This window comes from Eublepharis macularius, chromosome 19 (genome assembly GCF_028583425.1).
Source record: "Eublepharis macularius isolate TG4126 chromosome 19, MPM_Emac_v1.0, whole genome shotgun sequence".
Lineage (NCBI taxonomy): Eukaryota > Metazoa > Chordata > Lepidosauria > Squamata > Eublepharidae > Eublepharis > Eublepharis macularius.
Genome location: NC_072808.1, coordinates 2,668,683 through 2,787,677, shown reverse-complemented (window position 1 = coordinate 2,787,677; position 118,995 = coordinate 2,668,683). Strand labels below are relative to the sequence as shown.

At 44.4% G+C, this 118,995-nt stretch overlaps 4 protein-coding genes across 4 annotated transcripts; all 4 read right to left on the bottom strand.

The window, feature by feature from the left end:
* Positions 1–10,638: 10,638 nt before the first annotated feature.
* Positions 10,639–30,949, bottom strand: LOC129346181 (keratin, type II cytoskeletal 6A-like). Its single transcript, XM_055003489.1, has 9 exons — positions 30,267–30,949; positions 28,179–28,393; positions 26,289–26,349; positions 24,589–24,684; positions 21,566–21,730; positions 21,084–21,209; positions 18,657–18,877; positions 14,450–14,484; positions 10,639–12,031 (listed from the first exon to the last, which is right to left on the bottom strand). Exons 1-9 carry the CDS (start codon positions 30,837–30,839, stop codon positions 11,706–11,708), a joined length of 1,818 nt encoding a protein of 605 aa, XP_054859464.1. The 5' UTR covers positions 30,840–30,949; the 3' UTR covers positions 10,639–11,705.
* A 7,802-nt stretch (positions 30,950–38,751) lies between these two features.
* LOC129346183 (keratin, type II cytoskeletal 4-like) lies at positions 38,752–52,473 on the bottom strand. Its single transcript, XM_055003491.1, has 9 exons — positions 51,994–52,473; positions 49,763–49,977; positions 49,025–49,085; positions 47,957–48,052; positions 45,949–46,113; positions 43,906–44,031; positions 42,521–42,741; positions 40,513–40,547; positions 38,752–38,951 (listed from the first exon to the last, which is right to left on the bottom strand). Exons 1-9 carry the CDS (start codon positions 52,471–52,473, stop codon positions 38,752–38,754), a joined length of 1,599 nt encoding a protein of 532 aa, XP_054859466.1.
* A 10,918-nt stretch (positions 52,474–63,391) lies between these two features.
* Positions 63,392–77,425, bottom strand: LOC129346179 (keratin, type II cytoskeletal 5-like). The gene is made up of 9 exons (XM_055003487.1): positions 76,699–77,425; positions 75,113–75,330; positions 72,735–72,795; positions 71,031–71,126; positions 70,139–70,303; positions 68,700–68,825; positions 65,715–65,935; positions 64,689–64,720; positions 63,392–64,589 (listed from the first exon to the last, which is right to left on the bottom strand). Exons 1-9 carry the CDS (start codon positions 77,293–77,295, stop codon positions 64,177–64,179), a joined length of 1,929 nt encoding a protein of 642 aa, XP_054859462.1. The 5' UTR covers positions 77,296–77,425; the 3' UTR covers positions 63,392–64,176.
* An 8,969-nt stretch (positions 77,426–86,394) lies between these two features.
* LOC129346182 (keratin, type II cytoskeletal 4-like) lies at positions 86,395–100,829 on the bottom strand. The gene is made up of 9 exons (XM_055003490.1): positions 100,207–100,829; positions 97,687–97,907; positions 94,375–94,435; positions 92,527–92,622; positions 91,933–92,097; positions 91,595–91,720; positions 90,197–90,417; positions 89,397–89,431; positions 86,395–87,651 (listed from the first exon to the last, which is right to left on the bottom strand). The coding sequence occupies exons 1-9, from the start codon at positions 100,711–100,713 to the stop codon at positions 87,380–87,382; spliced, it is 1,704 nt and encodes a 567-aa protein (XP_054859465.1). The 5' UTR covers positions 100,714–100,829; the 3' UTR covers positions 86,395–87,379.
* Positions 100,830–118,995: the final 18,166 nt, after the last annotated feature.

The window sequence follows — 118,995 nt, the reverse complement described above, 5'->3', positions numbered from 1 at the left end:
ATTGTTCAAAAATTAGTTTCGGGGAAATGTTTACAGCTTGGATTCTTATTCTCTGAATAAATAATAATAATAATAATAATAATAATAATAATAATAATACTTTCTCTTCTTGTTAAAATACTGAGAAATTAACTTTGTGGGTGGAAATACTATGCCCCAGTCATTTGATCCTTTTTTTGCAGGTTGGTTTGTGCAGTTGTTGTAACTCAAGATATACAACCACAGCAATAGTAGTATAACTGTACTCCATCTGAACAAAATTGTTTCTGACATTAAGAAGTACTTGGAAGCCTTCTGATTTGAGTTATGCTGATGCCTTGCTGTCTAGTTATATTTTCCCAAGAAATAGGAGGGATAGCAAAGGAAAAGAGCAAGTAGGTCCTGATAGGGATGTTGTCAAACCAGAACAATTTTCTGATTTTCCCACCAAACAGGATTGTTCTGCTCAGCATTCTTGTGCACAGCTTTTCCACTTCTGCACTCTCACTGGCTGTTGGACTCTGTATAAGCTGTTTCATTCTCTGGGGCTACATACATCATCTAGAAAGAAGAGGGCACGGAGTTTGCTTGCATAAGCTATAAAGCAGAGCCAAGGAAATGAATTGGCTACTTCGCTTACCTCTCATAACACGTTTTCCACCTGCAACAGGGGAAAGGGGCAGACACTTAATTTGACATGCTGAAAGGATGGCATGGCTTCATAGAGAGAGAGAAGCCCAGCCTTGCCCCCCCCAACCCAGAGAAAAGCAGCTAGCCTAGCATTTTTAAGGTGCAGGATGGGTTTAGTTGCCTTATCTGTGCGCTGTAGAAAAACAAACACCACCAAACCACCATATTTCCCTTTTCCCACCCTGCAAATAAGAATATTAATTTCTGAAATTTGGCAAGGAGTGGCTGAGGAGTATGTTCTTGGAAAAATCAGTCATTATTGGTGTATGTATGTGCGCGAGGAAGGGGGGATTATACTAGAAATGTGTTACTATTATTTCCTAATATGACTAGCTTTAATTTTGATATTGATCTGACTTGAGTTATTAAACATGATCAAAGAACGGAATCCAACCCTCTTTGTTCTGCACCCATTCCATCCACCCACACAGAGCTCACTAAACCCCAGTTTCTCCCTTCCTCCCCTCCACATCCATGCGCAAGAACAAACGGAGACAGCACAATGGGAGGTTGAGGGCAATGGGAGATCGTTCGATACATCACATATTCTTTTGGTCAAGTTGTGCCAACTGACTGAAGGGAGGGATAAGTGCCCCTGGATTTACTGCTGCTCTCTGGACTCTCACAATAGTATTGGTGTCCAGGTGTGTCTTTTGCTAGCCTTCTTGATTCATCGGCTGAGCCCTTTGCTGGACAGGAAGGATCTGCCCTCATATATGACTTCGCGGCATCCAGACTAGACTACTGGAACATGCCCAGCATGGTGCTGCCATTGACTAATGTTTGGAAGTTTGGTTCAATATATGGCTGCTAGCTGGTTGATGGAAGCCACCAGGAGTTTACACCATCTTTGCTTCATCTATACCAGCTGCCACTTAGGGCCAAGCTAGAAGAGACAAATTGCATTTGAATGGCAAGTGAACAGACTCAGGGCCAAACTACAAGTGATGAATGACACTTGAACGGCTAGTGTGTTCCTCCCTGTTCACTTGCCCTCCACTTGCTCTCCACTCAATCCACTTGCCATTCAAGTGTCATTTGTCACTTGTAGCTTGGCCCTCACATGTATTCCTCCCTGTTCACTTGCGCTACGTGATTGAGTGGAGTGCAAGTGGAGTGCAAGTAAACAGGGAGGAATACATGTGAGGGCCAAGCTACAAGTGACAAATGACACTTGAACAGCAAGTGGATTGAGTGGAGTGCAAGTGAACAGGGAGAAATACACTTGCCGTTCAAGTGTCATTTGTCACTTGTAGCTTGGCCCTGAGGGCCAAGCTACACATGACGAATGACACTTGAACGGCAAGTGGATTGAGTGGAGGGCAAGTGAACAGGGAGAAATACACTTGCCATTCAAGTGTCATTCGTCATGTGTAGCTTGGCCCTGAGTCTGTTCACTTGCCATTCAAGTGCAATTCGTCACTTCTAGCTTGGCCCTTAGTTCCAAGGCCCGGTTTGAAGACCCAGTTCTGAACTGGCCAAGGACCACAGGATTTCTAGAACTGGCTTCTCCCACCTGAGGTCATCTTCAGAGATCCTGTTCCATTTGCCCTGCTTGTCTGAAACATCATAGATGGCTATGAAAGAGAAGGCCTTCTTGGTAGCAGCCCTACAACTCTTTAATGGTCACTCCAAGGAATCCTCTCTGGTCCCATCCTCTTTTTGTTCTGTTGCCTTTTTGCTTCTGACTAATTGTGTGGATTTTGGAACTGGTTTTATCGTATCCGGAACTGTGGGCTTCCTTTCCCTTCTCTTTCTTCGTATGCATAGCATATTAAAATTTGTACAGGAATAAAGCTGCCTAGTAATAATACTATTTAAACCATTACCCATGATGAAAAGCAAATTATACATTCAGAAAAGCGGTAGAATAGTTTCTCCTGTGAAACGGCTTCCTGTAATCTGCAAAGATTAATAAATACACCAGGATAATGCAGTCATCTTCTCTCGGCGGCTTCCTTGCGGTTTTATTTGTCAAATATTCAGCTGTATTGCTGACAAGATGATTTAGATCCCTGGCAGATTTAATATATGATCACTCAGTTCCTCTCTCTCTGTATGTTTCCCCTCCTGATCCTTTGTCTGAACCCTTTGTCAGCTTCACAGCACTTCAATTGAACTGGCTATTACCTACGTCCCATAAGATCACGGATGCTTTGCATGAAGAAAACATTCTCTTTTCCTGTTTTAATTGTTCTTAGTGTTAGGTGCTTGGGCCATTTCTTGGTGTATGCGAGGTGTGGGGGGGGGCAAGACTGCAGTTGGAAAAGAAATGTGAGCTTGCTACTTGCACCTCTAGCTGGAGTCAGACTATTAGGAGCCATGCAGCTCACAGCAGAGTGCCTGCAACCACACGGGTGGTGTCATCGGGTGGCTTAGTCTAGCATTCTCATGCTGCTGCTTCCCTAGAATTCTGAATGGCAGAAAAGGGGCACCAACCTTGAGCTACATCACATGCGGAGAGGCTAGACTTGGCTGGCTTCCAAGAAATTAAAAATGCCCCATGCTTAGCTTTTCAGTGGCTACCCTGCAGTTCATCAGCTGAGCCTACTCTCTGTAATAGGAGAATGGAGCGTCCCATTTATCGTGCACCGCACTGAATTTTTACATTACCTTTCCAAAAGAAGTATTCTTGTACTTGACTTTTTATTCTTACAGCTGCCACTGTTGCAAGTGTATGCATGCACACCACACCTCTACCCCATAGGCCATGGCATGTCCTTGCTTCAGAGTGGGCACAACGAGGGTGGGCAAATTATGGATGCTTATGTTAATTACGGTTTGTTTGCACTTGAGAGATGGTCTTGATCTTGAATCATCGGCTTGATTCCCCCCCCCCCCAAGCACTGTGAAGAATGTAAATCTCACTATCTGAGCAAGACCCACAATTTTTCTTCACTCTCAGCACATATAGCACACATGCTCCAATAGTCCGGTTAAAGAATGCAAAGAAGGAACTTATCCTAAACTGCGTTCTGGTGCCTCCTTTCTCCACTAGTTCTCATAAACATATTCACATGGGATTAAGATGACCTCCTTAATAGGATGGTGCTTCATAGGGGGCTTAAAAGTAAAGGTTTTGTCAAGCATCTTGAGGTATCTCATGAGGAGGAGGAGACTTCTGGTCTCTCATGGCTGACCAGTCAGGGCGGTTGGGTGAAGAACCTAGGGTTGCAAGCTGAGGTCTGGCACCTCTGTGAGCTTTTCCGAGTAGACCAGCTATCATAGCATCATATGCCTGGAATATACCAAGAAGTGATGTCATGCATTGCTAGGAGACTCTAGCAATCCCTCCAAACTCTATGGTTTTACCTAAAGCATTCTGTTTCTTGAAGCCATCTTCTATACGGCAACAGTGTTGGCTGAAAATTTTTTATGCCACAGATCCTATTTAACATGCAGTTTCAAGGGGATCTAGAGACACACCTCAACTAGCTGATACCGAGCAGGATCTGGGTAGAGATGCCGCCTGCTCCATCGCTTTCCCTTGTGAACATGAGCGCTTTCCTTCATCCCAGGCCAGGGTAATGGCTAGCCCACTGTTTAATAATACAGGATTGAACATGACGGGGAGCATTAAGTGTTATCTTGATAACATCAGCCCTGCAAAACATAAAGCTCCTTTCTAAACATGCATAAACATGTTTGGTTCCAAGAAAGAAAGAAAAAAAACCATGCTGCATTTCTGGTTGGTACCAAAGTCAAAGAAGACATCATAGAATGATAGAATCATAGGGTTGGAAGGGACATCCAGGGTCATCTAGTCCAACCCCAACATCAGGACACTTTTATAAGGGGGGCAGGCATTTAAGGCAGCTTCATAAGGGCCCCTGCCCAAATCTATCCAGGATTCTAACACAGGATGTTGATCTTTTAAATTGTTTTTACAGTCTGTTTCTAGCCAGAGGGCTTTTATGAGGACCACTTAGGCTGTTACATGTTTTTTGCTCTGGGCTTTTGTGTAATTTCATTCTCTGGGTTTTTATGGACTGGGTTTTTAATAGCTTGTCAGTTTTAATCATTGTTATGCTTTTATGGTTTTTATCTTGTTTTATTTTGTTGTAAGCCACCTTGAACAAGTCTTGGAAGAGGCAGCATATAAATCTTATAAACAAATCACATGTGGCTGTTCATAAGGTCCCGTCTCCTTACTAGGCTACCTTAACTCACTTGTATAGTTCAAACCATACTTGGAACACCTTTTTAACGTGCAGTTTCAAGTGGATGCAGCAGATACTAGAAGCCTAGCTTTGCGGGAGAAGACCACAAGAGTGTATATAAGGAAACTGATATAAGGAAAGGATGTGAAGAGACTGGGGAGCGTGCTCAAGTAGGTGGAAACTGAAAAGGAGCAGTTAGACTTCTACTTAGGAAGAGACAATCTGTTTGCATACACTCATCTAGATGAATGGTTAACAGCAACATATGGAGAAGCGTTAATGTTTATTCATTGTTAATTAAGTATGTCTTGACAGCAGATCGGATGAAATGGTAAATGAAGTTGAAATCCAGCGATTGCCAGTTCACCCACTCAGGGCCAAGCTACACATGACGAATGACACTTGAACGGCAAGTGGATTGAGTGGAGGGCAAGTGAACAGGGAGAAATACACTTGCCGTTCAAGTGTCATTCGTCATGTGTAGCTTGGCCCTCAGTTAACTAGCCTATGGATTGACTGATCTGTCATTTAAACCAATTCAAACTTTAATCCCTACTCATAAACCTTGTGTCCAGGGCTTTTTTTCAGGGGGAACGCAGGGGAGCGGAGTTCTGGCACCTCTTGAAAATACTCGGCAATAGTGCTTGAAAATAATATGATTTCAAAGAATCCCGTGTGTTTCTTCCTCATTTTCCTCTTGAGAGTTCTGCCACCTCTTTTCCCAGAAAAAAATCCCTGCTTGTGTCTATATGTGGTACAAGGTTGACAAGCCTTATCATTTGCTCAGTATAAGGCCCTACCATGACCTGCCACCTGCATCAGGTATGCAGAATTGGAGTATTCACATTAGAAGCTATTTCAGATATGACTGTATCCTTTTTTAAAAAAGGACAGATGCCCAGCAGCACTTTCACCTTATAAACAGCCCTATATTACATCACCAATGGAGCTGACCCGCTGTTGTTTACCAACCTTTGGGGAGCTGACCCATTGGGAACCAGACCTCCTCACCAGCCTGTTTACCAGCCTTTGGAGAGGTGACCTGCTGGCAGCTCAATCTTCTGACCAACCTGTTTACCATCCTCTGGGGAGCTGACCAATTGGCCACGGGACCTTCTCACCAGGGCTGGGAAGGGATTTTTATCTTTGAAGGGCTGATTGTCTCATGTCCTTTGAGGATTTTTTCACCTTCTTTTTAGTCCACCCTCCTTCCTTGAGGGGGAGGGTGGACTAAAAAATACAGGAAACACAGATACTCCTGTAACATTTTGTTATCATAAACAATAGTGTTGATGAGAAGATGATCTCCTTCATACTGTCATGGTTAGCGTGTACACACCACACAACAAATAATGACAACATTTTAATTTTTTTTTAAGGATGAGAGTCCAGAATAGTGGGGGAAGAAAGAGGGGAAAGGGTGCGGTTACATACTGCTGTTCAACCAGTCAGGATGCCGGGGACAAGGGGGAGAGTGAAAAGCAAGATTTACACCAAAGAAAACTCTTCCAGTCATAAGATACATGTCCATGCATGTGTGAAGCAGACCTAAAATCTGACCTCAGCCCTTCTTCTTCCAGCGCAAGCAGCTGCCTCCTGCACTCATTCTGCTATGGCAGCACCATGCGAAGACAGCTCTCTGGCAGAAGTGGGAACCGTGGGCCTTGGCTCTCCTTTTTGCAGCATCTTTGGGGACCCTGCGGTGTGCACAGTAGCCACAGAGGCCTGCGGAAACTTCCGTCAACCACGTGCTGCACATTATCAGCCTCACTGGATCATATTTTAATGGAAGATGTGCAAGTTGCCACATGCACACGAAACCATTCTTGCTAAATTTAAGCACACACATGAAGCCGCCTTATATTGGATCAGACAATTGAGCCATCAAAGGCAGAACGTTCTAGTCCGAGATTCTCTAGTTTCTTAGTTACAGGCTTTTTCACATCACCTGTTTCCTGATCCTTAACGGGAGATGTAGGCTTGAACCTAGGGACAGAACCTAGGACCGTCTGCATGCCAAGTAGATGCTTTACGCCTGAGTCACGGCCCCTCACTCATTTCAGATGGCAGATTCCAGCAAGAGTACCCTTATCCTGATATCTGCCTTTTAAAAAAGTAGTAGACGTAGAGCAGGGGGAAAGTATCTTTTTGATTTCTAAAATATCTAAAACTTTAGAACATGGCCGTTTTCACACTTCTTTAAAAAAGCGCAATACTCACAAAAGGCTGCCGGCTTCCTCATGCAACTTTTGACGCCATCTGTTTGCCGGCAGCGATGATGGTGTTTTCGTGGAGTTTTGGGAACGGATGGCGTCAAAAATTACGCAAGGAAGCCAGCAGCTTTTCATGGCATCTTGCTATTTTAAAGATGTGTGAAAATGGCCCACCTTTAGCACAGCCACTATCAACATTCACTAGTGCATGAAAATTGCTGATGTTAACTCTTAGAGCCGTGCCAATGGGACTGAGATTTTGTTTGGAGCCTATGATGACCTCCCACCTTGTGGGCCTCTCTGATCAGACTCCCACTTCAGCTACTGGCTCCTAGCATCGTGGGGATCTGCAGTGGGGCGAGGTGGAGCTGACTGCGGGAACATTTCGACAGCTATTCCAAGGAGGTTCTTGCGCCACTGGTTTGGCACAGCGAGGAGGAACTCATGTCTTGGGGGCACTTAACATCGACGGGTACCGTGCGTATGGCTCTGGGCATCACCAGACCTTATAATTAATATATCAGGCTTCTACTTCAAAGGCAATATGTCCAAATCGTCTTGTGGGTGTGTTCGTTTTCAGGAAAGAAAAAAAAAAGCGCCCTTCATGCCACAATCCTCTTTCTCCCAGAAGGTTCACACAGTAAATCTAGCATTTATATAGGTCAGGACAAGAACAAGAAGTATGCTGCGCATTGTATATATTGCGGATAATCCTACATTATTGCGCTTGCTTCAGTCTCTAGCGAGCTCCAGTTCTGCAAGCAATCAGCTGCAGCAACAATTGTTTCAATAACAATTCTGAGTCTACGAGGAGGTGGGACCTCATATTAATGAAACTGGGATAGGACTTAGAAGCATCCAAACACTTAGCATTCCAAGAATTTCACATAGGACTGTAGCAAAATAGATAAGAGTCCAGTAGCACCTTGAAGACTAACCCACTTTACTGTTGCATAAGCTTTCGAGAACCACAGCTCTCTTCGTCAGATGAGACTGGAGCTAATTTAAAGGAAAACTGACCCACTGTCTTTCTTCCTAGCCAACCTAGTATGCAACAGAGTTGGTCCTTCAAGGGTAATGATTTTCCTATATTATACTCCTGAATTTTTGGCTATAGTCTTTATATTCTTGCATTTGTCAGAATTGTCTCAGGGCAAAAGCAATTGGGTCATTTTCATACATCTTTAACAACGCATAAAATCACTCAAAACTATGCGATTTCTGATATCGCGCCACAAAAACGGAATCATGATGGGGTGACGTCAAAAAGGGTGAAGACACCCTTGTTCTATGAGTTTTGCATGATTTTGTGCAATATTAAAGATGTGTGAAAATGACCCTGTAGCACTGAGTCACCCTTCGTGAACAGTGGATGGGTCCATTAAAAGTACAACATTGATTGGCAGGAAAGAGAGTAAATTCTTTCTCTGTCTGCGCTCCTTCAGTTGCTTCCTTCTAGCCATTTTTCTCCTGGAGTGATAGAGATCAAAACTCTTGAAAAACCATTGAGAAGAGAGGCAGTTTCAGCAGTAAATTGCAAGAGGAGGGAAGGTTTGGCAGCCTTCTGTTGTTTACTTATGATATACTTTGAACATGCTCCCCCCCCCCACAAACACTTCATAGAAATTCAGCAAAACTATATGTGAACATACAAGACACACCACCTTAACATCTAGTTTGCTCCTTGGTCATCAAGCGAAGAGCCAAGTTTATCCCTCTCCTAGGAAAGTATTTGGATCATTTAATGAAACTAGAAACTTCAGCAAGGATGTGATAATCAGGAAACTAGTAGCTTTAGTGCCAGTTTAGATCTATGAAAGTCTGGATTGCTAGATAGGAGAAAAGCAAAACTGTAAGAACAGAGCAACAGGCAATGTGTTCTCCCCTTGACTTGAGAGCCAGCATGGTGAAATGGTTAGAGTGTTGGACTAGGATCTGGAAAACCCAGGTTTGAATCCCGGCTCGGACGTGGAAGTTTGCTGGGTGACCTTGGGCCAGACACACTCTCAGCTTTGCCTACCTCACAGAGTTGTTGTGAGGATAATATGGAGGAGAGGGAAATGGTGTAAGCAACTTTGGGTCCCCATTCAGGATAAAGGTGAGGAATAAATGAAGTGAGTAAATAAATAAATAAGATTTGTGTTGTGTTCACATTAGGCATGCTACTGAATTCCTAACACACACACACACATACACACTGACACAAATACCCCCTTTTCATTTTCACACTGGTGTAAATCAAAACCTTGAGTCTTAACTTCTTGCACCACTTTTTTTTGCCTTACTCCTAGAATGTACACAATTTTAATCTCATTTTTGTACCAGTTGCATATAAGCGCCATAAAGAAGCAAATAGGGAACGTGACCAACACACATGGGTAAAAAAGAAAAAGCTCACACGACAATGACAATGTATGAAAACAAAAAGAATTAAGAAATGCACATTTGTACAACCCTAAGTTCAACTGATGACTATCACAAAGCAATTGGAACTCTCTTCTGGCAGCTTGGGTATGTGAAATTGGCATCTGAGGGCCAAGCTACAAGTGACAAATGACACTTGAACGGCAAGTGGATTGAGTGGAGGGCAAGTGAACAGGGAAGAATACACTTGCCATTCAAGTGTCATTCGTCACTTGTAGCTTGGCCCTTAGACCAGCTGTGAAAGTACATATACCAATTAAAGGCATGTATGCTCACTGATAAGCAGTTGATCCCATCGCACCAACTTGCATGCAACTGAGACCAAATTTGTCCCAGGTAAATACAAGAATGTATATAGTAACAGTTTCCTAAAACTTGATATTCTTCTAGCTGATGGTGTGTCATATATGTCTGTCTACATATCTGCCATGAGTATTTTCTGTGCTCTGTATTATGTGCTGAACCTCTGAGAATATGTGAAGTGGCATTCGGGGGCCTGTCTAGCTGGGAGTTGCTTATCTCACAGATGCCTGCTGCGATGTCGTCTTTCATTTTCACAGCTGCTTGAGAACGTGTCCTTGAGTGCCCGGCTTCTCCCTGGGAATCGAAAATAACTTCATCTCTCCTACAGTTCTTCTCGCCTCCTGTCTCAACCCCCCGCCCCTTTCTGGCTCCTTCACAGTCCATATCCTAAAGGCGGGAACTTTCCCTATAACTAACCCTTCCAAACCTTTACACGTCACTTCTGCCAATACCCTTGTCTTTGTATGCTGATACTGATGGATCTCTAATACTCTTTATTCTCTTTATTATTACAGCACTTAGCCAGTACGTTAACCATAAAATTTAAGTGCACATTTTACAACCATTTGAAACATGAAGCATATAAGTATATACAATTTAAAAACATAATTTCCTAATATTTATCAAAATTTGTAAAAACCAGGAAGTCAGCATAGTTCTAAGCAAGCAACCGAAATGGAGGATCTCTAATAAAGTAACTTTAACTCATACATTGGAGTGTGTGCAGTGGAGTACTATGGGGATCTGCCAGAACCTGATATGGTGTGTGTGTATGCAAAACTTTAGCTGTGTGTTCTATTAATTTGACTTTATTCCCCTGCACCTTACACTCTGATTTACAAGGGAAGAAAACACTCAAAGGACACAAATATCACAATGCAGTTTATTAGCAAAAAAAGAGCATGAAGATATGCAGAATTGTGAACATAAAGCAAAGGCAAAGCCAGTGCGATTTTATTTACAAGACACAATGGTGGGCATTTATAAAACAGGCAAAATATATGTGGGTACCAAGTCATGGCTTCTTTGTGCTTCATCCAGCTAGTACCGTTTTGCAGAAAGGGTCAACCAAGAAGAGAAACATATACTCCACTTGAGACCTGCAAAAGTTAAGCTTACCTACAGATCTCTCTGTTAGAGCGAATGTTGCGATATTTCTTGAGTCCAACTCTATTGCACTTCCGGACACCAAAAAGATCAAAAGAGAACCATTAAAATGTTTGGAGCACTTAATTCTAAGCTGAAGCCCTTGGTGATGCTTTGACTGTACTTACACCTCACGATATCAGAAGTGGTTTATGCTCAACCAAAGAAATTAAATCAGATTCTCAACCATCCTTGTTTGGGATACCCGATGCCATTTATAACAAAATTCTCTCCATGATAAAACGGTGCTTTAATTATCAGTGTCATCTTGGTCAGTGGAGAGGTGGGGTGGCGAGGGGTGCATTGCACATGACACATAGAAATGTTCCACAAGATCAGCCATCCACAAAAGTGCAGTTGGAGTAATGCAATTTCAGCTGGAGAAGGTTAGACCTTAAAGTCTGCAGTGATGAGGTTGAACCCTCCCGAGGTCCGTGGAATTTATGGCAGAAGGGCTCAATCCAGCCTAAATGAAGCATTTTTAAGTGTCATTATATGCAATACGAGAGGGATGAGCATGTGCTGACCTCTGTCTCACTGAATTTAACAGAAGTATAATGTACTTTGAGTTGGATGGGTTGTCCTCCATGTTTGCAAAATGGCAGGGGTGGCCTAGGTGTTTGCTCAGCTGGTCTTGTGATCAGGGAGGGGACCGTTTTGGGGTCGGACCATTTCTCGTGAGGGTTGGAAGGGCGACTGGCTTTGAAGGCTGGCTGTTGCTGCTGGCAAGTAGAACAAAACAGGAGCTTTCCTAGAAAAGGCCGGACTTGGTTCCTTTTTTAAACACTTTTTATCTAACTACTTTCCTGCTCGATGATGAGGTTGTGGAGACATATTTCGCACTGGAGCTGCCTCCCCCTCCAGCGCTCAATCCTCCTCCATAGCTTCGCGAACTTCCAGAACTGTAACTGCTTCCACCACCAACAGCCATCCCACTGCTGACACCAAGACCACCTCCACCTCCACCTCCCATTCCAAGACCATAACCGCCTCCGCCACCTCCGCCACTACCCAGGCCAAGGCCTCCGCTGCCCATGCTCATTCGTCCTCCGCCGCCGCCGCCGCCACCAAGGCCGTAGCCGCTTCCGCCTACAGTGGAAGAGCTGCTGACCACGGCTGCAAGAAAAGCAACATCATTACTGAAATAGCCTCCAGCCAAACATCCAACTTACTGCCACAACTTCTTTTAAAAATAAGGTGAGTTTCTTTGGAGAACCTAAGAAGAGTCTTGTTCGATCAAACCAAGATCCCATCTAGTTTAGCATCTTTATGGTCCTAATGTCTCCTTAGGAGGTTTTTGCTTTCTTTTTTTAAAAAATGCCTGTTGTCCTTCAAATTCTGTTTTCACTAGTCTTGACCCCAACAAGCTGTGATTAGAGTTGTCTTTGAGCCTGGAGAAAAATGTCATTTCCAGGACGTTTTTTCAGCGGGAACACGGTGGAACGGAGTTCCGGAACCTCTTGAAAATGGTCACATGGCTGGTGGCCCCACCCCCTGATCTCCAGACAGAGGGGAGTTGAGATGTGACCAGCCATGTGACCATTTTCGCCGAGGGCAACCCACTGAGTTCCACCACCTCTTTTCCCAGAAAAAAAAACCTGGTCATGTCCCTTTAAGAGAAGCTTAATGGCACGTTATTTACCACGTGATTGGGACTGCAGGCTATTGTAATGTTTATTGCATGTATCAACTTGCTTCTATTGCAGTCTTTTGCTTTTGTAATCCACTTCCTGCAGTACACCTTACATTGGACAGTTTTCTGTTTCTATTGTTTTCTAATTCTGTAATCATACTTCTATTGCATTGCTTATTGAATATCTTGCGCAGTCTGATTTCTCTGTATACCATACTGAATGTCTTGTTGCTGTTTTCTATATTTTGTAAGTCTTAATGGGAATGGACGGTTATAAACAAAGTTAATTAGTTAGTTAGGGCCAAGCTACAAGTGACGAATGACACTTGAACGGCAAGTGTATTTCTCCCTGTTCACTTGCCCTCCACTCAATCCACTTGCCGTTCAAGTGTCATTCGTCACTTGTAGCTTGGCCCTTAGTTAACCTTCATTCCATGAAAAACTGCCCATTTCCCTAAATGCCCTATTAAAGGGACAAGACATTTTTCCCCCAAGGCCTGTTAGCAAACCTAGCTGTAGCGCTGTCCCTTCCTCTCACCCTCTTCCTCCATTTTCCATTTCTTTATTTACAGTCATTTCACCAATCATATAACATGGTTACACTAAAAAGAAAATGAATGGTTATCTCATTATCAGAAGTAACTGACTTCCTTAACTGAAGCAAACTGATCTCCATATCAGAAGCTACTGTTTGCATCTACTCCTCCCTCCCCTCTCCACCTATATATCTGACCAGTTTCTTCTTGCCCTCCATGCATCTGACAAAGAGAACTGTGATTCTCGAAAGCTTATGCTACAATAAAGTTGGTTAGTCTTAAAGGGGCTACTGGACTCTTTTCAATTTTGCTACTACAGACTAACACGGCTAACTCCTCTGGATCTAAAATCTAGTTACAGTACTATATAATTTCTGAGACCTGTATATCGCCAAGCAATGTGAAGTGTGCATAGGAATAAGATTGCACCTTAAGTATCCTAAAGACTTGACCCCACCCTGCTCTATCTTGCCTTCTCTTTCAACCTCCTTTAACTAAAACTACCCTCTTTGCAGGCTGGGCTTTCTAGGCAATTTCAACATATTTGCTGAATAAGCCAGAGCTGTAGTCAAATTTTCTGTGTTTTTGGATAGCACATCTCCCTCCATGAGCATCATACAGGATAAACTCAAAGTCCCCCCCCCCCCCCATTTTCTGAGCCACTGTTCTAAGGCACACAATATAGGTGATCTTCATAAGTTAATGGCAGAGCAAACGCTTCGCACACAGAAGGTCCCAGTTTGAGTCCTGGGCATCTCCAGTTAAAGGAGATCAGGTAGTTGCTGCTGGGAAAGATCTTTCTGTGTCTGAGATCCTGGAAAGCAACTGCTGATCGGAGCGGGCAATCCTGAGATAGATGGGCCCCCCCAACCACCTTCGGGGTTGGGGGGGGTTTCTCCCCACCATTGCACTTGGTTAATTTATTTAATTTATTGTTTTGTATATTGATTTTAGTATTGTTGTTTACTTGTTTTTATTGATTTTAAATTGTTCACCGCCCAGAGCCCCTGGGGATGGGCGGTATATAAATTGAAACATAAATATAAATAAAACAAAAATTGTCTGTCTTGGGAGAAGGCAGTTTTGCGGTTTTTTAAAAAATATATATCTGAAATTGTCAGCTCTCTCTTAGCCCTTCTCATTGCAATGTTCAGAAGAGCCCGTGGACAATAAAAACGTGTTCGCTCCACTCCATCGCGCCTCCGAGCCAGAAGTGCAGTGAAATGGTTAAGGAGGGGAACAGAATTCCCTACAAAAATATGTGATTATTCTGAGTAGGAGAAAGCTCCTACTCAGAGGTAAAGCTTTATAGGAAAGGCACATCATTGCTAGTCATAGTCAAGAGGTATCGCTTGAAATACTTACATATGCTCACAGGAGCAGTGAGTTCCCCAGACATCCTGGAAAACAGAGAAGAAATGTTGCCAGTAAGTCACCAAACCATTCACAAAGGTTGAGGACAAACTTATTAGGTTTCCTTACTGTTACACAGAGCAAGGGCGATGGCCATTAGATCCCATGCCATGAGATCTTTGGGAGGGAAGGCCAGCATGGCATAGCCTGATCTAGTCAGATCTTGGAAGCTAAGCAGGGTTGGATGGGCAGCCACCAAGGAAGACTGCAGAGGGAGGCAGTGGCAAACCACCTCTGCTTCTCATTTGCCCTGAAAGCCCTTTGTTTGGGGCTTTTGTAACTTGTTCGTAACTTGATTGCTCATACACATAAGATCTTGTGCTGGCAATTAAAGCGCCACAACCAGACATTTAGGCATTGTTATTACATAAACAACTCTTTTGAAAATGTTCTGGGCAGCCAAATGGCCGCTCAGTGCTAAATTCACAACCTTTATGGGCTTCCGCAAGCTCTAAGACTTTCAGCTTTTGAAAGAAGCCTTGCTCTTCTTCCTTGAAGTATAAATATTAGCGGGCAGTAAGAGTTCTATCTAGATCACAGAAAGGTTCCCCTGCAGATCAACCTGCTGTTGAAGGCAGAAGAGCAGCTGGGCTGCTATTCTTCCGGCCAGCAATGCTGTCCTTCTCAAGGGAACTGTTAACTATTTCACCTGCTTCAAAACTCACTTCACTTCACACCAGCGAATCCAAAGTGCAATTTTTGCAGAGGCTTGTACTCCTTGCTCTTACCAGCCATTCAAACCATATTAATATGTGACTATGGTTGTTTCCACACACGTTGAATAATGCAATTTCAATGCACTTTAGCAATCCTTTCACACATGAAAACTTTGTTCCAAATGATCACTGAAGAGCACTGAAAGTGCGTTATCCAACATGTGCAGAAGCAGCCTCTGGGCCAAGCTACACATGACGAATGACACTTGAACGGCAAGTGGATTGAGTGGAGGGCAACTGAACAGGGAGAAATACACTTGCCGTTCAAGTGTCATTCATCATGTGTAGCTTGGCCCCTAGTTTATCTTTCTAAAAAAGTTTCACGGGCTGACTCTCACATTCCAAGCTACTCCTAAAAGAAAAATAAACAGGCTGGGCTCGTTTGTTTCTGGCCACTTGGCAATCTTACTTGAAATATGAATTTCAAATGTGTGAATTATGCCCAGCGATGCATAATGGATCATCATGACTGGAGAGCGGCTTTCACTTCAGAATACACTTTATAATGCATCTGTGGAAGTCACTGCTACAGGAGGCTTTAAAAAAAAAGACACATCCATGCAGGATAGATCTATTGATGGCTATTAGCCATGAAGGATCAATGGAAACTCTATTTCATACACAGAATACCTAGAAATACATGTTGATAGGAGAATGGCAACAGGAGGGGATGCTATCACCTTTGTAGACCTTCAGAGCCAGTATGGTGTAGGGGTTAGAGTTTCAGACTAGGACCAGGTAGACTCAGGTTCAAATCCCTTCTCTGCCATGGAATATTGCTCGCTGACCCTGGGCCTAACCTAACCTACCTCCTAGGGTTGTAGTAGGGATAAAATAAAAGCAGAATGATGTTGCGAGCTGAATTGGGGGAAAGCAGGATAGAAATACCTAAATAAGTAAATGCTATATGGTTGGCCATTGTGAGAAACGGGATTCTTGACTACATGGACCATTAGTCCAGTCCATCAAGACTGTTCTTATGGGTGCAAGTATCACTGGGTGAAAAAAAGTTTTACAGAGTAAACAGTCCTTGAAAAACATGAGACTGCAGAATACGACTGCTTAAGGTAAAGGTAATCCCCTGTGCAAGCACCGAGTCGTTATTGACCCATTTGGGGCGGGGGGGACATCGCATCACGATGTTTTCTTGGCAGACTTTTTGTTACAGGGTGGTTTGCCATTGCCTTCCCCAGTCCTCTACACTTTACCCCCAGGAAACTGGGTACTCATTTTCCCGACCTCAGAAGGATGGAAGGCTGAGTCAGCCTTGAGCCGGCTACCTGAACCCGGCTTCCGCCAGGATCGAACTCAGGTCGGGAGCAGAGCTTGGACTCCTCCTCCCCTGCCAAAGGAGCCTTTTGATGTATTGACTGAGAGGGAGAGAAGAGGCTTGAGCTTGCTGAAAATCGCAGGAAGGGGCATGACTTTTGAGGGATGTGTGTCCCCATAAACCAAGCCTGATACAGTTTGCCCCATTTTCTTTTCCCAGATGTTGTATTTCGAGTTGTGATCCCTGCCTCTGGGGATTCTGCAATCACCGCCACAGGCTGAGAAGGACTGGTTTCTGTGGTTGCTTCTCAGTTGCAGCCTTAATCGCTTCCCACAAGCCTGGGGTGGAGGGTGCACAAGAATTAGACCAGTGGAGCCAGTGTTTCAGTTCCGAGATAACCAGCATTACGTGATGGTTGTCACTGGGTAGTTCAGCCCAGAACCTCAAGGAAAACATTTTCTACCAACTGACTGTTTTGTAATGAGGGTGGCGTCACCACCACCACCCATCTTTCTCTCCTTGTCCCAGTTGCAAAACCCATTGTCCGGATCTGGTTTGCACATCAGATGCAGCCAGCACTGCCATGGTGCAATCGTCTAAGAGCTCCCCCAAGAGGTGAGTGTGCTACTCTGCATGCAGGACATATTTGGCTCCTTTGATTCCCAGCGAGCTGGAATCTTTGAGGGCTGGGGTCAGCCTAGGGCTAATTAATAAAACATTACTAGAGATCAATGTTTGTTTATTTACTTCATTTATACCCTACCTTCCCCCCCCCCCCACCAATGGGGACCCAAAGTAGTTAACATTCTACTGCTGTAGCACAGTGGTTAAGTGGTTGGGTTGTGAATCAGCACTCTACTGGTTCGAATCCCACGACTGCCATGAGCTCAGTATGTGGCCTTGGGTAAGCCACTCTCAGCCCCAGCTCCCCAGCTGCATTGTGGGGATAATAATAACACTAACTTGTTCACCGCTCTGTGTGAGGCACTAATCTGTCTAGAAGAACAGTATATAAGCGCATTTGTTGTTATTGTTGTTGTTGTTGTTATCATTATATCCTCACTATAAGGAGATGGTTGTGACTTGATGGCACATACATATAACATACCCAGAGATACAGCAGAAAGAGAGAGAGAAAGAACCAAGAAACAGAGAACCTAATTTCAGCCAACTCTGTGTTCCAGAATGAGTCCCAAGGGTACCTGAGATAATCCTGTTTTTTGAAAAAATGCCTAGTATGGAGTCCTTTCTCCCTCAACACTGAATAACCACAACCATCTCCTTTGTATTTGGGATTTAGAGTAAGGAATTACTGCAACAGAATTTTGTTCCTAGCTCTGTTAAAGTCAATGGCATTATTATTACCATTCACCAAACCTGAAATGTAAGAATATTGTATTAGATGCTAAACAGAACAATTACAATTTGGTATTGACTACTAAATGTGGAGTGAGTGATCGGCATGTGAAATATGCATACCTATTACTTGCCTTTACACTCCACCCTGTATAAGTTTCTCAGTGATTCTGAATGTAAATAAAATATATGTGCAGATATCAGTGTGTGTGCGCACATACAATATTCCTTCTAATGTACAACATGCACATTTCCAAAATATGCACATAGATATTAACTACTCTAAATATAAATGTATCCATTAAATGTGAGACATTTCTGCCTCATGAGATATAGATAATATGATCATTGTGTATAAATATGCACAAGAAGCAATGCAATAAAAGTCCCCCATCTTCACCAGAATATTTCTCCTGCATAGTCCTAAATTAATCAGATTTCCCTGCATTTTCGGAATGCACAAACTAGCTCCTGGAACCCACTCCTATCCATAGGCTGAGCAGCCATGAGAACACGGAACGTTCATGAATACTCTATTCCGGAGAGGGAGGGTGAACACTGCCTTGGGGACCAAACATGGGCGGAACAGCTGCATAGAAATGTTTTAAATAGATCAGTGTCTATAATGCGAACATGTGTATTTTCCTGAGAGAACCAACTAACCAAATCTTTTGCTGAAGTTTTTTTTAAAAAATGATGTATAGATCTACTTGCATATTGAGATATCGATAATGAGCTTAGCCGTATTACTTCACTCAAATGCATACAGCATGAAACGCAATAAAACTTTCTCCGGATGCTCCTTGGTAGCACTCACCTGCATTCTTCGCCTTCAAGCAGAGTCCTGTAGGTAGCAATTTCAACATCCAGGGCCAATTTGAGATTCAGCAACTCTTGATAGTCTCGCAGGAGACGGGCCAGCTCATCTTTGGCACATTGAAGGGCATTCTGCAGATCAGCCAGTTTCACCCTGGCATCTTTCAGGGCCACCTCCCCTCGCTGCTCAGCATCTGCAATAGCTGTTTGGAGATTGGTGATCTATGGCAGGAGAAGAAAAGGTTCGAGAAAAACCCTCGGTATGAGCAATTATGAAACGCATGAGTGTTCGTTTTGCATATGCTATATATATATATTGGTTTTTTCCAAGCATCCAAGAACCAGCTGTTTTGCAGAGAATAGCATCATCATGTTTATTTCAAAGGATGTCCATTGTCACGTGACTGGGTTGTCCTATAAAGGGCTCACATCACACTATGTTCATATCACATTGGAAAGCACTGAATTATATATTTTCTGCTCCGTCCCAAACAGCTCAGTGAGTCAGAGAAGCAACAACAACACCCATAAGGAAGACAATAAAACTTTGGTCAAATTCGTTGACATTCCACCCCCCTTAATGCTGGTGGTGGCAGCAGGGGTGGGGGGAGATAGCATCGTGCAGGAGGTTGGGCTACATGATCTTTGGGGGTACCCTCCAGCTCTATATTTCTATGCCTTAGTGACTGAAAAGTTTAGTAATTGAAAAATGTAGCAATTGAAAAGAGACTGCAAAGTTTAGTCGTTGTGTTTGTTTCAAACGAAGATTAGTCTGTGCAGCAGGAACGAGTTTAAGAACTCAGGGCAGCTGTTCTTGTCACACTGTTACTTGGTAGTTAAACAGTGTCATTAACAGGGTATCCTTGCTGGGTCACTGGGACATTAGTGGAGAATGTGGGAGGGATGGTCTTTGATAGTGCAATCCTAAGCACAGGTATGCCCTACATGAACCCATTGACTTCAATGAGATGACAAGGGTTCAGTCTGTATAGGACTGTACTTTAACGTACATTAGGCAGAAACGCTAAATGCTCAAGAAATTGTCAGCTGTTATGTGGCTAATGGTATCAGTAAACTACACAGGTCTAAGATCCAGAGGAGTTAGCCATGTTAGTCTGTAGTTGCAAAATAGTGAAGAGTCCAGTAGCACCTTATGCATCTGATGAAGAGAGCTGTAGTTCTCGAAAGCTTATATCACAATAAAGTTGGTTAGTCTTAAGGTGCTACTGGACTCTTTATTATTACACAGATCTCAAACATTCCCGATATGGAGTTCCAATGAATATCTCCTTTTGTGCATTTCTTTTCCTATTAATTACAATAATTATGAAAATGGGGTGTTTCATAATGAGCATAATTAATATGAAAAAAACATGTTCCCCATCACCAATGGAAAAAAACGGCTTTGGTTTTCTTTTGCTTGGTTCAGGTTCCTCTTGTTACTGCAGTCTTCCTCTAATGGTTTCATTTTTATATGGCAGGCGGCATTTTCCTAATAAGGGCATAAAGAGAGCACAGAGTTCCTGAGTGGGCGGGGCAATGAGGCTCTGAGCTTTCTTGATTGACTGCAACTGTAGCCAGTAGCTTTACAGACATGTGTGAGGTTTTCCAGGCCTGAAGAAAATGGGGTGGGACTTCCCCCTCTCCTCTCCTTTCAATGCTTGCACTGCTGTGTCAAATTTCCCCTTGCAGTCTGTCCTCCTTTGCTTACCTTCTGCTCTCCAAGCCCAGTCCAAGCAAATCTAACTCCTCCAGCTGCTGCCTCCCTGGCTGCCCAGGTGCCTCACCCTCTCTGTTCCGGCAAATGCTCTTGCCGTGAAAATCTGGCTCTTCCTCCAGCTACTGTTCTTCAGGCTAAGCGCTATAACAGTGCTATCTGTGTAGTGTTCTGAACCTTTCCTGTCAACTCTCCCATAGATTTTAATGTTAACACCGAGCCTTTCAGTGCCTCAAAAGCTTTGCTCTATTTGTCTGGAATTTGGTAATGTGGGATTTAGAGTTGCCAGCCTTCAGCAGGGCCTGGAGAGCTGGAATAACGACTGATTTCCAGACCACAGAGATCAGTTCTCCCTGGAGAAAACAGCTGCTTTGGAGGGTGGACTCTTTGACATTATATCCCACTGAAGTCCCTCCCCAATTTAAGCCCACCCTCCCCAGGCTCCACCCCCAAAATCACCAATTGGAAGCCCTAGAAGGTTCTCTTGGGGAATTCTACAATTTCCCTAAGTTTTGTCCAATCTGGATGGAAAACCATAAAGTGGAGGGTGGGGGTTCCATTGCAACCAATGGTCACATGGTCGGTGGCCCCACCCCCTGCTCTCCAGACAGAGGGGAGTTGAGATTGCCCTCCTCGCTGCCACTATAGAAATATGCAGACACAAATGTGCAAAAAACGTTGTTGCTTTTATGGAGAATTATCTCTCCCTACCTGCTTCTTCGTTTGTTCAATTTCTGCTTTCAGCCTCTGGATTATCCGATTCAGCTCTGCAATCTCATTCCTGGTATTCTTCAAGTCATCACCATGAGAACTGGCCGTGTACTGAAGTTCCTGAAACTAATGATGACGTTTATTAGGAGCAGAGTTATGTCAAAGGTTTTTGGGGGGGGGATCCCTCAAACCTGGAGGAGAGAGGCATGCAGGCAGAGAATATTCTCACATTGATCAAGTGGAGTGCAAGTGAATGGCAAGTAAACAGGGAGGAATACCCGTGAGTCTGTTCACTTGCCATTCAAGTGTAATTTGTCACTTGTAGCTTGGCTCGCAGTGGTTTTGTAGAACTGAATATCGAATGAGAAGACCGTAAGTCTTACTTGCTTCATGCTTCCTTATCAGCTAAAAGAAAACAAGGCCCCAGGCATGAGCTAGCCTCCTACTTCATACAGCAACAAGAAGGTGACATGGTGCCTTACCTTGCCTTGGTACCAAGCTTCGGCCTCGGCCCGACTCCGGTTCGCAATGTCTTCATACTGAGCTTTCACTTCAGCGATGATGCTGTTGAGGTTCAGGTCTCTGTTGTTGTCCATTTGGAGGACGACGCTGGTGTCGCTGATCTGCCCTTGGATGTGAGCCAGTTCCTGTAGGAGGAGATGAAAGCCGCCTGTTGTGTTGACTTCAAACTACAGTCAGCATTTGTTTCTGTGCCTTTACCATCCATTGCTGCTGATGGCTTGAACTGTGAAAGCCTCCATTTACAGGGTAACTGGGAATACATGACCAGCTCACCGCCAGAGGTGTAGCAGAATTCCAGAAATTGTGGAAATTCAGTGGGATTCACAAGGCCAGGGCATAAAAAGCTTCTGCACATGGGCAGGAATAATCATCTCCTACATTGGCCTTAATGCCATCAACCCAAACCAAATAGGCAGTACTTCTATGCTTTCAGGGTAAGGCTTAGTATTTGTTCAAGGATCAGTTTTGGAGCCTGCTAAAACAGTTCTGGGCTCTGAAATGGAATCCACAACATGTTCCAGAAGTTGGGCAGATTCCAGATGAAAAGCCAGATGCCTATCAGAAGTGATTCTAGAATTACTTCCTACCACACCAACCTAATCTATACTGACTACATGGTAGCAGCTTCAAAGTTTAGAATGCCTTCATATAAAAGCCAAATCATGAAATGTAGATCCAAAATAGTCCCCACTAGAGATCGGCATGATCCAGGAAAATTCTGAACCGTGCAGTTCGTGGTTCGTCGTGTTTCACGAACCATGAACCATGAACTTTCACAAACTTTCCCCAGTTCGTGAACCAGTTCGTTTGGTTTGTGAAAACGCTACTTCTGGGACAGCAGAAGGTCTACAGGGAGCCCATCCCCCCTGTAGCCTAGGAAACATTGATCGGCACCAGGCCGTCTGCAGTGATGAACCGAAATACGAACCAAACGAATCAGCCTAAAGTTCATGGCTCTGACAAACTGCCAGTTTGTGAACCATGAACTGGCCCAGTTTGTGCCAAACTTTGGTTCATATTTCGGTTCATGCCCACCTCAAGTCCCCACTTTAAGATTACACTGCAGTCCAACATTTCTGCTTTGCCTTGCAAATAAAACACAATTTAATAATTCATTCACCCTGATCCAGACTGAAATAGTGCTGGAATGTACATAAGGAACTCGTGCATGTGTATGACTTTAAAATCATGTGTGTAAATATTTATATATATTTTCCTGTGAATCACGCTTTTCTGTAAAGCAAGGAATGCACATATGATTTTAACATCATACATAGTTAAACTACAGTTACTTTGTGAAACGAGGATTCAGCTACCAAATCCTGGTTTTCCTTGACAAACGCTGGTTTTGGTTAGCTTTGCTATTGCCATTTCCCCCACAGAGACCCAGCAGTTATCTCTGCCTGCACTTCAGTAAGGGCAGCACAGGGAAATATGCCAGGATGAAGACAGAATGTCTGCACTCGTACAACACACAAAATCATAATTAAGACTAACCGTGGTTAATAAACCAGCTTCAAGTCAGGAGGTTTTGCATGCTATCTGAACTGAGCCATAGAGTACTTTACTCATCACTGAATTGTGTCTGCAGGCCCCAAGTGATTCATTTTCAGTTCTGCATATTTTTATTTTTTATTTTTTATGTCATTTATAGTCCACCTTTCTCACTGAGACTCAAGGCAGATTACACAGTGTGAGATTAGTACAGTCAATTTATTTATTTATTTATTTAATGTCATTTATATTCCACCTTTCTCACTGAGACTCAAGGCGGATTACACAGTATAAGATTAGTACAATCAGTATCCAGTTCATTTCCATACAGTGTCAAGGACATTTCCATAAACAGTGCTGTAGGGAAATAAACACAAGTTTACAAAGACAGAGCATTAGTAAGAATCCAATACAGAGTTGAAGAAACACTGAAACAGAACATAACAATTCTAGGGCTGACATTAGACCACATGAAGCACAGGTAGCTCATAGGAACACATATTTAAGACAACAGGTAGTACATAAGGCAACATAGTGTTGAAGTCTCTGGTCCCTAACTCGAACCATGAACCATGAACTTTCACGAACTTTTCCCAGTTCGTGAATGGTCCCTAACTCATTAGCAGAGCATCTGAGAGCCCATCCCTATCATACAAAAGCCTTTTTGTATTATAGAGAGAAACGAAAGAGCAGCAGTATGATTTACCCCCCTGACAGGCTGTGAAATACTACATTTGAGAATCTGAAATATTATTAGAGAATCTGAACAGCCTTCCACAGTGCCAGTCACACTTGCTCCTTGTTCATAAATATGAGTAATCCCCGTAATACAAGAGCTAGTCCGTTTCTCTCTCTCATCCTAACCTACCTCACAGGGGTTTTGTTGTGAGGATAAAATGGAGGAGGATGGTGTTGTATGCCACTTTGGGTCTTAGACTGTTTCCACACGCTCTTAAAGGGACGGCCCACTCACTGAACGCTGGCAGCTTTTCTCATTCACTCCACACGCCTCCAATTTCAAAGCGGTAGCTGGCTGTTTGGCTTCCGTTTTTTCAGCACCTTTTCGGGGGTACAGGAAACTGCAGGAAATTGCATTCTCAGAAAAGCTGCCGAAGAAACAGAAGCCAAAACAGCCTGCTATCGCTTTGAAATCGGAGGCGTGTGGAGTGAATGAGAAAAGCTGCCAGTGTTCGGTGAGTGGGCCGTCCCTTTAAGGACGTGTGGAAACAGCCTGTATGTGAGAAACTTAAATCTTATTGCCCCTTATTGGGGAGAAAAGTGTGGTAATAAGTATCTAAATATCTAACTAATATTATTCAAATTCCAGTCCGTACCCTGGACATGATTCTTCTTTCTGTTGATTGTTATCATGGATCAAGTTCCTTCACAGAATACTACAAGCGTCTTGGGACCTAGAAGTCGTTTGGGTAAGAGTTTTTGCAACAAAAAAAAAAAATTTAAAAATAGAATGTCGACGTTAAGCACTTACCGCCTCAAAGAGAGCTCTCAGGAAGTTTAACTCATCTGTCAGGCTATCTGACTTTGCTTGCAGCTCTACTTTGTTCATGAAGGAACCATCTACGTCCTGAAATCATGGAATGAATTTGTACTCTGTTAAAACATTTCAGCAGCAGCAGCTGAGAACATAAGGAGAATCCGTCTGTATCAGACTTACCATGCAATCCTAAGGAGAGTTACTCCAGTCTAAGCCAATTGATTTCATTGGGCTTAGACTGGAGTACCTTTGCTTAGGATCGCACTGCAAGAGATCATTGAACCCAGTATCGTGTTTTCAGTGGGTGGCAGCCAGATGCTTCTTGGCATTGACAAACAAAAGGAGATCGGCCATCCTCTACTGTTATTCCCCAGGATTTATTCATCGGAGTATGCCTCCTCTGTACATGGAGGTTCTTATTAGCTCTCATGCAGTTCCTGAGCACTTCATATGCAGGGCTTTTTTTCAGCAGGAACGTGGTAGAACGGAGTTCCGGCATCTCTTGAAAATGGTCACATGGCTGGTGGCCCCACCCCCTGATCTCCAGACAGAGGGGAGTTTAGATTGCCTTCTGCGCCACTGGGCAGCGAGGAGGGCAATCTCAACTCCCCTCTGTCTGGAGAGCAGGGGGTGGGGCCACCAGCCATGTGACCATTTTCGCCAAGGGCAATTTAAACTTTAAAAAACTCCCCCCTTGTTCCAGCTGAACCAAAGTGACGTCATTGTGTGGTCCTGGGAGACAGCTAACTGTTCAAAGCAGCATTTGGCCTTGACCATAGGAGAGGACTGGTGAGTCAGTCACCTGGAGAACAGTCAGTTGACCTGGAATTTGAATCCCATTTCCTGTTCTAATACACCCCTTAAGAGTTCGATCAAAAAGTTGTTTCCCCCTGAAAATGGTCATGTAAAAATAAAAATCTCTTTTTTACTCAAGCACGAGTCCAGTGCTGCTGAAGTAAAAGTGACTATTCTTCTACAAAACAACTCCAAAGAGAGAATCCAACAGGAAACTGCTGAAGCAGCATTCATCGAGAAGTTCAGTGCTCTCTCTTTGCCAGGGCTCAGCAAGGACCAGTCATTTCTCACTTATGTGCTAATATCCTACCTCTTAAGGATGTTAATTAATAATTAGTATAGCTACACGACTGTACTTTTACCCAGCACTAGACCTATTTTATGGCAATCCTGCATTATCTGTACCCTGACCTGGATAGCCCAGGTGAACCTGATCTTGTCAGATCTCAGAAGCTAAGCAGGGTCACCTTTGGTTAGTAATTGGATGGGAGACCTCCAACAAAGACCAGGAGGCAATTGCAAACCACCTGTTAGTCTCTTACCATGAAGTCACCATAAGTCATCTATGACTTGAGGTCTCTCTCCACCACCACCACTTTGTCTGTAGAGAGTTGGGAGTAGTCTATACCCACTCTGAATGGATTGATTATTGTTTTTATTGAATGTTTTTTGGAACTGGCCTCCCTTTGTAACACTCCCCCCCAGCACACACCTTTTTGTTGTCTGCAGCTTTGAATATAAATGCATCTGCCTAACAATTGGACACTGCATGCAGGTGATGAAGTGAGCTTATTCTGGAATAAATTTTGTTAGTCTTTAAGGTGCCACTGGACTCCCATTTAATTTGGCTACACTACCCAAGCATCTTTCACGTAGTGGGAAAAAGAATAGACTGTTACCTTCTTGATGCCAACAAAATCATTTTCAGCTGCTGTACGCCTGTTGATTTCATCCTCGTATCTGTTCGTGGTAGAAATGTTAGTGGATTTTAAATCTTTTCTCAGAAAACAAGTAAGTTTAAGCATCAAAAGAAGGGCAAGAAATGGTGCTTCAACATCCTCACCTACGATGTTATAATCTCATCTATATTGTGTTTATGTTTACTAATATGTCGAGTCTTTATCCAGTCAACTGGCATCTACACAGCAAGCTGTTACCAATTTTAGATAGACATCTTTTGGTAGTCAACTTTGTTCTCATAAAACTCACAAGGGACAGGAGTATATTTATAGAACAATAACATTTGTACAGAAACTCCCATCTCTGAGATGAAGTTTCACTCTGGTCTCAAAGCCATCCAACTAGGCTGCTGCAAATGTCCTGCGGCCTTCCTAAAGTGATCTGAAACCATTGTTGAAATGAAATCTCTAACCAGAGGAGATGAAATGAAAAGAAAGGCTTAGATCTTTCAACACTCGAGTAGAAACATAAATGGACTGAACACAGTTCCACTTGTGTGCTATTCTCTGCAACTGTTGGCACTTTCCTTCCTGCATCTTACAGTGCCTAGAAATTGCTTGTGCAAATGGAAAAAAAATAGCTATGTGCAAGGGGCTAGCGCAAAGCTTGCAGAAGGTCCCTAGCACATGTGGACCTCTTCTGGTGGATCCAAGCCAAAGAGCTGAGAAGCTCGGTAAAGCAGACCACATTTCATGTCAATAGAACTACTGTGCATGGGTGTAGCCTGTGGCTGAGATCATAGTTTATGGCAATCCAATAACATCGGTATGAAGCTTTGTAAAAGCCTGACTCAAGTTCGTAAGGATGCTACTCCTTGAGAGAAAGCTCAATTGCTCATTCTGAGTAGCACTACCTTCATTGTAAGAATACTGTAAGAAAAGTTTCTCTGGCGCATCTCAAACTTTTTTTTTTTAACGGGATGAGCAGTCACGTTATATACGATGTTAATTACGACTCTCAGATTTTATTGCTCTTCTTTGCAAGCCCGTGTGCATTTTTATAGCCCTCTAAATACTTGTTTTAAATGCCCTCACTTTAATGTGGAATAAAAATGTCTCCAGTCTCAACTGCACACTGGAGTCCATGCCAAAATAATCAAGATATTATTGCTAGATAACAAAGCCCCTAAGGCTGTACCTCCACCCCGTTCTCATTGCTGGATCTACCTATACAGCAATGAGACGGACTGTTCCACTTCAGATGGCAGGTAAGGCAGGAGAATGCCCAACATTTAGGAAAAAAGCTCAGCAGGAAAACAGATGGGCTAGATCTTTTCTCCGGGAAATGCTTATTTTCTACTTGAGATTGTGAGGAGCATTTTTTTTCCTAAGGGGAATATAATGGCATCCCTTTTTGCAACAGTCTGAGATAGACTACTGTCCGATACGCCTCCAGCATACCTGCCATGGGTTATGGATTTCTTGCTGCAGTGTGTAGTAGATCTCTGAGAACATGCAGAGGGAACCTGTTTTGCTGACTGGTTGCTAGCTGTTTATCTTGCAGGTGTTTTGGTTACCATTTCCTGGCCGGCCTGAGAATGTGGCCTTGAGGTTCCAGCTGAGACAGCACCAACCTCCTAAGAGAATGAGCAGAGCTCATCCTTTCCCTCCTCCCCTCTTCCCTGGCTCAGCGTACCAAAATCCTACTGGACTCTCTTTCCCACTGGGGGCATGGACTTTGTCCTATAATTAACCTTGCTTTGCTACTGTGAGTCACTTCAGCCAATGATCCTGTCTGACCATCTTGATACTGGTATTCTTCTTTAATAAAGTAACTTTAACTCATACACCTGAGTGATGCATTTCGTGCATCCTCCAGCACTCACTCACTTCTTTCTATAATCCTCCACAAGGTCCTGTATATTTCTCAGCTCTCCATCCAGCCTTCCCCGATCGTTGTTCAAGGTGTCCAGCTGCCTCCTGAGGTTGTTCAGGTAAGCCTCAAACAGGGGCTCAATGTTGATTTTGGTGGCCGCGCTGCCATGTTGCTGCAGGAGATTCCACTTGGTCTCCAGAACCTTGTTCTGCTGCTCCAGAAACCGTACCTGAAATCCATCAAGAGACACTCGGTAGCCTCAAAAGCGCATTGGAACCGGACTGCATGAAGGTCAGTGCAAACAACCTCAAAGCAACACATCTGCGTTTGGTCCCTATTTGCAGTAGCCTTGCACCCTGATGCTGGCAAACAACACACTAAGACAACCATACATCAACAATAGCTAACATCGACACATGAAAATAAGCCAGGGGTGACTCAATGGCCTGGGGAAGCACCGCTCAGATTTCAGTGCAGGTATGGTTCTGCAACAATGGCAGAACCATACCTTACCCCCTGTAACCACCACCTGGTGTAGTACAGTGGTGAGAGCAACTGTAGTCACCCTGTAGATCACAGAGAGTCACCTTCACAATTCCCATCAACCAAAAAGAACCACATCTCCTTCCCATCCCAGGCATGAGGCCTGCACCTCATGGAGGCTTGCAGCTTAGGCATTCCTTTGGCAGTTTCAAGGTGGGAAACACAGTGGAGGAAGACTTTGCCTGCTTTCCTGAGACATGCATTAGTTGCCACATTGGGAAACAGTGATTAGAAGAGCCACAGGTGGCTCTCAAGCCACTGAGGGCCGAGCTACAAGTGACGAATGACACTAGAACTGCAAGTGGATTGAGTGGAGCGCAAGTGGAGGGCAAGTGAACAGGGAGGAATACGCTTGCCGTTCTAGTATTATTCATCACTTGTAGTTTGGCCCTGAGTTAATCTTTTAGTCTGTGCTTCTCATGCCATCACCGAAAACCCTTTGGAAGCATCTTTGCAATATGAAAATACTTGCAATCATCAGTCCTCACTGAAACACACTGGATAATTTGATTGTGTGAATCTATTCTGTCCTGATCTCTCTCTCTCTCTCTCTCTCTCTCTCTCTCTCTCTCTCTCTTATGCTTTTTAAGGTCATTTTGAAACATGGCTTAAGAAGTGTACAGCAAGCTCTCCATCACTTAGCATTACACAAATTATGAGCAAGGCTTTGACAACCATAGCAAAGTTCAATTGGCTTCTTTTTTGGGAAGTATTGGTCCAGTTTTGGCACAAAGTTGCTTGCCAGCACACCAGTAAAAAAAATCTTGTGTGCTCTTCTGCCAGTTTTACAAAATGAGGGCAACCGACAACCAGAAATAGACATTTAAATGGACATTTCAGACCCTTAGAAAACCTATATTCTGCAGCTGATATGTGTTATTCTCATGACAATCTGTTCTCATACTTGCACTGTTGGGAACTTTGTGCAGGTCAGGTTGCCAAATGACCATCAACAACAGCTAGGCATGTTTCTCTGCCTTTATGAACAGTCTAAGGTACAGAAATTATCAGTTAAAACTTTTTTCACAGCTCTCAAGAGAACAATTCTCCACCATGCGTATTGCACATGAAGCTGCTCCTAAAGGCACAACTGCAGTGGCTGGCTGAGAAGCTGGCAAGTTGGCAACCCTCAAACGTTGTATGTAATGCCACTTTTGCAAATATTCCACTGCATATACATTCCCTTCCCTGAAGGACGGGCAGTTTTCCCGTTAATCTAATGAGCCAGGGAGTTCACGGCTTGTAAGAGACAAGCAAGAACATAGGCCTGACTTTGTATCAGAGCCTGGCTTTCCTGCCACAAATCCCTACTATTTATGACGATCAGCCATGCCATTGGGATGCATGATCTAAATTTAAAACATCTCCAGACGGGAACACAAATTCCTTCGGATGTAACTGAGACTCAGGCTTTGAAATCTGCTCTTACCGTTCATAATGGGTCCTGCAATCTTATGCTCTGATTTGCAAGCCCTCGGGTGGTTTTTTTAGTTCCTTTCTCTCTTGTAGTCTACCACAAATGTTTTTGGACCCCAAGGACATAGATGCAATTGACTCACCTTGTCGATGAATGACGCAAACTTGTTGTTGAGGGTCTTGATTTGCTCCCTTTCTTGCACGCGCACTTTTTGGAGCTCTGGGTCAATCTCAAGATTGAGTGGCGACAGGAGGTTGGGGTTGACAGTGACTTGCTGGATGCCCCCAGGGGGAACCACGGGGCATATTCTTCCACCACCAACAAAGCTCCCCATTCCTATGCCACCACCGTATCCTCCAGCCCCATAGCCTCCTCCTCCTCCGTATCCTCCAGCTCCAAATCCTCCGGCTCCAATTCCCCCACCGCCATATCCCACCCCACCACCGAAACCACTTCCACCAAAGCCAACACTACCACCGTAGAAGCCTCCCCCACCGCCACCGCCAGCTCCAATGGAGATGCTCTTGGTACCTCCTAGGCTGTAGAGGCTTCGACTCCCAAATCCACCCCCTCCTACCCCTATACTTCCTCTCCCACCACGGGACAAAGAAAGAGAAGTAAAGCTTCCTTTCGTCCCACCAGGAATTCTGGAAGAGGCATAGCTGCTGGACATCCTGACTCCACTACCAGATCTAGAACTGAACTGCCTGCTCATCGTGTCTGATTTAAAGGATACAGAAGAAATTAGCAAAGAAGTAGACAGAGGGCAAGAGAGAGAGAGAGAGAGAGAGGACACCAGACCCCTCTCTGAGGTGGGAGTTTGGTCTCCCCTCTATTTATACATATATGTATGGAGAAGGGCTTGGCTGGAATTAGGTAATTAATTAAGACGAAGATCGTTATTGGGTTGGGTTAGATCTGGCAGCAACGAAATCCTTTTCAACGTCCTGAAGTGTTTCTTTGAAGTGCAGCAAAGACACAAAAATTGCTTGGCTTGCAGGCTTTAATGGCAGAAAAAATGTATACGCTAACAAGTTAATTTTCCCACCATCGACACCACACCTAAATGAAATATAATTAATGCATCTCAACAAAGGGTTTTTATTTTATTTTTTAAAAAAACTTTCACCTTAATTGAGGACGATCGTTCTTCAGAATCTAACTTCAAAGCTATGCTTCCCTCCCCATCAGTTTTTTTTTTTACTCTATCGTTGGCTTGAAATCTATCATTCCTCAAGGACAGCAATTAATCATGAAGGGGCCTTGAGGCAAATTTAGTTCATAGTTATATCTCTTCAAGCATCAACACTCTTTTTGGAATACAAAGAAGTACTTTTCTTAGCCCTTGGCTATTTGCATTACCCGCCTTAGGCAAAACAAACAAACCCTGATTTATTGTCGAAGGCTTTCATGGCCGGAGAACGATGGTTGTTGTGGATTTTCTGGGTTGTATAGCAGTGGTCTTGGCGTTGTAGTTCCTGATGTTTCACCAGCAGCTGTGACCCAAAGTCGTCTGCTGATACGGATCCCAGGTCTCCCAGTGGGGGCAAGGATCCAGAGGAGCTAGCCATGTTAGTCTCTAGTAGCAAAACAGTAAAGAGTCCAGTAGCACCTTTAAGACTAACCAACATTATTGTAGCATAAGCTTTCAGGAACCACAGCTCTCTTTGTCAGATGCATGGAGGGTATGAAGAAATTGGCCAGAGCCAGTTTCATGTAGTGGTTAAGAGCATGGGACTGTAATCTGGAGAGCCGGGTTTGATTCCCCACTCCTCCACTTGAAGCCAGCTGGGTGACCTTGGGTCAGTCACAGCTCTTCCAGAGCTCTCTCAGCCCCACCCACCTCACAGGGTGAATGTTGTTGTGGGGATAATAATAACATACTTTGTAAACCACTCTGAGTGGGTGTTAAGTCATCCTGAAGGGCAATATATAAATCAAATGTCATTATTATTGTTATTACAGATCAAACTGAAATTAGAGGGACCCGTGTAAAGATTGGCAACCTTAGATGAAGTTAGCAGACCCCCCTCCCCCCCCCAGCCTTTAAATGCAGCCCTTCTCTAGAAAAATATGAGGGGGTGTGTGCACACAGTTTCAAGGGCAAGGGCTTGCAAGATTATTCATTTTCTCAGAATTGCTACTTGAAACATTGTACACCATTTCTTAAACAAAGAATTGTATTTTGTACCCACTTGGTGTCAAATAACTTGCTAGGAAGTCATTTCTTCAGAATTGCTACTTGAATGGCTGATTTTGTTTAATAATTACAAGGAAGTATAAAATATGTAAAAACCCTATTTTCCCTACCCTATGCCTCCTCATACTCTTATTTATTTTCCTTCTGTAAAGGGGTCAGTTGTCCTACCTGATCTAAGATAGAATAATACTAATAGTTAGCATTTTTATAGCACTTTCGAAAGTTTCCAAAGCACATTGTACATACCAGTTTGGTGTAGTGGTTAATAGTGGTGGGACTCTAATCTGGAGAACCGGGTTTGATTCCCCACTCCTCCTCTTGAAGCCAGCTGGGCGACCTTGGGTCAGTCACAGCTTCTAGGAGCTTTCTCAGCCCCACCCACCTCACAGGGTGTTTTGTCATGGGGATAATAGTAACATACTTTGTAAACCGCTCTGAGTGGGTGTTGTTAAGTCATCCTGAAGGGCGGTATATAAATCGAAAGTTGTTGTTGTTATATAGGTGGCGAAGGGAGGGGGAGAGGGTGCAGGGAGTGGGGGTCATGTAAATGTAAATAAGTTCATGAAAGAGGTGGAATGCACAATCCAGGCTGGGTGTGACCCCCCCCTCCCCTCCATAGCTGAATCTGAATAGAATGCCTGAAGATAACCATTTATAGAATGATTCCACACACATTGGATAATGCACTTCCAGTCCTCTTTATAGATAATTTGGAACATGTGTGGAACAAAAAATCCACCTCAAACGATTGATAAAGTGCATTGAATGTGCATTATCCAACGTGTGTGGAATCAGCCACAGCCTCTATTCAATCCAAGTCTGACTGAGGGCCAAGCTACAAGTGACAAATGACACTTGAACGGCAAGTGGATTGAGTGGAGGGCAAGTGAACAGGGAGAAATACACTTGCCGTTCAAGTGTCATTCGTCACTTGTAGCTTGGCCCTGAGTCAATCCCCTGCTTCCACTCTCTGCACACACACACCCCGCCACTACTCACCTGGCCAGCAGGGGGGAAAGGTGCAGGAGCAGGCCTCCTCTGCATGGCCCCAGGGCAGTGTGACAACGTCACTTTCCAGAAGTGATGTCATCATTCAGGCGTGGGGGTGCACATGCAAGTAGGACTCCCAGGCTAGCACGAAGGTGAGTACAGAGTCCCCCTCCTCTTACCAGGAGGGTAAGGGGACTGGGCAACCCTATCTTCTGAGCACATGGAAGTGGTGGTAGTAGAAGTCGTAGTAATAACAACAACATTCAATTTATACACCTCCCTTCAGGACAACTAACACCCACTCAGAGCAGTTTACAAAGCGTGTTATTATTATCCTCATGACAATCATCCTGTGAGGCGGGTGGGGCTGAGAGAGCTCTGAGAGAGCTGCTGCTCTTAACAAGCAGGGGAACCAGCAGACTGCTGACTTGCAGTCCAACCACTTAACCACTATGCTACAGCATACAGCCATGAGGGGCAAGGGGCAAACTACATATATTGATGTAAGGGAGCTATTTTTTTAAATGTAATACAGTACTGCCTTGAAAGGCTGCAGTTTTGAGTGGAAGAGTGGTGGGCATAAGAATACATCACTTGTTCCCCATTATCCATTTTTTCTGGTCAAAATATCCTCTTCTAATTCACCCTCCCCCCGAACTGGGTTCCATAAGTGTATGTTTTTTAAAAGAAAAAGACGAGTAGCTGTGTTTGTATCAGTGGAAAAGAGCAAGAGTCCAGTAGCACCTATAAGACTAACAAAATTAGTGGTAGAGTAGGAGCTTTTCACTTTTTCAGGTCTGTGGCTCAAGAAAGGTCCTACTCTACCACTAATTTTGTTAGTCTTATAGGTGCTACTGGACTCTTCCTGTGTTTAAGAAGGTAGCGAGCCAGTTTGGTGTAGTAGATAAGAGCGCCGGACTCTAATCTGGAGAGCTAGGTTTGATTCCCCACTGGAGAACCAGGTTTGATTCCCCACTCCTCCACTTGAAGCCAGCTGGGTGACCTTGGGTGAGTCACAGCTCTCTCAGAGCTCTCTCAGCCCCACCCACCTCACAGGGTGCTTGTTATGGGGATAATAATGACGTACTGGGCATTAAGTTGTCCTGAAGGGCGGTGTGTAAATCAAATGTTGTTGTTGTTGTTGTTATAGACATACACTTGGAGTGCAATCCTAAGCAGAGTTACTCCAGTATAAACTCATTGATTTCATCAGGTCTACACAGGAGTAACTCTGTTTAGGATTGCACTGTGGGAACTCTAGGCTGGCAGAGCAGATAGCAGCATCGGGAGATAATTTTGAGGGGCCAGTAAAGCACTGCGGCAATGCCTTCCCCTCCATTGCTCCTCCACTCAAAACTGCATCCCCCTAAAGCTGCTTTTCATTTAACAAGCCCATTGGGGCTTCCTTACATAAGAGAAGCTCGCTGATTCCCCGGAGGGCTGGGTTGTCACCGGAGTGAAGGATGTAGTGGAGGCCGCGCCAGCCAGGATGGGGAGAAGCGCTCAGACCACTTCTGGTCCAGCCTCGCGGTCAGCGCCATTCCTCCCAGGAGCTTCGGCAGGAGCAGCACGTTTCCCTCCCACCCACTGCTTCAATGGACTGGAGGGGGGACTGTCAGAACTTTATCGGTTCAGCGGGTTTGTGGAATTGGGCTGGATCCCCAATAGGGTGAGTGGGCCAGGGGTCTGCTCACCCCAACAGAGCAGAAGGAGAAGACCGCCTGACATGTGCTGGCGGGGGATGACACTTGCTGTGTTGGGCCAGCACGGGACTGGCGGAAGATGCATCGGTTGGCAGGGTGGCCCTGCGATGCCAAAGGGGATCTGAGCCCAGATGCCGGGCCAATGCTACATCAAGCTGTAATCAATAAAGTGGTGGTCATTTTCTAACCCAAGACAGTTGTTGTGTGAGGGCGAAGCTACAAGTGACGAATGACACTTGAACAGCAAGTGTGTTTCTCCCTGTTCACTTGGACTCCACTCAATCCACTTGCCGTTCAAGTGTCATTCGTCATGTGTAGCTTGGCCCTCAATCCACTTGCCGTTCAAGTGTCATTTGTCACTTGTAGCTTGGCCCTGAGTCACTTGAGCCAGAATGCAGACTGACATAACACATAGGTGACAATGTGCCGTTTCCCCCTAAGAGCCTCAGGATTCCAAACACTTGTCTTCTGGACATACACAACACACCCCAGTCTCATGCACAAATGTCTTCTGACGCTGTGTGCTGGGTGCTTCTGTACTTTGCTTTCTAAGTAACAGGCAAATGTCCCAGTGCCAACTGATCTAAAGAATTGGCCCTGGACCCACACCTTGATAGAGAGATTTCAGGAAATTAATCTCTTCATTTGGGATGAATCCACCCTGGCCTGTAGCAACACTTTATTTAAGTAGGCAGCAATGCTGTAATCCCGCTCACAATCAGCCAGAAGCTGCCAAAAGTGGGCGATGGCATCTCACGCAGGTGGGTTTATCAAGAAACACCCCAGGGAATGCATTTCTAAGCTGTTCCAAACTGGCATTACTTCAAACTGTCATTTGCCTGAGGCAAATAGAAGCTTGTTTTTTAAAAAAAATCTAACGGGGAGGTGCCATACCTGTTGGGGTTCCCACCTGGCAGAACAGCCAGAAAAAACCTCCCATACTTCCGTCATTAAACAGAACATGTAAAACAGGCATTTTCATAAATGGATCAGGGATGTAGTAAAATGGGATTCTGTGCAAAAGGGTGCCTCTTTTTTAATCATAAGGTTTTGATTTAATTCCCTGTGACATTGTAAGGCAAGTTTCCCCCTTCCCTATTATACTGCACTGTTTTCTGGATGCTTTATACTGTCCATGCTTCGGCATTCTCCCATTGTGGAAATCAGTTTATTAGGTCATTGTTCTCCAGTTGCAAGATCCAGTTTGTGTGAGGCAGTCAGTCTACCGGTTTTCTTTAATTGTTCTTTAATTTGTGTGATCCAGTTTTATTGCGGGGAGGGAAGTTGGCATGGTGTAGCCCAATCTCATCAGATCTCGGAAGTGAAGCAGGGTCAGTACTTGGATGGGCGACCACCACCAAAGAAGTCTGCAGAGGAAGGCAACGGTAAACCACTTCTGCTTCTCACTTTCCTTGAAAGCCCCTCACTGGGTTGCTATAAGTCATTTGTGACTTAACAGCACATACACACAGTTTTATGGCATTGTTCATTATATGCATGAACTCTGGCTGTTTTCACACTGCTTACCGACCATGGAACATCGCACCAAGCTCCCAGAACGACAGCGTCTTCCTGGCGCGATTTTGCACAAGAATTGCGAAATCGTGCCACGAAGATGATGTCGTTCCAGGAGCTTGGTGCGATGTTCTGTGGCCGGTAAGCAGTGTGAAAATGGTCTCTGTCATCTACCTTGAGTCTCAATGAGAAATGCAGATTAAATATAAAGTAAATATAAAGTATTGATGGATGGATGGATGGATGGATGGATGGATGGATGGATGGATGGATGGATGGATGGATGGATGGATGGATGGATGGATGGATGGATGGATGGATGGATGGATGGATGGATGGATGGATGGATGGATGGATGACTTGATTCTCCTTTCGCTTCCAACCAGAACCTGATCACATCAATCATTCAATTCTATCTTTTAGTAGGTTTAGCCCTGGGTGGGTGAGGGCCAAGCTACGAGTGATGAATGACACTTAAACGGCAAGTGGATTGAGTGGAGGGCAAGTGAACAGGGAGAAATACACTTGCCATTCAAGTGTCATTCGTCACTTGTAGCTTGGCCGTGAGTGGCTCAAGAAATCAGCTTCCTTGCAGTTTTTGAAGACAGCTTTTGATGGCATGATTAAGGGATTGTGAGGAACAGGAACAAAGCTTATTTCTGAGAGTGAGAGAGAGAGGAAAGACATTTTGCCCCAGCACTAGAAATCCCCTTTTGGAAGTGGATGCCGTGTTTTATGAACACATAAAGCTGCCTTATGCTGAATCAAACTGGCAGTGGATCTCCAGGGTCTCAGACAGAAGTCTTTCATATCACCTACTGCTAGATACTTTGAGATGCCATTAATTTGGGGCCTCCTGCATGTCAAGCAGATACTCTACTATGAGCCACAGCCCCTCCCCAATATGAGGCGATGGTTCATCTCATTGTAAGTAGAGAAATGACCCTCTTTTTCTTTAATGTAAGAGTGAGGGCCAAGCTACACATGACAAATGACACTTGAATGGCAAGTGTATTTCTCCCTGTTCACTTGCCCTCCACTCAATCCACTTGCCGTTCAAGTGTCATTCGTCATGTGTAGCTTGGCCCTGAGACTGAGGAGAATAGGGTTTTTTAAATTATTTCAAAAGAGTAGTGCTCTACAGCAAGACTTCAATTTGGATCCTCTTGGAAGAGCGTAAGGACTTCCGAGGAAAAAGAGAAAACGGATAAATGGATTCCATTGGGCTGGTTCACACACAGCCTCAGCATGTTATAAACTGTATGTTGTGACAGCCACACTCACTATGTTTGCATGTGTCCAAATCCCTCCCATTCAATCTGCCCTGGAAAAAGGGGATAGAGGGAACAAGGGCATAAGCATATGGGTTTCATGCTCTGTGCTACGTTCAGTGAGAGAATGGCCAAACAGGTGTGAACCAGAGGTTTCTCTCTTTACTTGCTACACATAACACATGCCAGGGTGAACATGGAACGTGCCCTTTTCCAACGGAGTTTAGACAAAGAAACGCATGAGATGGTGAATAAGATAAGAGCATACAAGTGGTGAGGTTTCACAGTAATTTATAATTGGCTACAAATCCCAAGACTTGTTCACACAAAATATTTGCTGTGGCAAGAACTGCTCAGAGACAAAGACTTTGTATTAGTGGCAAGGCACACACATGCACACGCATGCTGCTCCTTTATCTTTTGCAGCATCACACCCCAATGAGGCTCAAGCTGTTTGAAGGAGAGGCAAAAGCCCTTCCGGGAATTCCAGCCACTGAACTCCTCTGTGCATCTTTATTGAGTCAGCAGGCAGGCCTCCTCCGCAACACTACAGGGTGTAAGAAAATGAAATTGGCTGCATATCTTTACCACAGTCCTATAGATAACAGCCATCCCTCACTTCTGAGGAGGTTTGGGGGAATTATAATTCTCTGCAGGGTTGGCTAGAAACGCCTACAAAAGATTGTAGAATTCTCTACTAGAATTCTCAGCAACACTAATCCACATTGGCATGACCTAAAACTGAAAGATTCTTCTACGCAGGAACAATTTTGACTTCCATAGAAATACATTCCATTTTATCCAAATTTCTTGCTACAAAACAGGGTTTCTCCAAAGCCACTAAATAAAAAGGTTTTGCACATGGCGGATAAGCTTCTCCTCAGCAAACATTTTGCACTGACAAGACCTAGAACTTTGCAAATGGTCAACCTGGTCCTCATGGAAGGCTCATCTTAGGGTAGTTCTTTTGCTTGTAGAGGTTGATATGATTTTCAGGCCAGAAGAGCCACTGCCGCCGCCTCCTCCTCCAGAACCGTATCCCATAATGCCCCGGCCGCTTCCAGAACTCGAACCACCTCCTCCGACACTCAGCGCACTTCCATGGCTCAGGCCACTTCCACTGGCTGAGCTATTGTTGCTGACTACAGCTACAAAAAACAACCAAACAAAGACACCAGACATATGATCATTCTTATTTGCTTTGGCATTCATCAGGGAGACTAGACGCAAAGCCTGGGCACGGTGTATTCATGTCTTTGGGGAGAGGAGGTGGGAGATGGAAAGGAGGCAGTCATTTGGGGTGTTAACCAAAGGGCTTTTTGAGTATCTCAACTAGACATGGGCACGAACCGCATTAGGAACCAAAAAAACCCATGAACCACCCAATCTTCCGTTCGCGATCCAGCGGTTCGTGAGCGTCCATGGCCAATGAACCAGCGTTCGTTAGAGGCGCAGTTCAGTGTGTTCTTCTGTGGTTCGTGAAGCCAGACAGTCAGGCACCATCAATTCCCTTGGAAACGGAACCAGGGGAATGCCTGAACCCTGTCTGCACTCCTTCTGTTGCCCTGGAAACCCTAATGGAAGCCCATGGAGCTGCAAAGTGGTTACAACCTGGGAGAAGACACCCAGGGGAGGGAGGGAGGGGGAGGGGGTGTTCTGTAGCCATGGGCACTCCAATCTCATCCCTGAAAACCCTGATAGGCAGCTCTGACGGCCAACCACAGACCTCCTGTGTTGCTCAATGGGACCTCAGCTTATAAAAAGAACTGGACTCCCAGGCTGGGTTTCACTTTCAGCAAGCAGTGGAGTGTGACAGAGCTGTTGCTTGCTACTTGCTAGCCTTTGGGGAGAGAGACAGAGAGTTTAATTGGAGCTTGGATCCCTATTGCAATCTTGACCAAACTTGGGTAATGGCTTGAGAAGAGCTTGTTAAACACTCCCCGGGAATATGGGCTCTCTAATTCCAACGGGGGCCGTTCTGACGCCCACGAACCACAAACCTCAAACCAGTTCAGCAACGGGAAAACTTCATTGCGGTTCGCTGATTCGGGTTCGTCGTTGGCACCGAACCACGAACCACCAGTCCGTTAATTTTTTTCAGTTCATGCCCATGTCTAATCTCAACCTCCCCTGAAGCAACAAAACAGTGCTTCACTGTTATCCTTCTACCGGGCCCGCAAGAAAGAGCTCTTCCGCCAGGCGTGTGGTTGGGGCTGAGCTGGGCCTCCACCAGCCGAATAGAGGAGAATGGGTCCCTCCCTACTAGAGGCATCCACCATCTAACTTTTTAAGTGGTAGTTAGGTAGTAGACTGATTACTTTTATTGCTCCTTCTCATATTTTTTAAAATATTTATATTGTACTGTTTGATACTGTCGTTTTAAATAGTTAATAATGCAAGTTTTACTGTAATGTTTTTCATGGAGTGTAATCCGCCCTGAGCCTGCTGGTGCGGGGAGGGCGGAATGGAAATTGAAACAAATAAATAAATAAACAGGAAACACAAAAACTGTGCATGTTTAAGGCACCTTAAGCCTCAGCCAGCTAAATGCCAATTCAGAATCAATGGCTCACATCATTATAAACTGGCGGCCCAGAATCAAGCTTCTTTTTATTATATGGGCTGATATCCTTTTTCTATACTAGGGGCATCAGGAATGGGTTATTGTCGCAAACCCAAAATATCCCCACAAACTCTTACACAACTTACATATATTTACAGCACTGCCACATTCTCCAGACATCCTGTTGGGAAAAACAGCAAAGTGAGAAAATGAAAATGTCTTTTCCTTTCCACATTTGGCTGCCTTACATTATTGTGTTATGCACACTATCCTAAGCAGACCTCAGCGGACATTAGCTGTTTAGGATTGCACTGTGGACTGCATTGTTATATGGCCTGTGCACGCTGAGTATGGCCACTGAATATATTTGGTATGTACAACTTAAGATGTTATCACAACAAGATTTCACAGTGGGCCAAGCTACACATGATGAATGACACTTGAACGGCAAGTGGATTGAGTGGAGGGCAAGTGAACAGGGAGAAATACACTTGCCGTTCAAGTGTCATTCGTCATGTGTAGCTTGGCCCTAACTCTCCAACCACTATGGCCCTGAGACACTAAGGACACGCTACAAGTAACGAATGACACTTGAACAGCAAGTGTATTTCTCCCTGTTCATTTGCCCTCCACTTGCTCTCCACTCGATCCACTTGCCGTTCAAGTGTCATTCGTCACTTGGGGCCAAGCTACACGTGACGAATGACACTTGAACGGCAAGTGGATTGAGTGGAGGGCAAGTGAACAGGGAGAAATACACTTGCTGTTCAAGTGTCATTCATCACTTGTAGCTTGGCCCTTGTAGCTTGGCCCTCAGAAAATGATGACAAGTAAACAAGAGAAGGTGTCGTTCAGGGGTTGAGAGTGTGAGCTTTGAGCAGGGAAGTATCTCAGATTCACTCAAGCAGCCTTTGGGCCAAGCTACACATGATGAAAGACACTTGCCTGGCAAGTGGATTGAGTGGAGGGCAAGTGAACAGGGAGAAATACACTTGCCATTCAAGTGTCATTTGTCACTTGTAGCTTGGCCCTTAGACAAAGTCCTGCTGTGTCAGACTTTGGAGTGGGGTGGGGGGAGTGAAACATTCTGGGCTTCTGAACAGAATTGTTATATGGAGTACTGAACAACACATCTCTACAGCCAGTGTGTTGAGGTGACTAGTGTGATGGACCAGGATCTGGGCAAATCAGGTTTGATTCCCTGCTCTGCCGTGGAAGTTCGCTGGTGTCCCTGGGCCAGTCAGACACTCTCCATCTAGCCTATCTCACATGGTAGTTGTGAGGACTAAATGGAGGAGAGGAGAGTGATGTAAGCTGCTTTGGCTCTCCACCGAAGAGAAAAGTGGAGTATAAATGAAGTCAAATAAAAAATTAAAATGATGCAATGGTTATTTGGGGGCATTGCCACATGCTCTTAAAGAGACAGCCCTCTCACCAAACGCCGGCAACTTTTTTCCCAGGAATCCAGGTGGCTTGGTTTGCAAAATGACTGCAGAGCCATTTGGCTTCCCTTTTTTCAGCGCCTTTCTGGGAATGCATTGAAAGGACAAAATACTGGATTTGGTATTCTAATCTTCAGTTCATTCCACTGATGGCAATACATTAGCAGGGATTCTGCCTCCAATGTCCGCTCTTGGGGATTTCATGGGAAGATCTTCCCTCAAAGTTTGCAAACTTCAGTGCAGCAGACCACCAGGAACAGAGAAGGAAAGGCCTGTTCCTTACCTCCCTCTCCTGTCCTGTTTACTCATTTCCCCTCCAAATGTCTGTGGAGATTGCAGCAATGTTTTTCTAAGTGCCCAGATGAAGCCTCAGAAGCGTGCCTCTATAAATGCCAGGAGGATTATATCTCAGGGCCAAGCTACAAGTGATGAATGACACTTGAACGGCAAGTGTATTTCTCCCTGTTCACTTGCCCTCCACTCAATCTGCTTGCCGTTCAAGTGTCATTCATCACTTGTAGCTTGGCCCTCAGAATCAGATTTGGTCAAACTGCTCGTTAGAAAGCCCTTGGATGGAATGGGATTTTGTCCAATCAAGTCCAAGAAAGCAGGGGGGTGGGGGGAACGACCCTGACTGCAATACACAGTCTCAATGAATTTTATAATCAGCCTTAATCCTTTCCCACCCACCCACCCCCAACAGAATACCCACCTGAATTCCTCCCCTTCCAGGAGCGTCTTATAGGTGGCAATCTCAATATCCAACGTTAATTTCACATTCATGAGTTCCTGGTAATCATGCACAAGTCGAACCAGCTCTTCCTTAGATTTCTGTGTGGCATTCTCCAGGTCGGCCAGTTTTTCCCTCGCATCCTTGAGGGCTATCTCTCCACGGTCTTCGGCCTCAGCAACGGCTGACTGAAGATGAACACACTGTGGGGAAAGTGCAAAGAACAGAAATCCACACGTATGGATATTACATGATAAAGCAACGAAGGTTCCAGATATATGACTTAAATGCTTTATTCTGTTTCATTGAGGGGGGGGAAGGAGTCAGATTTTATGCATTTAGCTATCAGAGTGAAAGAAAAGAGGCGCCAAGGATAGATACGAGAAATGCGTGTAATTTACAGGATTTAAGTCATGGATGAAAGCATTTGAAACCTTAACTGAAGAGAAGCGGTATACGAATCGAATAAACAAATAAACAAATAAATAATAAATTCCACTGATAAATGAAGGCACAGCAGACCAAAATAGTCTGTAAAAGGGTAAGGAATATGTTAGAAAAGTCAGCAAACGAATTAAAAATAAATTATGTTCTTCAGTTCTTTTTAGTGGAATTTGTTTCTAAAATTTGAAAGTAATTTTCTAATTGATTTGTTTTTTTCTTAGCAATCTTGAATTTTGTTAGCAGTCATGAATTCTGTTGGATTTAAAGGCTTGGGAAGAAGGGAGCAAGTTTAACAGTGAAATCCTATGCAAACTTACGTGGGAATAAATCCTATTAAATACAGTGGCATTTATTTCTACGTAGGATTGTGCTGTTATAGTGCCATATTAAGTAGGTCTACTCAGAATCCTACTCCAGTCTAGTCAATGGGGCTTACTCCCGGGAAAGTGTCCTTAGAATTGCACTATTGTTGTGTATTGTTTTATTATTATTATTAGTGTATTAAAGAGGTAAATTAATATTTTTGAAGATTTCATATTTTGAAATACATTTTTTTTAAATGAAAATATTTAATAATAACAACAACATTCGATTTATATACCGCCCTTCAGGACAACTTAACGCCCACTCGGAGCAGTTTACAAAGTAAGTCATTATTATCCCCACAAGAAAACACCCTGTGAGGTGGGTGGGGCTGAGAGAGCTCCAGAAAGCCATGACTAGCCCAAGGTCACCCAGCTGGCTTCTGGTGGAAGAGTGGAGAATCAAACCCGGCTCTCCAGATTAGAGTCCCGCGCTCTTAACCACTACACCCAACTGGCTCTCAAATTTGCTAACTTTCTCCCTCTGCTGCTTGGCCAAGCAATACCAAAGGCAGAGACTGGCACATCTGTGCATCTCCACTCATGCAATGAAAAGCTTACCTGTTTCTTTACATTTTCAGTTTCTCCTCTCAGTCTGTGGATGAGTCTGTTTAGCTCAGAAATCTCCATCTTGGAGTTTTTCAAGGCATCTTCATGCTTCCCAGCTGTAACTTGAAGTTCCTGAAACTGGTACGTGTCAAGATATTACAACAGGAGTCAACAACTGCTTATCCTCAGATTAAATCAGTAGCCAGATACAGCCATCTGAAGGGAACCTCTTGGTAGGGTTGCCAGCTTTGGGTCGGGAAATTCCTGGAGATTTGGTGGAAGAGCATGTGGAAGGTGGAGTTTGAGGCGGGGAGGAAGCTTGGCAGAATTTTGATTCCATAGAGTTCATCCTCTAAAGCTGCCATTGTCTCCAGGGGCACTAATCTCTCTAGTCTGGAATTGAGCTGAAATTCCAGAATTCAAGGCACAACCTGGAGGTTGGCACCCCTATCTCCTGGCCATCCAATGTCCATAGATGAACAAGATGCATGGAAGGAGGTTTGTAGCAATTCCAACCTTGTGAATTGTCTGCAACGTGTTGTTAGCGCAGCTCAATTTTTGTCTTAGTTACAAACTAAACATTTCAGTGTGAGACTGAATGGTCATGTCTAAGCCAAGCAAGAGCAGGGAGGCTTCTTTCTCAGGGCCAAGCCACACATGACAAATGACACTTGAACGGCAAGTGGATTGAGTGGAGGACAAGTGAACAGGGAGAAATACACTTGCCGTTCAAGTGTCATTCGTCATGTGTAGCTTGGCCCTCAGACTGGCCAAGGAGAAAGGCCATTTGTGCCCACTCCTTAGTGTTTGCAAGGGCGTAATTAAACTCAGGTCTGGTTGAGTAACTGGCTGGTTAATGGTGCCCAACCACAATTGGTGCAAAAGCAGTACAGACAGGAGGCAAAAGTAAGGTAAATAAAGTGGACAGGCACCCAGAGGAAGCCAACGAGAGAATGGCGGTTCTACACCATCCAAACTCTTAGAGCTGCCCAGCTTGAGGAAATGAATTCTATATGCCAATAAAGGCTAACTTGAGCTTGAACTTGAACTTGAATTGATGAGATTTTAGCAAGGGGCTGGGCTGCATCACTGTTTGAAATCCAACGCCAGCAAGCAAAAGGAGTAAAGGATGGAAATGTGTCCTTCTCCATGTATATTTATTTAGAAAATTTATATACTGCCTGGAGATTGGGTGGTGGAGCTGGGGGTCTCTGTAGTCAAGATTGGTTGTAACTCCAGGAGATTTCCAGACCTCACCTGGAGGTTGGCAACCCTACTCCACATACTTGTTTGTGGTGGTATGCAGGTTGTGAGAAAAGGCACAGCAACATTGCAGTTCCTAGGTAGGATAACTTGCCCGGAGGTTACAGTAGCGGGCCTTGTGTAAGCCTCTCCTCTCAACCCCAGCTCCTCAGCTGTATTGTGGGGCAACAGACATTGAAATAAGCTGTTCCTACAGTTCAGCAGAAGCCCTGAAAGTGCCTCTCGACTTCATTCTGGTCTGTGGGGGCAAAAATGTTCCTGTATGATTGTGATGCAAATAATAAGAGTGAAAAGGAATTTGGCTGGGGGGAAGAATTGTCAGATTCTAAAATTTGAAATGTGTTTCTCATACAGATTCACAGTTTTCAAAAGTCCTCAGAAAAACCAATGATCCCAAAATCTGAGCGTCAAACATTTTTTGTGCTGTATATGGCTACATTGGTGGAGGAGAGTGCCCTCAAGTCATAGCTGACTTATGGCCACCCCTGGTGGTGTTTTCATGGCAAGAGCTTGGCGGAATGTTGGACAAGTGACAGTTGAAAAGTCCGTTGGGCAGCAGTCGGAGAGCGAAGCTGCGAGACCAAGACGCCTACATTTCCCACCAAAACTTGAGGGAAGCTGACAAGTGTTCAACCTGTGTCAGGCGTCACTTGTGGTTCTGCTCTAAACCTTCTAACTGGAGATGCCAGGAATTGATCCTGAGACCTGTGCCTGCAAAGCAGATACTCTACCACGGAGTCATCATGGCCCCTCCTCAAAGTCAAAATGCAAGTCCAAGGCGGGAGCACACACCTTGCTCTGATACATAGCATCAGCCTCCGCTCTGGTCCTGCTCGCCATATCTTCATACTGAGCTTTCACTTCTGTAATGATGCTGTCGAGATCCAGGTCCCGGTTGTTATCCATGGAGAGGATGACGCTGGTGTCACTTATCTGTCCTTGCATCTGGGCCAGCTCCTGGAAGTTGTGGAAATACACATGAACTCTGTCCTGATGTTGCCTTATACTGAGTCAGGCTCTTGGTTTATCTCAGGGCCAAGCTACAAGTGACAAATGACACGTGAGCAGCAAGTGTATTTCTCCCTGTTCACTTGCCCTCCACTCAATCCACTTGCTGTTGAAGTGTCATTCGTCATGTGTAGCTTGGCCCTCAGTCAGGATTTGTCTATTGGGACTGGCACCAGCTCTCCAGGGTCCAAAGGTCTTTCACATCATCTCCTAGGTGATTCTCTTAACTGGAGATGCTGGTATTTGAACCTGCATGCAAAGCAGATGCTTTGCTATTGAGATTCTCCCCTACCACTGAGCTGCACCTCCACCCTTTAAACAGTAAATATTCTATGAGCTTTATGGAATTCAACTAAAGGCTCATTTGTCCAGCCTTAAACGTGATGTTTGGGTAACTTCCAAACTTATCACCATGGTTTATTTCACAATCCAATCAAGCCCACAGCCTAGGATTGCCAACTCTGGACTGGGACATTCCTGGAGATTTAGGTGGTGTTACCTGGGTTGGTGGCGTTTGGGAGGGGAGGGACCTCAGCATGTTATATTACCATAGTCTCCACTCTCCAAACCAACCATTTTCTTCAAGGGACCTTATCTCTTTTGTCTGGACATCAGTTGTAATGCCAAATGTCCCGTTGTAATTCCAGGAAATGTCCACCTAGAGGTTGTTGTGGATTTTCTGGGCTGTATAGCCGTGGTCTTGGCATTGTAGTTCCTAGCGTTTCGCCAGCAGCTGTGACTGACAGAGATCTCTCAGTGTGACACTTTTGGTGCTACACCTCTGAAGATGCCAGTCACAGCTGCTGGCGAAATGTCAGGAACTACAATTCCAAGACCACGGCTATACAGCCCGGAAAATCCACAACAACCATCATTCTCTGGCCATGAAAGCCTTCTACAATATGTCCACCTAGAGGTTTGCATCCAGAAATTTTGGGTTGGAAGGGGCTGAAGGTGGCCATCACAGTTTAATGAAAAATGGGTGAGAAAGTTCATTGGAGTGTCAAAGGAATGGTTGGGGGAGCCAAGGTCTCATGGGAGAGCCAAGGCCTCATGGCTACAGGCCTCAGTCTAACAAAGATCACCTTCAGTTATTACATTGATGAGGTGAGGAGTGCTAATCCATCATTCTTCCTGTTCCTTTGCATGCAAAACATGCCTTTGTATCTCCCCCCAACCTTGGGCCATGTATAAGTTCTAGTCAGAGTTCAGATAAAGTGGAGATATAGAGGAATGGAGGGTAGGGGTGGGTGGGAAGCAAGGAAGATCTTGCTGATATGTTGCCAGCAACAGCTGAGTTCCATCTGGACTGAATTTGCCTTCTTCTTGCCGCAGGTACTATAAAGTTTGAGTGAGGCCAGAGGCACAAGTCCTTTGGCATGACCTGATGGGCAACAGCCAAAGGGCTCTTACCTCTTCCGATCTTAGCCCATGGTTTACAAGCAATTGATTCCCGGCACACTCAAACCATATTGTTGTTTTTTGGTTTATCTATATTGTATTCATTTGTTATTTTAAGCCACTTTGGATCCCTTTGGGCAGAAAACAAATAAGGCAGAAGGCACGGCAGCACCAAGAGGCATGATAACTGAAGGATGAACAAATAAGTACTGGTACGTAATGAGTAAATACATAACGGTATGCAACTTTATCATGCGGATGAACCTTCAGTGAAATCCCATGCCTGGAATGACTCCTTGCTTTGAAGGGCAAGCAGGAGTTGTTCTTGCGAAGAGGACCGTGCAAAGAGCATGGTGAACTTCCAAACAGCCTTTGACCTAAGTGTCCTCACCGCGTCATAGAGGCGTCTCAGGAAGTTGTGTTCATCCATCAGAGAAGCTGCCTTGCCTTCCAGCTCCACCTTGTTCATGTAGGCCGCATCCACGTCCTGAAAAGAGATTTCAATTGACATCAAAGTTTGGGAACCTGTTCAATACAAACAGAGCGTGACAGGGGGGTGAAGAGAGCATGCCCTGGCCGAGAGAAGGGTGGGTTTCATTTCCCTGCCTCTCTTTGGTGCTGGGAGGACAGAGGAGGATGGCCAACATTACCATCTCTCCCTGGGTTAAAGATCCAGAGGAATTAGCTGTGTTAGCATGCAGTTGCAAAACATAAAAGAGTCCAGTAGCACCTTTAAGACTAATCAACTTTATTGTAGCATAAGCTCTCGAGAACCACAGTTCTCTGCATCTGACGAAGAGAGCTGTGGTTCTCGAAAGCTTATGCTACAATAAAGTTGGATAGTCTTAAAGATGCTACTGGACTCTTTACTATTCTCCCTAGGTTGGGAGTGCAAGAAGAGTGGGTGCCAGTGGGGTCTTCTGCCAATGGATTTCCCTACAGCCCCACCTCCGTGTGGCACTGGAAGAGGCAAGGAGGGTGGGATCCACCTTCTCGCCTCCCTGCTGGGGGGTAGCTTGGGCCCCTGGGCATCCTCGCCTAGAATACCCAAAGTCCTTGGGCCAGCCATGCTCATTGCCATTCCTTCTCTCCAACCAAGGTCCCCTATTGGAAGAGGTAGCATTGAAATTGTTTTAGCCCTTTGATTTCACAGAGCTGAATTAATAGTAGAAACCAGGGATGCTGCGAGCTTTAACATGAAAGCAATCGTCACCTGAATTTACCATAAGCTACAACTGGTACAGAATGCTACAGCCAGAGTTTTTACCGGAGAGGGTCATAGGGACCACATCACTCCAGTCTTGCTTCTGAGCTCAATTCAAGGTCTTGGTTTTGATCTTTAAAGCCATAACTGGCTTAGGGCCACCAATACCTTAACAACTGCCTCTTCAGTCTGTTCCCCTGCCCTTCTTTCCATTTACAACTATTTCAGTTATTTGGAGCCCAAATAACCACTTGCCTTTTTCAGCAGTACAAATTCATTCTCAGCAGAGGTGCGTTTGTTGATTTCTTCTTCGTACCTGTTGGGACAACAGAGGGAGCGAGAGAGAGAGAGACAGAGAGAGACAGAGAGATGCAGTGCCAAAATATTTTCAACATGATTGCCGAGATCTGCTGAGGATTTCTTCTTGAAAGTGTCCTTTCATAAAACAAATGCCACAAATGACAGATTCTCAGTAACTGCTCCACAATAGGTCTTCTTTTTGGAATTCCATTAAACCTGAGCTTTGACATTTTCTAGAACTGACAGACGGATTATGTAAGAGGCAATTCTGTTTCCCCTTTGTTTAGTGCTTTCCGCAGGCAGCCTGATGTTAGCAATTGATTGGCTGAAGGTGAAGAAACTGAGCTCAACCCAGATGAGAACTGTCCGGGGAACGGTGACTGACCCAAGGTCACCCAGCAGACTTCAAGCGGAGGAGTAGGGAATCAAACCCTGGCTCTCCAGATTAGAGTCCTGCTGCTCTTAACCACTACACCAAACTGGCCACACCAAATGCAGTGAACAGAAGATGGAAGTGCCTTCAGAAATGCATAATGAGAAAGGCATATTATTTTCATTTGTGAAATTATGGAGGGTCTGAAGGTACAAGAGTGGCTTTTAAACTTGGTTGACAATCATGCTATGTTCCTTGCTGAAATCTGAAATGACAACCCTAAAACAAAAAACAGAACGGTTCATCTGCCCCCTCCATACCTGTGCTTAAAATCTTCTACTAAGTCCTGCATATTCTTCAGCTCAGAACCCAGTCTTCCCTTCTCACTGCGCAGAGAGTCCAAGTGCTTCCGAGTGCTGTTGATGTAGACCTCAAAGAGAGGCTCGACACTGTTCTTCATTTGGGAGATCGGGTGCTGTTGCAAGAGGTTCCATTTGGTCTCCAGTACTTTATTCTGCTGCTCCAGGAATCGAACCTGAAAAACCATTTTTTAAGAACTGAGGGCCAAGCTACAAGTGGCGCCTGACACAGGTTGGACACTTGTCAGCTTCCCTCAAGTTTTGATGGGAAATGTAGGTGTCCTGGTTTTACAGCTTGGCTCTCCATTACAGCTGCAAGACCAGGACGCCTACATTTCCCATCAAAACTTGAGGGAAGCTGACAAGTGTCCAACCTGTGTCAGGCGTCACTTGTGGCTTGGCTCTCAGCTAGTTTTTTGAAGCATCCATCAGAGCATTGGTGAGCAGCTAAACAAGAGCTGAACCTCACAGAAGACGGTCATGTTGCACTTTCCAGGGAAAACATGGAAGACAGCCATAAGAATATTTCACACACATTCCACATTTCCTCTCATTGTCTGAAATTTTGTTTCCAAAAATTTCAGCGTTCCATTTTTAAATTTGATTTTGAGGGGCAAGGCACTCTTTAAAAACTCCATAAATCTCTTGTTTACAACATTTAATATAATTGTGATAAATTCTCTGCCACATATTTTGTTTATTTATTTATTGGGTCTCTGTTGGGGATCCAAAGTCCCTTCGCTCCTCTATTTTATCTCATCCCTGCGAAGTACATAAAGCTGGCAACATTCTTGCTGTAATAATTAAATTCACATGGCCACTTAACTGTTTCGGCTGTATCTCCTAATAAATAGTTCATAAGAGGAAATTTAAAAGTCTACCCAAACACCCATTAAATCTTTTCATACCCAAAAGCACTGAACAGTTCTCCCATATGCGCATCAGGGTTCCCACAGACACACCTCCAACAAAAAAATAGGTAATCCAGATATCAAGGCCAACCGGGAAGTGAGTAATGCCACCAATAAAACTGGTCACAAGAAAAGTTAATCCTATTTGTAGGATCTGCACTGTGCCATGGAACCTTACTAGGTGACCTTGAGCAGTCACTTTCTCTGCCTCACCTACCTCACAGGGTTGTTGTTGTAAGAATTAAATGGAGGAGGGAGAATGACATTGCAAGCAAAGTATAAGAGCCAAAACACACGAGAAGAAATACCCAGGTTCAGCACGTGTTCTCTTACCTCAAGGTTTGCTGGGATCTGTAGGCGTCCTGGAAGCTTAAAGTTTAGCATTTACAGAGCAGCAGGGAGGGAAAGGGAAATACAGGCTCCTGTATTTTAAGCTTTAAGCTTCCAGGACGCCTTTAAGCTTCCAGGACGCTTACAGATCCTTTAAACTTCCAGGACTTTAAGCTTCCAGGACCCCTACAGATCTTTAAGCTTCCAGGACTCCTACAGATCCCGGCAAACCTTGAGGTAAGAGAACACGTGCTGAACCTGGGTATTTCTTCTCGTGTGTTTTGGCTCTAAGTATATAAATGTTAACGTTAATTTCATTTGTATATGATCTAAACAGCAGCAAGTACTGAAAACACATAACTTTGACATGCTAAACAAAAGTAAAGGGTATCATTACCTAACGATTGTGGGATGTACTAAACCTACAAAATACATCTTCATTTATTTAACATTTGCATTGTAGTTACATCTAAGCCTTTCTTAGACAGAAGGACTGTGGTTTTGGATTGGAATATGTCTTGCATATAAGAGATTCTAGCTTCAGTCCCTGCCCTCTCCATTTGAAGGGTTTTTGTCAGGTAACAGATGATGGCAAGGTTGGAAGGTATCCAACCTATATATAAGTTTAAGGGACTCATGGTCATATCTAAATAGGGATTTTTGGATCACCTATGTCTGGTACTTTTAGCTGGTAACTTTTTTTTGCCTGCTTCATTGCTCTTGGAAGGTGGGATAAATAGGCTGGGTCTTTGGCCATAACTATGGGTGTGAGGATGGAATAGGGCAGGTTGCTCAATATATGTCGGGCAATTTGACAAGCACCATGAGGCACTGAATGATGGACATTCCCGGTGGTGAAATATTGTCTCACAGACCTACTGGGACAGTGGGAGGACTTGAGCTCTGCAATGTAGCAACAGAAAAAGAAGGAACAGCGGTTCAACATCTCACCTTGTCAATAAAGGAAGCAAACTTGTCATTCAGGTTCTTGATTTGTTCCCTTTCTTCTTTGCGTACTTTCTGGATCTCTGGATCAATTTCCAGGTTAAGTGGTGTCAGGAGGCTCTGGTTAATAATCACTTCTTGGATTCCACCCGGTGGACAACAAAGAAAGCTTGGACTGTTTCTTTCATTGCCAAAGCTGCCATCGATGAACCCACCACCAGCAAATCCACCATAACAAAACCCACTGCTACCCCCAAATCCACCTCTGCGTTGGACACTTCCTGGAACCACGCTCTGGGAAATCGTTTTTGTCCCCCCAAGATTGTAAAGGCTTTTGCTGCCAAAGCCGCCATTTCCACTTGCTCCTCCTAGGCACCTTCGGCTGGGAGGGAATGTATGGTTCCTGACCCCTCCAAAAGCAACAGCAGAGCTGGCACTAAAGCCCCTTCGTCCGCCCAAAGACTTGGCATTCACCTGCCGGCTCATGGTAGCATGGAGACTGAAGCCAAAGGAGAGATGAACAACACAAGGTCCTTCCTGAAGAGTCTTCGTTTATATAATTCGTTCTTTATATAATTTTCAGATAGACAAGTAAAATGACAGAAATTTGAACTATTCAAAGGCTTGGTTGGCCAGGCATCAGCCTCTCCTTCATTGGAACCCACTAAGTAATGTCTTCACGCCTTGCTCATTCAGATGAAATGCAAAAAAATAAAAGACTTCCCTTGGGATTACCAAATGTTCAACTTAGCACCTAGCAAATATTTTTACTCCAAGAATCTGTCGCTATATAATTAACAGGCTAATCTCTGCCTCTTGAAGACCATCATTTTTATATTTGTCAGTCATGGCTGACACAGGAATTCAAATGGCAGCTGTAAATTTTTCCAGAAAGCTTTGCTTCACTTTTTTCTTAGTTTATTTTTATTATTTTGTGCGGCCCAGTAAACCAATCCAAGTCTCAAAGATAATTTATGGGAGTGGTCCATTTTCAAACAAAGATGTTTTGAATTTATTGCTTGCCGAAAACTGGTCTCACAGGCTACCGAAAGCATACCTGTAAAAAATAGTTCCCTCTACATAAACTGCAACCCACCCAGTGGATAATAAAGAGGACCATTATTTTGAAATAAAAATAAAATGAACATTCCAGCCCCCAACAGTGCCATTCTAAGCAGAGTTATGCCCTTTGAAACCCATTAAAGCCAATGGGCTTAGAAGAGTATAACTTTGCTTAGGATTGCACTCAAAGAGACTTCCTTCTCAATTATTTATTTCGCTCTTGGCTTAAAGGGTTAACTCCCATCTTACTTTATAAAAAACTTTACAAACATCATGGAGAGACAGAGATCTTTGAAGTATTGAGTGTTGTTCTGTCTGTTACAAAAACTATCATGGAGCAGTCGCTCCTTTCAAGTCACTGGTATTGAACCATCCCATGAGCCAGAATTACAAGTCTGCATTCTTCTGAAATATATATAGCTCCTAGGTGGGTTCTTTTATTTGGCTAAATGCCTCAACGTGTCCATAAATCCACTAAGAAAATGGACAGCTCCTTTCAGTTAGCTATGCAGGTCCAACCCAAGGGTTTTTAGCCCCGAAGGTAAACTATTACTTTAGTGTCTCACCCCCATTCAGTAGAGAGAAAAGCAAAAAGGAAACCAAGGCCTTGTTTTCCAGATGCTGCTCTTCAGAACTTTTCTTATGATTTCTACATCTTTCTCCAGTACTTCCTTAATGAAGTATCCAAAACCTTCAACAAACTATGGGCCAAGCTACACATGACAAATGACACTTGAATGGCAAGTGGATTGAGTGGAGGGCAAGTGAACAGGGAGAAATACACTTGCCATTCAAGTGTCATTCATCATGTGTAGCTTGGCCCTGAGCCATGCTCCATGCACTGAAGGATGGATGGTTCTTAGAAGACAGGCAAAGCATCTTGGGGAGCAAGTTCTGAAAAATCCCTTGTCTACCTCCTGCTTGTTCAACTGCCCACTATGGGCCAAGCTACACATGACGAATGACACTTGAACGGCAAGTGTATTTCTCCCTGTTCACTTGCCCTCCACTCAATCCACTTGCCGTTCAAGTGTCATTCGTCATGTGTAGCTTGGCCCTATTTTAAATGTGTGTGTTATGGCAGGAGGCAGGATAGACCACTTGTGGATGCTTGTTGATGCCCTAGAATATCCACTTTTGAAGTGCCCTAGAAGATCTGCTTTTGAAGAGCTGGATCTGGTCTAGCAAAATATCTCTTATGTTCAAGAGGTATACCGCTTATGTTCCTAAGAAAAAAATTGATATGAGCCTGGACCATGGGAATTCTAGCTTTTAAAGAAATCAAGCATACAAGACTGAAATCGGCCCAACCCGTAATAAAAGTTGAGCCACCTCTGATCTTGCACAAGCCATTAAATGAAGGTTTTTAATCTGAACACATCTTTTGTCTGCTTTTCTTCTGTCCATATTCTTTAGAGTATGGAAATGGAAGAGAACCACATTTTTCCATGTTTGAAAACCCGAACACCAGAGTTTTAAAGAAGCTTCATCTTGGACCTTGGTAATTTTCACACATCTTTGCCCTTGTGCAAAATTGTGCAAAACTCACAGAATGAGGGCGTCTTCATGGTGCGATTTCTGACATCACCCCATCATGATTCCATTTCGAGGTGCAATGATGTCAGAAGTCATGCCATGAAGACGCACGCCCGTGTTCCGTGACTTTTGCACGATTTTGCGCAAGGTTAAAGGTGTGTGAAAACGACCCTTCTTGACTGCTACAAACTGGTTCTGGCCACATAGGCACTTGTGGATTTCATCTTCATACCTTATGAAAATAAAGAGACAAATGACGCTGTTTTCTCTGGTTTGTGGTGGCTTAACTAATTATTTCAGCTAAGCTTAAAGAATATGAGATGCATACTTCTCATTAATTTTTTTTTATTAAGCAACCTTGTTCAGCCCACAGAGGGTAAAAATATCACAAAGCAAGTGACACAAAATCAGATGGTCTCCAGCATGCTTTTAAAATACTCTGAGCTTTAATTTAAACTCATTGAATTGGAATTAAAATTCAAATAGATACAAGATCAAAATTATGATTATTGGGCTATTTAACCAATATGGTTAATTTCTAAAACTTTTAGCCCATTATTTAGCCTAGAGGATTCTTGCAACAGGTCATGCACATTAACAAGATAAAAATATACTGTACTGCATGTACTTTTTTATGTGCAGCTTTGGGGATATTCTTATACCTACTGCCTGTTCGGGACACATCCTCAGGCACATATATGTGGTTTTCGGGGGAGGAGGGCTGGAATGTCAGAACAGTCCCGGAAAAGGGCTTTGGATTGGGGAAATGTATGCAGACTTCTCTATGCTTGCATGCTGAGAGAGTTGCACAGGGGCCACGATACCTTCTAGGTTAGGTTACTCATGGCCATGGCATCCTTGCGTGGCTAGCCAGGCAACTCACACATGGCGCCGGAATGCAGCCCTGCCGTACGACTTGCCATGGCTGTGTGATTCACTTAATGATGCTGCAGACAAGCTGGGTGGCTTCAGCCACCCATCCAGGCCAGGCCTCCCTCCATGAGAGATGTGTGATGGGTGGAGGGAGCGGAGCCAATCGAGGGCTGATTTGGCCTGCCAGTCCACCCTGGGAGGCAGCTGACCTCTTTGCCTCCCAATATTCACAGATTATATCCTTTGCAGAGATCTCAGGCACAGAACCCTAACAAATGGCAAGGGTACTGTACCAGGACCTTTAATATCTTTCATGGCTCTAGTGTTGGTACTGAAGGAGAAAGGCTTTTTTTCCCCTTGGGAAGAGAAAACTTTTCCTTACTGAGGTCTGGTTACTTGGAACCTTGACTTCTCTGATACTCTCCTCACAGGTAGAATGGTAAGCTTATAAGTTCTGTTCTCTCACAGAGCTAAACTACAAGGGACGAATTACACGAGGAGGAGCACGTGAAGGGAGTTACAATGTTAGCTGGGAAGCTGAGTTTTAAAAGGCAGATCAGAAGACTCTGTCAATTTCTCCTCTCTACAGAGCCAGCAAAGATGGCTCCTCAGAGGGTTTGTTAATTTCCTCTTTGCCTCCTAGAAGGGGAAGTGAAACTGACAGAGCCTTTGGGAGGTGAAGAGGAAATGAACAAACCCTCTGAGGAGAGATCTTTGCGGTTCTGTAGAGAAAGGAAATTGACAGAGCCTTCCAATCCCTTTTAAAACTCAGCTTCCCAGCTAACATTGCGACTCCCTTCATGTGCACGTCCTCGTGTAATTCGTGTTTAGCTTGGCTCACAGCCTGTAGGGCAAAAAATAAAAGATACTCTAATATCCGAAATATGACATATCTCTGAAAAGCGCTTGTGTCTTTCCTCAGAACACTGTCTTGCCCAGAGATCTCCAGGGGTGCCTATGGGCACCATAGTGCTCCCTGAGCGGTTTCCTGGGGCCCATTTGCTTCTTCCCCCAAACATCTCTTTATTAAAGCCACTCCTAGTTTTCCTCCACCTCGCTGGATCAGATGCCAAAAACGGCTGACATATTAGGAGGATGTTTGACTTGCAACCTCCCAACATTTTTTAAATTTTAAACTACAAACATACAAACAGAATTCAGTTTTGAAGTACATTAATAACATACACTTGGTGAAAAGGAGGAATTTATGTATTAATAATAGTCATATTTTTCATTAGCTGTTCATCTGGTGAATTAATTTTTTCCATATGCCAATATTTGTTAAATATTGTCTTTTAATATTGTCTGTTAATGTAATTACATAAAACGTATCTTTTAATTTATCTACCCATTTCTTCTTACTTGGAGAAGATTACTTCCCGTATCTAACAGATACAACAGCATACCAAACCAACTTCTGCAAAAGAAACAGAACTCTTCCTGACATTTTTGATTGGCCCCATTTCCTCATGTAAGGGGGCCAGGAATTCCCCATTTTCCCCACTGGTGCTTTAAGGGCTGGGGGGGAGGGCAGAAAATGGGGAGGGGCAACATCACTTCCAGTGAAATCCAGAAGTGATTAAACGTTTGCAGTGGATCCTAGAGGGTTGTTCCCAATATCATGACATCACTTCTGGTTTTCATGGTGACATCACATGCCAATCACAGTGCAAAGCCACACACTTTTCCCCACCCCTCAGATCCTTTCAGCAGGTTGCCAGCAGTGGTCGCCAACCCTAACGCCCTGGCAGCTGTTTTCTGATTGGTCCCACTTTTCCACGGCAGCCATTTTGTGGCAGAACCCATTTCCCATTCTCAAAATTTTAAAAAATGCCCACAGGCTCAACACACTGGGAAGCCCTACTCTTGACAGAGTCACAAAATTTGCTGTAGAGAAATTACAACCCATATGCCTTTCTTGCCAGCTGCAGGTCAAGACCTCAAGATTAGGGCCAGCAGCTTGCCCTTGAATTTAACAGTTTCTGTCACCAGATTAACTTAAAAATTCAGGGGCCTGCAGTAGCAAAGTTTTTTACTGCTAATATGTTTATAGACATGACAAAGGCAGGCAAAAGTCCGAAGAGGCTGTCGTTACTCTAGGCAGCCACCTGGAGGATCTTCGTATGAATGAGTTCATTATTTCCCTTGACTGCTTTAAGTACAACTTCAGATGCGAAATTTTCGAACCACCAGAAACGGCATTGGTTACCAAGATGTAAGGTGTGCTCCAAGCATAGCTGTATGTACAGGAGCAAGTATAGTGTGGTTAAGGGCACTCTACTCACTAGCTGGCATCACAGCAAGCAGGGGAAGCAGAATAAGGAATTTTTTGAAACATGAAAGCTAGTTCTTCAATGTATACCATGCCCTTGAAAATATGCATCTCATCTGTGTGTCTTTCCTGTTGCTGTGAGCCCTGGTTATTTTGGACATCAAGCTAATGAGGTCCTAGTTTCTTAATTTTTAGTTGCTTCTAGTTAGTCCTGAGATGGACTTGACAGTAAGGGCCAAGCTACACATGACGAATGACACTTGAACGGCAAGTGTATTTCTCCCTGTTCACTTGCCCTCCACTCAATCCACTTGCCGTTCAAGTGTTATTCGTCATGTGTAGCTTGGCCCTAAGACTTCATGACTAGAGATGGGCACGAACAGCCATACGAACAAAAAAAAGCCACAAACAGCCCAATCTGCTGTTTGTGAACAAACTGTTTGTGAAGCCCCATTCTAAATGAACAGGTGGTCGTTGCAAGCCTCGTTCGTTCATTGCTGTTCATTGTTGTTAGTCAAGCCAGACAGTCTGGCACTTGCAATCAATTCCCTTGACAACTTAGGGCCAAGCTATACATGACGAAAGACACTTGCCTGGCAAGTGGATTGTGGGCCAAGCTACACATGACGAATGACACTTGAACAGCAAGTGTATTTCTCCCTGTTCACTTGCCCTCCACTCAATCCACTTGCCATTCAAGTGTCATTCGTCATGTGTAGCTTGGCCCTGAGGCAAGGATTGTCTGAACTCTGTCTGAACTCCTGCTGTTGCCCTGGAAACCCCAATCTAAGCCCAATTTAGCTTGATAGGCAGGTCTTCCTTTCAAGTGTGGAGCTCTAAATTTGTTACAAGAGAGCAAAGACCATAGGGGGGGCCCTGCCAGCTCTGGCTAGTCTTTGCAGACAGTGGAGAGGGAAAGACAGTTGCTGTTGGCATTTTGATAGAGTGCATTGGAGCTTGAATTTTCTTTGTGTGTGGTGGGATAGGGATCTACCCCTTCAAGTTCCAGGGCTGCTGCCAGGCTCTGGGCCATGCTGTTATTTATTATTGGTACCTTTCCTGCTGCCTGCTCAGGTAAGGTTTCTGGGAGTGGTGCGGTAGGGATCTTGACCGAACTTGGATGATGACTGGAGGAGAGCCTGCTGGCCCCCATGAACAGCCAACCATGAACATGTTCGTGAACAGGGCCTTGTTCGTGGTTGTTCGTGAGTCCCTGTTCGTGGATGGCAATGAACAACAAATGTCATGTTCATTTTTTTCTGTTCGTGCCCATCTCTATTCGTGACTATTAAAAAAGTAGAGAACTAATACACATTAGTAATATCAGTAGACCCTCGGCTGAAACCTCAGTCTATATTATGGAGGTAGTCATGGCCCGATATACTGGGTTGTTATCCCCACCTCCAATAGCATGAGATCAGCTACAGAACAATAGCTGTTCACTGAGTCTGACTCCTGAACATCAGCAGTTTAGTCTCTAGGTGTTTTTCTGCCAGATCTAAACATGGGCAATCAAGTTCAGAAAAGATTGCATTTTTATTTCTCCCTTCACATGGAACTGATGAATTATGAAGATCTGAGAAAGTGCTTTGCCTTGCATTCAAATCTTTGCCACTTGCCTGGGTTCATATGAGGCAAAGCCCTTAAAAATGTATTTAAAATTAAAAAGGAAACTATTACAGCCATTCCAGGGCTAGTGTCAGGAATTGGCAGTTGCCAAGGCCCAGGTTGGGAAATTCCTGGAGATTCTAGGGGTGGAGCCTGGAGAGGGCGGGGTTTGGGGAAGGGAGGGGCCTCAGAATGGTATAATGCCATAGAGTCCACCCTCCAAAGCAGCCATCTTCTCCAGGGAAACTGATCTCTGTCACCTTGAGATCAGCTGTAATTCCGGGAAATCTCTAGCCAACACCTGGGCTATTTCCACATGGCTTACTTTGTTCCGGAAAACAGCAAAATCTCGCACAAAATCGCACGAGAAGATGCTGTTGTCGCTCGAGGGGTGTATATCGGAGCAAACCAAATTGCAAGCTGTACCTGTTGTACGGGCGCGATTTCAATTTAGAATTCTATATATTTTACAATTTTAACGAATTGGAAACTGGTTGATTTGTCCTAAGAACACATTACCTTAAATACTAGAACAAGGCTTGGAGACTGAGGTACAAAATGGCTTACTTGCTGCTTACATTAAACTGGTTTTAAGCTGTTCTGCATTTTGGTAGCCTTTATCTGAGGATCCAAAAATACTACACCTTCCATTGTATTTAAGAGAAAGGAAGGGAACTTAATGAGAGCCGAAGTTTGCACTGTGGACTTTTGTTCAGGTTCTGTTGTCTCCACAAAGCCAGACCTCATAAGTTTAGCAAGGTGCAATATAATACAGATTTATGTGTGGGGAGTGCAGAATAGTCCCCCACAGACTCAAGAAAGGGTACGAAGCATAGGTAGGCATATATGAACAGATGAAGCCGCTTGACACTGTTAGACTATTTACCCATCTGGCCTTTGAACACTGCCCATTCTGATCGGCAGTAGTTCTAGCCTTCTCTCTGCCTTCTCTTTATGTTCCTAAGAATGGGTGGCGGGTGCAATGTTGCTTAATGCTCGCACAGACATCAGTCTCACAGTCTGTCTACACAAGACATCTTACACAGGCCTAGATCCAGAGGAGTTAGCCGTGTTCATCTGTAGTCGCAAAATAGTAAAGAATCCAGTAGCACCTTTAAGACTAACCAACTTTCTTGTAGCATAGGCTTTGGAGAACCACAGTTTTCTTCGTGCATCTGATGAAGAGAACTGTGGTTCTCGAAAGCTTATGCTACAAGAAAGTTGGTTAGTCATAAAGGTGCTACCAGACTCTTTCACAGGGATGCTCAATTGACTTACTTTCTGTGTGGTCTGTCTCCCTAGCAGTGCATGTGTATCCATAATGAGAGAACAAGCGTAAGATCTTTCACCTGAGTGTCCCTGTGTAAGATGTCTTGTGTAGAAAGACTCTCAGGAGAGGGCAGTAGAGAGTCAGTACAGGGCTAGATAGGCTGTTTCCCGGCCTTTCCTTTGTCCACTCTTGCACCTGTCCCTTTTTTATGCAGAATGCTATTCCTAGGGTCGCTTCCTTCCAGTCACTTCCCTTCTCTCTCCACCATCCTCTGTCCACCATGAGGGCTACTGCAATCTCCCTCCATCCTAGCTTTGATAGATAGCTAGAAGCCTTTACTCTGCCTCTCCTATCTAGAATGGAGTTCTCTTACCATTAAAATCTTATATTTTTTTTCCTAATTAACAAACCTCGAAGTAAACTTATTCCTTAAGCAGCCAAACTGTAGAATTCCACAGTGCAGAGACTCTGTTTTTACTTTAAAACTGGAGAGGTTTGAGTTTGATTGAATCTGGGATGTTGTATATACAAGGCTTATCCTTAACCACTTTCCAGCGCCTTTTCATAACATAAAAAGGAAAGCAGGTTTTTGAATCCTAAACATTGCTCTGAAAATAGGGTTCCCAAGTCCAGGCTGAGAAATTTCTGGAGATTTCGAGGGTGGAGCCTGGAGAGGGTGGGGATTGGGGAGGGGATGGGCCTCAGTGGGGTATAATGCCATAGAGTTCACTCTTCAGATCAGCCATTTTCTCCGGGAGAAGTGGTCTCTGTTACCTGGAGTTCAGTTGTAATTCCAGGAGATCTCCAGCTACCACCTGGAGGCTGGCAACCCTATCTGAAAATAATTATGTCCCCATTTTATATGGAGTTCTGTGTTTATTTAACACAATTAGGCAGTTGGGCCAATTTCGTCATAATCTTTGCTATTTGAGTCATGCAGATGTGCAGTGAGAATGTTTTCCTTGGGTGGGAGTATTTTGAAAGGCTTTCCGATCAGGGCGGCAGGTATATTAATCTGCCTACTTGCAGATTGACGATAGCAGACCTCCCTCCCTTACTCTACGGATCCTAGATCCTGTGTGGGAGTCATTCAATCAGCAAAATAATGACACTAGTGGAAGATCCTACAGATGATATATCTGGAATGTATTTGATAAATGCCGAGGATGACGTAATACATTTGCCATACGGCTATGAGCGTTGGGACCTGCATGTTGCAATTCTTGTCACAGTCAACTGCAACTAGACATAGACTTAGCATATGACACAAAGTGTGGAAATTCTGAGAATCTCATGTTTTTGAATGAAGGTTTCTAGTCCTCATGTTTGGCAAGCGCATCACAGGGCCAAGCTACACATGACGAATGACACTTGAACGGCAAGTGTATTTCTCCCTGTTCACTTGCCCTCCACTCAATCCACTTGCCGTTCAAGTGTCATTTGTCATGTGTAGCTTGGCCCTTAGTCTTATGAAATCCCTTTTAATGACAGATGGATTTGTCCTTGAACACTGGGTGGTCTCTCCATAGATACCACCATTTTTTAATGGAATAGCATTTGTAAACACAGAAGGACATGTACCAAGGTGACAAAATTGATGGGATGGATTTCTAGAATATTGCACAATATACTAACATCATTTCCAGTTTTTAGGACAGAAATGATGTTGCAGCATCACATGATGCCATTCCCCCCGCCCCCCACCTCCCCATTGAGCAGTGGTGTGGGGATGGCAGAGGTTCTCCCACAAGAAGCAAACAATTAGCAACTCTAACATAATGTCTAGTTTGACCCTTTGGCCACACATTATGTCTCACTAGCCTCAAGCATGACAAAAAATGGTAAGCATTTTAGGTCCCCTTCAGTGTACTTTCCAGCCAGACTTAAATAAACACTTTTCAAAATGTGGGACAGGATCCAATTAATGATGATGAACTTATATTAAGCTTTGGTGATTTCCATCAGATGAAAGCAAGATTGGTGTAGTGGTTAGAGTGTTGATCTAGGATCTGGGAGTCCCACGTCTGAATCCTTACTCCAATATAGAAGTTTACTGAATAACCTCAGACCAGTCACACACTCTCAGCCTAACCTACCTCGCAGGGTCATTTGTGAGGATAAACTGGAAGAGAGGATGATGATGTAGGCTGCTTTGGGTCCCCAATGGAAAGAAAAGTGGGGCATAATTGAAGTGAGAAAATTTAAACATGCGTTTGAATAAATGAAATCCTGCCCTCAAGTCATAGTTGACTTATGGTGACTCCTGGTGGGGTTTTCAAGACAAGAGACTAACAGAGGTTTGCCATTGCCTACCTCTGCAACCCTAGTCTTCACTGGAGGTCTCCCATCCAATGACTATCCAAGACCTATCCTGCTTAGCTTCTGAGATCGCCTAACTCTCTCATTAAAATCCACTGAATTTCTGCTTTGAGCTCTTAAATTGTAAGCCACACTGGTGCATTTTAAGGTCGTTTTAGGGTCATTATGAAGTAATTTGACAAAATTCAATCCTTTTGCATTTCTTTCTAAACTCATACATTGTTTATCATCCACCAGGAGGAACTGTCCACAAGTAGAGGGGGGAACCCACCCGAATTAATACTCAGATTTTATGAAGACTTATTTGAGAGTTAATGCTCCTGAACTCAGCCACACTAAATTTAAAGGACTGCGCTGCAAGAAATGGCAAGTGTTTGCAGCCAAACTCCACTTGTTTGTGTACACAAATTCCCCAGATTTGTTTTAGCCTTAAATATAGCAATAAAAAACACCAAGACAACAACTGATTTGACTGCAGTTTATTGAGAATGGCCACTTCCAAAGAAATGGAAACAGACCATGAGAAATAAAGACAGGTGCATAAGAACTGGAATTGGCATAAGAATGTTTTTTTTTTCATGACCTCTGTTTTTATGAAAAAATGGCTTTCCAAATGATGTAAATATTATTTGGTATTCTTCTGCAGAACCATGTTACACTCCTCTAGTGAACAGAGAAAAGCTCGCGCCTTTCATTATAAAAAAAATTATCTAGTTACCTAGATAATTTCAAGCAAATAAGAGTAATTCTAACCCAGTAATTCCATTTTGACTTGTCCAAACAATCACAGAAAAATACAATGGAAGCCCAATGATATTTTCGGTGACACATGAAACCACAGCAGCACCCAAAGAGAACAAACTATTGGAAGAAGAAGCCTCAAGAAAGAGAAGGAAAGATCATTTTTATACATATTGCCATCTGATAGCCACTCCCCCCCAAAGCCAAAAATATACAGCATATTGAACGAGGCACCGCCATATGCATGATCTTAATCAAATCTCTTCTAGCTGGTATCATAAATGACATCTGCTCATTTTATTACCATTCTCTACTGACAACATTCCTCCATTGGTCATGTTTTAAGCAACAAGCAACAGAAGCAAGATGGAAGGTGGTGCCTTATTGCAGGTTTCCTTTGGGGAATCGAAAGAGGACACAGTTTGTTCTTTTCTGGATTACCACGATGGGATTGAAGGTGTTGTGCTGCTGCCACGAGAAGCTCCTTTCCAGGGACATGCTGGGACACTTAATACCCTCCACCAGATTTGGTGGATGATGTGGTGGTTCTCCTTATGGTTGTTCTGGAACCACCTCCTGAACTACTTGAGTATCCACCGCCTCCTCCGCTGTAAGAGCCTCCTGAACCACCGCTAATGATACCTCCACCTCCTCCGCTTATAATTCCACCTCCATAGCCTCCACTTCCACCTCCATAGCCACAGCTTCCACCTCCAATTCCTCCGCCGCCGATTCCGCCGCAGATTCCACCGCCTCCCATTCCACCGCTCATTCCACCAACTCCCATTCCACCTCCAAGTCCGCCAGCTCCCATTCCACCTCCAAGTCCACCAGCTCCCATTCCTCCTCCAAGTCCTCCAACTCCAATTCCACCGCCGCCAATTCCACCACCACCATATCGGTGGACATTGCTCCTCACAGCTGTAAGAGAAGCACAGGTTTAGTGGCATGCTCACACACAGTTTCGTGACATAAGAATAGGTGCAAAATCAAGGACGGAGAAAGGTAAAATCTACTTACACACGTGAACCTGGGATCCTTGGCCACATAATCTGTTTAGAAACAAGAAACATAAGTCATTCATTGAATCTAAGCTTCCCTTGACTGAAAATATAATTGCTCCAATAGGCCTAATTATATTTTTGGGTGATAGTAGTCTTCTCTGGAGGGAAGGGGGCACGGTATATCCCAATCTTGCCTGGTCTCAGAAGATAAGGAGGGTGGGTATGTGGATGGGGAGCCACCAAGAAAGACTCTGAAGAGGCAGACCATGGCAAACCACCTCTGCTTCTCACTTGCCTTGAAAGCCCCTTGCTGGGCTCTCCATAAGTTGGTTGTGACTTGATGGCTCATTCATACATTGTCCCCTCTAGCATTTATGAATCATGCTACTAAGAGTGGAAGGAACCCAAAAGTTATCAGAGGGCCAAGCTACAAGTGACAAATGACACTTGAACGGCAAGTGTATTTCTCCCTGTTCACTTGCACTCCACTCAATCCACTTGCCATTCAAGTGTCATTCGTCACTTGTAGCTTGGCCCAGAGTTGTACCACAATTCTTGTCTGCGCCCCCCCCCCGCCCCGATCAACCCCCACACTTTAAACCAGTTGAGAGGATAGAATGCTGTTCCACGGCAGTGAGAAAATGCAAAGGTGGTTCCAGATTATCCAAGCAACAGAAAAGTGCAAAATTTATACCATCTGATTGCTCTGCTTTAGAATCATAGAATCATAGAGTTGGAAGGGGCCATACAGACCATCTAGTCCAACCCCCTGCCCAGTGCAGGATCAGCCTAAAGCATCTACATACTGTAATCTGCCTTGAGTCTTAGTGGAAAGGGCAGACTATAAACAAACAAACAAACAAAAAATAAAAACAAGTGCCGTTTGACTATTTGTAGGATATTTCCTGAATTTTTATGCAATCTTGGCTGGATTTCTGTGTCTGACACTTAAATCTAACCTTCAGTGGTATTGGAAACACCCTGAGGACAGGGCTTGGCCCTGTTTAAACCATCCACATGTGAAGCTCTTCGATGAATTTACCTGCTCTCTTCTCCTTCCAGCAGTTTCCTGTACATGGCAATCTCAATGTCCAAAGCAAGTTTGACATTCATCAGATCTTGGTACTCTTTCAAGAGGCGAGCCAATTCTGCCTTGTCCTTCTGCAGAGCACATTCCAGTTCTTCCAGTTTTTGCTTAGCATCCCGTAAGGCTAACTCGCCACGTTCTTCAGCTTCACTGATGGCTGATTGCAGCTGAGCACACTACAAGAGAAGAGAGGGAAGAAAAATATGGATTTCCGCCATGGCTTCTTTCCGCCGATGTTTGCTACAGCTGTTTGTTCTAGTCGTATCCGAGCCTCTCCTGTTGTTAGTTAGCCTGTGATACATTGATTAGCTTCCCAGGAAAAAGGAGCCCAGATTTCTCTGGAAGCAAGGCTGCTGGTTTCGATTTCAAGACTGGCCTGATTGTCTCGCTCCTGCCTGCCCCTGGAAAGCCTAGCATTTTTGACCCAGCTGAGCTTCTTCCCTATCTGTCCTGGAGATCTAAAACTATGTCCAACAAACTTCTAAGACTGGTGACCTTGTCTTGCTTGGCCTGGAGTTCCCAAGACATCACACTCTGATGAATTTTAGATGCTCTTCTGGGACTGTGGTTCATGTTTCATTTTGGGCTTTGATCCTTGGCCTACCTGTGCAGTTGATTCCCACCAACATGACATGTTCCCCTTCAGGAGGGCCACAAAGCATTTTCTGAATTATTCTGCACATCTTTTCCCTAAGAGGGGGATGCTGAGGGCTTATTTTCACCTGGGGGAAATGGAAGCTTCACAGGGCAGAGTCAATGGCCTCACATCCCAGCTGAGCTTCTTCCTCAAATCCACCTTCCCTGAGCACTGCCCCCAAATCTCCAGGTATTTCCCACGTTAGATTTGGCTATCCTAAGAGCAGCCCAGGCTATGGAACCTCTTTTAACGCATTAAGAATTGGGGAAACAGCTCATTTTAAAAAGTTGATAAGCAGGGGGGTGGAGCTTGCATGCAGGACAAAACCTGCACTTTGGGGGCCTTGTTCCTTATATCAAGATGCACGAAGCCTGGCTGAAGATGCTCTGGGGTGAGGGTCAGACATTCTTAGAAATGTCTTCCTTACTGCTCTTGTGTTCCAAGGCTGAGCCCAGGCAAGCCCCAGATCAAATTAAGTCCTCCTGACGCATAATCTTTCCTATTGTTATCCTAGGTCAAATTGTTAAATGCCAGTGATAAACCAAAATTGTTTTAAAACCTGTAATTCTGTTCAATAGCTATTATAAAATGAAATATTTGTTTTTAATGAAGAGGACATTTTTACTGCTTTTGGCTTCAGCACCTTTATGAGCTAAGAGGCAATTGTTCCTGTTTCACCCTAATCGGAGAGACTTCTTAATATGATTTATCCCAGTTGTGTCCTTCCTTTCCTCCAAGGAGTTTAGGGTAGTGCACATGGCTTCTCAATCCAGTTTCACCCCACAACATTCCTGTGAGGAAGTTAAAGCTCAGAGAGCATGACCTGCCTGAGGCCACCTGAAGAGCTTCTCAGCTGAAATGAAATTTGAATCCTGCTCACATAAGGCTGTCTAACACTGAGTCAGTCCACTGGCCCATTAAAATCAGGACTGTCTACTTTGACCAGAGCATCTCTCCAGAGACTCATGCTGTGGCCTTTCACATCACATACTCTCTGATCCTTTTAATGGGAAATGCATGCAAGGCAGATGCTCTAACACTGAACCACATGCTCCTCAGGTTCTAGTCCATCAGCAGCTGCCTTGTAGCCAGACAGGCCAGGAGTCTATTTAACTCAAAACTGACCAGAAACCTCTCTCTAAGGTCATGTCTACCTCTCCCGTCAGAAGATTTCTTGCTGGAGCCTGGCATGGTACATTTCCTGGGATGGGACCTTTTCATATCATGCAAAACAACCACGTGATGCACCACATTATGGCATTAACCTGGAGAAGGCATGAAAAAGCTACAGTTTCAAGCAGTCTCTGTGTAGCAAGAAGGGAAAGTGCAGGCCAGCCCTCTCTGTTGCTGAGTTTGAAGCCAAGGGCACATCTGCAAAGCAGCTCTTTGTTCCTGGGATACACCTGTTGGTGCAGCCCAGCTGATCTTTACCCTGAGCCAGCTCCCCCCATCTGAGAGCCAAACTACAAGTGACGCCTGACACAGGTTGGACACTTGTCAACTTCCCTCAAGTTTTGGCGGGAAATGTAGGCAGCTTGGCGGAATGTTGGACAAGTGACAGTTGAAAAGTCCGTTGGACAGCAGTCGGAGAGCCAAGCTGCAAGACCAGGATGCCTACATTTCCCATCAAAACTTGTGGGAAGCTGACAAGTGTCCGACCTGTGTCAGGCGTCACTTGTAGTTTGGCTCTGAGCAGCAGACAAGGACAGGAATGAGAACAGAGTGCTTACTGGTGTCTGCATGGGCAACTTAAGCGAGGGGCCAAAATGGCATCTCATCCTAGCCTTTTCTTCCTGTGCTTCTGGCTTTAGTGTCCCATGTCCCAGTCGCAACAGTGTGACCACTGAGCCGCTTAAGTTTCTCAAGGAAACGCAACTTCAAACAGCGTCACGCCTGGCTCAGCGTAATTCATTGTGTGCACAGGGCCTGCCTTAATGTGATGCAATAGTCAAACGAAGCATCTGTTCTTGTTTTTCTTTAACTCTTCCCCAATTGCAAAAGGTTGAAATACTGGAAGGGCAATTGGGAAGGCGTTAGACAGTTCAGATCAGTTCCAAAGATGATGAAAATGCTGAGTCAGGGAACAGTCTCTTCCAGATGGCAATAGCTCTCCATCAAATCTTCTTCCAACCATTAGGTGGTGTTGAAGACAGAACCTGGGGCCTTCTGTATGCAAAGAACCTGCTTTACCATTAAACTATGGCCCCTTCCATCTACTCTCTGTAGCCATGCACTGATCTCCACACACACAGAAAAAGGCCACTTTGCAACCTTAAACCCACTGGAACGCTTATATTCCATACCTGCTTCTTGGCATGCTCAATTTCAGTGCGCAGTCTTTGGATGGCTCTGGTCAGCTCTTGAATCTCCTGTCGGGTGTTACGTAGGCTGTCCCCATTTCTTCCAGCTGTGTTCTGCAGAGCTTCATACTGTCACACAAAAATCATGTTTTAAAAACTATGCAAAGATCCCTCTGTATTTCACCATGTTCAGTCAGATATATATGGATCACAATAGAAACAGCAAACGGCTAAAAATGTATACTAATGGGACTGTCAGGGAGAGTAGATATCTCCTCCTAGGGTTCCTTGAAGAGAAGGAATGATTATTAAATCAGTTGGTATGGTGGTGGAGAATGCCCTCAAATCATAGATGATTTATGGTTTTCATGGCAAGAGACTAACAGAGGTGGTTTGCCATTGCCTGCCTCCGCAACCTTGGTCTCCGTTGGAGGTCTCCCATCCAATTACTAACCAAGGCTGACCCTGCTTAGCTTCTGAGATCTGACGAGATCAGGTTCACCTGGACTATCCAGATCAGGGCCAATTGGTATGGTAGATATGCCATAAAAATCTAGCGAGTTAATTTGAGAGTTTGAATGAGAGGGCCACTGACTGTATGCTGTATGGCTGTACTAATGGCACACAAAATAAAATTCTGTTCCATGTACAAACGCTACACTGGTCACCCCAAAGCTGTTTTATTCACCTCTACTGAAACTGTCCCTCATACCTCTTGCTGCTATTGAGTTGATGTGGATTTTAGCCATTTTAGAATTTTAAAAAAACATTTCATTTATCTTGTCGTGAGCCAATTTGGGCAATTATTTTGGAAAACACCGCTTGACAACTCTCCTGAACAAATAAATAAATGATAAACATGCCGGTTTGCAGGTGACACAGCTGGTTTGGTTCATGGCATGAGACTGAACAGCTGTTGATTGGCCTGCATTTCAGACCTAATTGACAGGCTGAACTTGTGCCTGTTGCTATCGCTTCAGCCGCCATCACTTCCCCTAGAGAATCTTAGAGATTACAGTTTGTTGAAGCTGCTAAGCAGTCTCTGTTAGAAAACCTTAATCACCTCTCCTTCCTTTTTCACAGGACTGCAGTTCTTAGGAAACAAATTGGGAAGAGGAAGCCATTGGGTTGGATCCAAACTCATTTAGGAGCAGCATTTCATGGAGATTGGTGGGGTAGTGTGGGAAGGCAGAGGCAGGAACATTATGTTCTACTGACAGAAAATTTAGTCCAACCCAATGTTTAACCAATGTTAGTATAGTGTGAAGGTGTCTTCGGTCCTCCTACAGGCCACCTAAGTCAGACCAAGAATTGTGGATGAGAAGCCCTGACTTTAGTCTCCTTTGGACAATCTTTGAAAAGTTTACATAGAAGGAAAATATGGGCTTCTTAGACAAGCCAAGTCAGCTTTTTTCCCCTCCTGTCTCTGCTTCATTACTTACCTGGGTATGATACCAGGCTTCAGCCTCTGCTCGGCTACTGCGGGCAATCTCTTCATACTGGTTTCTGACTTCATCAATTATGCCTTCCAAGTCAAGGTGGCGATTGTTATCCATGCTCACAACTATTGAGGTGTCATGACCCACTGTCTGTAGCTGAGACAATTGCTGTAAAGGACCAAAGGTAACACCATCAGTTAGCCATGGTTGCCTCACCTCTGTTATTCCATACCCATCACAGCCCCAGGTTTCCATTCAAGAAGAATAAAATGTATATGGCCACTGGGCCCATTTAGCTTGAATGAGGAAAAAATGAGAGAGTTGGCGTGGTGTAGTGATAAGAGTGTCAGACTAGAAACTTGGAGACCCGAACCCACTACACAGTTGCACCAAGGAGAAAATGTTTGATGTTTATTCCCACAGAATCATTGTGAGGAATAAATGGAAGAAGGGAGAATATTTTCTTCTGCCCCCCAAATTATTTGAAATGATATGCCACTCTATCATATAGAGTAGCTGTGAGAGTCGGTTTGGTGTGGTGGTTAAGAGCGGTGGGACTGGAGAACCAGGTTTGATTCCCCACTCCTCCGCTTGAAGCCAGCTGGGTGACCTTGGGTCAGTCACAACTTTCTCAGAGCTCTCTCAGCCCCACGCCTACCTCACAGGGTGATTGTTGAGGGGATAAAAATAACATACTTTGTAAACTGCTCTGAGTGGGTGTTAAGTTGTCCTGGTAGTATATAAATTGAATGTTGTTGTCTTCATTGTTGTCGTTGTTGTCATATACAATTTATGTTAAGAAGTGGATGTGGGTTTGCCAAATTTGAATTTGGAGACTGGTAAGGGGTTAGGAAGAAAGCCCCAGGTAACTAACAGAGTGGAAAGACTCGTTTACCTCTTCAAATATGGCCCGCAGGAATCTGATCTGATCTGCCAAAGCACCGACTTTAGTTTCCAGGTCACACTTGGTCATATAGGCGCAATCCACATCCTGGGAGGGAAACAAGAGAGAATTCATGGTTCCTTACTTCAGCGATATTGCTTTAATGGCCATCTAGCCACAAGCAGCATCACATGGAAACAATGATGCTTAAAACTTCCCACGGTGTTATCTCCTGCTGCAACACACAAGGCAGATCTTAGGCATGTCTGCACAGAAGTTTTTCATGTTCCCCTTCTTGGCTCTTTAGTCAGCGCTTTGCTGGAGCCATGACTCAGCAGGGCTCAGCTTCAGGCTCCACTTCCCAGTGCCCGAGCTGCACCCCGGGGTTTGAAGCAATAGAGAGAGCATCGCTGAATATGTGTAGATTACTCTTTCCTCTCTGACCACTAATTACATTCAGAGACACCCACCTCTACAATTAGGGGAAAGGGACTCCCAGGTCAGACGATGATGTGACTTCTAGTTGGCCTCTCATTTTAAGCAGGAACCACTGCTCTCCATGCAGATTTGAATGTGCAGGACGCAGTACTTGAACAGAAAGTGTTTTCTACATGTGTGAATGCATGAAGCTTAGTCCATCAGTATCGTCTACTAGACTGGTAGCAGCTCTCCGGGGTCTCAGGCAGAAGTCTTTCACATCACTTCCTACCTGATCCTTTTACCTGGAGACGGCAGGGATTTAAACCTGGCATCTTAAACCTGCCAAGCAGGTGCTCTGTCTTTAAGACATGGCCCTTTCCCTGCTTCCTAGCATGCTTGTCCCAGTCGCAGGGCCCCTATGTTTTTTATGTATCTGTTTAGACATTGGTACAGTACAGTTCCCCTATGTAATTCCTTATTTCCAAGATCTTCCATATGGGCCACTGAGGATTCATGGTGAGTTACACATGGATGCTGGCTGGCTCACTGGACTGTTGTGAACTGAGAGGTGATGAAACGTACAAGCAGGGCTATGGTTTTGTCCTCATGTTGACTGTCATTTCAGAATGCATATAGGTCCTGGAAAGTACCCCCCCCCGGCCCAACCATGTCAAATGATCTCTGAATATAGGAAGCTAAGGGGCAAGCTACACATGACGAATGACACTTGAATGGCAAGTGTATTTCTCCCTGTTCACTTGCCCTCCACTCAATCCACTTGCCGTTCAAGTGTCATTCGTCATGTGTAGCTTGGCCCTAAGATATCAAGGAGAAAGTGTGTAGCCTAGATTTGCGCTGTACATGCCAGCAAGAAGGTTCAGCTACAGAGCTGCATACCAGTGAAAAATCCACACATTCATACTGAGAAGGGCCAAGCTGCAAGTGACAAATGACACTTGAACGGCAAGTGTATTTCTCCCTGTTCACTTGCCCTCCACTTGAGCGCCACTCAATCCACTTGCCGTTCAAGTGTCATTCGTCACTTGTAGCTTGGCCCACAGTTAGTCCAGTTTAATAATAGGGCTTAGACTGGAGTCAATCGGTGCAGAATTGTACCAATTGTCGTATAAGATTATTGCACCGATACAATTGAATCAGTCCTTAACCAGTGCCCCTAAAAAGAAGTGCACATAGGGAGAAAACCATTTGGACGGTGTGCCTTGATGCCCCATTAAATTCTACCACTGGGTTATGCCTTCTCTATTTTAGAGCATGCGGCCACATTCCACTTCTCACCTTTTTCAGCACCACAAATTCATTCTCAGCAGTTGTACGCCTGTTGATCTCTTCTTCATACCTGTTTTAAGGAAATTTTTAAAATACGCCGTGAGTTCTTCTTGCAATATTATCATTGTTGGTTTTTTTTTACTTTGTGGCTGCTCTTAAAATCAACAAGAGAAGATACAGATATACAAGATGGCTATAATGAGATCAAAATAAACCTTATACGTGTTTCAGGATCACCAAAACAGGCAATAAAATGTGTACGAGGCAGTTTTTCCTACCCCACAGATTTAACATCTTGCACCAGTTCAAATATCCCAGCCGAAGCATTTATTTATTAATGCAAGTCCCCAGCTGTATGGAAAATTAAGAGCCAAGTGCAGCACATTTTCGGAGCCATGACTCAGTGAATATCCTGCACTGTTACTAGTTATTATTCTCTGAATGAATCATTTTATAATGCAGTCATTATGTGTCATTATGTTTTATATCAATTTGCTTTTTATGATGCCAAGGCCTTTGGCTTGAACATTAATATATTTGACAGATGCCGATTCTAGCCTGCTGTTAAAATCAGACAACTGAATGGGAACACAATTGCTTTTTGAGACTTTGAAGTGTCTGACTGGTAAGGAATTTGTACACACGTTATTATATTTAGGAATTTTGTATGTATCTTGTATCTGCGTCACCACCCATCATACACGCATATGAAAGTGCTTTGTTGTGTGTGCCTATCAGCTAACAGCTTTCACAAGCCAGTGCAATCCCTAAGCAAAGTTACACCCTTCTAAGCTCATTGAGTTCAATAGACATAGAAATATGCATCTCTGCTTAGGACTGCTGTAAGGGATATGGGCCAAAGTGTATTGTAAGGCAAAATAGACACGTGAACATCATGCACCATAAGATGGTGGTGGAGAATGCCTTCAAGTCATAGCGACTTGTGGCGACCCCCTGGTGGGGTTTTCATGGCAAGAGGCTAACAGAGGTGGTTTGCCATTGCCTGGCTCTGCAACCCTGGTCTTCATTGGAGGTCTCCCATCCAATGACTAACCGAGGCTGACCCTGCTTAGCTTTTGAGATCTGACGAGATTAGGTTCACCTGGGCTATCCAGGTCAGGGCATATTATAACACATATGAATGAATGAATTGAATGTATTGTACATGGCCATAGGCCTTCACAATCCAAAACCGTTCATTAAAAATAAAAATATAATTACATGCATATAAATAAAATTACTATAAGATGCATTTTACCTAAAATGTAAATATTAACATGTAAGAAATGTATAAATTTTCACGCTGGAGAAACACCTATGCAAGAAATGCATTATTTGTGAAACAGCATTTCCCCCATTTCATCCTAGGGTGATGGGGTTTTTTTCCCTATTAATGGTTTCTGAGGGCCAAGCTACACATGACGAATGACACTTGAACAGCAAGTGGATTGAGTGGAGGGCAAGTGAACAGGGAGAAATACACTTGCCATTCAAGTGTCATTCGTCATGTGTAGCTTGGCCCTGAGAATGAAGGGAAATATATGAACATTCCACAGAAGGACTGAAATGTGCTTATGATGAGGAGTGAAATTAATCACTGGTACCAATTATTTAGACATGTCCAGAAAGCAATGCCCCTACCTGAGTTAACATGAGCAACTGGAGTATATAAAGTGGGCCAGAAAGGGGAAAGTTTGCCTTCCCTCCATGACTACAATGCAAAGTGAGCAGTGCTGGTTGCACAAAACACAGCTGTCCCTGCCAATTTGCTTGGAGGCAGGAGACGCGTACAAGCTAAAGCAGTCCGCCTGTGTATTGTGGGAATTAAATGTGCTGATGCACGGACAGCCTCTTAAGCTCAACTGTAAGAGCCATTTATCTGGTGTAGACCAAGAGTCAATGGCATCACACCCATTGCCACTCTTAGCCTGGGGTTTACAGAAGGATACACATCCTTTTGAAATGGCCTGCCAGTAGTCACTAGCTTTTGTCTAGGATAAGTACTTGTTTATGCTAGAGAAAATCCAGGGGTGCATAACAAACCTTTGACCTGTCTGTCACATCCACGCATACTGCAATCCATGGGCAAACATCACAGATTTAACTGTGTTGGACTGTGGCTATGATATGAAGAACATAAGAAGCTGCAGAGGCCAGCCATTGATGTACCAGTATAGTCTACTCTGACTGGCAATGGCCATCCAGAGTCTTGGGCTGAGGTCTTTCATAGCACCTGGTCTTTTTAACTGGAGATACTGGCGATAGAACCCAGTATGCAAAGTGGGTGCTCTCCCTCTAAGCTATCACCTGTCCCTGTGATCTATGGCCTGATCTATGAACATGCAACATTTATTGCACTATGAGATTCAGATGTGTTTGTTTCTTACTTGTTCTTGAAATCTTCCACATAGTGCTGCATACTCTGAAGTTCTGGCTCCATCTGTGCCTTTCGGCTACGGATGTCGTCAATTTGCCTCTTCAGATTATTGAGGAAACTCTCAAAGGCACCATCCAGGTTCGGCCTTGGGCCTAGTCCTTGTGATTGCTGTTGTAAGATCTGCCATTTTGTTTGCAGGACTTTGTTTTGCTGCTCTAGGAATCGGACCTGAAACCCAAGAGGTAGACATCAAAGCCACTGGAGAGGTTGTCCTCATGGCATGTTGGAAGACATCCGGTATGAACAGAGAGCTGATTTTCGCTAGAAAGGTCAATTGCAAGGAAGTTGACCCCTAACCCACATCCCATTTCCCTCTTTTTAAAAAACTTTAAATGATAAAATTTCATTTTTGGGAATGTTTTGATAATATTTTAAGGCTGTACGGACTTCCCGCTCCACTAAGAATCTTCACTATTCTTATCAAACTCTTCTGGCTTCCGTTCTCTTTCTCTTGAGAAGGAACTTTCAAATTCACTTCGGAACTGTGCTTTAGCCCAAGCTTGCAAAAGACCACTAGCCTGGATGAAGGCTTTATAAATGCTAGAATTTTTTTTTTTAATCTACAGGCAGCAAATGACCAACATAAGCATGCATGGATAGGTAAACCTGTCGATATCATTCTGGCCTAGTACTATTTATAGTCTGATAGGCAAGAATAGTCCAGCCAAGTGACAACCTAAGTGGTTCAGAATGATACTGGCTGGTACTTTTGCCTGTGATACTTCCTTCAAAATTTTGTAGGGCCAAGCTACACATGACGAATGACACTTGAACGGCAAGTGGATTGAGTGGAGGGCAAGTGAACAGGGAGAAATACACTTGCTGTTCAAGTGTCATTCGTCATGTGTAGCTTGGCCCGTAGATGCTTCAGCAGAGTAGAACCCCGCCCCCCCCCACCCCAGTTTCTCTTCTAATCACACCACAGACAAAATTTTGGTAGCAACTGTATTTGTAATGGCACATTTTCTTTTCAGACAGATGTTGGCATGTTTTAAGCCTCCTTGGGCCAATTCCTTGGGCTTTGAATCACTATAACTCTGGGCCAAGCTACACATGACGAATGACACTTGAACGGCAAGTGTATTTCTCCCTGTTCACTTGCCCTCCGCTCAATCCACTTGCCGTTCAAGTGTCATTCGTCATGTGTAGCTTGGCCCTCTGAGGATCAATTCATGGAAATACTTCGAAAAAAATTCTCTTTCATTTTGCTCAACATTGCTGGCAAACGTCAGAAGATAAGCTTCTCTCCATACTCACTACTATTCATCTATACTCAAAACTATGAGAACTTCCTAGTTCAGTTGGCACCAGCTGGTGCTGTTTTTTTTTATGTAGGAGACCTTTATTTGAACCTTGATCTATAGATGGTGAATTCTTAGTCTCAAAACGTCTTCTGAGTATAAATTCTATCTAATTAACATAAAATAGCCCTTTGGCTCAGCTATTAAAAACAAAGTTGTCTCAATTAAAAAAAAAATTGACATGCAATCCAAAGGAAGTATCAAACTTGTACCGCTTGCTGTTCTGACAACTCACCTTGTCAATGAAGGAAGCAAATTCATTGTTGAGGACCTTGATCTGTTCTTTCTCTTGAATTTTTACATGCTGGATCTGTGGATCAATGTCTACACGGACTGGACGCAGAAGATTAGGATCCACTTGGACATCACGGATGCCTCCTGGCCCACCGCCGAAACTTCCAGGTCCTCCAAAATGGCCTCCAGGGCCACCAAAAGGTCCTCCTCCATATCCACCAAAGCCTCCACCACTAAGGCCACCATAGCCTCCACTTATCCCACCACCAACAATACTGCCACCACCAATACGTCCATAGCCACCACCACTACCAAAGCCACCACCATAGCCACCTGCTCCTCCACCTCCATAGCCACCAAATCCTCCACCACCAAAGCCACCACAGATGCCTCCGCCATAACCCCGGCCATAGGAAATCCTTGTAGTTCCACCTAAGTTATGGAGGCTTCTGCTTCCATATTGGCCACTTAGACCACCACCTCCAAATCCCCTGCCTGAGGAAAAGCCACGTTTACCTCCTCCGCCACCAATAGCAGAACATGAGCTGTAGCCCCTTCTGCTCCCTTTGGAGGACGAATAAACAGTCTGGAAAGACATCACTGTGTCTTCAAAGTCGAACAGGTAGCAAAGAAAACGACCAAGCTTAGTAGTTGTAATGCAAAAAGGGAAAAGTGCATGCAGAGCCCAAGGGAAGCGAGTCCCTCTGAATCCAGAGCTGGAAGGAGTCTCCCTTTTATTTGTTTCAGGGAGGTGTTGGGCTAGATTTTGCATGGGCGGGAAGGAGGATATCATTTTATTGTCTTCATGGCTTGGTGTGGTTGACAGATCTTCATCTCCAGTTTACCAAACACTGACCCTACCCATTAGCACACCCTTTCAGTGCCAGAGAGAAGATGGTGATGATGGGAACCAGTGATCATGCAAGAACTTTTCAGTGACTAAGACATCTCAAGCATGATTATTGTGTCTAAAGAGTAGACTTTTTGATTTACACCAGTGCATCACCCTTTAGTCTCAATGGAGGCCCTATCTATCAGTATCTTCATCTGCATTTCTAATTGTAAAAACCCCATGGCAGGCAACTGCTGTAGTGAATGCCAAGCCATAACATGGCTTTCACAATTTCGAAAGCACGCCCGCGATTACACCCTAAATCTGCCGCTGTGTGGAAAATTGCCTTTGGCTCCTTAGGAGTAGTTTCTCAACTTGCAGTTCAAGGAGGATCTGCGTTGCCTTGATAATTTTTTTTTTAAGTTGCCAGAGAAGATATAGCTGGGTTCTTGCATGGACATCTGTAAATTCTTCTTGCAATAGCAGCAGTTCCTTTCATTTTGGATCTAGCTTCAGCAAAGAAGGAACCTTAAGACTGCGGACACTGATTTTGTGAGGACAATCGCCTGGCGATGGACAGCCAAGCGGACATTTCTGCTTATGCACCAGGTGATGAGCAAGGAAACAGCAGGAATGCTAGTGTGAGGCCTTCAGCTGTCATGGTGATGGATGATGGTGGATAGATACAATTCCAGAGCTGGGTTTTTTTCCCCAGCAACAAGATGCACCAAATATGCCATCACACCGTCAAGATTATCTGCTCCGTTGCAGCATGATCATTCATGCAATGATCAATAAATGTTGTTGTTTTTTTGGTCTTTGTGGAATGGGTAGAAAGACTAGTGTCTGTGTCCGACAGAAGATTAGAAAGATGCGACAGATGCAGAGATGAGCAGATAAATGAAGAAAGAGTCAATAGATAGAAAGATAGACACTGAACTGTAAACATCACTTCTAAAATTTGCTAGACAATCTACAGGAGCAAAAAAGAAAAAAGAAACTAGCCGCCTAGATGATTATGACAGAAGAAAAGACGGGAGTGTGAGGAAAGTCATTATGAAATGTATTATTTAGTTGTTATGATGAAATGTATTTATCATGCAGGTGCTCTCAATGCTGTAATAGCTTGCGTTTTCATTGACCCATTATCTTATCCATAAAGGCGCTTGAGGAAGGGAGGATGGCACTGGCTATTTGTCAATGAATATTTACTGATATTTTTATATGATTTCACTTTTAATATTAACTCAGTGAAGAATTATCTGGATTTAGCTTACCCCGAGTTTGTTTTTCAATACACGTTAAAGCATGAAGATGAAAAGTGATGATATTGGTTTTAAAAGCACACTCTTTTGTGGATAAACTATCCAGTTCCTCCTTGCCGTACCATTTCTTGCAGGCACAAGAGCTCCTCTCGTGCATTCCTAGAAGGAATAGCTTTTCTTTGCATTTTGCTGGATAAGATCGTCAAACGAATTTCGCTAGAGAAAGCAGCTTCTCAAAGTAGAGATTTTGGAAATGTTGAAGTTGGAAAAGTGTTTATATTTTGCATCTGGAAAATTAAAATATAATGGTTAAAAAAAAAGTAGAGGTGCCCTCCTTTCATTGAACTGAGTAAGGCAGCCCATTTGCATATGATACATACCTGCACATGGCACATGATCAACAGTAGGGGCTGAGATATTTAAAAAACCACTTTCCAAGAGCAATTGGATTTCCATAGAGAGAACTGGGCAACATAATAACATGAACATCAGGCAAATTGTGTCAGTATGACGTGGTTGCTGTTAGGGATTCTATGTTCAGTGATGTGGGGTCAAACCACACAAGACAAAACACACTTGAATTACACTCAGATACACTCGATTTACAAAATACACTTGAATTACCCGTGTAATTCGAGTGTATTTTGTCTCGTGTGGTTTGACAAGACAAAATACATTTGAATTACACTCAAATTACACTCAAATACACTTGATTTACAAAATACACTTGATTTACCCATGTAATTCGAGTGTATTTTGTCTCGTGTGGTTTGACAAGACAAAATACACTTGAATTACACTCGAACTACACTCAAATACACTTGATTTACAAAAGACACTTGAATTATCCGTGTAATTCAAGTGTATTTTGTCTCGTGTGGTGAGACCCGTAGTATACATCTAACAATTGCTAATAAATGCAGTCTTCCTGGAACCGACTTACCAAACAATGTGAGCAATTACATTAAGCAGACTTAATTCTTTTCATGGCAATGTCCTTGAATAGCATCTTTATGGCATCAGAGTACTTACATGTTTTAAAGTCAAAGTTGCAACACCTCAGATAATCTTGACTAATTGCCTGTCTATGTATTGCCTCCAGTTTCTATAATGATGCACTATATTTCTATTTGGATTTCTTTTAGTACAGTGACAAAAATACTGAGATGGTAAGTGACATGGTAGCTTGCTTTAAGACAGTCTGTAGTTGAATACTATCATCTGTTTTGCTATTCTGAAATATTACAAATACAGTACATTTCTACAAAAAGAAATGACCTATTTGTCGTCCTTCCCCCCGTAATATGCACAAAATCTGATGGCTTAACCATATAGCCTGTATCCCAGGCTCTGAGTAACCTGTCTATTTCCTAAGCTCACAGCTTTTCAAGGCACCTGATTATTCCATTTGGTGTTAGATAGGCAGTCTTGTGCAGTGCTTAGAGTGTTGGGTTAGGCTTTGGGAGGTCTGGATTAAAATCCCCACACTGCCATCAAAGCTCACTTGGTGATTTTGGGTTATTTACTTTGTCACACTAACCTAGTTCAGAAGGTAATGAGAATAAAATGGGGATGGAGAACAATACTTGTAGCGCTGAGCACTGGAGGAAAAGTGGGGTAAAAGGGGAATAATCAATTACCAGATTTTATATTTTCAATTGGAGGCTGATGTTCTCCTTTGTTCCTCTGAGAAGGTCAAAAATGAACCTTACACCAGCTCTGTCCGGCACCATTTTAACTATTCAAATCTGACTAGCATTCTAGACAGAATATAGACAAATAGCTGTGAGATCAGGGCTTGAAACTAGAGATGGGCATGAACCGGAAAACCGAACCATACATTTCGTGGTTCATCAAATTTCACAAACCACGAACTTTCATGAACCTGCCCCTGGTTCGCAAACTGGTTTTTTTGGTTTGTAAAAACGTCACATCCGGGTCATCACTTCTGGGCCAGCAGAAGGTCACTTCCGAATCAGCAGGAGGCCACTTCCGGGTCAGCAGAAGGTCTGCAGGAAGTCCATCCCCTGTTGCCTAGGAAACTGATTGATTGGCACCAGGCTGTCTGCAGTCACGAACCAAAAAATGAACCAAACGAACCAGCCTAAAGTTCATGGCGGTTCGTCAGAAATGGGATCTGATGAACCTCTGGTTCATGAACCATGAACTGGTCTGGTTCGTGCTTAATTTTGGTTCGTATTTTGGTTCGTGCCCATTTCTACTTGAAACATCCTCTCTCACATGCACCTGTTAAGTTGCAGCCTGATGAAGAGTTCAAAAGTCTGCAAATTGTTTTATATTATTTGGTGGTACCTACTAATAACTAGTACATGATTTGAGGTTTTGGATGTTACTTTGAATCAACACAATTACATGCATTATAACTTCTGCCTATTAATGATGACAGATTTGCCTTTTCTGTCCTAGTACAACTGCCAGACTTGCAACTATTAATTAATGAGCACTCTTTCCTAATTTATCTAACATCACTAGAATCTTTCAAATAGCCAAATAAGGCAGGGAGTGGTTCTATTAGGGTCATACATCCAGACATCCCTTTGATGTTTTAATAATATTCATTGCTAACAGATTAACATTTGGGCACTCTCCCAAGAACATGAATCATATTTGTATCTATTCCTTCTCAAACAATTATCCTCATCTAATGCACAGAGTTTGGTTTTTCCCCTAGATTGGCATTTTCAGATATGTAAGGGTATGCCATGACTCTGTCAGTTTGTCAGAACAGTTTGAAAACAAACTATACCTATAACTGATATAAAAGCTGGAGCTGATGTGTTATAGTATGTGATGGTCCAGCTTTTTGCTGTTTAACACTTTCAATATAGGTAGCAGGCTTAGCAGCAGTTCTAACAGAATCCCCTGGGAAACTCCTGTCCCCTTCTGTTGCCTTTTTCTGCCATTTTCATTTGGTGTTCCCTCAGTGACCCTTCCTTCAGGTCCTGTTTTTGTTATTTTGAAGTACTGTAATTTAATTCGGTTTTAATTGTTAGAATGATATATATTTGTTTGGTTTTAATTGTTTTTAAAAAATTTTATGATGTATGTTTTTAACGTGTTTGCTACTGTGATGGCCCTGACAAGGGCAGAAAAGCAGTGTATAAATTTTGTAAATAAATAAATAAGTCCCTCCCCCATTGCAGGAAAAAATGCTTGTTAACCTGGTAGATCCATTATACCCTTCCATACTTCTAGCACACAAATCAGTTGTGATGACAAAATGCTAATATACAACTAGTAACAAAGCCCATTGTGGGGGGGAAAACAATGGGCTCTAGAAAGGGCAAAGCAGGCAGGCCCCGATCTGGTCAGGGGGATGGCAGGGCAGCTGAGCTTGGTGTTGCCCCCTCTCCAGCACCATGATGAATTGCTGGTTGCATTGGACAGCCTCTTGCAGGTCAGGTTCATCCCATAGGAGACAAAACAGCAGTGGGTGAGTTAGCGTGTAGCCATGCAGTTTTGGCTCAGATCCTCCGAAATCAATGGGATTTAAGAATGCAAAAGCAGATGGCTTTCCGTAGCCCCTATATCAGGGGTCACCAACCTTGTTGAGCCCCTGGAAACCTTTGGAATTGTGAAGAGGGGGTGGGCACCGCCATCAGCTGGATGTAAGAGACTGGCTCAGCTACCCAGTTAATTGGCAGCGGGGCGAGATGGGAGGAGCTTTTCTTGGGCAGGCCTGCTAGGAAAAGGCTCCATCCACTGTCTTCAAACACATGGGTGGGAAGACGCTCCAATGGGCACACTGCACCAATGGGTGCCATGCTGAAGATCACCGCTCGTGACATATGTGTTCATGGGTTGCTCCAGGCCCTTGGGTGTCCAAGAAAGCTTCATTCACACAATTGAAAAGCACCTCTTGATAAGGGCTTTGATTTTAGAGTGACTAAGCAACTGGAGCAATTCTAAACAGGTCTACTTAAAAGTGAGTCATGTTTAATTCAGCGAGCCTTGCTTTCAGAAGTGTTCTTAGTATTGCAGCCACAATGTATTAGACCTTTTTATTTGCACTTCCTCCAATGACTACTAGAAGAAAGCAGATATACTTTTGTTAAATTTAGTGAACAGGAGAAAATAAGGGGTAATCCACAGGGTCTATTAGTATGCCCTCAGAAAGAGCTTGTGAACTGTTAATTCCAAAATGCAGGCATCTCAGTGATCTAGAAGGACTTTCTTACCGGTAGAATCTGCTTGTGTATTTATTTCCATAACTGATGTACCACCCACGCACTCTGGGCATACATAAGCATAAAACATTTTAAAATATTGATATCCCATGGCATAAACCATCTCCACATATTTCTGGGGGGAATTGTACAGGATTCGCAACAACAACGAGATCATGTCTCCTGTTTCAGTGGGTCCCCCCACTATTACTCAGCTGGGCAGTGTGTGAAGGATTCCTGGGTAAATGTGTGTGTGTGGGGGGGGGGGAATCTGCATCTGTGACAATGCCATGACATCACTTACAGCGCAACCCAGAAGTGATGTTATCATGTTGGGCAACGCTCTAGCATTTGCTGAAAACTCTGTGGTTAAACTACAAAGTTAAACCATAAAGTTTAACTAGAAGCAGGGCTTTTTTCCAGCAGGAACGCCGTGGAATGGAGTTCCGGCACCTCTTGAAAATGGCCACCGGCCATGTGACCATTTTCACCGAGGGCAATTTAAACTTTAAAAAACTCCCCCCTTGTTCCAGCTGACCCAAAGTGACGTCATCGTGTGGTCCTGAGTTCCACCGCCTCTTTTCCCAGAAAAAAAGCCCTGACCAGAAGTGATGTCACTGTGTCACCAACTATGTAATAATGACATCATTGGCTAGACCCCCCCCAAAAAAGTAAGACCCTTTCTAGTTGGCAGCCTTGTGCTACAAAACCTAAGCAACAAACAAAGGTTTTTACGACCTTTCTTTAAAAATCTGCAGGAGAGGTTGTTGGGGGGGGGGGTTAGCGTGCGAGAGCAAACCCTACAGTATCCATCTACAACTGAAGCCCTACTCATGGCAGGGCCAGTACATAACTATCATTGATAGTCCTCTCCTCCACAGATTTGGTGGATTTTTAAGCAATCATGACATGGCAAACACGTTTGATTATGGGTTGGCCTCCAACATTATTAAGCATCCCTATCTCTACCCAGCAGCCATGTAAATACTCTGGGCATATATGCCCAGTACCTTGAGCCAGAGGTAAACCATCCCTGTGGCTAGAATGCCCTCTCACCACACCTACTTGCATGGCCCCTTCTCTTTCTTTCTCAAGATCTCAATCCCACCTCTCCTGTGAAGTCTGGCCTCGGCCCCTTAACTGCGCCACCTGTGTGCAGAAGGCACACAGAGTTTCCCCACAACCTCCTCCTTTTCTACAACTCTTTCCAACTCCCAGAATGATCAGTTCTGGGGTTGCAGGAGCCAGGCAGAGGAACGGCCTTGACGGTCAGTGGGCTAGATGGGACATGGGTGTTACATCTCTTTGTCCTTCCTCCATCCCTGACAACCTGTATGGCTGCTCCTCCATGAAGTTGTTTCACTCTGGGAATGAGCTTTCCAGGGGCTGTGCAAACAGGAAGGAACGTGGGAAAACAAAGTGTTCCGTCTGTGCACAGAGTGGTCCAGGTTGTTCATATACCCGCATCTGTGTCCATATTCTTCCCATTATCCTTGCCTGGACTGTCTTCCTCTCCTGCCTCTCCGTTCATCGTTTTCCCTTCTTTTGAAAGGTAGATTGTAAGCTCATTGTGTTCAGGGAGCTAGCCACCTCCCCGCTGACACTCTGCAAAGTGCTGCTGGTGCTGTGGAAATAAAGGAGCAACCCACCGAATGGGTGAGATGCGTCTAAATCTGGATGTCGGCTCCATAAGCGCAAACAGCAGGATGTGAGGGCGATCTGGCTGCGACATCTGTCACCCCACTGATCGCCAGGGTTGATTCGGCTGATCTGGCTGGCTAGAGGGGGTGCCCCCTTCCTCCCTCACCGCTCCATGTGCGTCCCTCCCGAAGCTGCACGCTCGGTGGAAGAGGACGACCATCCCAGATAGAAGGAGTGCACCATTCTTCGTTCAAGGGTATATGATAGCTGCGCTCCCCAGCTAGAACCTCCAAACAGCAGGCCAGAAAAACTTAGCCCTGGCCCGACCCATCAACCCCTCTTGTTGTTTCTGAAGGTGTTATCCTTTTTATTATGCATGCAGTAGCATGCCTCATAAACTGTCTTGGCCCCATTTGTTGGGGGAAAGTGGTTCATAAATATTTTTTAAATATATACTGTAAGTATGCCCCTGGGCCCATCATCCAAGCCTCCTCACTTGATGCACCGTCCAGCCAAAATGCCCATTTATGGCAAGTGTGTATGTGCACATATGCTGTCTCTTCTTCATGGATCTTTAACTTTATAGGAAGAGGACATTCACTCCGAGTTAATTCACAGGCTAGTTCTGCTAGGAGGAAAATCCAACCAAGTCGCTGTCTTTTTTACTCCTTTAGTCTTTCTGTGCACTGACCTGGATAGCCCAGGTGAGCCTGATCTCATCAGATCTCAGAAGATAAGCAGGGTCAGCCTTGGTTGGGAGACCTCCAACAAAAACCAGGGTCGCAGAGGCAGGCAACGGCAACCCACCATTACAATGGAAACACCACCAGGGCTGTAAGTCAGCTATGACTTGAGGGCACTCTCCACCACCAGTCTTTCTGTGTTGGGTGCAAAGGAACTGAAATCTGGAATTGCAAAGTCAGTGGAGTGGGAGGAATTCCTTAAGGGAAGCACATCTTTTATTTCTCCTTGTGGGTGGTTAAGTGCTTTCTCACATAAGGTTACAAAAGGAAGGCGAGTGACTTGTCCTTCATTTAGCAGTCGCAGCAGAATGTGTGAAAATATCGGTATTACCATCCCATTACAGGGAAGGTTTCAGTGGCTCTCTATTCCCATGTACCTGACTCCGCCTGAATCGCGATGTTGCAATCTAAGACATTAAGGTGTGTTTTTTTTAAGTATCGCTCACATATTTCCCATATTTTAAAAGTGCTGCTCACCTATTTTAAAGACAAAAGGTGAATATTTTTGAAATTCAAAATGTAATGTTTTGTCTAATGTCACTACAACGGCAATTCAGACCCAGTCCTTTTAGCACAATACAAATGGTTGAAGAAAACAGGACAGCCTACGTTCACACAAAACGCTTTGTGCATAATCACGTATAGTCATTTTTTTTACAAATGATTTAGCCCAAACACTCTTGACGCTTTGTCTCCTTACTTGCTTATTCTCTTTTCCTCCCCAAAACTGAAGTGTCATTTTCAAACCTAAATATGTTAATTTAAACAATTTTTTTTTGTTTTCCAAAATGTTTTACAATGGCATTTTTAGGGCCAGACACACTATAAACCTGTACTACTTTACAGCACAGTACCCGGCTTCCCCTTAAAAGAATCCTGGAAATTGTGGTTTGATAATGGAGCTGAGAACTCTCTTTTAGAGATCTCTGCTCCTCCCTCGAACTAGTTTCCAGAATTCCCTTAGGAGAGGGAAGGAGTTAATATTATTCCTCAGAAAAACTCTTAACAAAAATCTAGAAGACACCAAGCTCATCTTCACATAGAGTTTAATGAGTTGCAGTTTGTCATACACCAGAGAAAAGAAATCTCCACCAAAAGTAACATTAGCAAGGAAAAAGCCATTGCAAAAAAGAGCACTCTCAGAACACAATCCAGCCATATTTAAGCACTTGTCAGTCGCAGTGGTTTCAAGTCGAGAGAGATTTAAGTACGCTCTTGAACTCTCAATGGGATTTAACACTGGCTGAGTTCTATCTCTACTGGTTTTAGCTGCAGGTATTTTACATATTCCTTTGAAAATCCATTGTTGGTCAGGAAAACTGCAGGCAGGTAGTCACAGAGAAGTCCCTGGTAAGATATTTATTTGCAGGGAAAAGGCTGTGTTCACAGGGTCATTTATTTTAGTTAAATACTCATTCTTCCCTATTCATTTCTTATTGACAGAGGAAGTAAAATGAGGACCAAACAGAATATGAACTACACTTTAAATGTGAAGAGAACTGCGTGCCCCTTCTCCAGGATTTGTTTCTTCAAATGAACCTTCCAGGAATCATTCTTTCCTAGAAACCGTCAAATCACCATAGGGAGAAGAACAATCTCTTTATTTGACATTTCTGGAATAAGCATGAACTTCCTGTTGGCCAAATGGGAAGTGATAAGTTCAGGAGGAGTATAGCACAGGGTCCTAAATAACCCCATCGTAGAACTACCCAACGCTGTTTGCATTTGTTCGTGCAAACACAGCCTCAGTAGATTCAACATCTGTTAACTGAATGCAGTATTGCCCATTGGTGCAGACACAAATGGTACCTGATTTGTACATGAGGGCATGAAATGCATCAACAGCGAGAAGGACAAAGAACGCAAGGCCAACAGGTTGTTTGGGAAAGTTAGGCATAGTGGTCATGATGAGAAATGAAGTTCCTTTCTCTGAAAGGTGCTAAACGGTTGAAATGAGTGGCTGGGGTCACCACCACATCGGATCCAGGAGCTGTGTTGTCATTGCTTCCATTTCTTACAGTTTCTTGGTTGTAGACCTGACGGAGGTGGATGACGTAGTGGTTTTTTTCACAATGGTGCCTCCAACAGAACCATACCCTCCTCCTGAGGAGCACACTCCTCCGCCTCCAATGCTGCACATCCCTCTTCCGCTGCCGGAGCTGAAGCCCCCGTTAAAGCCCCCGGATCCCCCATAGCATCCTCCAAATCCGCCTCCGTAACCGCCTCCAAATCCGCCTCCGTAACCGCCTCCAAATCCGCCGGAAGAGCTGCTAGAACCAACTACAGCTGGAAGGGAAGAAAATCAAGGATATTACAAAGTAATTTTGGACTACTGTTGCCAGCGAATGCCTACGACTAAATGTTCTCCTCTCTGTCATGAAATACTTACATATCCCCATGCCTATTGCCAGTCCTATCTGTAATGTCTATGCATTTCTTATGAGTGATAAACACTTGCTGCTGTAACTTTGCAGTGAGGAGTGATCTGGAGCTTATTCTTAACAAGAGTCTGTTAAAATAGATACCATATCATGCCCTAACAGAGCCAGTTTGGTGTAGTGGTGTGGGACTCTAATCCGGAGAGCCGGGTTTGATTCCCCACTCCTCCGCTTGAAGCCAGCTGGGTAACCTTGGGCTAGTCACAGCTCTCTGGAGCTCTCTCAGCCTCACCCACCTCACAGGGCGATTATTGTGAGGATAATAATAACATACTTTGTAAACCGCTCTGAGTAATAATAATAACTGTGCTTATATACTGCTCTTCTAGAGAGATTAGTGCCTCACCCAAAGCGGTGAACAAGTTAGTGTTATTATTATCCCCACAATACAGCTGGGGAGCTGGGGCTGAGAGGAGCAGCTTACTCAAGGCCACGAATGTTGTGGTGGTTGTTGTTGCTGCTGCTGCTGCTGCTGCTGCCATGTACAGGAGAGGCTAGAATTCACCTTCATTCTACTCCTCATGGCATAATTTTGGCCATTGGTTTTCAGGGGCTTAGAAGAACCCACAGCACCTGTTTGAGCAGTGCCCGTGGCTCCCAGTAGAATATCTATTGGGCATGCAGAAAGTTTCCGGATCAATCCCTGGCACCTCCAGTTAAAAGGATGGAGTAGCAGGTGGTGTGAAAGACCTCTGTTTGAGACCCTCGAGAGCTGCTGCCAGTCTGGGTAGAAAATATTGGCCATGATGGGCCAAAGGACTCATTCAGCATAAAGCAGCCTCTTGTGTTCAAAGAAACCCATTTTTTTAATGCTGGGACTCAACCCTGATTTCAGTAGCATATTGTGACAAAGTCTAAAAGCAGTTTTTTTGCGACAACCACCGAAACAGGAATGGGTGCGATAAGAACCTATAGTATCTAGAATGCTGGACTTTTACCAGGGAGAACTGAGTTCAAATTCCTGCTCAGCCACCAAGTTCACTGGGTTGTTTTGGTATATCATCATAGCTTAGCCAGATCTACCTGATAAAGTTGCCGGAGAAAAGGCTGCAATTGTGGTTGAGTCACGGGCAACCATGCAGCAAGCCACGATTGCCACCACCAACCAAAAGTCGTTTTCAGCAGTTTGCAACGTGTAGACAAGCTCTTCACAAGTTCTTACAAACTTTACAACATATTTTTTTTTTGTTTCCCTTGGCATTGCCTCAATGATCCCTCCTCCTTCCGCAATGTTTTAACTGTTGTGCTCTGGTTTTAAATTGTTTTAATAATGTATTTGTGTACTGGTATTAATGTTTTTTTTAAATGAGATTTTATTTGTTTTGATTTGTTAGTCGCCTTGGAGGCCCTATGAGGGTGGAAAGGCAGGGTAAAAATCCTGTAAATAAATAAATATCAGATTTGCACCAACACAGCCAGTTTTCCGCTGTCCTAAACGTATATAGGATGGTGCACAGAGAAATCTGCATTCACCACAGCTGAAGATGTGGCATTGCACTGTCACAGCAGTGCACATACACTAAGTGGACAGCACACCAACTCATAAGACAGAACCACTCTTCTAAAGGCGTTAAATACACAATGGCTACTTACAGATGTTCACAGTATTTTGGCACTCCCCAGACATCCTATGGAAGAAAGAAACTGGTATTTAGGTTGCGGATCCAATAGGCATTCCTATACAGGTCCTAGTGATGTGCTATCAATACTAGCCAAATCCTTGAAGGTTTATGACTTACACTGTCAAGTTGGTGTATAGAAGTCTCTACCGTACAATGGAGAGAACACATAAGGGTGGTTACAAGAAACTTATGCTCCATTCCTTGCTTGGTAAAGGAGTTAGCTTTCATGAGATAGTTTTTAGGGTATTCTCAGACAGTCCTGATAGCAAGAATTGTTGTTTCAGCCTGTCTAGATGTACGCAGTACTTTTGCTCTAACTGGTCCATAATGACTTTAAGTAATTGCAACACTGCATGATACACACACACCAAGTTTAGAGTGTACGCGTGGTCTGAGGTACATGCTTAGCATTCCCATGTCCATGCTCATGTGCTATAGCACATTAGGACCATTAAAACCCCCATCAGGAATTGTGTTTCCACAGCCCAATGGCAGCTTTTTCCAGTCCAGCAGGCTTATGCCAGGACTCACTCCTGAAAAACCACAACTCATAAAAATGAAGAGGATTCCTCTGTGGATAATACAGACAGACAGCATAATCTTTCTCACCACATAATGCCCCCAGCCTGTCCCTTGGTAGACAGGGCATCCAAAAAGGCTTGGAGTCCCAGCCCCTTGGGTTTTTTAGAATTTAATCTCAGCAGCATTATTTAAAGGCAAAAGCTCAGCAAGAATCTGGATAAACTCCTCCTTCCGGTGGGTCGCACCCACCTGCTTTCCTCTCCTTCCAGCATTTTCCTGTAGGTGGCAATTTCAATATCAAGGGCTATCTTGACGTTCATCAGTTCTTGGTATTCTCGCAAGAGACGAGTCATTTCCTCCTTGGCCTTTTGCAGGGCTACTTCCATTTCGGCCAGTTTGTCCCGGGCATCCTTGAGTGCCAGCTCGCCACGCTCTTCTGCTTCTGTGATGGAGGCTTGCAGCTTTTCACACTGCAAGGTAAGATGGGCACCCATAGAATTATGATTAGGGAACCATTTATGGACTCCATATGCTTTGCGTCTTGTGGTCAAGAGTCAATGCTTCATCATCAAACAAGAATGCTTGCACAAACATACCATCCTATCCCACCCTACAACTTTTTGTATGAAGTTCCAATATTGGGTCAAATGATATCGTAAGATATAGTTGGGATGGTGAATATGTCATGATCCCTCAGGAGTGTAGAAAATATCCAGAAGGAGCCCAAAATTCTCTTCCCTGAGTATCACAGATTTCATTTAAAAAAGAAGTTCCTAGCCCTTAAGCTGCCAAAGATAAGCTTGAAAAGTATGAGCAATACCTTCAGCTCTTCCGACCGGCATTCAAGAAGAAGAAAGGATCACTCTTTGTCAAAGCCGGCAAAGCCACAATCAGAACAAGAACCAAACTTCACATTCAGAAATAAGTACAGCCCTCCTGAAACTGAACCCTTTCACACTGCAAACAGGAGAATCGCCTGTCTGAATGCTTCTCCCAAATCAAAGGACCTGCCATGCCAGAAGAAATCAGCAGCCAGAGAAGAGACTCAGGTAGACTACTCCTCCCTAACATTTTACATCATCACAACCACTCAAAAAAGGACTGCCATGATTGTGAAAAATTACAACTGGCCTACTGACAGGCCTCACATTAGGGTCGCCCAACTCCAGGTGATGGCTGGAGATCTCTCCGAATTACCACCAATTTCCAACTGACAGGGATCAGTTTCCCTAGAGAAAGCTGCTGCTTTGGAGGGTAAACTCTATGCCGTTACAACCTGCTGAATCCTCTCCTTTCTTCAAACCCCACCCTCTCGAGGCTCCATCCCCAAAAGCTCCAGGAATTTCCCAACCTGGAGCGGGCACATGGATTAATACAATACAATTACTACACTACTCTAGCGTCAGTACGATATCATGCCTGCAAAACTTTCACTAACTGGCTTGCAGAGGTTTAGCAATGCAAGTCTTTCAAAGCTCGGTCTGAGTTTTCTTCCCTAAGATGTTGTTTCAGGTTTTTTTCAAATTGTACAATTGTGGTTAAGACAACAACACAGGCTCAGGGGTTGATCAAACCAAGCTTTGAAAATTTTGAAACACCCTAGAGAACAGTTTCTTCCCCAGGAGAAATGCTATAAAATCTTCGCACCTGCTTCTTCACATTTTCAATTTCAGCACGTAGCCTCTGAATTGACCGGTTGAGCTCAGAGATCTCGGTTTTGGTGTCTCGTAGACTGTCGCCATGTTTCCCAGCATTTACTTGCAGCTCTTCATACTAGAACCAGAAAGTCAAATTTTGTCATAACTGGCAAGATAATCTTTTGCAACGGGGCCCATTTGCTAACTGACAGACATTCTCCCAAATCCTAGAGATGCTTTGGTGGTTGCCTCCATAAAAGAAAGGAGGGTGGCAATACCACACAGGCTGTTGGCCAGGTAAGAGGCTCATTTTCGACTGGCAAGAGAAATTAATGCCTGAAAACAGACCTTGCTTTGGTACCAAGACTCTGCTTCAGCTCGGCTCTTCTGTGCAATTTCTTCATACTGAGCTTTGACTTCCGCAATGATGCTGTCCAAGTCCAGGTTTCGGTTGTTGTCCATTTGAAGGACAACGGAGGTGTCAGAAACAGTCTGCTGTACCTGGCTGAGTTCCTGCAAAAGACATGCAGACATTAGCTCAACCATACCTTCCTTTTAGATGTATCTTGATTCACCTGTTACTTTCCTCCCTAATTTCCCGATATTTTCAGAGGTGACTAATGGCAGAGGCAACCAAAATTGGCACACTAAAAGAGTCTCGTCTTATTATTTTATTCAAGACTTTATGGCTGGCCAGACTGAATTCATTATTAGCTGCCACTTCATTGTTGTTGAAACGCGTAGAAAGATTTTATAGTCTTTTCATCCCTATCTGAACCATGCTTACTGAAAAGTACACATTCACAGATTTCAATGGATGTATTAATTTTTGCAGGCAAATTCGGATTTGTTTTTAGCATTCCTCATCCCTTCTTCCAAAACTATGTGTTTTCAGCTCTTATGTTTTTCCAGGGGCCCGCAGAAAACAGCGAAACTACTTACAGCCTCATACAGACATTTCATGAAGTTGATTTCATCTTGCAAAGCATCCAGTTTGGCCTGCAATTCTACTTTGTTCATGTAAGCAACATCCACATCCTGTAGGAAAGAACAGAGGATGGTTCCGCTATCAGTAGTGGAAATAAATTCAGCTGCAGCCATGTACCTAGTCAGTATCACATACCACTAACCATCTCTTCCTTCTCCAATTCTGGTAGTGGCTGGAGAAGAGTCTCTATAGCACTGCCGGTTCCTAGAGGAACCTGTTTCTCTTTGATGGCATCATCACGTAAAGCCCTCGGAAATGACACTGGAATCCCAAAGAGTCCAGATTCTCCAGGATAACACCATCAAACAACAGGAAAGAGCAAGAGTCCGGTAGCACCTCTAAGACTAACAAAATTTGTGGTAGGGTATGAGGTTTCGTAGGCCACAGCTCACTTCTTCAGAATCCAACTACCGGTACAATGTAGATATCTGAAGAAGTGAGCAGTGGCTCACGAATGCTCCTACTCTACCACAAATTTGGTTATTCTTACAGGTGCTACTGGATTCTTGCTCTTTTCTACTCCTACAGACAGACGAACACAGCTACCCATCTTGATCTACCATCAAACAAGATTCTGTAAGAATCTGATGCTTGCCGAGTAGGGATGGGCACAAACCGGGGGGGAAATGAACCATGTTGTTCATGGTTCATCAAATTTCACAAACCACGAACTTTCATGAACCTGCCTCCAGTTTGTGAACTAGTTTGTTTGGTTTGTGAAAATATCACATCCAGGTCAGAAAATCATTCACTCCTGAGCCAGCAGAAGGTCACTTCCGGGTCAGCAGAAGTTCTGCAGGAAGTCCATCCCCTGTTGCCTAGGCAACTGATTGATTGGCACCAGGCTGTCTGCAGTGATGAACCAAAAAGCGAACCAAACGAACCAGCCTAAAGTTCGTGGTGGTTCATTAGAAATGGGATCTGATGAACCGCTGGTTCACGATTCCGACCGGCCTGGTTCATCATGAATTTTGGTTTGTATTTTGGTTCGTGCCCATCTGTAGTAGAGACAACCTCTCTGCCATATGTTCACTCACTGTGCAGGGAGGAAAATGAGCAAGAATGTATTGGCCCTGCCCCTCCCTCACCTCTGTGCAATCTCTAATTAGTCTGTGTGATATGAACGCGCAGAGGAAGTGCGTATTGTCACAAAGACAGATAGAAATATAGAGGAACTGTTGCTGGATTTGACCAAGAAGACTATAGATGATGTCTTTACACATAGAAACGGGGCTAGCTTGGCATCTCAGCTAGACATGCCACAAATAATAATAACCGTGCTTATATACTTCTCTTCTAGACAGATTAGTGCCCCACTCAGAGCAGTGAACAAAGTCAGTGTTGTTATTATCCCCACAATACAGCTGGGGAAGTGGGGCTGAGAGGACGGAGTGGCTGACCCAAGGCCACCTACTGAGCTCATGGCAGGAGTGGGATTCAAACCAGTAGAGTGCTGAAAAGAGAGAACTGGATTTTGTTCCTCTGTTTCCTAGGAACATGTTGGCTTTGCTGTACAATGGAAAGATCAAACAATACCAGGCTAAGCCACAGCATTCCCATAAATCTGTCCCTTTTCTATAGCAAATGGCCATTTTATTAGCCCCACCCCACAGTCAACCAGCACATTAGAGCATTCTGTCAGAAGTAAGCAGTGGGTGGATCCAAGCATGGAAAATACCTGCTGACTCACTTTCCACATCGAACGGAGTAGTTGTTGAACTGGCTGGTGTAATTTGTATATTCTAATCCATTTTATGCCCATTTTCCTTTTTTTTAAAAAAGCAAACTACCAAAGTTCTTACCTTTTTCAAAAGCACAAAGTCGTTCTCCGCTGTTGTACGCTTATTAATTTCATCTTCGTACCTGATCAATGCAAGAACAAGAGAACAGAGTATTAATTCCAATTAGTTTTGTTTTTTCCCACAATTTTCCTCTAACTATTGCATATCCATCCTGTATGGCTACCAGTTTTGTTTCTCTTCCACCCATAATCTCCTTAGTTTTCCATGACTTCAGTTCAACCCACTGGCTGTTGCCCTACTTGACACCATGAAGAGGTGAGCAGGGTACCCCCCTTAAGACATTTTCAGGAGGCTCTGCGAGGTCATTTTATTTGACAGGTCTTTTAATGGTGTCTATACAACGGGAAACTTTTGTGGGGAGAGGGCTTTGTGGGATTTTGTTTTCCTGATGTAAAATAGTAATGTTTTCATTGTTAACTTGTTTTGAGCCATGAGGAAAACTGTGAGACAGACAGACAAACAGACAGACAGACAGACTGACTGACTGACTGACTGACTGACTTGGGGTCAAAAAATTCTATATTCTTCCAAAACTCTAACCATGAAAGCAAAAGATGGGTAGCCGTGTTTGTCTGTAGCAGTGGAAAAGAGCAAGAGTCCAGTAGCACCTATAAGACTAACAAAATTAGTGGTATGGTATGAGCTTTTGTGAGTCACCGTATCTTAAGAAGGGAGCTGTGACTCACAAAAGCTCATACCCTACCACAAATGTTGTTCATCTTATAGATGCTACCAGACTCTTGCTCTTTTCCATACGAAAGCAAAGTAAGTCAGATTTTTTAAAAATCAAGTTATACAAAATTACTCTTTATAATCTATTCTGATTACAGAATTTTTAAAAGTCCATATTTTGATTGTGAGCAATAAGGGAGGGGACACTCAACCTAGCCGTCTTTCTTTCTAAATTACATTAACAATAAAGCACTTCTGACTTAACCTGGTATGCAAGTGAAAGAGCGTGAGAGTACAGACTAATCCTCAAAAATATGTTGTGGGTTATTTGGCATTGCAAGCACATGACTCACACACTGTTCTTCATAGTTTCTATTCTTTTGACTTGCATCTCTACCAACCTGCATTCCATATGTCCGGGGTCAGCAGCCCAGCCCCCGGACTTGCTGACAGGCAGCGGCAGGGGGCAGCCAGGAGACAGCAGTACAACCGCTCTGTCTGGCAAACAGAGCCAGAACCTGCCTACTCCAGGGGGAAGGGGCGAAAGGCCAAAGCCTCAGAAGGCTGGAGGGAGCAGGGAGAAGCCAGCTAGTCCCACCCCCCAGGGGGAAGAGAGGGGGCTAAGCAGGCTAGAGGAAAAGGGCCAAGGCAGGGGGAATAGGGACACAGCAACAACCCAAACAGAGTCCTTACCTTCCAAGGAGGAGAAGCAGCCACTACAGCCCAGAGCCACCCCCTGGCTAGAGGACAGCAGCCTGGCTCAGGAGGTGCTAGGAGCCAAGCCCCTCCAGGTGGAGCTGCCACAGGCATTCTGGGGGAGGAGATGGGTAGCCCCGCCCGGCATCAGTGAACAGGCAGCACAGAAGCTGGCCAGGGCAGCTCCTCGCGAGCAAGGCCAGCCAGGCTCAGCAGCACATAAGCCGGCTGGGGCAGCTCCTCGTGAGCAAGGCCAGCCAGGCTCAGCAGCACAGAAGCCGGCTGGGGCAGCTCCTCGTGAGCAAGGCCAGGCAGGCTCAGCAGCACCGAAGCCGGCTGGGGCAGCTCCTCGTGAGCAAGGCCAGGCAGGCTCAGCAGCACCGAAGCCGGCTGGGGCAGCTCCTCATGAGCAAGGCCAAGGAGACCTCAGCTGGGGATGGCTCGCATTCAACCCCACCCTGCCAGCAAGGCAAGGAAGCCAAGAAGGGATTAGTGGTAGGAGGGAAACACCTGAGGGAAGGCCCAGCTGGGCCAAGTCAGGAGATGGCACGAGCCTAGAAGGAGGGCGGGGCAGGGAAAGGAAGCCCTATATAAGGTGGCTGGGAAGAGCTCTGCGGTGGTGGGTGTGAGTGAGGAGTGATGATGTGGAGTGAGAGCAGTAGGATGCGAGGGTGGAGGCTTGGAGGAGAGTGCTGGAAGGAGGAGATGAAGGAGGACGCAGGGGGTAAGCAGGCCAGGTTGAGCAGGCCAGCGAGTGGACTGAGAGGGAGTCTGGGTGAGGTATACCGCCCCTCCTTCCACAGAGCAGGGTCCTGCAGCATCCCTGGCCCCCCTGTGACGTCAGGAGCAGACCGCCCAGTGCCACGCCCAGCGGCAGTCGCGGCAAGCCCTGACACCATATACTCTGGCACCAGCCACACAAGACATCTGCTGAACGTGGGCTGTTCAAAGAATAGTTTCCAACTGGTCCTGTCTATTAAATAGCAGCACCTCTTTTTTAATGTTGTGTGCCACGTTCTGGTGCCGATCAAATTTATATCTTATTGTATTTGCCAAATGGATTTCTTTGGTGGTAGAATCCCAGATTTCTTGCTGTGCTACTAAATCTGGCATCATTACTAAAGTATAGGCCATAATTATTATAACAGTGGAAACACTTAAAATAAATCAGACTGGTTACTCTGTACACATTAAACAAAATGAGCTGTATGCTTACAATCACAAACTTAACAATGAAGCATATTGTGTGATATGACAGCTACAACAGAACTGGGGAGGAAGGGGTCCAAATCCTGATCAGTTATGAAATGCGCTGAGTGACTTTTCGGCAGTCACTATCTTTCAGTCTACACTATCTCACAGGGTGGTTGTGAGTAGAGATGGGCACGAACCGGAAAAAAAAACACAAACCGGGAAAAAACACGAACCACGAACTTTCATGAACCTGCCCCGGTTCATGAACCGGTTTGTTTGGTTCATGAAAACGTCACACGAACCATGAACCACCATGAACTTGTCTGGTTTGCAAACTGGTTCGTTTGGTACATCACTTCCAGGGGCTGTTCTACAGTCTTCAGAAGTCCATCCCCCCCCCCCATTGCCTAGGAAATTGGTTGATCAGTGCCAGGCTGTCTGCAGTGACGAACCAAAAACCGAACCAAACAAACCACCCTAAAAATCATAGTAGTTTGTCATGGTTCATCAGAAATGTGCACCAACAAACTACTGGTTCCCAAACCACGAACTGGCCCAGTTTGTGATGAAATTTGGTTTGTATTTCGGTTCGTGCCCATCTCTAGTGGTCACTCATCCATGTACTGACTGCTCTGCATAGGCATGCAATGGCAAACCACCTCTGTCAGTCTCTAGCTGTGAAAATTCCAGCAGAGGTCACCATAAATCAGCTATGACTTGACGGTGCTTTCCCCACCAATAGCCCCTTACTTGTTCTTGTAATCCTCCACAAGGTCTTGGAAGTTCTTAAGTTCTGAGTCCAGGCCTCTTCTCTCATTCAAAAGACCATCATGCTGCCTCCTTAGGTTGTTGATATAAGCTTCAAAAAGTTGATCGAGGTTCCTGTGACCAACACCAGTCCCTTGGCCCTGTTCTTGCAAAAGTTTCCATTTGGTCTCTAGAACTTTATTCTGCTGTTCTAGAAAACGGACCTGGACCAAGAAAAAAAAAGAGGGAGCAGGGATTTGAGCCTAGGTTCAAGTAGTAGGTAGTGCAGCTGACCTCTGCTTTGGAGAACCATTGAGACCAATGCTGTGACTCAGTATAAATATATATATAAATGCATGCAGCTAAATATTAAAGCACTATGCAAAACTCCACATGCCATTCCAGAGGTTCATTTTGAACTACTGATAATGTATTATGGGAGACAATTAACTTTTTTTCTGGCATATCTTTAGATTAAAGAACAAATGCCACCTTTTCTTTTAAACCAAAGCAGCACAGACTATTGAAAGTATATCAAACACAACAGGCCCAGAGGAGTTTCCAGCAGTCAGCAATGGTTAAGAAGGGTTGCTTAAGCCACAATACTTGCAATCAGGGCTTTTTTCTGGGAAAAGAGGTGATGGAACTCACCTTCTCCAAGAAGAGCAATGTGTGCTACTATGTAGAAACCAACCATGACCCTTCTCAAAATGACCCTTCTCTGATGGTCACATGGCTGGTGGCCCCGCCCCCTGATCTCCAGACAGAGGGGGGTTTAGATTGACCTCCGCGCCGCTGGGCATTCTCAACTCCCCTCTGTCTGGAGATCAGGGGGCGGGGCCACCAGCCATGTGACCATTTTCAAGAGGTTCCGGAACTCCGTTCTCCCGCGTTCCCCCTGAAAAAAAGCCCTGCTTGCAATGACAATGAAGGTCTTACAGACCCCTGGTGATAACTCTGTATGTTTTCATCTGACATACAGGAGATTATGTATTAAATCTTCAGGCCTCCAAAGAAGACTTTATGAGCCCTACAGCAAAGCTGAAAAATCAGTAGCAGAATTCAGAAATATCTAATCCTTCAAGCAGCTGGCCTTCTCCTTAAGCTTCTCTTCATACCCTTAGGACTAAAGAGCTGCCATGTGAATTTTTCCATATTGTGGCCTGCCCAGCCTGTGAAAAAAAATCTTTGGCTCCTTTTCATCCCAGCATTTATTCTATAATCCACCTTTCTCACTGGGACTCAAGGCATATAATAAAGGATCCACCACCATTTCTGAGAATTTGGAAGAAACTGGATGTGAAACGGGGGAACGCTACGTATTGCTAAGTTCATGTAAAGTACTGAAATGACTACTTTATGTGATTGCTAATCCATCCTTACAAACTGATGTCACTTCTCCATTTACTGCAATGCCACACCCACAAGTGTCCCCTTCCTATATCAGAGAAGGGTCATTTTGAGAAGGGTCATGGTTGGTTTCTACATAGTAGCACACATTGCTCTTCTTGGAGAAGGAAGACATATCTTTTCCCCCAAGGTCCTTTCCATTGCTCACAGTTTAATGTCGTGTGCATAGGTATAACCTCTGTCTAGATTCCACTGTTCAGTCTGTCCCTCCCCCTGCCCTGCCCACAAAGCAGAGTCTCTTCCTAAATTCTGTACTACAATTTACGCCTCTTACTCTTCCCCAAGAACCTTGAGGTCCATTTGGTGGCTGACAGAAGCAACAAAGAAATTGGAAAGGGCCAGCATACCACCAAAGGAACATTGCACCAAAGAAGGAAGGGGAGCATCCAAGACACATCTAATACACACAATCCAAATGGATGGCCCCTTCCTATATTGGAGAGGGGTGATTTTGAAAAGGGTCATGGTTGGTTTCTACATAGTAGCACACGTTGCTCTTCCTGGAGAAGGAAGACACATCCTTTCCCCCAGGATCTTTCCCATTGCTTACAGTTTAATGTCATTTGCATGGGAAACTAGTATAAGGCAGCAAACTAGGAGCTCATCAGGAGCACAGATGTGAACCAGTTTAAATTATATTTCTTTTTCCCCAGGAATGAATCTGAGAATTCTCAGCAGCTTCACCAAACTGCAATTCCCAGGATACTTTGGGTGGGAAGACATAATAATAAACCCTAATAGCTGTTTGTAGTATAAATACACCCTTAATTTCTTTCAGTTATGTTCCTGTTCCCTTGAATTTCTGAGCTAGTTCAAAGGGCCTTGGGAATATCCCATTGGCCATTCTAAGAACAGAGTACAAACACACATTTTAGACAATCTCCTATAGTTTCTCCCGATTGGAGTTTAAGTAACAAAGATTATTCAGTGTAGCTTCCACGGGAAATCCACACTTTAAATTATTCCACATTTTTTTCAGTCTTGAAATGCTTAGGAAAAAATCAGGCCAGATCTTCTAGATATAATAGATAAGTATCTAATAGATCTAATAGATAATAGAGAAAAAGATATTCCTCACACTGGCATAAAATAACTCCCTCATAAACATCTCACCTTGTCAATGAAGGAGGCAAACTTGTTGTTGAGGGTTTTGATCTGCTCCCTCTCTGCCACCCTCACTTTTTGGATTTCTGGGTCAATCTCCAAGTTGAGGGGTTGCAGAAGACTCTGGTTGATGGTCACCTCTTTGATGCCTCCAGGGGGGCACACAGGAAATGCAGGCCCACCAGTCCCATCAAAGCAACCTCCAAACCCTCCACCAAAGCCACTGCCACCTCCAAACCCGCCACCAAAGCCACCACCAACTCCATAGCCTCCGCCTCCTCGGCCACAAGCAGCACTCCCACCGAATCCACCGAAAGAGATTCGTTTGCTGCCCCCTAGATTATACAGGCTCCGGCTGCCAAAACCGCCACCTCCGCTGCTGCCACGGGTAGAACATCCACGAGTTGTGGAAATGGTGTTGAAGCTGACTCGGTTTCCTCCGCCAAAGCATGCAGAGCTGGAGCTAAAGCCCCGGTTGCCTCCTCCAACGCTTCGGGCATAAGATTGGCGAGACATAGTGGCTAGTGGAGAGGTTATCTTGGTGAGGATGTTTCGAAGGAAGAGAGCCTAGTAATGAGTGAAGCTGAGCCCCTCTGACAGCATGAGCAAAAATTGGGCTTTTTATCTGTTCAGGGAGCTGGCTGGGTGACAGGGGAGTGGAAAAGAAAATGCTCATTTTATTGTATTCCTGAGCTTAGGTGTGCTTGGCACCCTCCCTCTCACCCAGTGCCAAAAACTGACCTTCCCCGAAACACACCCCAGAGAGCTGAAGAACTCGCAACATGACAGTGAACTCTCAACAACCTCAGCTTACCTGTGTCACCCTTCTGTCAACTAGGACTAGATTCTCTGAGCACCGTACCTGTACAACAGGGCATGAGAAGCTACCTTGACATTTTTTTGCCCTGCAGGGAAAATAATCCCCTGGCTAACAGCTCTCCATCACTCCCTTTTCTAAAGCCCGATGGCAGATGGTTCTTTTCAGAAATTTCCAAGGTAACTCGCTGACATGCACAGTTCAGTAACATCCACACCCAGGATTGCGACATATTATATCCCAGTATTTCTTTCAGGGAATAAAAAATAAATCCAGCATGACATCTGACTTTTGGGTTTTTGGAGGAAAAGACACTTCCTCGGCCGAAGGCTGAAATTCAAAACAGACAACAGGATTCGACGGAGAGGTGGGAGGATTCGGGACGAGGATCGAGTGCTGAGATTTGTCAAAATGCCATGAAACCGCTTCTGGAGTCAATCCAGGGGTCCTTTTAGCTCTATGTTGTTTGCTCTGAGAGGGAAACTACACAAGACACCCAACACGTGTTCTTCATGTGACGGTTTCCCCCAGGTTTCCTTGGGAAGTGTAGTCAGAAAGAATGGCTGCTCGATTCAGTTCTCCCTCGGGGAGAAGAGCAATGGACGGCATTCTTGCTGTCTCTTGAAAAAATCCTCTCTGCTCAAGTTTTCCTCCAGGAGGTTGAGGGCAGGAGGTAGGAATGTAACAGAAGGCAGGAAATCTGGAGCAGCGTTTTGAAAGAGAGCAAGAGAATCTGTAGTGTGATTCTCCGCTAGGGAGAAGAGGGAAAGAATCCCTGCCACCGCTCTGCGGGTGCCATTGATGTCAACGACCATATAGAGGAGGGCAGCCCAGGAAACCAGCAGAGAACCCCCTGCATGCCCCTCTTGCCATGCAACAGTGCTGCCCAGTGCTCCCTCCTCCTCCCGCTCCAGCCAGGATCGCTTGCGGCAGCCCTAGCCACCAGCTCCCAAGAAAACACCGTGCATGCTCCGCAGCCTCCCCAGGACCAAGGGCTGGAGCACTGTCCACTTGGCTCCCTCTGGCCACTGCCAGTGCACTCTGAAAGGACAGAGTACGCCGGCAGTGGCCAGTGGGAGCAGAGCATACTGGCAGCATTTTTTATGGTTTTTACCAATATTTTGGGGAAACCTAGAGCATTGCACTCCACAGTGACATCATTTCCAGTTACACAGGTGGAAATTTTTATTTATTTATTTTATTCGATTTATACCCCACCCTCCCCACAGATGGGCTCAGTGTTGTGGCATTGCAGGGCACCCTTCCTGCCTGTCTCCATTCCCCTGAGCTGATAACCCTAGTCCACAAAGACTGTGTACCATGTGAATTAGACATTGAGTCGCAGTTGATTTAAGGCAACCCCGCAGGCTTTCAAGGCAAGACATGAACAAAGGAGGTTTGCCTTTGCCTGCTTCTGCGTAAATGGCCTTCCTCGGTGGTCTCCCATCCAAGTACTAACCAGGGCCGTCCCTGCTTAACTTCCAAAATCTGATGAGATCAGGCTAATCTGGGCCATCCAGGTCAGGGCATACCCCCACATACACAAACATACTTAGGGCCAAGCTACAAGTGACGAATGACACTTGAACGGCAAGTGGATTGAGTGGAGGGCAAGTGAACAGGGAGAAATACACTTGCCGTTCAAGTGTCATTCGTCACTTGTAGCTTGGCCCTAATTTGCCTTTTTAAAAACCCACTATCTCATTTTTCCTTCATAGGGATCCAAATGTGTTTGTCCTCAGAAACAAAACTTTTGAAAACCATGTTTAGTCTGTGAGGGCAGGGTTTATTGCTCTAAGCCCATTGGGCTTACACTGGAGTAACTCTGCTTAGGACTGCACTGCTTATGTGTCAATATGAGGGCCAAGCTACACATGACAAATGACACTTGAACAGCAAGTGTATTTCTCCCTGTTCACTTGCCCTCCACTCAATCCACTTGCCGTTCAAGTGTCATTCGTCATGTGTAGCTTGGCCCTAAGACAGTTTCATGTGTTCACCTGTGGAGCTATTCCGAGTAAAGAACTGGAGGGTAAAAAAAAGGGATTAAGGAGTTCATCCCGGGCCGTTCCACACCATTCTCTCTCTAAAGCAGTTTTTCCTGAATGAAAAAAGAACCGTCAGCTTGGGTTACCCATATGTGCGTGCAACTTTGAGTTAGAACTTGAGCTGTTATAATAAACAGGCTCCTCGAATACCTGGATGTGTTTTCAGGAAGGGCAGCTGCACAGTTCCCACCCAGAGACTGAAGAAGTTGGCCAGACTCTTGAGTAGTAACATCGTTCTGCAGCAATAAGAAAAGAAAGAAAACAAAAGTCAAAGAAAGAAAGACTAATTGCCTGTTTCCATTTTAATGTATGCTTTAATTATAACTTGTCAAACATGCCTTCAGCCATGCAAATCAGCTCCTGGCATATTCTTCTCATCCAGTGTACCCATGCACACCTTCCTCAAAGCCATGTGTGACCTGGAAAGCAGAACTGGGCAATGTTGCAGTTTTTTTAAGGGAGGCTGGAAAGGGTTTGTGGGCATCTTTGGGGAATTTGGCATCAGTTCTGAACAGTGTACATGGTTCTTCAGTCTCCCATTTTGTCCTCAGAAAAGACCTGTGAGGTAGGTAAGGCTGACTGCGAGTGATTGGCTTAGGGACTACAAGTGAGCTAAGCAGAGATGGGAAACGTAGGCTCCAAAGTCCTCCTGATCCAATACCACTAAGCCACACTGGGTCCTTTGCCTGTCTACCATTATTCTCACCAAAAGAACCCAGGCCTTTAGTGTCCTTCAGTCCTCTGCTTCCACTGCCACATATTCAATGGAGTGCATGGCCTTTAAATGCATAAACCAATTGAGAGAACGGCCAGACAGCGTAAAAAAGCAAGAGGTAGGAAGACTTCCTTAAGGTCACTGTAAACTGGACAATTGTAGGAAATTCATATTTTAGCACTATGGGTGCCACATGGATGACAGGAGGCATTTCATAGGGGTAGCGGTGTTTGTAGCAGTAGAATAATTATTCCCTGTAACTTTCTGTTGCATCTGCTTATCTCATTTCACTAAGTTTTACATGTTGGCAATCATTATGAAGACTGGCATATCAGGGCCAAACTATTTTCCCTTTCAGAGTAAGGGGAAGGAAGTATTGTCCTCACTGTGATTTTTGTCTGTGGTATTATGACATAGCCACCCCTGATTGGCTGTGTGGTACATTCACAAAAGCTATGTGATCCCTCGTTGGCTAGATTATACAGCCAGCAAAAAATAATCCTTTTTTAAAAAGTAGCACCAAAGCAGCTGCTGAAAGATGCCATAAATGAACATGAAAAAATGATCCAAATAGTTTTTTTTTTTTTTAAGTTAGGCTTTGGGAAATTTCTGAGACCCTTTGAAGGTTGGTTGGTGGGTGGGTGTGTGGGTGGGTTGGTCAGTCAGTCGGTCAGTTGGACCCTTCTTTCCTTCTTTCCTTCTTTCCTTCCTTCCTTCCGGTGTTCACCCCTGAGATTTCAGCTCAGCTAGCTCTCCCAAGCATTTGTCTGATTAAAAACCCAGGGTCCTAATATGGTGTACTGGGCAGAGAGTTGGATTTTAAATGGGGAAACAGGAGTTCGAATCCTTGCCTGGCTATGAAGCTCCCTGACTCTGGGCCAGATATTCACAGACTGACTCTCCTTTTCTCTCTCTCTGCTAGCCTATTCGCCTCACAGGGTTATTGTAAGGAAAGCCCTCTGTGCACCACCCTGAACACCTTGGAGGAAATGTGGAGTACAAATGAGAGATAAGTAAATTGCTTGCCATTAAGACTAAACGCCCAGAGTGAATCAGAAGCCCTATGAAACCAAAAGGACTTACAGACCTTGCAGAAATGTAAGGGGGCTCTATATACTTCCTCTGGCAGTCCATTCCAAAAAAACAGGAGTTGCTGGCCATTACTGTTCATATCTAGCAAACAGAAGCCACCATCTAGAAGGGGTATTGAGCAGTTCTTAATGGGCTCAGATGAAAAGAGTTGGTCTCAGTCAAGCTAGATATGCAGGTTTTAAAGGACTCAATCTGGGTTCCCCAGGCCCAACTCCGGTTGCCCACAGTTGCCAAGCAGCTGTGGGGAATGACTGTTAAAAAATAAAGGAGAGCCCGAATGGCCTCAGAATGCCACCATTGGAGGAGGAAGGACTCCTCCCCCACCCCAAGTCATTTTCCAAAATAGTGAGCAGGGGAGGAGTTTCCGTTTTTGCTGCTCCACGTGGAGTATTCTGTGGATGTGGAGCAGGGTTGGCGGCACCCCCAGATAATGTGCTTGCAGCGTCTAGCACTAACCAGAAATGGGCTGTTGCATTTTGCACCCAATGAAGCTACCTTGAATGCTGCCTCAGGTAATCTTTGACGTGGGCCTTGAGTACCTAGTGACCATATGGCATTTCCTCTCCCCCCTCAAACATCTAGTCGGCTATCCTGTTTTCATCTGGCACGTACCTCCAGGAAGTTGACAAGTAGAGCATGAAGTCAACAGCTGTCCCGCTTTGCCTGCCCCATAGCAACTGACACAATGTTTTTAGAAACACAGGATGATTTATCCGAGATTAGTTATGCCTTGACTGTTAAGAGATCCTGAATATGTACTTTCACTTTGTAAATTTCTATCTATTACATTTTTACCTTGTCCTTCTGCTAATGAACTCAGGGTGGCATACATGGGTTTCCCCTTCCCATTCTATCCTCGCTGAAACCTGATCAGCTAGGTGAGACTTAGTATGAGTGGCTGGCCCATGGCCACCAAGCAAACTTTATAGAGAGCGGGTGTTGAATTTTGACAGCTGCTTTGCAAATTCATTCAATGTTAAAGTTTAGAATTGTGTTCTATTAGGGAGACCATAGCCATTCTGTTGCTAGGTAGATTAAACCCATCTGTACTGAAGGGGAGGAGCAGAAGGAAGGGAGGAAAGATGGAGGGGGAAGTAAAGCAGGGACTATAACAGAAGAATAAATCCTGCTGCTAAGAATCCTGCCTGATGTTGTCTCCTTGCATGCATTAAGCTACAAAAGAGAGAATTTGAACCTGGGTCATTGGAATCTATGTCTCCCGGTCCTAGTGTGATGTTCTGCCCATGGTACACAAGTAGACTAGGGCAGTCCTAGGCTTGGAAACAGTTATTGCAACTTTCTCGCCTCCCCCTCCTGCTGTAGGCTAAAACGCACTCTGAAATGCTGTCCCCTGGGGATGGGGAATCCTCCGGAAGTACATGAGGGGGGAGTTGAAAGTCACCAAAAGCTCTGGGCGTGATCCGTTTGATGGGATCCAATCCAATATCTTTTGGTGAGCCAAAATGTGCCGAACACTAGAAGTGTGTGGTCTACACCAGAGGACTACATCCACAACATACAAAGAACCTACTGGTAGTCAGGATGAAAGGATAATTTAAATTAAATATCTGTAATCAGAAAGTAATCCATTGCTGTAGCTATATAATAACTGCAATCATGTACCAACCTCTGTTCTCAGAGCACATCTCCCATATCCTTTAGTAGATTTACAGCGGCATAGCAAGAAAGGGACCCGTGGCGCAGAGTGGTAAGCTGCAGTACTCCAGCCCAAGCTCTGCTCACGACCTGAATTCGAACCTGGCAGAAGCCTGGTTCAGGTAGCTGGCTCAAGGTTGACTCAGCCTTCCATCCTTCCGAGGTTGGTAAAATGAGTACCCAGTTTCCTGGGGGTAAAGTGTAGATGACTGGGGAAGGCAATGGCAAACCACCTCGTAAAAAGTCTGCCAAGAAAACGCCGTGACGCAACGTCCCCCTATGGGTCAGTAATGACTCTGTGCTTGCACAGGGCAAGCACCTTTACATTTTTAACATGCAAGGAAGGAGTGGCCCTGTTAGTCTTACCAAGTGCCCCCAAATATGGCTTCCACGCGTGGTCTAGTTGTATGATTAAAAATACACAGGGAAACCACACCCCTCGCTACATACTTCACCTTCTTTTCTGGCAAAGGCAGTGAACTCTCCATGGCTTTTCCAGATGGGCGGGAGGAGGTGCCGTCTGTCTTCTTGCACAAGCCAGAAAACAGAATCAACTTGCTAGATCCTGGTTGGCCAATATAGGGAGAGTAACTGCTTGGGAGTTCCCAGGGTGGCTACTTACGTATTTACTGCTCTTCTCTGTAGTCTGCCCTATAATTTTATAGGCTGTTGCCCAAGACATTTTCTTCTTTAATTGTTTGCTATTGCAATCCCCATTGCATGACTAGACTGATGGATGTTTGCAATGGGTGGGGGGAGTTCCACTGGTGGCTTTAGCACCTTGTGAGAAATTTTGGAAACCAGATTTGCATAGGATTAAATTATACTTATTCCATAGATCTAGAGGCAATTTCCTGTTTTCGCTTTATAAGATCCTTGCATGTCTTTGGACATGTCAGAAAATGTTAGAATTTCCAGAAGGGGGGACAGAGGGGCATATGGGCCAAACATCTGGGCCTTCGGAGCACTTCTTAAGCTCTCAGTTTGGGTCTTCTTGACTGCAAAAGAGGAAGGGTAAGAAGTTGGTACCTAGGGAGATAAAAGGTAGCATGCTATTTCTTACCCTTTCTGGCTGTGGACCAAACTACATTATACCAAAATTACAAGGTAAACATGTTGGAACACCAGTGGGGGGGGGGTGCGATTAAAATCTGCAACAGTGGGAAATTTCAGAGGAAAATGATTGTGAAGGGAAGTCACACTTACCCCTTTGCCTTCGCAAAGAAAAAATTCAAGAACATTCCAGAACAATTCTGGAAAATTCTAGAAAAATTGTCAACTTCTGCACCACAAGAATCTAATTCTGGGCAAGAATGTTGAATGCTCAAGTTTGGAAGACACAAGAAGTGCCATCTATTGAGAACTGGATACAAAAACTACTACATATGGCTGAAATGGACAAATTAACAAGAAAACTAAGGGCCAAGCTACACATGACGAATGACACTTGAACGGCAAGTGTATTTCTCCCTGTTCACTTGCCCTCCACTCAATCCACTTGCTGTTCAAGTGTCATTCGTCATGAGTAGCTTGGACCTAAGAGAACAAAATCCAGAGGAATTTTTTAAAGACTGGGGGAAACTGAAACAGTATATAGAAAGAACGTGGGACGTAAAAGGCGAGATGTGGTTATTAGACAATTTTTAGTTTTTGATTAAGGAGGGAGATAGTGATCATTACAAGGGGGAAATATGGACAATGACGTGAAATAGTTATTGAGTTAAGAGAACAATTTATTGGCTAAATAATCAAATAATATTAAGTAGAGTAGTGTTAGACATTGGGTTGGAAAGCTGTTGGAAGTCTATAGTAGAGAGGGGGGAGGGAAAGGGTGGGGGAATAGATTAAGAAAGGGCAGATTTGGAAAATGTAAATATTTATATTATACTCACCCAATAAAATTTTTTATTAAAAAAAGAATCTAATTCTGCATCTAGCAAACTTATATTCTGTGTTTTATGCAAGCTGTTATAACTATTTGCCCAGAACATCCTGGTTTTGCATCTGTGCATAGCTTTACATCCAAACATCTACACATATTTTGTACATCACATGCAACGTTTGTTATTACAGTTGTCCTGGTATCTGACTCAGGAAAGCTTATATCCTAGAAAATTTTGTTGGTCTCTAAAGTGCTGCTGTTCTACAATTTTTTGAAATCTGTAAAACCAATTCCATTTGACCCATTCTTGAAGTCATCTGTTACTTATGCCAGGTTTCTTATTTTGTGGGGCACAAACAACAACAAACCCTCATAATCAACTTAGTCAATTCAAGCAAAGGTCAGACTATTTATTGTTGCCGTTAGGCCTTCCTTTGTGTTTGTAGTTTTTTATTAGTCTATTCGTTTTTCATTGCACTTGTGAAATCTAATAATTATTTCTATGGCTCCAGAAACCCTCATAGTGAGTACAATTATCCAGTCATCTCCCTGTAGAGGCAGGAGACATAATTATTCCCATTTACAGGTTGCTTTAATCCTTACTCAGGAATGCACTAGAAGTCTGCAACAGAGCAAATAGAAACCTCCTTGCTGGAAGATGATGTTTAAGAGTGTTGCTACATATCCACGTATCAGAAGCAGTGGACCATAAACACCCACCGCCAAAGAAAATTCTGCAAATATTGCCAACTTGAAACATGACCCAACTGAAGGTCCCTGCTTTTATAGCTAGCAATATTTAGACAGGGGGGTTGAATTCTGTTTTTAGTATGAAATCCAGTGTGAGAATGTTGGGAAAGCAGAGAGAGTTTCTGAGCAAAGAACAGAATGCCTTTCCCTTCCTTGATATGGAACCTCGTCATTAAATCTGTAGTTGTTTACAGAGATGTTGCTGAAATCTATAATTATCTGGCTCCGAATACAAATTTGTCCACCTCGTCATATACAGTTAGGAATCGAGCTGCATTTCCTGAGAGATCTTCTGTTTCTCAGAATGTAAATGACATTCTGTGCATACTCTATCAATGTTAAATAGACCAGCCGCCCAAGCAAAATATGACATGGATGCATGCACAAAAGCCCCTTAAATGCCTTACGCTCGCTGAAATGTTTGTTGCTTGCTATGAACTTACACATAAGCACATGTGCAGAAGTTCTTCAACGTTAAGTACTTAACGTTGAGTGCTGTAGTCATACCCAGAGTACCAATAAACAGCCTTTAATTTGATGGTCCTCTTCTCTATCTGGATAAATAGTCTTAATTATTTTCTTGCAAATTATGTAGTAGTTGTTACCTTCTATCCAGATCTAAAACCCTTTTTTATTCCTTCTGCATCTGAGAGAAAGGGATTGAAATGCCTTGTGGATTGATACCACGGAAGGAGCTACACTTCTCAGGGGACGACAGGACAAGCCATAAGAGAGTAGGACCATCAGTAGGCAACATTATTATTTTTTTACCAGTACTTTTGATATTTTATTAAATATGGTTGTGTAAGAAAAACTACTCATTCTCCTCGCTGCGCAGTCTTGCATTTGGATTGGTACCCTTGGTAACAATTATTTTCCAATTCTTGAAGGAAACATTGTGTAGGCAACATTATGAACAGGAGGCTCTTGGAAACAAGATGAGTTTGTTGAATTCTTGCTGAGAAAGCTTTTAATTATTGAGCCAATTTACCTCTCACTAGTTTCCAGTACGGTGTCACAACAGTTCCGTAGGGACCTCTCCACAGTGGGTCAACTTGCGCATATGTAGAGCAGCTAACTGACCACATGTAGCTCTTTTCAAGATGAGATTATTGAACAAAAAACACTTTCTGGCACCCTTCAGTAAATGCTTCCATCTCATACAGCCATTCAAGGCTAAGATCTCAGGGCAGGAGAGGGCAGGAAGGTTTGGCATCACTTGGATAGAAATCTGCAGCCCAACCCGAACAAATCCACCAAAAGAATTAAGCAAGCACCATCTAGTTTCTCCAGGAAAATGGGTGCACTTAAAGGAAGACACGCATTGAAATCTAAGGCTGTTGTTTCCAATGGTAGGAGATCTCTCTGGCTAACAGCGCCAAGAGATGTGTCATATTACTGATATTTCACCAGGGCGTGGTGCTTATTAGATTATGGCCCAGTCTGTGGCTCTAGATGTGCTTCCATGTGTCTAGCTCACTGAATGGTAGAGGACTGAATGGTGAACACCCAACTCTTCAATCAACTCCATATTAAGGAGGACGGCTATTAATATCTGTGTTATACCCAAAAGGCATTGGCAGCATTTCAAACACCAAGAACTAGCTTAAATCCCTGCTACAAAGAGGATGCTCTCCCATTCACAAGATGGGTAAATATGATCCCATGGGGTTCTCCAGCCACGTTTCTGAGGTTTTACAGGCTTTGAATGAGAACTAAGCATTGGAATGTACAGTCACAAATCGTATTTCCTTGGTCCCCTGCTAAAATACTTCAAGATGGGTAGCCATGTTAGTCGGTCTGTATCAGTAGAAGAGAGCAACAGTCCAATAGCACCTCTAAGGGACAAGCTACATGACACTTGAACGGCAAGTGTATTTCTCCCTGTTCACTTGCCCTCCATTCAATCCACTTGCCGTTCAAGTGTCATTCGTCACTTGTAGCTTGGCCCTCAGACTCACAAAATTTGTGGTATCTGAAGAAGTGAGCTGCGGCTCACAAAAGCTCATACCCTACCACAAATTTTGTGAGTCTTAGAAGTGCTACTGGACGCTTGCTCTTTTCTACTGCTAAATTACTTGTTACTTTTTTATTTTTTATTTATTTATTTACGTCATTTATAGTCCTCCTTTCTCACTGAGACTCAAGACAGATTACACAGTATGAGGTTAATACAATCAGTATCAAGTAAGTACATTTCAATACAATACCATAAGGTAAACATATACAAGTTTAAAGACAGAGCATTAGCAAGGATCCAAGACATAGTAGAAAATACTAAAGCAAAACATAATCAATTCTAGGACTAACATTAGACAGCATGGAGCGATGGTTGTACATGGGAGTACATATTTAAAGCAGCAGATAATATATGAGGCAAAAATGGTGATGAAGTCTATGATCCCTGACTTGTTAGTGAAGCACCTGAGACCCCATCCCTACAATGCAGCCCTCCCATTTGAGTAAAAAGCCTAATTGAATAGTTCGGTTTTGCATCGTTTAAGGAAAGCTAGGAGAGTGGGGGTTCTTTTGACTTCCTCAGGCAGGTCATTCCACAGGATAGGGGCCACCACAGAGAAAGCCCATGTATGGGCTGCTGCTGACTTCACTTTGTTCTCTCTTCTGTTAGCAATGCCAAACTAAATAGAGCAGGGATCCCTAACGTGATGCTAACACTTTTCCTGGCCCCAAGAGTTTTTAGAAAATGGGTGGGGTCAGGTGGGGTTTTTGTCTAACAGGGCATCTGATTGGCCATCAGGAATCTAATTGGCTGTGCACATTTTTTAAAGTGTCAGTGGTAGGTGCCACCACAGTGTTGGTTTTATTCTCTCTTACTCCTCTCGCCCAGTGTATTTTGTAAAATTACCCTTCTTCTCCCCTGCACGAGGGCTTCCTTCTTGTGTGCGTATCTTGTACATCTCATGACAGCCGTATCATTGTTCTGCCCACCACCCTGTGTCGGAATGGGCTCAAAAAGTCTGAGGACCCCTGAGATGAGAGTGTTGCATTAGGGATGTGGGAAGTCCTGGACTGAATTTCATCTCAGCTATGGCACTGTGGGCCAGTTCACACTTGACCCAGCAGCCAGCCAGACTTGCAATTGGGTCTGCAGGAAGCCCGAAACGTAGGGTTGCCAATTTTTCAACCTTCCTCTATTACTTGATCTGCAGACGTTAAAGGGTGGTGATGTTTATTCCCATGCTCTGAAAAAAGCCACTTAATAGTATCTGCATGTCAAGCTACTCAAGAAGAACAGGCAAGCCCATTTTTTTCTGGTCAGTTGGCAACTCTCTGCAAGCCTATTCGGGTACCTGAGGAATGTGCCAGCATGATGTACATGTTTGCAAAAGGTTTGTTTATCTCATTCGCATTTTTAGGAATGCACTGAAAGCATCTCTGGAGTGCCGAGTCTTGCCACGGGTAACTCCTGTTTGCGGCCACCCCGAGGAAGCATTCTGTAGGGCCGTGAACCATTCTTCCTCCGTTCTTCCTCTTTCCATCTGTCATGGTCATGGGAAGATGGTGCTATGGATACCCTCCGTCCTTTAAGATGGCTTAAGCCACATTTAAAAGAGGCTACCCAGGGTGCCAGGCCAAGCAGAATCTCTCCTATAGAGCGGGACCACAAGTGACGCCTGACACAGGTTGGACACCTGTCAGCTTCCCTCAAGTTTTGATGGGAAATGTGGGCCTCCTGGTCTTGCAGCTTGGCTCTCCGACTGCTGTCCAACGGACTTTTCAACTGTCACTTGTCCAACATTCCGCCAAGCTGCCTACATTTCCCGCCAAAACTTGAGGGAAGCTGACAAGTGTCCAACCTGTGTCAGGCGTCACTTGTGGTCCCGCTCTCAGTAAGGGATACATCTGCCTCCAAGAGCGGGAAGGGTTGTAAAAGATGTTTGCTCTTTCTGCAGGACTGCTGCTCTTTCAAAGAAAAATCTGTTCCCCTGAAATGTTACCGTTTGCTACACACAACTTCCCATGAAAGTTCAGTGCAGTTTTACTAATACATAGATATGTAAATATAGCCTATCTGGAAATATCACCCTTCCGCCCTTGGGCAAGCAAGGTGCCTCTGGTATAAATCAGCATCGTTCCTTGTACATCGTGAAAGGTCTGGACCTTTAATTAAGAAGGGAAATGCAGTTGAATCTCTTGCTCACCTCCCAGTCTGGAGTGATGGAGATTTGTGGTGGATTTTTTTGTTTCAAATGAACCCTCCTGCCAAGTCTTCTGCTGCTCCATAGTCCAAGAACTCTCTCATTTGTTGCAGGCAGACTCATTAGCCCGACTTAATTATTATTCAGATGCCAGCCCTGCCTGAATGCGGGCTGTGGCACTCCCTGTGTCGAAAGGGGTTGATGTGCCTCGCCTGTTCTGGCATCTCCATAACCGTATCAAAATGCTCAGGCTGTAATGAGTTGCTACGCCCAAAAAGAGAACCCGCTTTTCATCGTCCTCCATATCCACCTTCTGGTTACGGCAACTGGAGCCAAGATTTATGAGCCAATACACAAGCCAAGCAGAGAGGCTGATGCAGCGCTGGCGGCCCTACACAGGCTGCTTGGCTCAGATCCTGGCCGCGGTGAGAGTGACAGTGGGCCTCTTCCCACACTGCCACCAGCTGGGCCTTGGAATCAGCTGACAGCAGTGTGGGAAGAGGTGATGCCAGGTGGGCCTACACGTCACCACGGGCTGGGTCTGAGCCAAGGGGGCCCTGTGACATTACTGGCCCTGCTGGAGCCCAGCTCAGCTTGCACCTGACTATCCAGGACAGTAGCCCACTGAGAACCTTCACAGGTAAGGGCCAAGGTGCCTCGGAAGCCACTGCTTAGAAGGCACTACGATTTAGGTGCAAATCTCCTCCCTAGCAAAGGCTTCTGCAGTTTTTCTCACCATCCTATTACGTCCTCTTCCAAACAGCGTCTCCTGCAGGTGCCACCCTGCCTGCACATCAGCAAAACCGACAGCAGCCCATAAATGGGCTTTCTCTGTGGTGGCCCCCATCCTGTGGAACAGCCTGCCTGAGGAGGCCAGGAGAGCCCCCACTCTCCTGGCTTTCCGCAAACAATGCAAAACCGAATTTTTCAAAAAGGCTTTTTACTCAGATAGGAGGGCTGTATTGTAGGGAGGGGATCTCAGATGATCTGCTAATGAGTTCGGAAACACAGACTTCACCACTACATTGTATTGGATTACTACTAATGCTATGTCTTTGCGAACTTGTATCTATTTACCCGATGGCATTGTTTATGGAAATTATGATATCAACTGTACTAATCTCACACTGTAATCTGCCTTGAGTCTCAGGGAGAAAGAAAGAAAGAGAAAGAAAGACTGTAATTCAAAAAGATATCAGTACTCCTGAAGCTCTTCCTAACATAGTACAACTGGGCCTACGCCAGGCAGCAAATCCATATTGTTCATAAACCCTATTTGGAACATGTTACATTGACTGGGAGGGTTTTTTGTATTGTTCAGTTTACTTTTCCTCTGGCTTGCTGTTTAGCCTTTTGGGTCATCAACCTCATCAGACGTTCCTTTCCGAGATAAAGATGAGTGTCATACATTTCTCGAGAGGAATGGAGATCTCATTTAGGAACCAAGACTGCGTGGAGGTTTGGAGATGTCACACCACACCTTCCTAATCAGGAATAAGCTTCTGCAATTCCACAGGCACATCAAAGTCTCATTGCGGGGGAACAAAGCCCAAGGAATGACCCTTATTGGAATATTTGCATCAGCTGCTATGAATGCTATTGCAGTGACGTTACTCACACAGGTGGAGATCCACATCTGGGCAGAGTTTCAAAGAGCAGAGCCCTCACGGCCTTTAACCTGGTCTACAGTATCCCCAGTCCTCTTGGACTTGCACAAATCTGGTATGCAGGTAGGCGCACGCATTTTTGTTTTTGTAAGTATCGTCTAATAGGGTACCATTTTATGAAATGAATGGAATCCTGCCTTCAAGTCATACCTGACTTATGGCGACTCTTGGCAGGGTTTTCATGGCAAGAGACTAACAGAGGTGGTTTGCCATTGCCTGCCTCTGCAACCGTTGTCTTCATTGGAGGTCTCTCATCCAATCACTAACCAAGACTGACCCTGCTTAGCTTCTGAGGGCCAAACTACAAGTGACAAATGACACAGGTTGGACACTTGTCAGCTTCCCTCAAGTTTTGCTGGGAAATGTAGACAGCTTGGCAGAATGTTGGACAAGTGACAGTTGAAAAGTCCGTTGGACAGCAGTTGGAGAGCCAAGCTGCAAGACCAGGATGCCTACATTTCCCATCAAAACTTGAGGGAAGCTGACAAGTGTCCAACCTGTGTCAGGCATCACTTGTAGCTTGGCCCTGAGATCTGGTGAGATCAGGCTCTCCTTTTTATAGCACAGGCCAAATTGCATCTCCACCAAGCATAAGGTACACTAGTCTAACATTCTACGCACTACTACACCATGCTACGTTCAAACATGCAGTTAAAAACTGGTGTGGCAGCCTAGGATCTGAGGGCCAAGCTACGCATGACGAATGACACTTGAACGGCAAGTGTATTTCTCCCTGTTCACTTGCCCTCCACTCAATCCACTTGCCATTCAAGTGTCATTCGTCATGTGTAGCTTGGCCCTGAGCGACCGTGAGCCAGTCACACTCTCTCGGCCTATCCTACCTCACAGGGTTGTTGTGAGGAAAAATAGAAGAGTGGAGAATGATGTAAGCCGCTTTGGGTCCCATCGGGGAGAAAAGTGCAGTATAAATAAACAAATAAAAACATCAACACAGGTAAAAGAAACAAACATAAAATTATCAATTGCTCATTGGAATGAGACTTTCCTGCACCTTGCTTAAAAATCTGTTGAAATGGGTAACAGTCACAATAGAGGCTTGTATTCCTGAAACAGGAAATTGTAAAATGTGACTTCTTTTAACTTATTTACATTTACATGACCCTCACTCCCTGCACCCTCCCCCCCTCCCCTCACCACCTATATATCTCTGGCCAGTTTCTTCATACCCTCCATGCATCTGACAAAGAGCACTGTGGTTCTCGAAAGCTCATGCTACAATAAAGTTGGTTAGTCTTAAAGGTGCTACTGGATTCTTTACTATTTTGCTACAGACTAACACAGCTAACTCCTCTGGATGTAAAACCTGATGTTCACATAACACTTTCCACAAATGCTCAAAGCAGTTGCCATATATAATGTCTGCAATCCTTTTTTTCAGCGCGAACTTTTTTCAGCGGGAACACGGTGGAACGGAGTTCCGGCACCTCTTAAAAATGGTCACATGGTCAGTGGCCTTGCCCCCTGATCTCCAGACAGAGGGGAGTTTCGATTGCCCTCCACACCACCGAGAGCTGAGCAGCGCGGAGGGCAATCTAAACTCCCCTCTGTCTGGAGATCAGGGGGCAGGGCCACCGGCCATGTGACCATTTTCGTCGAGGGCAATTTAAACTTTAAAACTTTTTTAAACTTTAAAAAACTCCCCCCTTGTTCCAGCTGACCCAAAGTGACATCATTGTGCAGTCTTGAGTTCCACCACCTCTGTTCCCAGGGGAAAAAAGCCCAGGCCTTAGTGGTATCATTACAGATTTGGAGGAGACAGAGAGTGCCTTGCCTCACTGACTTCTGAGCTATTAAAATTTGCACCAAGGACTTAATGAATTCTAATCAACATGCCGTTTCTGTGCCGGTTATGATGACATGCCTCCCTAGTTAATTGCTCTCGAAAAGAATTAGATGAAACAACTTGCAAATGGAATCAACAGGCAATAGATGCCACGGCCACCCTTTAGAAATACACACACACACACACACACACATACCTTGCAGAAATTGCATTGTCAATGGATCCCAGCAGACTCACTTTTGAAACAGGAAAGCCTGACATGTAGCCTGCATGGCTGGTACTGATTGACTCCTCACTGCCATCCCTCTTGGACTGTGGACAGCATTTAATAATATCATAAAAGAGTGGGATTGGACTCTCAGCTTTGTAGGAAATCAACCTATCTGCCTTCAGAGTCTTATTTCTTAACCCGCAGGGTGTGAGTTCAGGATGATTTGCTTTTAAAACATCACTCTGTGCAATTAATTACTAAGTAAACCATTTAAACTTTATTGGTATTTACCAGTATCATGTCTGTGCCATTAATGACAGTTTAGTGGGTGGGGAAAGGGCAGATGCCCCCACACTGCATCCTTTCAACGATAGTTTTGAGTCCAGTAGCACCTCCAACTTTATTGTAGCATCAGCTTTCGAGAACCACAGCTTTCGAGAACCCTGGGAAGGGGTCACATCCAACCTGGATTGTGCACTCCACCGCTTTCATGAGTTTTGCAACTGATTTACGTGGCCCTCACTCTCTGCACCCTTTCCGCCCTCCCCTCACCACCTAGATATCTCCGGCCAGTTTCTTTATACCCTCCATGCATCTGACAAGGAGAGCTGTGGTTCACGAAAGCTTATGCTACAATAAAATTGGTTAGTTGTAAAGGGGCTACTGGATTCTTTACTGTTTTGCAACTATAAACTAACATGGCTAACTCCTCTGGATCAATGATAGCTTTGTTGGCAAAGACTGGGGCCACCCAACACTGGGATGGCAGGCAGGTTTTGCACGAGCAGTGCCCCCCCCCACCTCGTGCAGTTCTTTACTTTTCCCTGTAACTTGCTGCTATCAGAGTATATGGGAGAAAATAAAGGGTAATGAAAGGCATAGGCAATTAATCTGGTCCCCGGTGGCTGGGGACTCCAATGACCCCAACCGCTGAAGATCAAGCTTGCATCTTCATTTGCATACTGTCACAGATATACCTAGAAATATAGGGGAATTGTTGCTGATTTGACCAAGAAGATCATAGATGTCTTCACACAGAGAAACAAGGACAGACTGGCCGCAAAGCTAGACATGCCAAGAAGGGAGAGTGGAGACCTAGGGGCACGAAGCAGAGGAGTAACAAAGTTGTATGGCCCTGCGTAGATTAGAAGAGCCATCTAACCCATATCAAGAGATACTACGGCCATTTTCACATGTCTTAACTGCCACACAAAATCATGCAAAACTTACGGAATTATGGTGCATTCATGGCTTGTGCTGCACTGGCTCCCAGTGGAGTTCCAGATCCGGTTCAAGGTGTTAACCTTGGTGTTTAAAGCCCTTCACGGACTGGGACCTGCATACCAGCTGGACCGCCTCTTCCATTACGTCCCCTGCAGGGCGTTGCGCTCTGCAGACAAGCAGCTCCTGGTGGTCCCTGGCCCGAAGGACATCCGTCTGGCCTCAACCAGGGCCAGGGCTTTTTCTGCCCTGGTCCCGGCCTGGTGGAACGCTCTCCCGTTGGAGATACGGGCCCTGCGGGACCTGTTACAGTTTCGCAGGGCCTGTAAAACGGAGATGTTCCGCCAGGCCTTCAGCTGAGTGCCAGCGGGTATCCTCCTTCTTCCATCTAAGACCACCACTTCTTCTAGGGCTGCCCTCGGCCATCTGCTATGCCCGTATACGGACTCCAATTTATTTAAATAGCCTGTGCCTGGACTATTTTAATGACTTTTTGAAGATTATTGGTGTTATGGTTTTATGATTGATTCACTGTGTTTTATGAATGTTGTTAGCCACCCTGAGCCCATTTGTGGGGAGGTATAAATACATACATACATACATACATACATACATACATACATACATACATACATACATACAAATGGCACGATTTCCCGTCATGACTCTGTTCCGTGGGGCAATAACGTCAGAAATCGCACCACAAAACAGATGCTGTCATTCCATGAGTTTTTCGCGATTTTGCGCAGCGTTTAAGACGTGTGAAAACGGCCTT

Bases quoted from the DNA above. Each gene is read 5' to 3' on its own strand.
- LOC129346179 (XM_055003487.1), bottom strand. From the start codon at position 77,295: ATGTCTTTCCAGACTGTTTATTCGTCCTCCAAAGGGAGCAGAAGGGGC. The intron at 72,796-75,112 runs GTAAGAAACAAA...TCCTTAAAACAG, and splicing joins GTGGAAGATTTCAAGAACAA to GTATGAAGAAGAGATCAACA. The intron at 64,721-65,714 runs GTAAATTCATCG...GTTTCTAAACAG, and splicing joins CTGGAAGGAGAAGAGAGCAG to ATTATGTGGCCAAGGATCCC.
- LOC129346182 (XM_055003490.1), bottom strand. From the start codon at position 100,713: ATGTCTCGCCAATCTTATGCCCGAAGCGTTGGAGGAGGCAACCGGGGC. The intron at 91,721-91,932 runs GTCTGTTTTCAG...TTCTGGTTCTAG, and splicing joins AGTCTTGGTACCAAAGCAAG to TATGAAGAGCTGCAAGTAAA. The intron at 87,652-89,396 runs GTAAGTAGCCAT...CTTCCCTTCCAG, and splicing joins CCAAAATACTGTGAACATCT to CTGTAGTTGGTTCTAGCAGC.
- LOC129346181 (XM_055003489.1), bottom strand. From the start codon at position 30,839: ATGAGCAGGCAGTTCAGTTCTAGATCTGGTAGTGGAGTCAGGATGTCC. The intron at 28,394-30,266 runs GTGAGTCAATTG...GATGGATTTCAG, and splicing joins TTGCGTCATTCATCGACAAG to GTACGGTTTCTGGAGCAGCA. The intron at 18,878-21,083 runs GTAGGGAGAGAT...CTCCTGCCATAG, and splicing joins TTGAACAAACGAAGAAGCAG to ATCACCAATCTCCAAACAGC.
- LOC129346183 (XM_055003491.1), bottom strand. From the start codon at position 52,473: ATGAGCCGGCAGGTGAATGCCAAGTCTTTGGGCGGACGAAGGGGCTTT. The intron at 49,978-51,993 runs GTGAGATGTTGA...ATGGTTTTTCAG, and splicing joins TTGCTTCCTTTATTGACAAG to GTTCGATTCCTGGAGCAGCA. The intron at 38,952-40,512 runs GTAAGTTGTGTA...TGTTTTTTGTAG, and splicing joins TGGCAGTGCTGTAAATATAT to CTGTAGTCAGCAACAATAGC.